The sequence below is a fragment of the Chrysemys picta genome, chromosome 4 (genome assembly GCF_011386835.1).
Source record: "Chrysemys picta bellii isolate R12L10 chromosome 4, ASM1138683v2, whole genome shotgun sequence".
Lineage (NCBI taxonomy): Eukaryota > Metazoa > Chordata > Testudines > Emydidae > Chrysemys > Chrysemys picta.
The window spans coordinates 27,868,688-28,012,561 of record NC_088794.1 but is presented as its reverse complement, the minus strand read 5'-3'; the positions used below and the strand labels follow the sequence as shown (position 1 = coordinate 28,012,561).

The 143,874-nt window shown below is 44.9% G+C and overlaps 5 protein-coding genes and 1 pseudogene across 7 annotated transcripts in view; 3 read left to right on the top strand and 3 right to left on the bottom strand.

Moving 5' to 3' along the window:
• The window catches only part of RIC8A (RIC8 guanine nucleotide exchange factor A), a 22,827-nt gene extending 9,360 nt beyond the window's left edge, over window positions 1-13,467 (bottom strand). Inside the window, exons 1-4 of one of the 3 annotated variants that reach the window (XM_008176908.4) lie at window positions 12,938-13,467; window positions 12,148-12,499; window positions 9,963-10,164; window positions 1,531-1,578 (exon numbers count right to left, since the gene is read on the bottom strand). In XM_008176908.4, the coding sequence (XP_008175130.1) occupies window positions 1,531-1,578; window positions 9,963-10,046 (132 nt within the window). In that variant the 5' untranslated portion in view covers window positions 10,047-10,164; window positions 12,148-12,499; window positions 12,938-13,467. The remainder of the gene's footprint in view (window positions 1-1,530; window positions 1,579-9,962; window positions 10,165-12,147; window positions 12,500-12,937) is intronic. The other 2 variants (XM_065591859.1, XM_065591860.1) reach the window with 2 other exon arrangements.
• A 218-nt stretch (window positions 13,468-13,685) lies between these two features.
• On the top strand, window positions 13,686-24,747 carry BET1L (Bet1 golgi vesicular membrane trafficking protein like). Its single transcript, XM_005313127.5, has 4 exons — window positions 13,686-14,103; window positions 15,633-15,724; window positions 16,539-16,595; window positions 22,409-24,747. Exons 1-4 carry the CDS (start codon window positions 13,686-13,688, stop codon window positions 22,574-22,576), a joined length of 735 nt encoding a protein of 244 aa, XP_005313184.2. The 3' UTR covers window positions 22,577-24,747.
• Window positions 24,748-26,655: 1,908 nt separating this feature from the next.
• Window positions 26,656-40,931, bottom strand: CIMAP1A (ciliary microtubule associated protein 1A). The gene is made up of 6 exons (XM_008176911.4): window positions 40,823-40,931; window positions 38,862-39,062; window positions 38,333-38,434; window positions 33,929-34,050; window positions 32,094-32,231; window positions 26,656-26,878 (listed from the first exon to the last, which is right to left on the bottom strand). Exons 1-6 carry the CDS (start codon window positions 40,929-40,931, stop codon window positions 26,789-26,791), a joined length of 762 nt encoding a protein of 253 aa, XP_008175133.2. The 3' UTR covers window positions 26,656-26,788.
• A 15,780-nt stretch (window positions 40,932-56,711) lies between these two features.
• On the bottom strand, window positions 56,712-59,467 carry SCGB1D2 (secretoglobin family 1D member 2). Its single transcript, XM_065590924.1, has 3 exons — window positions 59,413-59,467; window positions 57,494-57,681; window positions 56,712-56,925 (listed from the first exon to the last, which is right to left on the bottom strand). The coding sequence occupies exons 1-3, from the start codon at window positions 59,465-59,467 to the stop codon at window positions 56,902-56,904; spliced, it is 267 nt and encodes an 88-aa protein (XP_065446996.1). The 3' UTR covers window positions 56,712-56,901.
• Window positions 59,468-85,075: 25,608 nt separating this feature from the next.
• On the top strand, window positions 85,076-92,034 carry LOC135982817 (NACHT, LRR and PYD domains-containing protein 3-like; annotated as a pseudogene).
• A 17,299-nt stretch (window positions 92,035-109,333) lies between these two features.
• On the top strand, window positions 109,334-139,174 carry LOC101935245 (NACHT, LRR and PYD domains-containing protein 3-like). The gene is made up of 6 exons (XM_065591021.1): window positions 109,334-109,390; window positions 110,042-110,175; window positions 119,058-119,228; window positions 129,005-129,175; window positions 136,703-136,873; window positions 137,926-139,174. Exons 1-6 carry the CDS (start codon window positions 109,334-109,336, stop codon window positions 138,167-138,169), a joined length of 948 nt encoding a protein of 315 aa, XP_065447093.1. The 3' UTR covers window positions 138,170-139,174.
• Window positions 139,175-143,874: the final 4,700 nt, after the last annotated feature.

Here is a 143,874-nt window from a genome sequence, read left to right as displayed (position 1 = left end):
CATAGTTTTGTTTTAATGTGTAACACTTCATATGACACTAGTAAATGTTCTGCATATGTTGCATAAGTAATGATGCCACAGTAAGAGAAGACCTTACTACAGCTCACTCGCTGCCATTCAATCTGTGATGAGAGGTGAAGGTGAGACAGTCATCTGCCATGTGAGTGAATTTTGGAGACTGTGGATCTATGGGGCATGCATCAGTGGGGTTTTGCAGTAAATCTTAAGCCTTTCTGGGGATGATCCAAAGTGAACTAAATGAGGAGGGGGCCTTGCAGAGATAGCCTTTATGAAGAATAATGGATATATGATCACTTCATGCTTTGTTGCAAGATAAGAGTTTCAAAGTCAGGATCCTTCTGCCACCCAACTTTTGATGAAGTTCTTGAAGCACTGGAGTTTTTTTATATTGTATATTTTTAAGGCTATAAAATCCATTTAGTGTAAAAACACCCCCCCTTCCCTGACAAATAGTGTAGCATCAAAACTCCACAGAGGGAAGTTGGGCCTCTCTAATGGCGTAGCTGCTCTCTTGCAGGTAGCTGGAGTCTCCATTGGGTCCTAATACTGTTTTGTCCTTTTGTAAGGCAGGGTGATGCATGTAAGGGGTCGTCTCTGGTTAATCAGATTGCTCCTTTTAAAAGCTCTTTGCCATAGGATTCATCGTTGCTTACTGCTACAAAATCCAAGGGTATTTGGCATATTTCTCACCCTCTATCTATGGAACACTTCTGTGTGTAGACACAAAAGACATTTCCATTGACTGAGGAGGTACAATCATTTTGTACCACAATACATTTCTCCACTGTAGATAAAGGGTCTATGCAGGTGGAGAGTATTTTTCTGGCTACCTGGGTGGTGGCAGGTGTGTGCCTCTGTGTATATTACATTCTGAAGGCCACATTCAACTCTGGCATAATTTCATTGACTGCGGCGGAGTTAAAGGCATGACTTTGGTTTGTGTGTCAGTATAGGTGGCAAGCGTTTTCCTGTATGGTATGTCTATTTAGGTGATGTTTGTGTGGCCGTGTGTACATGCATGCACATGGTGGGCATTTGTCTACCTGTAGGGGTGGTGGCAGGAGTGTGGTAGGGTGTGTATCCAAATCCAAAGTAGAGAGAGTGCAGGCAATCTGTCAGAGGAGACAGACAGAGAGTGATTTTCTATTCCAATGTCTGAAATAAGAGATTGAGGCAATAGCTTTTTCACACTAATTATCAAAAACCATAAAAGACGTCTTATGAAAAAGCACTGAGGAATAACTTGCGTGGCCCTGGGGAGGAAGAAGAGGGACAATAGACGTGGCATCGTGCTATGTAGAACCTGCCCCGGATCAGAAATGGACACTGCTGACAAACTGACTCAGGGGACCACTGTTCTAACTCAATGCTCCTCCATCAGTGACCTAGTCCCAATGAGAGAGCACTAGCTTCTCTCTGGGATTTGCCATCTCTCACCAAGCCCTTTGGCATTCACTGCTCTGCATTCAGGTACCTCTGGATGGCCATAGTAAGAAACAAAGGACATACCTTCCTCTCCTCCCGCTCTTCATCTTCAAAGGTGAAACACTGAGACTTCTGTGAAAACAAACCAGAAATTACTAGTCTCAAGAGGCAAAAACCAAAATGAGAAAATAAATTTGCTCTACAGGATACAAGGAATGGTTCAGGGACAGCCATTGGGCTGCTTCTACCCAGCCAGACACATAATATGAGAGCTACGGGCCAGTCATTGAACTGAAAGGCAGCAATGAAAAAGGAAATCATTCTTCTTGCAGAGAAGAGCCAATTCATGGAACTCACTGCTGCAGGAAATCAGTATGGCAATGTTTATCAGAAGTTATTAAAAGGGTTTAAGATATTTACATCAACAAGTAGAACACAAGTAGCTGAAGTCACTGAACCAGGCAAAAAGTTAACAGAGAAATCAGGATTGCTTGCAAAGTTCAGAAAATCATTTCCCCCCACGGTATAGCACAGTTGACTAGACTCATTATGGAGAGTTTCACCTTCCTCTGAAGCACCACGTAGGAGCGACTGAAAGAGGCAAGATACTTATATGCCTAGGAGACAATTCTGCTAGCACTCTGTTGCAAAACTGTTACCCAGGGTTATATATGTTCAAAGAGCCAACCCGCAGGCAGTCCACAAGGCATGTTTCCAGCCAAATTAACAAAAGCAACAGGGGGGAGCAGGAGTCACATGAACTGGATATACCATTACAAGTCCTTTATATATGGTTGCAATTAGGGTCTGATTCAAAAGCTGCTGAAGTAAATGGAAAGACTCCCACTGACTTCAATGCACTTTGGATCAGACCCCTGCTTCCTGGAGTTTGCATTACATTTTAAATGACCACTTACACACCCAGACTGTTCTTCAGACACTTCTCTGCTCCATGTCATCCATCCTCCTTCTGCTTCCTGCCATCCATCCCATTAACCCTCCTTCCACTCCATGTTCCTGCCATTCCTTCCACGGTTTTGTGTGACATCCTTCTTAAATCTAAGCCTCATTATTTCACATTTCTCTCCATTGCCCTGATCTCGCTCCTTGTCTGTCCAAGCCATTCTGAGATTTATTAACAGGCATATTTGTACTGATCAGCCCCCGATCTTCTACAGGTGCTCTAGTTTTGTACCATTAACAAGTTTCATCCCTTCACTGCATGTTCCTTCTTTTAGGTTACTGAAACGTAAATACCTTTTTAGGATGACACCTCAAAAATGAATTTCTCTTTTGTTCTCTGTGGAGTTTTAAGATCCCTTAGCAATCTGTATATGCAGGTGGTTCCTGTATCATGTCTGCTTTACAAGGTCCTGGGCTTGATCCTCGTGGAACCTGCAGCTCCCCATTTAGCTGGCTAACCTACAGCATGGGATTCTTAGGCTGACGGCCATGGGTTTCTGACTTGTACTGGGTACAAACATTTCCACACGTTGTTAAATTTGATGCAGGAATCACTGTGTGAAATTCTGTGGTCTGTGTTACACAGGAGGTCAGGCAGATGATCACAATGGTTCCTTCTGGCCTTAAAATCCATGACTCTATAAAACAACATGAAGAGTTATGGAAAGAACAGATGAGTAGGGATGAGAGCTGTCATGTAGGAGAGGCTTGTGTCCAGCGTTGCCAATAAATCCATTCTTTTCTAAAGTCCATTGTGATACCTATATGTCTCCCACTGCTGTGTGGTTGTTTCTGAGCACTTCCCAAGCACTTAAATATAGAAACAACAACAACAAACTCTCTCTCTCCTTTTCTTCTTTCCAGGCCCGGGTGAAACGCAGCTTGAGTCATTGTTTTGTATTTGCTTGTGTGAGTGGGTGTGTTGAGTGTCTAGTGCCTTGATTGAAGTAGAGAAATGGTATTTCTTATGAGAATAAGCTGCTTCTGACTCTTTATTCTGTGGCCTATGAGGCCATCCCGGATGTGAGTGATTGTCTCGGTGAACTAAGAGGACAATTCCTTGCAGGGAGAGGTGCTGTGTTCTGGGGTTGAGTGGTGGCCATCTGAGTTTGCAGTCTAGAAAAATTCTACGGGGCTTTGCTTTGCTACCTCCATAGCCAGGCTCTCTATCTCCCTCATAGCAGTGGCAGAAGTTGGTACTAGAAGCTGGCTGTATCAGAACATATTTTCCACCACTTATGCCTGAGTTTCTTCTTGCTTCTTCCATCACGGTGTGTCAGTGCTAATATCTATAGTCATAATCAGGAAGTGCTTAGCACTAGTGCTAGTTCTTCTCCTCCTTGGCCTCTCAGTTGGTTCGGGTTTTCAATAAGCAAGTTTAGGAATTTGCCAGTATCCAAGAGATTCTCGGGATCCACCACATCCTCCAGTTTCTTAGTCTAACAGCAAAGCTTCTGCTACTCTGTAGCCCAGTTCCCTCCATCCAAAGGGCTTCAGCTGACAAGGACTGCTCCATGCTTTCAATATCCAAGCAAGCAACTAGCCCAGGACTTTGATAAGTTACCTTCTTATTTGCAACCCTGAACAAAGACCACACCCAGACTGTACAGCACCTTTACACTGCACGAGGCCGCTTCACACTGGATCAGAAATGTCTGAGATCTGTCTAAAAAGGTATTTTTAACATTGTAAGTGACATGGACATTAAGACTGTGGCTGCACTAGAAGTGCTTTACCAGTATAGGAATGTCAGCACACTACACTGGCAAAGTGCTGCTAGTGTGGACACAATTTATACTGGCAAAGCTGCGCTTTGTACACTGTAAAAACACTCCCCATGAGAAAAACACCAGTAAAAATGCAGTTTTGTTGGCATAGCTGCATCTACATGAGGGGCTTCTGCTATGTCAGTCAGGGATCAAACCTCTTCACATGCCTGGCCAATGTAGCTATGCCAGCTGAAGACTAGTTTAGACATAGCCTTACTCTGCTCTCTTTATCCAGCTCTGTAGGACCCATTGATGCACGTGGACTGGCTGTAAAACATGCCAGAAGCTAAGCAGGCTTCTATTTTGCACATCTTTCTTTGAAGAGAAAGATTCTATTTCTACAATTTTTAAAAAGATGTAAGCTGGGAAGGACCACCTCCCCAAACTGGGAAGGCAAGAGATACATCCCACACCTAATACAGAAGGCTGCTTGGCAGCTAGGTGAAGGCTCTTGGTCTTAACAAGGCACCTAAGGTGGGCACCAGTCACTTCAGAATTTACACACCCTGTTGCATCTTAAATATTCTAGGTCTTGGCCCTACTCTCTCTCCTTGGTGATATTTCCATTATCTCCTCCACTGCCACGTCCTATAGTTTCCTCGATTTGCTCTGGATTCCTTAATAGAGTTGTTATACTAGCTTCTATCCAGCGCCTTTGTTTTCAAAAGTTTAAAATATAGACGCATAAATTGCCCTCTCTCACTTCCTTCGTTAACCTCATATTGATCCTGTCCCCACCCTTTGGTTTGCTCAGCTTTCAGATCTTCTAATTCTTGATTAGCTATTCCGGACATGATCTTGATTTTCAATATAATTTTATATGTATCCTTCATCCCACAGTCTAAACAAAATATACAGCATCACAGCTGGGTAAAAGACTGCCAGGCAAACAATCAGCACACTGCACGAAAGTGGGAGGAGGCTGGGTGATGTCTAGGGACTTCAAAATGGATTACTTAAGATCACTGACCCATCCCTTCAGCGTGTCATTTTCTCCCCTTGGATCCCAGGCAATTCAGATACACTCAATAAAGCGTATAGGTCTGTGTCTTGCTCTTGGCTCTCAATGCTATGATTTAGGGAACTCCCTATTCTTCTGGAACACAAAGAGCCATCCCTGAAGCCCCACGGTCTCCTTCATCTGCCTCTCATCCTTCACTCTGAAAACATGCGTGTTTTATCTTGCCTCTGCTTTTCATCCCTCTGGTTTTGGTTTTCATGGCAATTTTAATGCACGATTAACCCCTTCACTGTTGAACTCTGGTACCACTTCTGTATGGCAGCTGAATGCAGCAGCATTGTTTCAAGTGCTAAGCTGGCAATAGATCAGAATTTCATTGGCGGCACACCTGCTACAGCATCTGCAGCATCACTGGAGGTGCATTTTAACCAGGTACGTTAGTCAGCATTGAAGCAGCTAATTTCATTCTATAACCTTTCCATTCCTCTCCTGACCCTATTTTATAGCTTAAAAGTGCCTCCTTCTTACCCCGGATGATTCTGTTCCTTTCCTGAACAAACTGGACTTTTTTTTTTTTTTTTAAACTTTTGAGTGGCAGGCACACAGAATTTGTCCATTTTATTGTCCATCAGGATCGTTTCCATCACATTCAAGTTGTGTCTTGCTCCTCCATTGCTTCAACCTTATCAACTAACCCCAACTTTACACACTCTTCCACATCTGGCTCTGTGAAATTCATTGTCCCTACATTCCCTCACAATCAGGTTAACTTCATTTACATACTACCTAGAATTACTGGCACTGTTGCTTTGATGTTTCCCCACCTCTATGGCTCCTGTCAAGTCCTCTACACTACTCAAAACTAAGTCAAGACATTCCTTTCTTCTCAGCTCACTCTTATAAACCGTGCAAGGAAGCCATGTGTTTACGTTTCATCTCTTTGAAGCTGGGGCACTGGGCCAGATCCTTAGGTGTTATGAAATGGGGGGAATGACACAGGTGGCTTTCCACCTCTGCCTCTACTCCTGGAGGCAGAAGGGGACTGTTTTGGTCTCCAGTGCAAATTAGAGCAGCTCCAGAGCTGCTCTAAGGCCAGTTCAGTCAGTCCAAGATTGCCATGCCTCCTCCCCCCGGCACACCCACTGCACCCAGAAGGTGGTCCCAGGAACACGTGATGCGGTAAGCTGCCTAGGCTAACTTGCTGCCACCCAAGGATTCCCCTATGCAAAGGGAATCCTCAGCTATCCTGTTAGCACAACTCTGTGTTCCCTTTGCACTCCAGGAGTGGCACAGAGGGGATGAAGCAGGAGCGGAGAATTGGGTCTTCTTCTAATTGTCTGTAAAGGACCACGTAAAGATATGGCGATGCATGATGATAAGGAATAGTAATAATGTCCATAAATTCTGATTTATTCTTTTTGCTTGTTGTCCAGATATGTATATAGATTTGATTTTCAAACTACGGGTAAGTCATTTTAGCCTCTGCAGCTGGTAGCTCTGGGGTGATTTAAAGGCCCTGGGGCTCCCAGCCACAGCTGGAGCATCAGGACCGTTAAATCGTGAAAGGCCACGCCTCTTCCGGTTGAGGCCACGCCCCCTCTCAGGACTCTGGCATACTGGTAAGTCCTTTAAGTTACTTTCACCCCGTTGGTACCTTTCACGTAGTCTCTCAATAATACACAGCCAATCTAAGGGTCTTATTCAGATTTTACTCAGTCATTTTCTAGCAAAGTTCTGCTGAAATCAATAAGAGTGTTAAGCGAGTAAGGAAGGAATAACTAAGGAAGGATCAGAGGGTTTGGCCCATTGCTCACCATGGCAGACGGATTAGAGGAATCCCTCTTGAACATCCAAAGCATGGCATTTCAAATCCAATCTTTTAAAGAACTAAACAATTTTCATACCTCGACATGATGCATCATTCAAAGGTTTGAGCCAGATACCAAGATGAGCCCAGTCTATGTAACTCCAAGGTCTCAAAGCATATTATCCTATTCAAATCAGGCAGGGGTTGCTGAAGCAGCTAAAGGAAAACACTACAGCACCGAACTGTGGCTGCACCCTGTGCTAATGGGCAAGGGGTGGAGGGTGGGCGTAGCCTTCTCTCGTTCCCCACCACCTTTGCCATACTGGATCAGACCAGTGCTCCGGAAGCTCCTGCTTCCAACAGTGGCCAAGGATAGATGCTTCAGAGGAAAGGGTAAAATGGACAATTATAAACTAACATTTCCATGGGGGAAGTTATGATTTATGTCCCAACAGAAGAGGGTTTAAAGACTTTTATAAATGTTTTATCCTATCTAATGTAACTGCAGATATCCTTGTTAGGTATGTAAATGTCCAATCCTTGTACCCTCCTCAGCTACTTGTCTGAATTATATCTTGTGGCAGTGAGTTCCACAGGTTAATTATGCAATGTGTGTGTAAAAAGCATTTCCTTTTACCAGTTTTAAAGGTATTACCTTTTAATTTCACTGGATCAGAGAGTCATAGATTTTAAGGCCAGAAGGGATTATTATGATCATCTAGTCTGACCTTCTGCATAAAACAGGCCAGAGAATTTCACCCCTTGGGCCTTTATGACAAGAAAAGGTAAGGATGTGCTCCTGACTGATCTGTCCTATAGCACTCATTATTTTATATACTCTCACGTCCCCTTTCCAAACCAAATACACCTCCACCTCGATATAATGCTGTCCTTGGGAGCCAAAAAATCTTACCGCGGTCTAGGTGAAACCGCGTTATATCGAACTTGCTTTGATCCACCGGAATGTGCAGCCCTGCCCCCCCGGAGCACTGCTTTACCGCATTATATCCAAACTCATGTTATATCAGGTCGCGTTACATCAGGGTAGAGGTGTAGTTCTGTCCTCTCTTCATACGGAACCACTTCCATGCTCCTAATCACTTTTGTCATCCTTCTCTGGACCTTTGCCATTTCTGTTGTATCCTTTGGCAATGCAGTAACCAATACAGATTATAATAGGCCCTGAATTCTCTGCCGGGATAAACTGGCACAGCTCCATTGCAGTTAATGGAACTATCCCAATTTACACCAACAGAGAATTTGATCCACTGCTTAAGGCGAGGATGTCATCAGTGTACATAACAGTATTATCATATTTTTGTTATTAATCTCCATCACATTCTTAATACTCCCCAACATCTTTTTTGACCAATATTGTGTATTGCCCAGATGTTTTTATTGTGCTGCCTACAAACAGGGCCTAGGATTTTTTCCAGAGTGATTTAGAACCTATCAACATGTATTAATAGTTCAAATTGTTCTTTCCAATGTACATCACTTTGCACCAGTCCACAGTGAATTATTATTGCCCCCGTGTTGCTCAATTGCCTATTGGCATCTGATCCAGCACCCACTGAAGTCAGTGATAGTCTTGCCATTTACTTCAATGGGCTTTGGCGATCCGGTCTGTTGTAGGGTCCCTCAGGAATTCCTGACATTCTTTTGAAGTCTTGAGAGACTTACATAATTGTCTGTCATCTGCAAATTTGACTTCCTCCACTGTTCACAATGTCTTCCAGATCTTTATTAAACAGCCTGACATGAATTCTTCAGGCACCCTAATGTTAACTTCCTTTCATGCCCATTTGTTGAAAAGAATATATCTGGGGCAGGGATCTCCCATCATCTTTTGTGGTGAAGACTGACACAAAGACATTGTCTTAGCTTCTCTGCAATGTCTTATCCTCCTTTATTGCTCCCTGACAGTCTAGCCGACTTGCTAACTCTCTCCCCGGCTTCCGATATATTCTCAAAAAATGTCTTGGTGTTTGTTCTGCTATGTTTAGCTATATGCTCTTCAAATTTCCTCTTAGCGTCTTAATTCCTCCTATATTTCATCTGCCACGGTTTGTGTTATTTTTGCTGTACGTCACTTTTATGGGGTTCTACTGTTTCTTAATTGAGACTTCCACTGGATTAAAATTGCCCGGTTGGAACAGATGTAGCACGCACAATTTTTTCCTGGAAAATGACACTTGTGCAACAATATTTGCAGCTTTCTCTGCTCACTTTCCACCTACTTCCGCGTGATGCAGAATGAGTCATGTAGGATCTGATGGGCCAAATTCATTCCTAAGGTGACTCCTTTGAAGTGAATTTCACCTGCACTTGCGTATTGGTTCCTGGGCTGAAAACGTCATGTGAGCCTATTCGTGTAATGTTTTGAAACATTTCCAAGCTGGTAGCAGCAATCACTCATTCCTAGCAGTTTGTTCTTTTCACGTCCTATTTTTGATTCCTCTTATCGTCAACTTTCAGATGAAGCATATGTGGCAAATCTCTACTGTCAAAGTGCTTCCTTAATTATCTTTAATTGTGAGCCATAATAATTCTGCTCCATCCATAGCTTCCTCCTTAGGCCTCATATGTTACCTCCAAACCTTCCTTTACCATAAAGGGCTCCTCCTTTCTATCGCTCACTATTTAGCCCCTGCATGGAAATTCATTTCCCTGCCAGGTTTCCCTTGCACCCTTGATGCTAAAAATCCAGCCTGAGTGCTTTATTTCGAGTACATAGGTGAAGCAGGAAGGGGAGATGTTTACTAGATGCTTAGGAACAGTCACTGTCAAAACATGCAGGAACCGCTGAAGCTACAAACAAAAGATTTACCCTCTAAGCAGCTTAATGGCAGTTTTATTGAAGCGATGCACAGACAGATGTAGGTAGAGGAGACAGACGGGGACAGCTGGGTGGCACAGAAATCCCACAGCATGGCTTCTCCAGCCAACCTGCTCCCAGACACGTAAACAGGGAAAGCTGAGGACTGGCTCAGGTCAAGCAAAACACAACACTCACCTCCTGGTTGTAGATCTGCAGCACCTTGAGGATAGCATCTTGTTCCCCGCTTTCCACAGTCTCTACCACATTCTTGAGCTCCATTGCCCTAGCAGCTTGGATATGGATTGGAATGATATGGGGTGGGGTGGGCAGCCTTGCAGCGTTGCCGGATAATTACCCGGATAATTACGGATGCACCGGGACCTTGATACACAGACAACTGGGAGGGAGAGGGGAGGAACAGAGAGAGAAAAGCAAGTGAAATGGCTCACTGTTACATCCAAAGGGCAGAGCAGATGGATGACCCCTGTAAAATCAGGCACTAACTCCCTCTCTTTCTCTCGCCCTTTAATCCCCTTCCTCCTCTCTCTGCTTTCCAATGTTTAATAAATGCCCTCCCACCAACGCACTTAGGAAACCTCCCTCCCTTTCCCAGCTGGAAGATTAACACAGAACAGATAACTACAGCTCCCTGCTGCCCTCCTCCTCCACCCACTATCCTGATTTCTGTTATCACACAGCAAAATCCCAGAAATGACCCTGTGGAGTAAAAGAGATGCATAATAGACAGACAAGCACCATCCAGGCTGGGTTAAGGTGGAGCTTCCCTTTAAGGTGGCATGAAGAAGTTCCTCAATTAAAAGCACTGGGATTTTGCTTTGTTGGTTCAATAAAGAATCTAGAATACTGAGGCGTCTGTATAGCTCTGTAATTGGAGAAGATGGGAGGATATACCGAACGCACTATAAAAACTCCTGTCTTGAGGACAGATAAAAGGCATCTATAGGCCAAAGCTTGTATCATCCAGGAAACCAATGTATTTTACAATGATATTAAATAATTAGATGTGTATTTATATGCAGATAATACTCAGATTCTTTGGGGCTAGGCATGTGTTTAAGGTTGTTTGTAAAGCCTTGTGTTGATATATGGTCCTGAGAGACATAGTTAATAAATAATATAATACATTATTGAGCACAATTCCATAAGTTTATGTATGTTTATATTTTCTATAGCTAGATGTTAATTCTGCACTAAATATTGGTAGTGTAAAATTACACAGTAAGGCCACGATCCTGCAATGAGTCCCCTGCAAGCCCCCACCCCCGACTTCAGTGGGGCTCCATCCAGACCTCATTGCAGGGTGTGCACCAATTCTATGGCATTACCACAATAAAGTTGAAGGGTGCCTACTGACCATCCACCATGATGTGCACCCTGAAGTATGAGAGCTACTAATAGGGCCATTTAGGAAGACAGAGAGGAACACAGCTCTCAAGAAGCACCAACCGCCCCCCAATCCCACCCCCCTCTAAAAACACCCTAAAATAAATTCTATACAGTTGTAGATTTAAAGATGGAAAAGGTGGCTCATCTAATCCACCCCCTTTGGGCCATTGCAGGATTGTTCCCTACAGCGTATTCTCCAGCTCTTTGTCCAGGCCAGTGTGATGGAGCTTCCACCACTTCCCATGGGACTAGGGCATTTAGACCTCACTATTTGGAATTTTCATCCTGTTTTTCCATCTTGCATTTTTCTGTTTAACTCATGAGGAACTCATCCCATTAGTTTTAATTCCACACCCAGTACCACTCTCTCTTTGATGCCCACACCCACCAAAAATGTATAGAAGCTGGTCTTTGTGCTCCTCCCTCTGGTTCTGCAAACATTTACACATGTGCTTAACTTTAGTTCTGTGAGCAGTCCCTTGAAATCAGGGGAACTACTCATGGTAGTAAAGTTCAGCATGTGTGTAAGGTTTTTGCAGAATCGGGGCCTTGGTCTTTGTTTAGCCAAACTACACATGTGCATGTTTTTTAACCTTTCATAATAAATCAATCTTTTCAGAAATCATGATCATTTTGAAGGGACAGAATGGGACAAATAGTAACTATTTTACTAAAAGTAGGGCCTGGGACTCTGCAGTAGAGACAGAGGGCATAGAAGCAAAATGTCTGCAACAATTAACAATAACCATTATAATACTTATTAGATTAGCTTTATTTTAAATGATAAAATGTTGCTAAATCAGTTGAAACAACTCCACCTTCCAGATCAATGAAAAAAAAGAGTACAGTATAAACAAACATTAGGAGCTACTATATGTTAAATGATATATATATATATATACATACATACATATATATACATATATATATATACACACACACAAATAAAAGAGAGAGAGAGCGAGCACATTACCTTTACTTTAGCTTTCCTTGCTCAGGTTTCCTGCCTTATTTCCTGAACACAGCAGCTGTTCCTCCAATGCAACGTTTAGTGAGGGCACCTGCTTTGTTTTTAAACAAAAAAACTTGTTTTTTCAAGCTCGGACGCGGGCGGCAGGGTGGAATGCGGTGTCATTTGCCCGGCTGAGCTGCTGTTCCTAGGGCAGGGTAGGGGGGAAGAGAAGATCTTTCTCTCCTCCCCCTCCCCACTGTCCAAGGCGAGCGGGAAAGGGAGGGTTTGTGTGTGTGTGACTCATACGGAAGTTGTGACCCGTGCTGTTAACGCTGCATCCGATAACCGATTCAGAAGGGGTGGGTGGCAGCAGCTCGGGTAGGGAAGAAGACACAGACAAAGAAAAGCTGCATTACTGGAGGTTTGGGATCGGGGGAGGGGCAGAGTTAACTTCCAGGGATCTGCCATAAGAATGTTAAACAATGGATGCTGAACACCTTTTTCTGGTAGGATTAATGACCATCAATGAAAAATCCTCTCCTCTCCCATTGTGTTTGAGACTGAGAGTCAGATGAAAAACAAATTCCTAACGTAAAATAATCAAGCAGGGCTGGGCAAACCTGTTCTCTCTCTATGTTTTTCTCCTATTCGTTTTTTTTAATGTAATATTTAAAGCTATGAAATATAAAATAGCAAACATTATGGAACAAACAAGGCATGTGCTAAATATCACTGCTCAGTCGCCGTTTTTCTGATCTCTTCCATCTCACTATTTGTTCATTCTCGGTGTCCCAATGGTGTAAATACTTACTGCCACGCAGAGAGTTCCTCCCTGAGTGGTCCCGCTGATGGAGCTCTCTAAAGCCTAGATCCTACCAGCTGTTCCCCATCGCTGGAACCTTGCACCTCTCGGGGGCTCTGTGCAGGCGTCTGCTCACACGAATCAAATTGCAGGCTCAGGGATAAAAAAATAGCATTTTGTCAGTGTGAGAAGGAGACACAGGAAGTTTAGGCCAGGATGTTAGACTTTGTTAATTAAAATAAACTATACGCATGTTTTCTATTCCACTCAAAGCTTATTTTTTTAAATGTAAACATTCCTATGTTTCACGTTACAACAAGGCCAAACCAAACAGCATTGCAGTACTATCACTCAGGTTTAAAAACTGAACCCTGGGGGGATAGTTTGCAGCACTGAGGCCTACCATCAGGTGTGGCACTGTCTAATCTGCAAACCCTAAGCAAGGGTGAGCAGCCAATCAGGATGTTGGAATCTCTCCACGGTTGTCCTGGAGTCTCCAGGAGAAAAAGATTAATCTTTAATTAAAGCTTATCATGTTATGGGATGAAACCTCCAGGAACACCTGGCACCAAAACTGGCAACCCTAAGCTTGACTGACCCGAAAGGGTGAGAGAGCAGGGTGGGTTACAGCCCTACAGGGACCCACACATCACACATTTCAGAGTAGCAGCCATGTTAGTCTGTATCCGTACTCCTGTTCTTTTTACACATCACACAGGTGTATTGCTGATGTAGACTTATATCAACACGCAGACCGATGTGGGGCCCCATTGCAATGGGTCTAACACAACTAGCATTCAGCCATCAGACAGAAGGGGCGCAGCCACCCTCTTGCCCATGGGTCTCCAGACGGTGGGGCGCGACCCCGTACCCTGCTCGGCATAGGCAAGCCTGGTCTCCCTGCCCGGCCAGCCGAGGGACATCGGGGGACTGGATCGGAACTGGCCGGACAGAGGGGCCCAGTTATCCGGTCAGAGGAGAGGGGAGGGGAGGCTGCTGGGCGGGACGCTCCCGGACCGGTGTCTCCTCCCCCCACAGCAGCCCGGGCTCGGTGGCAGGGGAGGCCCCGCCCCGGGAGGCGGAGTCACTGTGGCGCCCCGGAGCCGCCCGCCAGCGGCCGAAGCCGGATACGGAGGTACCGAGACAGGACGCGGTCATGGCGGACTGGGGTCGAGGTGAGACAGGGCCGGGCTTCGTGCGCTGCCTCCTCCCCCGGGCCCAGCCCAGCCCAGCCCCGAGCTCGGGGCCGCCGCTATCTGTCCGGGCCCGGGCGCCCGCCTGGGGAGAGGGAACGGCGGGGCCTGGCTATCGGTGGGGGTCTGGGAGTGAGGTGGGGAGCGGGGCCTGGCAGTGGGGTGGGGGGCAGCCGGGGGCGGGGCCTGGCAGTGGGGTGGGGGGCAGCCGGGGGCGGGGCCTGGCAGTGGCTGGGGGTTGCTGGGGTTTGGAGGAGACTGGGGGGGACAATGAGGCCCATGGCACTGTGGCAGTAAGGCATGCGGTGGAGGGTGGATTTGGGGTGGCTCTGGTGTGGGGAGCGACCTGTCAGTAAGATATTGGGGTGGGAGGACAATGCAGCCCATGTTGGTAAGATTTGGGGTGGGTAGTTGGTTAGATGTGGGTCTGTGGGGCAGCAAGGGGCATATCAGTACAAAATAGGTATGGATGGGGTTGGCTTGGTTTGCTGGTAGTTTTGAAGTTAGGGAGGGGATCAAAGGATACGACAGTACGATCAGGCAGTCACTTTGGTTTCTTGTTTAAGTATTTTGCGCATGTGGGGTTTTCTAAATAGTAATTTCGTAAAACAAATTTAAAGTTAACATTCTAGGAAATGGGTTACTCCTCCACCTCCCTCCCTCCAGTGTACACCGGCAACCACTGCCATGGAGGATGCTCCAATAGGGCTGTCTCTTCTAGATCAGTGGGGGCCGTGAGCAGGTTTTAGGGGGTTTGCCAAGCGTGGCGTCACTCTGCTTGCTTCCAGGGCCGGCTCCAGGCACCAATGCAGCAAGCAGGTGCTTGGGGCGGCCAACGGAAAGGGGCGGCACGTCCGGCTCTTCGGCGATAGGTCCCTCAGTCCCTCTCAGAGGGAAGGACTTGCCGCCAAAGAAACAGCGGTGGTAGAGCTGCCGCATAAGTGCGGCCGATCAGTAATGGACTGAGGACTGGTGAGGGATGTTTTGGACTTGTGTGTGCATGCTCATTATGAACTACAGGCTTCCCTGCCATCCCAAGATTTCAGCAGTGGTTCCTCCATTTAAGTAATACTCCTTACTTAAGTTGGCACGACTATCTGGCTTAGACATCCTCATATGGAAATTGTTACAGAAGAACAAACTATTATTATTTATTATTGCATATATACACAAACACACTCTCTAGCCCAAGCTTTTCCAAAATATGCACCTGTGTAGCTAAGGGCAGAATTAGGCATTTTTTTTTGCAATTCTGTAGTACCTTTTCATCAAAGGATCTCAAAGTTCTTCACAGGCATTGATCTTTACAATACCCACATAAAGTAGGTAAGCATTATTATCCCCATTTTACGACTCTGCAAATGGAGGCATAGAAAAGTTAAGTGACTTGCCCAAGATGTCAAAGCAAGTCTGTGGTAGAACTGAAAATAGAAATCATGACTCCATTCCTCAATTTTAACCAGTAAAATACATTGCCACTTGTTGTATCATAACCAATAGGACTTTTTCAGGTCAGAGTCCAAATGCTGTGGACGATATGCTAGATGTGGAGAATAAGCGTATGGCGGACAATCTAGCCACCAAGGTCACCAGGCTGAAATCGGTTAGTTGCTAACTTCACATCATACATTTTCTTTACTGTTTTACATGGATGTTGAGAGTACATAGTAGGTTACATGGGGCTGTCTTATTTATTCAGCTTTTGAGAAGCTTTTAAGTACATCACTGTCTGTTACTGGTCAGGTAGCTAACTTTTGCTATTGGAATGTCCTGGGGAAATTTATTGAAATCCTCATCCCTTGTTTGGGATTTAACTATGTTACAGGGTACAAAATTGTCTGGTTTTAGTGGCATCCAGAGACGGAATTCGGTTTGGTAAGTGAATGGGGTGTGAGGTCAAGATATGCAAAGATATATTGTTAAGGGTGCCGTCTTTGGAAGGTCTCAATAAAACCATATTAAAAATATTCATGAAAAAGGTGTGTGTGTGCAGTGTTCCCTCAGGATAATATTCCTGAGACTAAATCAGTTCCATTGGCTTGAAAAACCTTGATTTACGTACACTTCTTAATGCAGAGACCACAGTGTTAGCAGAATACTGGAGTCTGTTTTCCATTTTCACTTTTCCAGTATTTGCATGGTGACTTCATATACAAAAGTTTCTGTCTGTGATTGGTTGTAGGGCAGAATTTCTGATGCTGGAGATCTCAGGAATTTCTACTGCAACTATTGCTGTGTAATAGACATTCAATTTTTTTCATTGGACTGTACAAACACATTGTGTGTATGTGTGGGAGGTGGTAGGAGTGGTGGGCCACTCTTGTTTGTGTGCTTGGAATTTCAACAGCTTTTAGTATGTTAGGAGTTGATCATTTCACTTGGACACGCTGACACTTGCTTTCCTCTGTCTTGAGTAGCTGGCACTGGATATTGACAAAGATGCTGAGGATCAAAACCGCTATCTGGATGGCACGGTAAGAAACTGATAGAAGTCCATAAGGAGTGAAAACTTCTGTGCTGAATCTCAAGAGTTGTCTTCATTGTTTGAGTTTCATAGCAGCCCAATAAACAGCACCAAATTAAATTCTAGCAATTGGGTTTGGCAATGTCTCAAATGCTGGGTGATAAATGTGAAGCTATTTTGTGTGGGCCTTTTGGTACATAGTCCAACAGATGCATACCAGCTGCTAATATCATTGCGTCTGATCAGACTAACACAGCTAGCAACTAGTAACAGGAACCATTGGAATAAAATGGTGTATTTTAGAAATACAGATGGAGATTATCTATTTATTGGAATTAAAACCTCTACCTCTAAAGCTAATATTCAGTTATAGGCCTTTCTTGGACATTTTTGTTTGTAACTTTGGAATTGTTTATAAATATGTCAGGATTACTTCCCATAATCTCTGAAACCCATAAAATTAATCAGGACTTTGTATTCACTACTCTTTTTGGAAGTGCAGAGGCTGGGACTCTGTGCAAATGCGTATCTACTCATGTCATTAAGTATCTTATTCCTTCTACTTACCACCTTAACTTTCACAGGTATTGTGAAAAACAAATATAATTTATAAAACAAAAATAAAATCTGGTTAGGTATTCTAAACTCTGGCTGCTGATGGAAGATCCAGGAACTTCAGGAAAAGCTGAAATTGCTGTGCAATGTGTGGGCTAGCAGATGCCCTAATTTATCATTCTAGGGGAAAAGACCTTAATTTCTAACCTCCATATTTTTAATGTCCAATTTATTTCCCCTTTATTTAACAAGCTTAACTTCACCCCCTATTGCAGTCTTAAATTGCTGTACAAATTGTATGGTAACAATAGAGAGAGAAGATCTGTAACATAGAGCTTACCCACTGAGGTTTTTGGAAGAATTCTGAAAGGAAGGGAATCCAATGCAGATGTTTGAGGATGGGACTGAGGTGGTCATGCTGTTACTTCATGAGCGAGATCAGGCAGTGGCTTTTCTGCACATGTTGGAGTCTGGAGAAGCTGCGACATGGAGGCCATAGAGAAGGTAACTGCAGGATTGAAAGCAAGATGGGATGAAGATCTATATGAAGTCTTCAACAGGGGTGAGATCCATACATTCACATACAAAGTCAGAATTGGGAAGGAGAGGAGAATGGAGGTTGATGGTGAAGGTTAGCAGCAAGATTATGGGCAAAAGGCCTTCATCTGACTCTTAAATCAACAAGGTATGTTCAGGAGATGAATTTGTGCTTTTACCTAAGAGAAGCATTTCAAATAAATGTCTTGGAGGAAACTGGAGCAGAAGCCACAAATTACGTGTAATTAAGGAAGACTGGAGGGAAGGATGCAGCATTAAAGTTATTGGATAACATGTTCATTTGAGTGTGGCTGAAAAACTATAGCAAAGGATAAAAATGGGAGCGATAAGATCATAATGGAGAGGGAGAAAGTAGATGGAAGACAGCATATGGCCAATAACTGAGCCCTGTTAAGTTCTATATAGGAGGGTTCTGGATGCAGAAGAGAAACCACTACTAGTGACGAACAGCAGTTGGGTAAACAAGGGAACTGGAGATGCCTACACATCTATGGAGGTAGCGTAACAGGAAAGAATGGTCCAAAGTCTGCATTGAAGTCAAAGGTGAAGAGGAAAAAAGAAGTAGCTATCATGAGAAAGGAGACAGTCATTGAACTAATCAAGGGAAAATACATTCTGTGCTATATCCAGAGTCGCACGTCAGACTGCCGGACTTCAAGAATATGGTTCTCTGAGAGGTGACTGAGAAAATAGCCTTTTCTCCAAGCACTTTGAGAAAGGAAAGGTTGGAGGTTAGGAGAAGCTTTAATTAGAGTGAACAACAGTAGATTTGGGTAAGGAAAAGGAACTGCTGACAATGATAATTATGTGAGAAGGCAGAAACAAAAGATGGGAGAGGAAAAGAGGGGCTTGAGAGGAGAGAATTTGCATTACACTAGGGTCTTTCATTATCTGATGACACAGCACTGAGCAATATGGTGTTCTAGTCTGCAAATACCATTATAATGTAATGGAAAGAAACTGCACCTTTTTCTAAACCTTTGGGCTTGTCTATGCATGGAGTTATCCCCGATTAACTGCATGTATGGGAAGTCTGATTCCAGAATAAGTTTCCACACCTAGAATCAGGAATAACTCCATGTATAGACAAGCCCTTAAAGATAGATAAGTAGCATTCTGTATTACTAGCTTTACTGTATATGGTGTGTTGTATGACATAATTCAAGTATCCCATCTCCTAGAACTGGAAGGGACCTTGAAAGGTCATCGAGTCCAGCCCCCTGCCTTCACTAGCAGGAACAAGTACTGATTTTGCCCCAGATCCCCAAGTGGCCCCCTCAAGGATTGAACTCACAACCCTGGGTTTAGCAGGCCAATGCTCAAACCACTGAGCAGGGGGTAGCCGTGTTAGTCTGTATCTACAAAAACAACAAGGAGTCTGGTGGCACCTTAAAGACTAACAGATTTATTTGGGCATAAGCTTTCATGGGTAAAAAAACCTCACTTCAAATGCAAACAGATGGACATCATACCAAATGGACTGAAGATAAAAAATCCATTGCAGTCAACATACTACACTGACTGAGTGTGTGGCACAGTCTCTCACTATAAAGAAACTGAGGAACCACCTGATGAGCATCCTGTACAGCAGACAGGAGAAGATCAAGAATGAGCTCTCAACTGGAGACTCTCATACAATACCAACCTTCCACACAAACTTCCACGTGGCTGGACTTTACAAAAATGAGACAAGCCATTTACAATGTACACTTCACTTCTCTACAGAGGAAAAAGGACAGTAAGCTATCTAAACTCCTACCTGCCACAGGGGGCTACAACGGTGGTACCCTCAACTCATCTAACAACATTGTCAATCTTTCCAACCACACACTTAGCCCAGCAGAAGAGTCTGTCCTATGTCGGGGACTCTCTTTCTGTCCCACCATCCCCACAAACACGATACAGTTCTGCGGTGATCTGGAAACCTACTTTCGTCGTCTCCGACTCAAGGAATATTTTCAACGCACCTCTGAACAGTGCACTGACCCACAGGAACCCTCCTACCAACACTACAAGAGGAAGAACTCTGCGTGGACTCCTTCTGACGGTCGAAATGACAGACTGGACCTCTACATAGAGTGCTTCCGCAGACGTGCACAGGCTGAAATTTTGGACAAACAACATCACTTGTCCCATAACCTCAGCCGTACAGAACGCAATGCCATCCACAGCCTCAGAAACAAGTCTGACATTATCATCAAAGGGGCTGACAAAGGAGGTGCTGTAGTCATAATGAACAGGTCGGATTATGAACAGGAGGCTGCCAGGCAACTCTCCAAGACCACGTTCTACAGGCCACTATCCTCTGATCCCACTGAGGAATACCAAAAGAAACTACACCATCTGCTCAAGAAATTCCCAGCAACAGTACGGGAACAAATCTACATGGACACCCCCCCCCCCCCAGAACCCTGACCAGGGGTATTCTATCTGCCACCCAAGATCCATAAACCCAGAAACCCTGGACGCCCCATCATCTCAGGCATTGGCACTCTTACAGCAGGATTATCTGGCTATTTGGACTCTCTCCTCAGACCCTATGCTACCAGCACTCCCAGCTATCTTAGAGACACCACCGTCTTCCTGAGGAAACTACAATGCATTGGTGTTCTTCCTGAAAACACCATCCCGGCCACCATGGATGTAGAAGCACTTTACACCAATATTCCACATGAGGATGGAGTACAAGCTGTCAGGAACAGAATCCCTGATGAGGCCACAGCACGCCTGGTGGCTGAGCTTTGTGACTTTGTCCTCACCCACAACCACTTCAGATTTGGGGACAACTTATACCTTCAAGTCAGTGGCACTGCTATGGGTACCCGCATGGCCCCACAGTATGCTAACATTTTTATGGCTGACTTAGAACAACGCTTCCTCAGCTCTCGTCCCCTAGTGCCCCTCCTCTACTTGCACTACATTGATGACATCTTCATCATATGGACCCACGGAAAGGAGGCCCTTGAAGAATTCCACCTGGACTTCAACAATTTCCACTCCACCATCAACCTCAGCCTGGACCAGTCCAGACAAGAGATCCATTTCCTGGAAACTACAGTGCAAATAAGTGATGGTCACATAAACACCACCCTATACCAGAAACCTACTGACCGCTATACGTACCTACATGGCTCCAGCTTCCATCCAAGACACATCACACGATCCATTGTCTATAGCCAAGCCCTAATATACAACCGAATTTGCTCCAACCCCTCAGACAGAGACAAACACCTACAAGATCTTTATCAAGCATTCTTAAAACTACAATACCCACCTGGGGAAGTGAGGAAACAGATTGACAGAGCAAGACGGGTACCCAGAAATCACCTACTACAGGACAGGCCCAACAAAGACAATAACAGAACACCACTGACCATCACGTACAGCCCCCAGCTAAAACCTCTCCAGCGCATTATCCACGATCTATAACCTATCCTGGAAAATGATCCCTCACTCTCACAGACCTTGGGAGACAGGCCAGTCCTCGTTTACAGACAACCCCCCAACCTGAAGCAAATACTCAACAGCAACTATACACCACACCACAGAAACACCAACCCAGGAACCAATCCCTGTAGCAAACCTCGTTGCCCACTCTGTCCCCATATCTACTCTGGTGACACCATCAGAGGACCCAACCGTATCAGCCACACCATCAAGGGCTAATTCACCTGCACATCTACTAATGTTATATATGCCATTATGTGCCAGCAATGCCCCTCTGCCATGTATATTGGCCAAACCGGACAGTCCCTCCGCAAAAAAATAAATGGACACAAATCGGACATCAGGAATGGTAACATACAAAAGTCAGTAAGTGAACACTTCAATCTCCCTGGTCATTCTATTACAGATTTAAAAGTCACTATCATTGAACAAAAAAACTTCAGAAACAGACTTCAAAGAGAAACAGCAGAACTAAAATTCATTTGCAAATTTAACACCATTAATCTGGGCTTGAATAGGGACTGGGAGTGGCTGGCTCATTACAGAAGCAGCTTTTCCTCTCCTGGAATTGACACCTCCTCATCTATTATTGGGAGTGGACTATATTCACCCTGATTGAATTGGCCCTGTCAACACTGGTTCTCCACTTGCGAAGTAACTCCCTTCTCTCCATGTGTCAGTATATAATGCCTGCATCTGTAACTTTCACTCTATGCATCTGAAGAAGTGAGGCTTTACCCACGAAAGCTTATGCCCAAATAAATCTCTTAACCTTTAAGGTGCCACCAGACTCCTTGTTGTTTTTGTATGACATAATTGAGGACCCTGTTGTAATGCATATGTAGACTAGGACAAAACTAAGGTTGCTCTGAGGACCCTTAATTCTGCATTTTCTGATTTGTGTGCAATTAAAATACCTAAAGTTGCATTGACATAGGTGGTTGTTATATTTTGGGGGTGTACATTGCATTTAATAGAACTTTACTTGCCCTTCAAATATCTAACTGCATTGAATGAACTGAAGGTAATATTCTGTCTCTGGAGCCTGAGTGTGAGAGTAGCAGACAGTGATTTCTTAAAGACGGATTGCTGCTTGTATTTTGCTTTTCCCTTTTTTATTTATTTATTTATTCTAGACTTTAGAGTTAGTCAGTTCCCCGGGCAGCTAGTGACTGAAATGGTTCTGCTTAAAAAAGTAGCACTCTCTAGGGAAAGCCCCATTTGTTTTATAATTTCTCCATTTCACCTTTCTGTCTCCCTCAGGACTCAGATTTCATGAGTGTGACAGGCCTGCTGACGGGGAGTGTGAAGCGTTTCTCCACCATGACACGCTCGGGAAGGGATAATCGCAAACTGCTTTGTTACATTGCTGCTGGACTGGTGGTTGTCTTTTTCATCCTCTATTATCTGGTCTCAAAAGCACGGACTTGAGTGGGGTCCTCATGCTGGAATTTTTATGGAAAGAAAAACTTTGGTCATGATAAACAGAGACTTGCTCAAGGTTATCCTCAATCTACCCTTTCAAGAATAGTTGGGATATTCCTGGAGGACCAGATAACCTCTCTGGACTCCAGGTTACTGTCACTTTTCTAATCAGTCTTGGAGAGATTCATCAATTATTTTCATAAAATGAATATAGTTCATTTTGATCTTTTTAAATGTATGTATACCACAACTTGATCTCCTAGTTGACACTTAGCCTTCGTTTATTGTCCATGACCTTTAGCCTTCATCTATTGCCTGGCTCATAACCATGTCGTGTCCACCTTAATGACGTGCCATGTTGTTAATGTGAAAGTGTCCGACTCAACCCATAGTAGCAATGTGCCTGTGCTCCATTCATAAACCTCCTGCATGGTTTAGTCTGAATATGGGACTGGGAGGCAGGAGCTGTTGAGTTCTAATCCAGCTCTGTCATTGGCTTGCTCTGTGGTCTTGGGAAGTCAGTTAATCTCATTTTATGTTTTGAAATACATTAATACCAACAGCATGTCACTAGGGTAGAATTGTTGTATAACACTCTAAAGAACTGAATTGTGTGTGGTAGGTACTGAGTTGAATAGTTACTACTTGTTACAAAAATCCATCAGCCATTCATGGTATCAGAGCAGGATTTTACAACCATGATAGCTTGGTTCTACCTGCTTGCTTGTCTTATAGCCGAGGATGGGGAAAGGCAGTAAAGAGATGGCTGGTGGCAGTAGCACAAATATCATGGCTCTTGTAACACATACACACGTGCTCAGTTGCAACTGTAGAAGACATGCGAGAGTTGAAAAACTGAAGAGGAAAAATATTACTTTACAAAAGGCTTGGAAACTATTGTTTAAATAATCTAGAAGGGGAAGTTATTTGTACAGTTGGTACTAGCATTCCCATAATACATTTCCACTCCATAGATAAAAATGGAGTTTAGATCTGTCATCTTAAGTGGTCTGATCAGAGGGATGATTTAAAATAGGAGGTAACCTTAGAATTCCCAATTCTTTGTCCCCTCCACAGTACATCACCTGGTAGGTACGCTGCATGTCACTGGGTGACTGTCTGGAGTACATACCTGAGCATGTATTGTCTATTGTTTGTGAAGCCATCACTCCAGAGCTTTCAGCACTTTGAGATACAGTATGTACCCTGTTCTGTGATGATTCTACATAATTCTGTGCATTAGAATGCTGTGTGAATGAAGGATGTTAATGATCTTTCAGCACTACATCTTTATTCTGTACTGTATGTTGGTTAAGAATGCTCATTCCAAACCACCCTTCTCTCCCTTTCATTGACCTTGTTGCGTCCCCTCTCATTCCAACCCATGTATGTTCTCCCATCTGAATTATTTATATCTGCCTCCAGTTATAATAAACCATTCTAAAAATACTGCTATTGTTTAAAAACAATACCCCAAACTCTACACATTATTTTAAAAGGCTCTTATGGTACAAAACGACTCTACCATAATTGTTTTCTAGTGTATATTAATTGTTCCAAGGGCTTCTCTGGATTCTCCTGTAAGATTGCTTTGCTTGATGATTGGCTATCTCTTATTCCTTTTGATGTAGCCACCTCTCTAGGACCAAAGAACATATCCTCTATACAGTTATTCTCCCCAAACAAACTCATATTCCCTAATCCCTATATATATTGTCTGACCCTGACAAATGACACTCTGAGACAGTGAAGAATTCCTCTCTTACAAGCCACAGAACATTGATCCTTCTGCAGATTTAGATCCAGTTTTCTTAATCTGCTTCTTACCTTGAATATTGATTTTCTAATGTACTAGTTGATGTACTGTAACTTGTGTCCTTATCCTGTTCCAAAGGTAGAATGTGCAATAGGGATGGAGAGAGAAGGATGCAGTGATGATCCACTCTGGCTCTTGGCTCAGTTGACTCAGTCCTGTTTGATTCTTGTCTTTGGTAAGACTTGGCTGTTCTAAGCTCATTTTACACGCTTAAAAAATTTGGGTGGCTCACTTGACTATTCCGTCTGCTTCCCTCAAGCAAATCTTTCCTAACCAAAAAACTCCAAAGCACTAATTCTTGCCAGAGCAATGATTTCTTTATTTTGCTTTTTATGGTGTGAATAAACTTGTACTGTCTTAAGATGCTGCACCAGTAATGTTATATGTATGTTCTTATCATGGTCCAAACCTGTGTTATACTAGCCAGTTTCCAAACATGTACATGATTAACTTTTTATAGAACCTATTGCCTTGGAACCTGCATTGATGCACCAACATTAAATACATCAGTAATACAATACGCACTACACTGGGCAGTGGAGATTACATCGAAGCTCTAAGATGCATTAGACCAGAAGGTGTGACAAGATAGCACCCTATGGGATCTGCATGTATCTATGAAGAAGAAGAGAAATTGTCCCCCACTGACTTCTGTGATGAAGAGGAAAAATGACCACTCAAGTATAAATCTCCCATCTTGCTCAGAGTCAATAATAGAGCTGGTCAGGAACTTTTTAAACAATTTTTGTTGTTGGAAAATGCTCATTTGTCAAAACCAAAACTTCCCCTGGGTTTCAACGGATTGTTTGACACTTTTGTCCCAATTTTTTTCGTTTTTGGAATGAAGTACTTTGATTTTTTTATTCAAAATGACTTCTTGTTTTGAAATTTTAGTTTAAAAATATTTTTAAACATTGTCCTCTGGAGTCCAACAGTTCGCTTCCCCATCACCACCTTCACACTAACCTTGCCTTGAAAGGCTAAGTAAAACTTTGAGAGAACAAAATAAATAGGGCAAGGGACTGTTGGGGTTCCCAGCTTGGTTAAGTGGGGCAGACAATTTGTCTTTCCCAATAATTGTGTTAACCTTCTTTGAGTGCCACAGCTGAGCCCAGGCACTGCTCGTAGCAAGGGATGGTGCAGAGTTGCACCATTTCTGCGTGGAGCTTGGGGAGGAAGCCTCACAGAGACAGGATTTTCCCCTATAATTCAGGAGGAGAATCTACTTCTATACCACTTCAACAGGAGCAACTTCCCACCCCTGCTGTGTCAGGCCTGCTCCAAGTGGTGATGTGTAGCTGCAGGGTGTCCATAGGTCGTCCACCTCCTCTTTAGGGCAGTATGCTTCTCTGGAATAGTTCCTATGCTTCCTGAGTGCAGCCTGCAGTTATGGTTGGCCTGCATGTGGACCTTGCAAGGCGCTGCATGTTCACAGCCATCCGGCATACAGCAGCTGAGAGAGCAAGAACAGCGCTTCTCCTAGGTTAAGGGAATGTTGTTTGGCAATCTAGGCTTACTTTGTTTTAAAAAATTCTAATGAAACTTTGTTCTTAAATTTAATGAAATTTTTTTTTTAATTTAGGATTTTAACATTTTCTAGCAATTCTAAAATCGCAATATTTTGCTAAGGCTTGAGAAGCAGAAGTGGTTCTAATCATCTGCTCCCCATCCCCATTATCCAAGATTAGTGAAGAGGAAAATGTAAACTAGGAATGAGTGATGAAAAGCCCATTTAATTTTTTAAAGTTTTGTTTTAATAAGCTAAAGATGTAACACATGTAAAAACTTGTTTTAACCACACAGTATCCCTTTAAACTTTAGTCTGTAACTCCATCTAAAGGTAGATTGAAGTATTCAGCTACTTTGACATGATAAATACTGACTCCCTGATTTATTTTCTTTACATGGTGATACTACAATAGAACACAATAAAAGGGATAAATGACACATACAGTGAGGGTCATCACAGGAGTAAACAAACAACAAAATAGCTCAATAGTACAAAATTGAGTGACTCTTTATGTATACAGTTGTGAATTCCCAGTTTCTGGAACACAGGATCCAGATGCTGCAATGCACTAGTGCCAGGGTTCAGACTCTCAGCAGGTGGATACAACAAGATCCACACGCCAGTGTAATACTGCTAGCTTCAGCATGTCCTCTTCATTAAGGGGGGATATGGAAAATTTCTTCATAGCCAGAGGCAAGTTAAATTATTGCAAGTGATCATTTTCTGAATATTCGTCATCCTTTAGTGCTAGAACTTGTAGAAACTTATTACTTGTTTGAAGATAGATGATTGTTAATTATAAGAACTTGTATAAAAACTGGCAGCTTTAAAACATAAAGCAACATGATATAGAAAAATAAATGTAGTTTCTGTAAGGCGGCTTGCGTGAAGGTCAATAGACATCCACTATCAAAGGCATTGTATACTCAGAGTGTCGGATTCCAAAGGTAACAACTGGGGCACAAGGCTTGGTCAGTGTTATCTGGAGATGGAAAAGTAAATACAACACATCAGGATATTCACCATTAACTAGCATCAGGTTTGTTAGTTTCTACTTTCTATGCTACATGACCTCCCCAATCAAGTACAAGATCTGGACACTCCAGGTCACCTATTGTCTCACACACACACACCCCTTTTACTAGATTCCTATCAGTGAAAAGAAAGTTTGTAACTGAAGGGGCAGGTTGGTGCACAGACTGTCTTGATCATACAGCCAGATTAGAATGGTTGAAGAGCAATCAGCTTCTCTGAACTCCGGGTTAGATGTTACAACATTTCCTAATGAGAGGAGGGGTGTCTGGTGGTGTTTGACCTTTGATGTTGGCAGTCTGAAAGTGCAGCTTCTTCCCTTAGATAAGTAGCCTTGTTCCTTCTGTATGCACCACACCCTGCATCAGTTTCTTTATGAAATAGATTTCTCATAAATGTTAATAGTTTGTGAGGTTTACTTACCCAGATACTCCTATAGATCCCACCTTGTCCACTTTATGCCTCTCTCCTTTTATTGTTGCTAGAATGCATTTAACTGTACCCATTAAGTTGATATTTTTATTCCAACACTCTCTAATCAGTTGTTTCTATAATAACTTTTGACATTACTGCCATTTGGGTTAAGAGTTCCTGTGCTTTTTTCTTAGACCAGAGATGAGTATTTTAGGAATATTGGTGTAAAATCTATTCAATATCTCTTATTTCAATGGTCCCTTTTAAAACAGTTTTGTTTTTTATTTAATACCCCCTTCCCTCTCCCCCCCCCCCCCCCCCCCCACACACACACACACACACACACACACAATTAGTATTAGGGATGAGCTGTGAAGTTGTAGGCTGCATTGGTACTTGCCCAAATTTCAAAATACTTCCAATCCTATATTCCATCTTGAGCAGGCTTCTAACTGAAATATTTTTAATTATTCTTAATTATGTCCCCTTGTACATATAACTTGCATTATTGAAAGAAAGGGATGTGTGTGTGTGTTATGATGACACAGCACAGGGCAGAGTGATATAGTAATTGCCAAGTGCGTCTTTCAGGTGAAACTTAAACTAGGGCTTTTCTCTGTGTGGTTATTAAAAATCCCACTGGCACTTTATGAAACAGTTTGCAATTTGCAGTATCTTGGCCACGTTTCCAACTGGGATAATTCTGCCTTCCTCCTTGCAGTTTCAATAGGGTACAGTATCTCTGACTTACTTTTCTAAACTCTGCATTGATACAATATTATATGCTGTAAAAATAGTTGCCACATTTCATCATTAGGAGACAGCAGTGGCAGATTAAAATGATCCCCAAACTAGTTTGTAAATTTCTAAAGCTGCCACTTTAAGATACTTCAGGCACTTCTATATATAAGCAAATGTGATATATATTTGTAAAAAATCAATACAGGTGAAAAGCTGCACTAATTTTGATGCTGTTCTTCAAATATGTTTGTGTAAATTTGTGCATTTGTTTAAGTAAATAAAATCTATTTATTCAAGTCTGAATATTGGTTACATTACAGCAGACTTTTCAGAAGCCTTCTCAATCCATCACTAGCTTCGAACACTCAGCAGCTGTCCTCTCACTGATCTGCCACATACCGTTCCTCCATCTCCTTCCCAGTCGTCCCCTATTATGAGGACCTCCCACCGTTCCTTCCAGGATAACTTTATCAAGATTATTTCCATCTCTGTGCCTGATGTGACCATAGGACATAAATTTACACCTGTTGATTTCCAGCAACATGGTCTTCTTCTCTGTAATAATGCTGCTAATTTAAGCATTTGTCATATTTTCCATCCAGGAGATATGCAGGAATCTTTGCCAACATCAAATCTCAAAGGCTTCAGTTTTCATCTACTTGCCAACATTCATTACCCGTAATTCACATCTATAGGTCGCTCTTGAGAAAATTAAGCTTTTCACCAATCAAACTTTCATACATTTTGAGATGTCATGCTTTTTCTAAATTTTAGTGAGGGAGACCATCTACAATTTAACTATTAATCATGATGTCCACTTTCATCCTGTTTTTGTTAATCGTGTCAACATACATGCACTTAATTTTTACAGTATTCAGGGATAGTCTATGTTCCTCACTAACTTTTTACAGATTCCAGCATTCATTACATTCCACCAGTGGTTGTAGCAACAGGTATTGTCATTGGCATATCTAAGGTCAGTTAAGAGGGGGTCCACCAATGGAAATCCCAGTTCCTTCCACTTTATCAAAATCTTCCAGGTTTGTTTCATTCTGCATACCTCTTGAAAAAGTTTGGGACAGAATACACCCTTGTCTCGCGCACAGCTCAGTGGAAAACCACTAGCTATTGCCTGCAGCAGTGTCGTCTGTTGTTGAAGGTAGAGACTTGCAAATCTGCCATTATCCTCCAAAGATGATCAAGTTTGGACAGTATTGAACACTTTTGAGTAGTCCATGAAACACATGATCAATGGTTGGTTGTACTCCCTGCATTTTTCAATTATGTGACTGACTGACGTTCACAGTTTGATCACGTGTGTCTTGTTCCTCTCTGAAAACAAGTTGTGGTGGTGGTGGTAGTTCTGCTTCTGTCATTTGCTTCATGCGATTGTGGATTAGGTGGGGCAAATCTTTGGTCAATTGTGATATCAGGCTGAGGATACAATTGTTATTCTCTGTTATGTCCCCTTTCTTTGGTAATGGCAGACAGACTCCCTTTCATCTAGTTGTCTGGCCAATTTCTAGGCGTCCATACGTGGTTGGAAATTTTCCACACGAGTCACTTTAAACAGTTCTGCTGGTACTTTACCTTCCCATGGTGTTTTCCCTGGCTTCATTTTCATAATAGTACACACCACTTCCTCTTGTGGGATTGATGGCTCTGGCTCTGTACTCTCTCCTTTGTTGCCCTATATTCTGAGTGGCTCTAATGAACCATAAAGATTGGCAAAGTAATCTCTCCTTCAGAATTTGATATCACTTTCAGTGAGGATTCTGCCATCATGATCTTTTGTTATGTTCAATTGCAGGGAAAACTTTTTGGTAAGAAGTCTAATCTCTGTGAACAAATTTTTTGTATTATATTACTCTCTCTGTGATTCGCAAGTTCCATGCATTTTGCCCTGATGTATTCACTGTTGTCTCATCTAATCTGCCTTTGGATCTGTTTAGTTCCTTTTACTCTCTCTTTCATTCTTAAGTCTCTAAGACATTCTTTTTCATTCTGCATTATTGTTCCACTTGCTCAAGCTATTTCTCAGTCATCTGTGGTACACTGCGACACTTACTTTTCAGAATGTATAATTTGGCAGCTTTGAGCATGATAGTTTTCATGTTATTCCAAAGTTTATTCAGGTTGTTCTCTTCTACCTGTGACAATCCCTCAAACCCATTTTGGACAGAAGTCATGTAGTTTTTGGTGATTCTGAACCGATCCAAATGTAGCGGACCTGCTGAACATCTGATCTCTTTCAGTTTATGTTTGAGGCTAACGGTTGGTGGTCTCCCAAGTGCAGACTGGGAGTCAGTCTGTATCCATTGGATGCTCTATCTCCAACATTGCTGTATCATTACATAGACAATTTGGTTCTTTGACATACTTTCAGGTGACTTCTATGTGTTTAAATATGTACGGTGATGGGTGAAGATGGTGTTTGTAAAGACCAGGTGATGAGAGCAGCAGAATTCAACTAAACGTCTTCCTTTCTCATTTTGTAAACAAAAAACATTGTTTCAGTAAGCTTCATGAGAGCTTACACTTCCAACTTCACCGTTCATAGAACCCTTCCCTGGGCACTGCACTTTGGCATGGTGGGAAGGCTTGCATATTCCAATGAGCTTGATAACTATGCCAGCAGGAGCTTTATCTCCTGACAGAGCCACCCAAGCTGGACAAGTCAAAGGGTAGGGACCAGACAAAAAGTAGTCCAACTGGCTGGTGCTGGGTGCAGAGTGGCATTCAAGTAACTTGGCACATTTCATGCCAGTGTTTTGGCTGGATGAGTGCCTGGGGAGGGTAATGGAACCCTATTGGAGGAAGTGCCATCGGAAGGTGGAAAAGTTCAATCAAGTATTTAATCAACAGCAGCTAAAAACTAGAGGGGAGTCCATAGGAAACCACCTTCTGTACTTCCATGCTAGAACAAAGGCGAAACATTAATCTCCATGTGGTGCTGGATGGCAAGACCCCGAGGTTAGAAAGCACAACAAACTATACTGGGGGAGGAGGTTCTGGCCATTAAGAGTACCAGTTGCAGCTATGATGATTCTGTACCAAATCCTTCAGGATAAACCTGATGTTTGCACCAAGGAAGAGTGACTTGAACCTTTGTAAATGAACGATCAGAGTAGACACATGGAATGTGAAGAGTATGGGTGAAGGGAATCTTTCCATGTTGACCAAAGAATTGGAAAGATATAAGAAATATGTGGAATCTCAGAGCTGTGATGGGGAATGGTTGTGGCCGTTTCATTACAGGGGACACTGAGCAGTGTACTACTCAGGATCTGAGAAAATGGGGTCGCAGTTATCCAAGGAGACATCAAAGTGTGTGCTTGGATAGAATTCAATCAGCAATAGAATCATTATGGTTTGTCTTTGAGTCCACATATCAATCATACAAGTTTATGCTCGTACAACAGCAGCTGACAGTGAAATGATTGAGTTCTATTTGTTTAAACCTTTTTCTTTAATCCCAGATGCACAAATATAATATTTTGTATTTTTGTACATGTGCTTTTGTATATGTGCTCATGTAAGCTCAGATATCTGATGAATACATACCCAAACAGATGGAATGAAAGATCCTGCTGGAATTGATATGCACAAGGATTTCTCAAAGAAACCTGTCCAGTTTCTTGACTCTCTACAATTAATCTGTCTCAATAATGCATTAATATTTTGGGATGTGTTTTTTTAAAATTTAACTTTGACTTGTTCCAACATGGGCTCTTCGGGGCAGTAATTAAAACATTAATTGTAGCTCTTCCATGCAGATTGATGTCCCTTCTTACCAATACTCATCTTAATGCATTGGTATATTGAAGGATCTTGTCCTTGCTATATGAATCTGGATTTTTATATGCTGAACTCTGCTGGAAAAAGTTTTCATGATAGCTCTAAATCAAGACTTGTCAATTCAAGGAGTTTAAATACAAACCAGCCCTGTTGCCTATGTCTGTTTTGTCCTCTGACTCAAGTAAATTACCCTCTAGATTTCTCTGCCTTACCTTTCCGGGATAATAGTCTCCTGGTCCAGGATGTCTAACAGTTCCTGCAGGCTTAGTCCGGGAGCTCATGCTGTACTTGGGGGCTCTCTTTTTGTACACCTCAACGTCTGTCTTTTTATATGCAGCTGGACCCGGGGTCTGTAAGAGAGTCAATGGAATCATCCATTGAAAATGGCTACATTCAATATCCCCAATTTGAGAGGAGCAAAGGTTTATCTGTAACAATTAATTAATTCTAACAATTTTTTTATTTTATTTTGTTTTTGTTTTTTTGCAGAAGGGCAAGTTTCCCCTCTCAACAGTGTCATGTCCTTTAGAAGTTTACATTAGATGTCTGAAATCTTATTAGCCTGAGCCACTTCACTTTTGACAGACTGCAAGGGGACAATGGCTCAAACTGAAATGAAAGTGCCATTGTTCTGTCTCTGCAAACGTTAGGCACCTGTGACCTTCATTGGCTTTTATATATGGTTTATAGTAAAAGATTTGTTTAAAAGCCCAGTGTTTTCAGTAGGTTTTAGATAATTAGCAAGAATCTGTACATGATCATTTTTCATCTAATACAAAAATAATCAGTTTGTAAATATGTAACATTCCATGGTATTCAGCTACACAGTCTTATTTCACTTAGTATGATGTTATCATAGGCATGAAATCTGATGATTAGTTTGGAAGGTGGCACTAGGAATGTTGCTACAGCCTTCTACCTAGGGGGATCATTATTTCCAGAAAATAAGCTTGAGCAAGATGTCAATTTTATTTTCCCACACCCCTCATTGTAAAACACAATGCTAATCATTTAAAAAAAAATCATGTTCCAACTCTTACCACACAGCAGCATCTTAGACGTAACAATTATTTGCCTTTGTAAGAAAGCTGTGGTCCTTCAGATGCTGCTGTGTTTACTGCGGGCAATTGTTGACATTTTAATGACTATTACTGGGTATTTTAGAAAGACTTTTTACACATAGGTTTCAGAGTAGCAGCCGTGTTAGTCTGTATCCGCAAAAAGAAGAACAGGAGTACTTGTGGCACCTTAGAGACTAACAAATTTATTAGAGCATAAGCATAAGCTTTCGTGGACTACAGCCCACTTCTTCGGATGCATATAGAATGGACTGTAGTCCACGAAAGCTTATGCTTTAATAAATTTGTTAGTCTCTAAGGTGCCACAAGTACTCCTGTTCTTCTTTTTACACATAGTTATTATCTGGGGACATGGATCACTGTAGGTATTTCAGTAAGAAAAATTCTTTGGAGATGGCAGAGAAATTTGAGTTTGAAATGTTGCTACTGCAGATGCACAATAAGATGTCAAAATACTCAGTAACTATAACATTGGAGCAAAAGATTTTTCCTCTAGAACATAAAAAATATATTGCAATATGTGTCCTGATGTGAAACTTCATATCTGAACTTCTCTTACTTAACACATTTCTTGTCCTCATCCCAGTTCCAACTCCTTTTCCGGATGGAGTTCAGGCAACATGGTGCTTAGGCATAGCACAAGAACTAGGCCTGATCTGAAAACTGTGGTAGTCATTGGAAAGATTCCCATTGATTTTGATGGGTTTTGGATGAAGCCCTTAGACAGGTATTTGCTGCAAATACAGTTAGAGCCCTGACTTGCCAATGATTCAGTTGCTAAGAACAGCCATGTTTGCTGCCAGTCTTCAGCTGCAGCACTTGTATCTGTTCATGCTGCAGAACACTTGTATCTCTTCAAGTACTAGGAAAGAACCCACCAATGCTTAAAGGCCTTCAGTCTTGGAGGCAGTGACTGACCACTGGTTGTCAATGAGAGCAGCTGGAAAGGAAATGGAAAAGCAGCTTACCTTATGGAGATCTTCATCAAAGCGACCAAGCTTACTCTTCCATTTCATGGAATAACAAGGGCTAGCAGTTTTGTCCACTGTGTTGGGTCCCATCACCCGAGGGATAGTGTATGCGCCAGGACCTGGAGGGGGGAACCATGATAGTTATGTACAGTGTGAATCCTCAGGGATTAGAGGGAGCATCATATGGGAGAGAGGCTTTCAACAGAGGCTGGAGAGAAGGAGGGATATTTCTTTTTCACATTCCCTGGCCCTTTTCTGTACTGGAATAAGGGTAGGCATCTGGAGTCTGAACTGCTGGTGCTCGTGGGTGGTGAGGCTGGCATGCTGAATGAAACAAACAGAAAAGAACGGTTACTTACTTTACACTAACTGCAGTTCTTCAAGATGTGTCATCATCAACTACTGTGTCTTGCCTGAATTTTCTCAGAGCCCTCAGTATCTTAGGAATTGGCAGAAAGGTATATGTTCATCCCAGTGTCCAGGAGCCTAATGCCTGATGTTTTGTTGCTCTGGTCTGTAGCAAACACATCTATTTCTGGGAATTGCCACATGTGAAAGATGTTCTGCAGAACTGAGTCTTTGATAGACCACTCCTGGTTGTTTGAGAACTACCTGCTAAGTCAATCTACTACGATGTTTTGAGGGCCAGGAAGGCGCAGTGCCACTGGTGTGATTTGATCTGGAATGCACCCAACTCCACAGTGGAGACAGTCTTGCTCCCCTGTCTGTTGACATAATAGCTGTGGGGTTGTCTGTCAGCACTTGGATCACAGATTCCTAGAGTAGCGATAGGTGTACTTTGCATGAAGGCAGATAGCGCTGAGCTCTAGGATGTTTATGTGAAGATGAGCTTCCTGGGGACATCATGGGCCCTTAGTCTGAGGGTGATTTAGACGAGTCCTCCATCCACAAGTGAAGGTTTTTATCGCTAATGTCTTGGTAGGTAGATGTGCAGAACAGAGTATCCCCTTGCATACCTGGATTGGGTCTTATCAGTAGTTGAATGGGGAGAGGACTTTTTGTGGGAGCATGTGGTGTCTATTGAATAGATACTCTTTCATGGAGCACAAGTGAAGTCTGGCACTGAGTCATTTATCCTACCCCATGTGGCTGGTAGCACGCAGGCTGATATGAGTATAGGTACTAGGGAAGGTGGCACCAGGAACAATTTTCCCTATGAACATTAGGTCATTTCCTGCTGTTCCTTACACATACTTCCTTAGAGTTTCTTCGTGGCTCCGGTGGCATTTCCAAAGCAGTGGAAGGAGTGTGCATAGGAGAGGAGTCCCTGTTATGCCCTGATGGGGATGAAGTAAAGGAGTACATTTCTTCCAAGGGAGGGGCTGTACTGTCAGGAACATCCTGGCTCTGTTGTGCTCTCCTGTGCTGGATAGGAAGTCAGGTCGGTACTGGAGCTGTCTCCTTTACCTGCTGTACTGATGTGTCAGTAGCTGGGTGAATCCTCAGCCACTCAAGGAGAGGAGATTGTACCGAGCCAGAGATAAATCATATAAGTACTATATATGCCTTGAGTACCAGCACACTAGGGACCTGTGCTGGGCACTGAGGAACATGGTTTCAAGGTTGCTTGTACAGAAGCACTGGTTGCTGAAGGATCATTACAAAGAGAGATACTGTCTGCAGGTTTAATGGCTAATATTGGTGCTCTTTTAACAGTCAGTACAGGCGTGCCTAAAAACCAGAACCTGACTGAAATCAGAACTTTTTGGTGTGTTGCCTGTGGGCAACAAAACAAACACGATGCTGCAGAGAAGCAGATGGACACAGTGGGGGTTCATTCTCACTGCCACAGATAAGAAGGAAATGAGAGACTCTTGGACCTGGTTCACCACTTATGATTTATGCCCTTGGGTTAGGGGCACAAGGGAACTGAGGGTGCATGTGCGGCTCCAGCAAACACTGCAGGGCAAAATAATCTGAGATCGTACACATAGGATGCATGTGCACCAAGAGTAGAATCCATGTGAACAATCACTCAAAGAACAATGGAATTAAAAAGCCGCCTGCTCCATCCAAGGATACAGCTTGAAGTTTAGAACCCAGGCTGAGTTTGTGGGGCTAGTAGTTTTAAAAAAAAAAATCACATCTATTAATTGTGGGCTGATCTAATTTACACTGGAGTCCCTGGGACACTATAGTGGCTTTTGAGAGTAGAGCGGCACTTTTAAAGCTGCCCCCAATAACTATTCTGGGTATAAGAGGATGTACTTCACATAACATTGAAAAATAATAAACATTATACAATTTAAAGAGAAGTTATTACAAATTTTATGTAATCATTACAAATTGTTCTACCATAAATCTCAGGTCCCATCTACACAACAATCCCAACTATATTGGGGCAACAAATGACAAACCTGCTGTGGCTTAATGGGGCTGTAATGCGGTTTGGTTTTTGCCTCTGTGAACAGGACTTACTTGGATCTTTTCAAGGTTGTAACGTAGTTCATATAATACGATCATAATGTTTTGCTGTTGTACAGATCATTTTCCTGGCTTTGTCCATGCCACCTCTCTCTTTTCATCTGTCCTCTTTCTCCCCCTTCTCCATCACATGAAACACAAACTACTTGTCTTCACTTTCAAGGATGTTTGTGGCTTTTCTCCACGCTACCCATCATTTCTCATACACTATTGATATGTCTAACGACGCCCGCCTCTGTTTTGCCAATTATACCAGCCTTTAATGCTCACGTGTAACATTTTCAAACGAGCAATTTTGTGTTTCCTACCAGTCTGCCCATCATGCCTGAGGAGATCCCTGTAAATATCTGCCAAGCCACCTCTTTGTCCTTCTTCAAATCCATCCTTTAAAACTCTCCTTTACTGTTATGTCCACACACAAAAATGTGATAACAGATGGTATGCTGAGGTGATGACTATCATGCCGACTAATGTCGTTTCCTTGTGCTCCTCATTCTGTCTGTGTCCACATGTTGTGTCTCATCTTATACTTAGATTGTCAGCTTTTTGGGGAAGTGACAACCTTTTTCTCTGTTTGTACAGCACTCAGCACAAGGGGGTCCTGTTCCATGACTGGGGCTCCTAGGTGCTATCCCAGTAATGTTTGGGTTCTGTCTATGCAAAGAAAACCAAACTGTACTATACAAGGTTTGGGCACATCTATTTTGCAGTTGGCACACAAACATTGTTATGATTGTAGACCGGGTGTTAGCTATCTGAGAGAACCAAAAGTAATAGAGAAACAGTTGCATAGTGATGATATGTAGACATTGCTCTGAAAGTGGTACAACAATAAGTATTATGTTGTTTTGGATCTGTCTAAATGATTGATCCATGGCCACTATTTTTGATCAAGCTGTATCTCTTCTGTCTCATCTCTGCATGTTTGATACTTTTCTTGCTGATGAAGTAAACCTAACGCATCTATAGCGACCTGGGTTTTTCAGACATTTTTTCATAAAAGAACACTGAAACATTTTTCCAAAACTATACTCATATAATGGGACATTTTTTAAAGACATATTATGGAGTTTGTCATGTGATGACCTCTATTGATTTTGATAGTTGTGCTGCTAATTATTTGCTGATATTTAAAGTGTAGGTAAAAGGAATTGCATATGCATTTCAAACAGACATAGGACAATAAAGTTAATCATATTTTGGCCTACTAATCTTGATGATAGTATGTCTCAAAGTCTGGGTGTAACACTGACTTCTAGTGAGCTTTTATACCTCTGTGCCAAAGGAGTTCTTCTCAATTTTGAGACATAAGCTGCCTGGCTGTGGTATCAATGTCTAGTAACTCTGAGAGTTGTCACATGAGCATTGAGTGTTTTCAGTATTTTTTTTTTCCTCCCCTGGAAATATTCCTGTTGGTTGCTGTCCCCCATTGCCTCTTGTTAATTGAGAGGAAGAATTTAGTTTCTTCAACTTTCACCTCTTTTGACACTGAATCAGTTAAATTGTCTCTAAGAGCCCATCTCCACTACAAATACAAATGGGATACAGTCTTGTTATAACATGCATGTCCATTGACTCGTTTAAGACATGATTTCTGTTTTAGTGTAGACAGGGCTGTCCTTAACCATGTACTGTAACTGAGCGAAAGCTTTGGATGTGAGCAAGTCTTAAGCCCAGTTACAGAACACTATTAAGGTTCCATTTGCACTACAAATTGGAACTATATTGTAACCAGTGCAGAGGACAACCATATTAAGCTCAGGACCATCTCTAATGCATGGCTTTTAAGAGCCCCAAGTTCAAACTACACATGCTATTACCAAAGCTTTCTTCCTTCATTATAATACTTTGCTGTGGAGTCAGTCTCAGGAATTTCACTTTCTTTCTGGCTTTTAGGTCAGGTGGCAACTACAGGACTCCTAGATTGGTTTCCTTTATTAGTTGTTGGATTTTTACCTGGAGTGCTGTCTACACTGAAGCTCCTAGTCCTGAATGACATGGAGTGCACAGGAGCAGATTCATAAACATGCTTTTTTGACTTCTCTGGTGAATAATCGCCTAGACAAGAGATGAGCAAAGCAACAACAGTGATCCTTTCATGCCAAACAGGTGGCTTGATCTGTAGGTTCAGTCTGTGCAAAATTGCAGTGTCCCAACCAACCACATCATGCTGCACGGCCATTTTCCCCCTACATCCCATCCCCATCGTCCTGCTTTGCCAGTTCTCCTCCATCCTGCTCCCACCCCCTGCACTGCTGTTCCCCTCCTCCCAGCCCTGTGGCCCTGCACTGCCCTTCCTTGAATCCTGAGTCTACCACCCATGTTGTTGTTCCTTCCACATCCTACCCTCAAATACTGGAGCTGTTACTTTCCATTTGAAAACATCTATACCTCATTTTGCTGTGGTTTATATTCCCCTAATGTAGGACACCCATAGGCACATTATCCTCACCTTGAATAAATGGTTGAAAGAAATATTACTCACTTGGGCCAGGTGTGACCTCAGTTTTCACCTTGGGGCGCCCACACATGGTATAAGCTGGGGCAGCTTCCTTTCCCTTCCTGGTCATTGCGGGTTCCACATAGTAACGAGGACCCGGAGAACAGGCTTCACGGAGCAAAGGCCTTGCCCCCTTAAAAGTGTAGGCAGGGGCTTTCCTTTTGGTGGGGTTGTGCTTCAGGTAACCTAGGAAGAAGGGCTACATTTCATATGCATGTGTCAGGTTTTATTTTAATTCCCCTTTGGGTCTTGTTGCTAAAGTCGTTTTAGAGCTTTTGGACCATGAGATTCATTTCTAAGACGCTGGCTTTACTTTTGGTTTGTAAGATGGACATACGGTCATTATTATTGCCCATTCATCTCAGTTTATGGGTATGTCAGAGGTTTCTCTCTTGTTATAACCAAGCCTAAGCTGTCGCCTTCTGAGCAGTTCTGTCACTGGACAAAAGGGGTGAATCACTAACAAATGGCAAAACTCATTGATTTCAGTGGGGCCAGGATTTCATCCATGGATTGCAAAAGTGAGCTGTACTGTGCTGTTCTTATTACAGAGACTAAAGCTTGTCTACCTCAAAAAACTTACCAAAATAGCTATTCAGGTAATAATTATTCCAATAGTTCTTTCAGTACAAGCCCTCATGTGGACACTCTGATTCTGGAGCTTATATTGAAACAACTATCCCTGGAATAATTACTCTGGAATAGCTATTTTGGTACCTTTCCCAGCATAGACATACCCTGAAGCCAAGAGAATTTTCTTGCAAACTAGCTTGTAATATAAGAGATTCTAAAAATTACTTCCAATTACACAGAAGAGTAACTCCCAAACAAAATTAGTTTGAAATACTAGTTTTAAATAATTTGGGATCAAACAAGAAAACTCGGTCTTAACAATGTGATGCCTAGTACGACTGAAAAGGTTGACTTTCCCATGTGAAAACACTGGTGATTAGAGTATGCCAAAGTTGTTGTTAAATCAAATTCTGGAACTACAAAATACTTTGGTTATTTAACAACCAGCTGTTTAAAATAACCAAAATAATAAAAAGCACCCAAACTCAAATGTAAAGAACACTTATTACTTACCACTAATTTTAAACCTTGTTTTCCAAAGCATTCTAATGGGGATGCTACCTACCATGTGTCCCGCTGCTGGGAAGTACAATACAGTTGTTCAAATGGCAGCTTCCCAGTGAGAGTGACAACAACTTCCTAGTGACATTATTTCTAAAAATCTATATTGAAAATTCCTTCTGAATTTATATTCTTATTGATCGATGCCTTAAAAATGTGCATAATACAAATAGTTCAGATGGTGATATAATTCCTTAGCTAAATATTGACACTTTATTACGAGGAAGACAAAAGGTATGCAGCAGCAGAAGTGAGAGGTGATGTAAGAGTCAAGCTGCCTCTTACAAATGTCTGACTGTCATTTGCATCACAGTCAGACATCTAACACCTTGCTCTAATTTTCTGGGGAGCTACAGCCATAGGTGGTTGGCAGTGAGGTTAAGCACAGCAGAGATATTCTTTATGAATTTCCCAACAACTTCTCCTTTTTGTAATTTCTATTCCAAGGAAACGTGTTTCTGGTTCATCTTTGTGATGTCATGAAAATTTACCAGCCTACCGACAAAATCTACTCGCCAGAGAGAGATTTAAAATAACGATTGATGGTAAAGGAAACATCATTTGAAATGGTTCAGCATAAGTCTGTACTAAGCAGAATCACCCTGTCCTATTTCCTAGGTTATAATGAAAATTAATACAGACATCCCGTAGGAGGGTTTTATTAACTTTCACATCAGAGAAAGTGGAATTATTTGAATAGAATATGTGAGAGTTTGTACTAAATGAATTGTTTGAACTGATCTGGATTTAGTGTGTTTAACTCATGTTATCAACTATGTTTCTTGAAACTCTATATCTTTCTGTCCTTTTACCTGTTGTCCCCTGTATTGAGTACTTTGGTCCTGGGCTGGTAAAGTGGGCCATTATTGGGCCCCTTGGACGATGAGGCCTCCAGGTCCCCACCCAAGCGCTGTCACCCATGGTGGGAGCTGGTTACAAAGCCTGTACAAAGGGAGAGTAGAAAAGTTAATAGCAGGATTCTCTTAAAGAAGCAAAATTCTATTTCTTTTTTGCATTTCAGTGAAAAATTCTCAGTCTGGCCCTGTAATTGTACTACACCTGAAGCCTCATCTGCTGAATCCAGTCTCCATGTTAATGGAACTGAGAGACATAATGTTTTATAGATTGCATTGTATCAGGAATAAAGGACCTCTGCTCATATAATACATACCTAGTTTATTTGCTTCTTTAGACCATTGATGCTAACGCATTCAAACTCAGTGGTCTACCTGTTTTGCTAATCTGCATTTTCTTTTATACCCGTTACCCTGTTTATGGTATGGTGAGGAGCAGGGAGACATCAAGGTGTGAAGCATTCTATCAGGACCTTCTTCATTGGTAGCACTGCACAATGGCTGGTGAAATATGCTCAATAGGCTAATATGTGGGAGGGTGTGCATTCTTGTGAAGCATCAGGTGCTAGCCCTGATGGAGGCAAGGTATTCAGCTAAATGCACTGGACCAACAATCTGATCCAGCATGTCAACTCCAATGTATAAGCAAACCCATTGAGACAATGGATATAGGACAGTGGGCAAGTGTTGACGAAGTTACTAGCATATCAGTACTGTAGTAGGAGTATCTTGGAAACCTCTTGGTATCTGGGTGTCTGCTGCTGCCAGTAGCATGGTGGTACTGAGGCACTAAAACAGCTGTTGGAAGGGAAATTGTAGGAGTTTTCCATCAGTGTGACTTGTCATGTTTACCAGAGGGAGAATCCTCTAGGGAATAGGAACAGGAAACCTGATGCCTGTGATATTAAGAATCTTTTCAATGCAGTAGACAGGGCAAATCCCTGAATCCAGAACAAGGACTCCTCTGACATTTCAGAGGGTCTGGTTTTCTCCCCTATCAGATAATTGTTATAAAGCAGATCCTGGTTTTATTTGGTCACTGCTAGTAACCTTCACATCCTGTATCCTCAGCAATTGTAGGATCCTCCCTCACAGTGTCTTTGCCACTAAGATTTTCTTGTCAGAGTTTGAATTTAATAAAAATCTCAGGTCTCCTACAGGTTGTTCATTAGCCAGTATCTCAGCAGAGCCCAGAATCCCTCAGGCTGCAGTTCTGTTCTACTCGGATAGGAAATATTTTCTGCTATGGGCCTATCCCTAAACTTGTACACATAGTAGGAGTGAAATCCTGTCCTTAGTGAAGTCAATGGGACTTTTGCCATTGTCTTCAGTGGGGCCAGGATTTCACTCCTATTCACTAGTATGTGCACTTAGCCCTCTGCCTCCATTCCTTTAGCTATATATCTCCCTATCTCACATGGTGTCATGGGACTTTTTAGATTACACTGCTCTCATCTGTAGGACACTTTTTGAATAACTGGGCTGTCCGGCCCTCAGGTAAGCTACCTTATTATCCCTGTTCAAATTACTCTGTATTAGGCTACATCTACACTACAGGGGGGAGTCGATTTAAGATATGCAAATTCAGCTACGTGAATAGCGTAGCTGAATTCGACGTATCGCAGCCGACTTACCCCGCTGTGAGGACGGCGGCAAAATCGACCTCTGCGGCTTCCCGTCGACGGCGCTTACTCCCACCTCCACTGATGGAGTAAGAGCGTCGATTCGGGGATCGATTGTCGCGTCCCAACGGGATGCGATAAATCGATCCCCGAGAGGTCGATTTCTACCCGCCGATTCAGGCGGGTAGTGTAGACCCAGCCTGACTCTCCTTTGCCTTGATGCTTACAAAAAAATTGACAGCAGTTAGCCCACCAGTATGCTGAGACCACTGCCTATTCATGCTGACCAATATTATTGCATGGTTTCCTTGTACTCTTCTCTGCTTGTCTGTATCTATCTGTTGCCTCTTATCTTTCTGTTCTCTGTCTGTACAGCTTCTCTCACAATGAGGTCCTGGGCTCCTAGGCACTATGGTAAGAAGGAATTGCTAGAAAACCGCTCACTCTACCTCTTTCTTCTGCAGAGTCATTATTGTACCTGCTGGTATCTCACTCATTGGACACCGTGTGCTCACCTGAGCTTCACCTGTACTTGCTGCTTTGCTGCTTTAAGCATCAGCTGTGTGACTCTATTTTCTCTGTATCAGCAGCAAAACTTGCTGTGCTTTGAGTCGTGAACCACCCCGTCTACTGCTGTTCCTTTTTAAATATGACTCAGGAGATTTATTTTAGAACAGTTCCTGGTCTGGACTGACACAGGTGCCTGAAACCCAAAACATAAGAGTTCTTCAGCTGGATACAAGAATGAAAAACGAAGAAATAACATTAGCATAACAATTCCTTATTTTAAGTCTGCAAGTACATTAACCAAACAAACCTGGAGGTTCAGCTGTTCTCTGTAAGAACTGCAATTTTCCTCTTCTGTATAGGTCCAAGAGGGTTAAATGTGCCTCACATACATTATGTGTATGTATTACACACTTTAAAATGTGGTTACAGAGAGAACAGTGACAATGTAAAAATGACACTCTTTGCTAACTGTCCATCTTTGATTTTTATCTCCTGGTATGCTGGGAGATGCAAAATGTTAACTACAGCTGGCATCTCAGAGCCAGTATAGTTACAGAGAAGGGAGCTGAATGTTATCCTGCCTCTCCAACTCAGCTAAGTTCCTATTGCAGAATCTTTTGTTACTGGCGATGATGTACAGGAAGAGGCAGATCCTAGGTGCAGTTTGCAGCACTGGATGTTAGAAAAATGATTTTTCTTTGGGTTTGTAAACTGAGCCGATATGCTGTGAAAGCCACTGGATATAATGGCCTCGTGCTGCGCTCATAGAACTCCCACTGATTTCAATAGGACTCCTGTGTGAAGAGTAATTGAAGGATCAGGCCTTAAACATAGAAGACCATGATGCCATTTTCCATTCACTTTTCAAAAAAATATAACATACTAAAATATTCCATGATAACCTATAACCCTGATGCTGTACACGTTGGAATTCAACATGCAGAAGAAACAAAGCTAGTTTTGGCTTATTGCTTCTATAGGGAATTCTCAGCAGGTCGAATCTGAGGGAAGCTCTCTTCTTCCTAGCAGTTCCAAATTCCATGTAAAGCCATCTCACTATTGGTACACCAGCCAGGGCTGGCTCCAGGGTTTTTGCCACCCCAAGCAGTCAAAATAAATAAATTAATTAAATAAACCGCGATCGCGATCTGCGGCGGCTATTCAGCGGGAGGTTCTTTGCTCCGAGCGGGAGTGAGGGACCGTCCGCCAAATAGCTGGACCTGCCGCCCCTATCCGGAGTGGCCGCCCCAAGCACCTGCTTGCCAAGCTGGTGCCTGGAGCCGGCCTTGACACCAGCAGTCCACAAAAAATGCTCAGTGTGTCAATTGCAATGCTAGACTGTCTGGTAGAGTTTTGAAGACTTGCAAAGAGTTTTTTTTTTTTGTGGACCGCAAATGCTTTACAACTATGTTATAAAGCTACTTCTCTGTCGCAGATGGTGTCCTAAATAAAAATAATTCTGAGTCTGCACAATGAAGTGTCAGATGTTAGCAGATTGTGTTTGGAATTCGGTGGGTTTGGACTTAACTGTGTTTTCTTGCGTACCCTATTTAGCAAATGACAGCAGTTTACTATAGGACAGCTGACAGTTGTGTGAATATAGCATTTTTACAACTTTTCCATGATTTTTATCTTCTGCAACACCTTTTTTTGTTATTACTATTCTATATTGAAAAGAAAATACATTAATGCATTATTTTAAGAAGAAAACAGTTTTAAATATACCAGCTTGGAAATATTAAAACGTTTATGGTTTAGAGAGAAAATGATTTGTTAAAATTATCCCGTTAAGCTCAATTTGCAGTAAAGGGCAAAGAGTGGATTCAGTTCTGCTCCTATAGTGACAAAACATGAGTTTCTGAATTAAATCAGACTCAATATAGCTAACTATAGAACTAGAAGCTATACAGAAATGAAGATGCTGTGAAATCTCCAACTAGATAAATAGGAAACAATTCACCTTTCTTGTCCTTTGAAGCCTAATTACATGTGAATAAACCCTGTCCTCTCTGCTGCCCTTCTCACTTTTCTTTCAGTAATAGAACTGCAGAGTTTTAGGAGAAGGTGGAATGCTGGCAGGGCAGGCTTAGGTTTCTCCCTCCATGTGGACTTGGGAAGAACTTTCATGAAATTGTCATAGAAACTCACAATTACTTGTACAGTGGCTCAGGAGGTTCTAGAACACTGTCCAGTATTAGGATTCTAGCCCCTGGTGTATGTGTTACATGAATCATTCCTATAGCTTTGGCATCATAGTGCTACTTTTTGACCTTCACATCTGCACAAGGACTTTGTGCCCACAGGGTAGTCTAGTTCAAACCGCAGTGATAAGTCTTTCTGTCCACTTCTCTATCGTCAGTGCTGATCCATCTCTTCAAGTGATACTATTTAAATAGTCAAATCCTGCTTACCTAGTGCTTGTGGCTGCTTTGTGTATACATTGAGCTCTTCCTATGAAATTTCAAAAAGAGTGCATTGGGTGTTTTGTAGGTTAGGGGCAAACCTTTCAGTCACCTGAATGATTGAGCCTAAGCCCTGGTTTCAAGAGTGACATAGACACTTAAAGCAAGATTTTCAAAGGTAAAGATGGAGATAGGTGCCTTGTGAGATTTTCAAAATTGCCTAATCAGGTTAGATGCCTAATTCAAATAGATTTCAAAGGAAAAGTCAATGGATAAGTGCATATGTCACTTTTGAAAATGGGACGTAGGCTCCTAGGCCACTTAAGTATTTTTGGAAATTTGACCATTAAGATGTAAAACCCAATGAACTTGCTTTGGAAGTTACAAGAACAAAACAAATCAGCCAGATTTGCTCCTTCCATATGATTACATGATGGGTTGCATGGTCTCAACATTGATCCAGGGCAGGTCGATCCAGGGATAGGCAGATGAAAAATGTGAATTACCTCTCTTCTTTTTCCTAATGATTTCAGTAGGAATGGAACAATGAAGCATTACATTTCTATAGCAGGTGTGGGCAAACCACAGCTCGTGAGTTGTATGCAGCTCTTTTACAGTTAAAGGGTGGCTTGTGGAGCCCCCAAAGGCGCCCCCCCCTCCATTTTCCATCTACCAGACGGGGGGAGCTCGGGGCTTCTGCCTTGCGGCGAGCTGGTGGGGCTGGGGTAGGGTTGCCAACTTTCTAATCACACAAAAATTAACACCCCTGCACCCGCTCACTCCATCCCCTCTCCCTCCCTCCCTCACTTTCATCGGGCTGGGGCAGAGGTTTGGGGTGCATAGGGGGTATGGGCTCTGGGCTGGGGGTGCAGGCTCTTGGGTGAGGCTGGGGATGAGGGGTATGGGGTGTGGGAGGGGAGTCCGGGCTGGAGTCGGGGATCAGGGGGTGTGAGGGTGCTGACTGGGGGTGGGGCTGGGGATGAGGGGTTTGGGGTGTGGGAGGGGAGTCCGGGCTGGAGTCGGGGATCAGGGGGTGTGAGGGTGCCGACTGGGGGTGGGGCTGGGGATGAAGGGTTTGGGGTGCAGGAGGGGGCTCAGACTGGGTCAAAAGCTTCACTGTCACACTGAATGCTAGGCTGGTTACTCCATCAAAGAAGGAAATTAGATTAGTTTGGTGTGATTTGTTCTTGGCAGGTCCATGTTGGCTATTATTTATCCCCTTATTATCCTCTAGATATTTACAAACTGATTGTTTAATAATTTGTTCCAGTATCTTTCTGGATATCAAAAGTTAGGCTAACTGGTCTATAGTTCCCCAGGTTCTCATCCTTCCCCCCCCCCCTTTTTTTTTAAAGATAGTTATTAAGTTTGCCATTCTCCAGTACTCTGGGACCTCATCCATCTACTGTGAGTTCTTGAAGACAATTGCTAATGTTCAGAAATTGCTTCACCTAGTTTCTTAAGTACTCTAGGGTGAATTTCATCTGGCCCTGACGATTTGAATACATCTAACTTTATCTAAATCTAACTTTTCTAACTTACTTAAATATATATAAAGTTCTTTGCACTTACTGTATATCACATTTCATCTAATGATCTCAAGACATTTCACAAATATTAATTAAGCTGCACATGTTCCTAGTACAATAAGTATTTTTATCCCTGTTTTAACAGATGGGGAAACTGGAGAGAGAGGATGACTTGTCCAAAGCCCTCAGTGACAGAGCTGAAAATAGAATCCAGGAGTCCTAATCCCATCTGCCAGACTTCCCTGTGTTTGCCTGTATCACATATTAGCCAAATGATAGTTGAATTACAATATTCAGGAACACAACATCTTGAATCTTGTGCTAGGCTGCAGTGGCAATACCTAAACACACAATCAGTGAATTACCAGAAGGTTGACAGGGGCCCTTACATGTTCAGCAGAAAGACCATCAATACTTTTCTTCAGTGCAGCCAAAGCTGCTTTAGTAACGTCATCAATTTTGTACTGGGAAAATAGTCCAGCATAAAGCTGTTCAAGCCCTTAAGAAGTGTCCAGAGACAGCCAGGAAGAACCTCTCCAGCAGAAGCAATCCCTGAAGCACAAAATACACAATAAAGTTTAACAAGGTAACTAAAAAATATTTTAAGTTATTCATTTTTCACTTAATTGATGCAGTGTTTCCACAAGAGCATCAAACCCTACCGCTGCCCCCAAAATCTAATTAGGTTTATGCTTATTTCACTGGTCTACAATTTTTGAGAAATCATCTACTTCAGAGATAAAATGCGCTATTTATTATGTATTTTGATGTGCTGAATTCAAATATGACAATTAAAACAACTAATTGGCTACTGTTTCTAAGATATTTAAGTTTTTACATTTTATGTCTATGTATATTGTATAGTAGAGTTTGAATCATAAATTGTAAACCTAGGTCTTTTCATGTGTTTATGGTTGCTTTACATGATAATATTTCACCTGTCCTGTTTATGTAACACTTTCAAAATCAGCAAAAGGGTTATATAAATAAAATTTATTATGAAACAAAAAGGCAAAAAAATATTATGCACATAGTTTAGTCCTATTGAGTGTCTACTCGGCGCTTCTTGGCTTGTCTCTTGTATTCATTAAATGGAGCATCTCTTGTCACTGTCCAGCAATAGTCTGCAAGCATTGATGGGCTCCATTTGCCCTGATAGCGTTTCTCCATTGTTGCAATGTCCTGGTGAAATCGCTCGCCGTGCTCGTCGCTCACTGCTCCGCAGTTCGGTGGAAAAAAATCTAGATGAGAGTGCAAAAAATGTATCTTTAGTGACAGGTTGCAACCAAGGCTTTTGTATGCCTTGAGTAGGTTTTCCACCACCAACCTGTAGTTGTCTGCTTTGTTGTTTCCGAGAAAATTTATTGCCACTAACTGGAAGGCTTTCCATGCCATCTTTTCCTTGCCACGCAGTGCATGGTCAAATGCATCATCTCAAAGAAGTTCACAAATCTGAGGACCAACAAAGACACCTTCCTTTATCTTAGCTTCACTTAACCTTGGAAATTCCACGGAGGTACTTGAACGCTGCTTGTGTTTTGTCAATGGCCTTGACAAAGTTCTTCATCAGACCCAGCTTGATGTGTAAGGGCGGTAACAAAATCTTCCTTGATTCAACAAGTGGTGGATGCTGAACACTTTTCCTCCTAGGCTCCAATGACTGTCGGAGTGGCCAATCTTTCTTGATGTAGTGGGAATCTCTTGCACGACTATCCCATTCGCAGAGAAAACAGCAGTACTTTTGTGTATCCAGTCTGCAGACCAAGCAAGAGAGCAACAACCTTCAAATCGTCACAAAGCTGCCACTGATGTTGGTCATAGTTTATGCACCTCAAAAGTTGTTTCATGTTGTCATAGGTTTCCTTCATATGGACTGCATGACCAACTGGAATTGATGGCAAAACATTGCCATTATGCAGTAAAACAGCTTTAAGACTCGTCTTCGATGAATCAATGAACAGTCTCCACTCATCTGGATCGTGAACGATGTTGAGGGCTGCCATCACACCATCGATGTTGTTGCAGGCTACAAGATCACCTTCCATGAAGAAGAATGGGACAAGATCCTTTTGACGGTCACGGAACATGGAAACCCTAACATCACCTGCCAGGAGATTCCACTGCTGTAGTCTGGAGCCCAACAGCTCTGCCTTACTCTTGGGTAGTTCCAAATCCCTGACAAGGTCATTCAGTTCACCTTGTGTTATGAGGTGTGGTTCAGAGGAGGAGGAGGAGGATGGGAGAAAATGTGGGTCCTGTGACATTGATGGTTCAGGACCAGAAGTTTCATCCTCTTCCTCTTCCTCGTCTGACTCAGGTGAGAAGGATTCTGGTGCATCAGGAACCAGCAGTCCTTCTCCGTGGGGTACTGGGCGTATAGCTGATGGAATGTTTGGATAATGCACAGTCCACTTTTGCTACTTTGACACACCTTTCCCAACTGGAGGCACCATGCAGAAGTAACAATTGCTGGTATGATCTGTTGGCTCTCTCCAAATCATTGGCACTGCAAAAGGCATAGATTTCCTTTTCCTGTTCAACCACTGGCGAAGATTTGTTGCACAAGTGTTGCAGCATATGTGTGGGGCCCACCTCTTGTCCTGATCTCCAATTTTGCAGCCAAAATAAAGGTGATAGGCTTTCTTAACCACTATGGTTATACTGCGCTTTTGTGATGCAAAAGTCACTTCACCACAAACATAGCAGAAGTTATCTGCACTGTTCACATGAGTACAAGGCATCTCTGCTCACTTTGGCTAAACAGAAATGTGTCCCTTTGCAAAATCAAACACTGACAAATAAGAGAGCACGACACTGTATGATTTCTAGAGCTGATACAGGGCAATTTGTTCAGCAGAGTGATGTAAGCTTCATTATGATTGCATCATCCATGACTTCTAGGAATAACATGATGCAATTCATATCATGTATGACGCAATACCAGCTTCAGATTGCATCATTCATTGTTTTGCCTAAAAAGCAAATACTGTCCAAACCTAGTCATAGATTTATTCATAGATCCAGTCAAAGATGTATTTTAGTCATTTTCTGGTTTAAATTGAGATCCCTTCCCTTTATAACTCACTTATCCTCCGCCATTCCCAAGTCAAGGGTCGTATATACTGACCCAATAGCATTTCTTGAAAACTGGAGCCAATCAACAATTTTAAGCATCATTTTCGTTCTCAGTGACCCAGAATTAGTAAAGTTTGACTACATTTATTTCAGAAGCATTTTGGCTGTAGAGCAGTGTTTTAGATGTAAGCTATTTCAGCGTTAACAATTTTTAACTTTCAAAGAGATGCAAAATAATACAAAACACTGAAGTCTGCTCTTAGTTATATAAGAAACACCAGTGGTTTCAGTAGAGTTACTCCAGGTTTGCACTGATTTAACTTAGAGTATGTCTACACTACGAAATTAGGTCGAATTTATAGAAGCCGGTTTTATAGAAATCGGTTTTATACAGTTGATTGTGTGTGTCCCCACATAAAATGCTCTAAGTGCATTAAGTCAGCTGACCGCGTCCACAGTACCGAGGCTAGCGTCGACTTCCAGAGCGTTGCACTGTGGGTAGCTATCCCACAGTTCCCGCAGTCTCCGCCGCCCATTGGAATTCTGGGTTGAGATCCCAATGCCTGAATGATGCAAAAACAGTGTCGCCGGGGGTTCTGGGTACATGTCGTCAGGCCCCTCCCCCTCCATCAGAGCAACGGCAGACAATCGATTCGCGCCTTTTTCCCTGGGTTACCTGTGCAGACAACATACCATGGCAAGCATGGAACCTGCTCAGCTCAGCTCACCGTCACCCTGTGTTATCTGGGTGCCGGCAGACGTGGTACTGCATTGCTACACAGCACCAGCTCCTTGCCTTTTGGCAGTAGATGGTGTATTACGACTGGTATCCATCATGGGTCGTATTCCAGTTCGATCAGAGGCACCTGGGCAGACATGTTTTGTCTCCTGGAGACTCAGTCCTGCCAGCAGTCCTATTGAACCGTCTTGATGATGATGGCTAGCAGTCGTAATACAGCATTTTCTGCCAAGCACTCAGAAGATGCCGATGGCTATCAGTCATGCTGCACCATCTGCTGCCAGCTTAAGATGTAAAAAATAGATGGACCAGATTTGTTCTGTATTCATTTGCTTCCCCCTCCCTCCGTGAAATCAACGGCCAGCTAAACCCAGGGTTTTGAGTTCAATCTTTGGGGGGGGGGGCATTCAGTGTGACAGTTGTTTGTGTTTCTCCCTGATGTACAGCCACCTTTGTTGATTTTAATTCCCTGTACCTGTATGCCATGTCGTCACTTGCCCCTCCCTCCCTCCCTCCGTCAGACACTAGTTTCACGCCTTTTTTCAGACCAGACACCATAGCACTGGGATCATGGAGCCCGCTTAGATCACCGAGGCAATTATGAGCACTATGAACACCACGCGCATTGTCCTGGAGTATATGCAGAGCCAGAACATGCCAAAGCAAAACCAGGAACAGGCGAGGAGGCGATTGCAGCGATTGCAGCGCAGCGACGAGAGTGATGAGGAAATTGACATGGACATAGACCTCTCACAAGGTACAGGCCCCAGCAATGTGCAAATCATGGTGTTACTGGGCCAGGTTCATGCCGTGGAACGCCGATTCTGGGCCCGGGAAACAAGCACAGACTGGTGGGACTGCATCGTGTTGCAGGTCTGGGACGATTCCCAGTGGCTGCGAAACTTTTGCATGCGTAAGGGCACTTTCATGGAACTTTGTGACTTGCTTTCCCCTGCCCTGAAGCGCCAGAATACCAGGGTGAGAGCAGCCCTCACAGTTGAGAAGCGAGTGGCGATAGCCCTGTGGAAGCTTGCAACACCAGACAGCTACCGGTCAGTTGGGAATCAATTTGGAGTGAGCAAATCTACTGTGGGGGCTGCTGTGATCCAAGTTGCCAGGGCAATCAAAGACCTGCTGATATCAAGGGTAGTGACTCTGGGAAACGTGCAGGTCATAGTGGATGGCTTTGCTGCAATGGGATTCCCAAACTGTGCTGGGGCGATAGACGGAACCCATATCCCTATCTTGTCACCAGAGCACCAAGCCACCAAGTACATAAACCGCAAGGGGTACTTTTCAATGCTGCTGCAAGCCCTGGTGGATCACAAGGGACATTTCACCAACATCAACGTGGGATGGCCGGGAAAGGTACATGATGCTCGCATCTTCAGGCACTCTGGTCTGTTTCGAAAGCTGGAGGAAGGGACTTTCTTCCCGGACCAGAAAATAACCGTTGGGGATGTTGAAATGCCTATCGTTATCCTTGGGGACCCAGCCTACCCCTTAATGCCATGGCTCATGAAGCTGTACACAGGCAGCCTGGACAGTAGTCAGGACCTGTTCAACTATAGGCTGAGCAAGTGCCGAATGGTGGTGGAATGTGCATTTGGATGTTTAAAAGCGCGCTGGTGCAGCTTACTGACTGGATAGACCACAGCGAAACCAATATCCCCATTGTTATTGCTGCTTGCTGTGCGCTCCACAATATCTGTGAGAGTAAGGGGGAGACATTTATGGCGGGGTGGGAGGTTGAGGCCAATCCCCTGGCCGCTGATTACGCGCAGCCAGACACCAGGGCGGTTAGAAGAGTACAGCAGGGTGCGGTGCGCATCAGAGAAGCTTTGAAAACGAGTTTTGTGACTGGCCAGGCTACGGTGTGAAACTTCTGTTTGTTTCTCCTTGATGAACCCTCCGCCCCGCCCCCACCCCGGTTCACTCTACTTCCCTGTAAACTAACCATCCCACCCTCCCCTCCCCCCTTCGAGCACCACTTGCAGAGGCAATAAAGTCATTGTTACTTCTCATTCATGCATTCTTTATTAATTCATCACACAACTAGGGGGATAATTGCCAAGGTAGCCCGGGATGGGTGGGGGAGGAGGGAAGGAAAAGGACACACTGCAGTTTAAAACTTTAACTCTTATTGAAGGCCAGCCTTCTGATGCTCGGGCAATCATCTGGGGTGGAGTGACTGGGTGGCCGGAGGCCCCCCCACCGCGTTCTTGGGCATCTGGGTGAGGAGGCTATGGAACTTGGGGAGGAGGGCTGTTGGTTACACAGGGGCTGTAGCGGTGGTCTCTGCTTCTGCTGCCTTTCCTGCAGCTCAACCATACGCTGGAGCATATCAGTTTGATGCTCCAGCAGCCGGAGCATCGACTCTTGCCTTCTGTCTGCAAGCTGACACCACCTATCATCTTCAGCCCGCCACTTGCTCTGTTCATCCCGCGATTCAGCCCGCCACCTCTCCTCTCGTTCATATTGTGCTTTTCTGTAGTCTGACATTGACTGCCTCCATGCATTCTGCTGTACTCTGTCAGTGTGGGAGGACATCTGGAGATCTGAGAACATATCATCCCGAGTCCACCGTTTTCTCCTTCTAATCTTCGCTAGCCTCTGTGAAGGAGAAACACTTGCAGCTGGTGGAGGAGAAGGGAGAGGTGGTTAAAAAAGACACATTTTAGAGAACAATGGGTACACTCTTTCATGTTAAATTTTGCTGTTCACATTACACAGCACATGTGCTTTCGTTACAAGGTTGCATTTTTCGACTTATATTGAGGGCCTGCCGGTTTGGTGTGAGAGATCACTCACGCAGTGCCAGGCAACAGATTTCGGCTTGCAGGCAGCCATGGTAAGCCACAGTCTTTTGGCTTTTTTAACCTTCTTAACATGTGGGAATGGTTTCAAACAGTAGCGCCCTCATTTCCCATACCAAGCACCCGTTGGGTTGGCCATTTAAAATGGGTTTGCAATGTAAAAGGAGGGGCTGCGGTTTCTGGGTTAACATGCAGCACAAACCCAACTACTCCCCCGCACACACACCCAATTCTCTGGGATGATCACTTCACCCCTCCTCCCTACCGCGTGGCTAACAGCGGGGAACATTTCTGTTCAGCCGAGCAGGAACGGGCACCTCTGAATGTCCCCTTAATAAAATCACCCCATTTCAACCAGGTGACCGTGAATGATATCACTCTCCTGAGGATAACAAAGAGAGATAAGGAATAGATGTTGTCTGCATGCCAGCAAACACCGGGACCATATACTGCCGTGCTTTGTTATGCAATGATTCCAGACTACGTGCTACTGGCCTGGCGTGGTAAAGTGTCCTACCATGGCAGACGGGATAAGGCAGCCCTCCCCAGAACCTTTTGCAAAGGCTTTGGGAGTACATGAAGGAGAGCTTTCTGGAGATGTCCCTGGAGGATTTCCGCTCCATCCCCATACACGTTAACAGACTTTTCCAGTAGCTGTACTGGCCACGATTGCCAGGGCAAATTAATCATTAATCATTAAACACGCTTGCTTTTAAACCATGTGTAATATTTACAAAGGTACACTCACCAGAGGTCCCTTGTGTGCTCTCAGGGTCTGGGAGCACGCCTTGGGTGAGTTCGGGGGTTACTGGTTCCAGGTCCAGGGTGATAAACATATCCTGGCTGTTGGGGAAACTGGTTTCTCCACTTCCTTGCTGTGAGCTATCTTCATTGTCTTCATCATCATCTTCCTCATACCCCGAACCCGCTTCCCTGTTGCGTGTTTCTCCATTGATGGAGTCAAAGCACACGGTTGGGGTAGTGGTGGCTGCACCCCCTAGCATCGCATGCAGCTCCACGTAGAAGCGGCATGTTTGCAGCTCTGCCCCAGACCTTCTGTTTGCCTCTCTGGCTTTGTGGTAGGCTTGCCTTAGCTCCTTAATTTTCACGTGGCACTGCTGTGCGTCCCTGTTATGGCCTCTGTCCTTCATGGCCTTTGAGACCTTTTCTAATATTTTGCCATTTCGTTTACTGCTACGGAGTTCAGCTAGCACTGATTCATCTCCACATATGGCGAGCAGATCCCGTACCTCCCGTTCGGTCCATGCTGGAGCTCTTTTGTGATCCTGGGACTCCATCATGGTTACCTGTGCTGATGAGCTCTGCGTGGTCACCTGTGCTCTCCACGCTGGGCAAACAGGATATGAAATTCAAAAGTTCGCGGGGCTTTTCCTGTCTACCTGGTCAATGCATCTGAGTTAAGAGTGCTGTCCAGAGCGGTCACAATTAAGCACTGTGGGATAGCTCCCGGAGGCCAATAACATCGAATTCCATCCACACTACCCCAATTCCGACCCGCAAAGGCCGATTTTAGCGCTAATCCCCTCGTCGGAGGTGGAGTAAAGAAACCGGTTTAAAGGGCCCTTTAAGTCAAAAAAAAGGGCTTCGTCGTGTGGACGTGTCCAGGCTTAATTCGATTTAACATTGCTAAATTCGTAGTGTAGGCCAGGCCTGAGAATTCCTATACACTCCGACTCCTTTGGGCCTAATTACACCCACTTAATAACAAACAAATGTAACGGTGTGGAAGATGGTGTAACTTACACATTGAGGGGCCATAACAAGTTGTGAGTGAAAGTAGGATGTCTGTTATACCTTACATGTTCTCATTTCTAGTAATTTTCTTTCCTTTATTTACTTTTGTCTTCTGACCCTTCAGTTTATGTATTATTCCAGTGTAGACTCCTTTCATTCCGTATCAGTGAGCCTAATTTAGAGGCTCATTTAAAGAGGGAAGGTACAAATTGGTTAGTAAGAGTGAATTTAAGTGACTAAATAATTGTAAGGGAGTTTAAGCAAGTCACAGAGGTTGGGACTTTTAGGGCAGTTGTGTGGCTAACTGCCCTAGTCTGCTTTGAAAATTTCTAGTGAGTATCCTGTGGACTTGTGAGGCAGAAATACAGAGACAGAAGGGCAGGGGTTGATTAAAAGAATTGTCAGTAAAACCTTTTAGTTTGTAGTGCATCTGAGCTCACTTGGTTCAATCCTCCAATTTGATTTTGCACTGAAGAACTGCTGCTGCTTTTTTGATGATTCATTGGCTCATTCTTTGTCTTCCCTGCTTCCTAGCTGTATTCCCTCTTTCACCACTATGTGGGACCTAACAATCTTTTATAGTCCTCATGATTAGTGACCAAGATGTACAGAAACAGCAGGACAAATATGGATGCCAGACAGTTCTAGGTTGAGTGTGTGCAGTCTTCTTTTGTGAAATCTTTTGTCCCATTGCCATGATTCTCAGCTCAGATTCCCCATTTTATTATGTTGTGGGGAATCTCCTCTGTTTAATTTGTGTGTGTTATTTTGTGAAGTTTCACTTTTTAAATGGGAGAGAAATTTGTATGCAAAAAATCCACCACCTTGAAGTATAGTGAGTAAATTGTGCTTGGAAACATGAAGGCCCTTTTAACCAGCCCCAGTGTTTGCTTTTATGAAAGTAATTAAACACTTTGGTGCATCTTTGCTGGAACTATGGCTGCATCATTTCCAGGATACTGTCCACATGCATGTTCCAACCCTAGGGTTCAAAGCAACTATCTTGTATGATCTTTTTCAGGTACCAGTTTTAATGTATGTGGTTTAAAGAAAACTCTGAGGAACTTAGTAAATGTTGCCAGTTTGACATAGATTTGCCTCAGTTATTATCATAACAAAATCTGGCATTTTCCTTTCATACCTACTGTACCAACAATGGTAGTGATACATGGATTTCTTCTTTGTAATATTGAATTATCAATGTAAATGAATGACTTGTGCATTGACATAGTGTTTGTCATCCTGTGATCTCTAAGCAATTTACCATCTAACCTTAGTTATTTTTCAGTAATGTATCAAGTATAAATTTTAATAGCTGATTAGATCCTTTTCCAAATCAAGCCCTCTGTCTCCTGCACTAATAAAACAGGACACGAACAAAGAACTGAACTGCTTTTGGTTTATTGAAATAAAAAGTTTAAATCTAAAACATCATCTGTGGCTTTTTTTATGCATTAGAGATTAAAAACTCTTGATCAAAGAATCAGGAAGAAGAGAAAATTAGAGAGAGGGAATCAACAACAAGCAATCAGCAGGTAGGATTATGATGAGCTTTTCAGTAGTGCAGATCGCTGGAGTTATGGTGCCTCTTAACACTTTTCCAGGATATTTTTCTGAAACAGAGATTAACAACAGTGAATGGAGAGGGCTTAACTCTGCTAAGAAGATAATGCAGGTAAAGTGCCATACAACCAGCTAAATTGAACATTAGGGATCTAGTACAACATTTTGGAGCATAAGAGCATGTTGACTGGCTGCACAGTCACTTTTGCCGTGGTAGTATTAAATCTGGGTGTTTTAAAATCATGAGATTTCATCTTTCTAACAGTAGGTTCTGCCAAGCAAATTTGATTTTAAATATGCGTAAGCAAAATTGAAAGGAATCTATGCAATGACTTGTCATGATAAGCAAGACAGGAGCTATTTCTTACTCTAGAAAGAGGAGTAAAATCTCGTAAAGTTATTTTTTCACCAGTGTAACCCTTTGGATCTGAATATGCTTCACGTAGGGCCTGATACAAAACCCAATGAAGTCAGTGAGAGTCAACTGACTTCAGTTTGTTTTGGATTAGGACTTTACATTGCTTTTACACAAGGGTATTTATTTTGACTTCAATGAAGTTATTCCTGATTTACACTGGTACCCTTTATTTAATAATAATAATTAATAAATGAAATTACCATCAATTCCCCTATGGCTTCTGTATGTTCCCGTGAAAATTTAAGCACACATCCCTTAAACTCGTAAGCAGCAGTCTTCATCACATCACTGGTTACAAAAGGAGCAATTGACTCCATGTATTCCGGAAGAGAGCCAAAGAGGTACTTGTTAAGAATGTTAATGAGAACTGGACACGTATCAGCAGTAACTGGAATGCAAACACAGGCAATAGAGTTAAGCAGGATAATATCAAAATATTTTAAACTATTTATTGCTAAAATATTTAGTGCAATTTCTCTACTGTCTTAAAACTCATGGTGCCGCTGCCATAGTAGAGGTTGTGATGGCTATTCCATTCGAAATGTCTGTGATCTTGTGCTTATACCTCTATCACTGTGTTCGTACGGCTGAAATTTTTCCTCATTTTCACTGAATGGGGAATACTTGTAGAATAAGGTACTACTCAATGAGAGTAAGGGTATTAGTTTATCCTGTTGTGGATCATTTCTTGCCAGGCGATAACTCCAAATCAGATTATATTTTGAAAAATCAAACAGACGATGGATGTATATTTTTTCCTCAATAAGGTCAAGAACCTTGGATATTTTTGAAGAAATTTGGTTGAGTACAACACAGTGGGCATGTCTACTATATCACTGTTTTTACTGATTTAAGTAAGACATGGATGTAGATGTCTCAATGTACACAAGTGGGCTATACATATTCAAATACCATAAAAAATGACATTGCTTAAATGGTCAGCCTTTCCCCAGCCTGCCCTACTTCGGTGGGAGGGGGAACAATGAAAAGATAGAAAGACTGAAATGCAAATACAGAGAGAGAGAGAGAGAGAGAGAGAGAGAGAGAGAGAGAGAGACTGAAAAATGGAGATGAGATGGGGAATAAAAATGGTTCATAATTTCTTAGAATCGGTTAAAATATACTTAGGACACCCACTCATCCCAACCAAACTTTTGAGAACATCTGCTCTCTCTAGGACTTGGGTTGGTCTCCTAGTACATAGTATAGGCTTTCTTCTACCAAATCTCCCTGCCATTCAGTTTTTTAAAACTGAATCTCACTGGGAGAGTGGGGAAACTACATTGGTTTTAGTTTGCAAAGCAAAATGTTTTGTATATTCAAACTAATTTTGTGAACCTCATGAAACAAAACAAAGCAATGCATGAGGATCCCTTAACCTCTTAAGTTCCCCCTAAGTTCACTCATCCCTATTTTAATCAAACTCTAATAGCCCTTGCTAACCCAAATTCATAATATGTAAGGTAGTGTTACATGTTAGGCTACGATACCAAGTTGATACTAATGCCCATCTTTTTATCAACACTGCTTTGAATCCTATATATACTTATGTCAGTTGACCTGATTCTGCTCCCAGTTTACCTGATGTAAATCAGGAGTAGCTCCAATGAAGTCATGGAGTTGCATCAATCTAAAGCCAATGTTAGAGCAGAATCATGCCGTGCTGCTTCTTAATCAAAGGTGGTAGAAGTTATGCACAGGTCAGAATACAGGTGTAGGTAGATTAAATTGCACAGCTGTGTAGCTTCCACTATGTGACATTCAGGGCCAGATTCCACCACCATCACTAGTGTTGAGTAGTACCTTACTCCTTGAGTACCCTATTGATTTCATAGACTAAGGTGGCAGAATCTGGTCCTCAGTAAGTACAAAATAAGTGTAACTGACCTCAGTTGTTTGTCTTTCCAGTCTAGAAATAGAAATGCATTTGCTGTGGGAACCTTATAAACTTCTTAATGCTGATTTCAAATAGCCTAATTCTTGAGGCTTCAAGAACTTGAGGTTTCATATAAAGACTGGCCAATTATAAGGCTCCATTGTGAAACACCTACTCATACAAATCATCCCATTGACTTCAGTCACTAAATGTTTTACAGTCTGGCCTGTAAGTAATACTCACCAGAGTAGCAGCACAGTGTCAGGCTGATCAGCAGAAGGGCAACTGGCAGCTTCATGGTGAAGATGATGATTTATCGCGTATCACGACTCAAACTGCAAGAGCCAATGAACTCGCTTAGGAACTTTGCATGCAGTGATCCAATATATAAGCACAGCAGCAACATCTGCTCCTGCCAGCAGCGTCTATGCCAGACCACATGGCCTCATTAACACTGGAATCCATCCCATATTTGCCAATGGAGTGGAAATAAGAAAAAAATGTAAAAGTTGTTCTTCTTTATTGTTCTCTTGGGAATGGAATAGTCTGAAGAATTAAACATCTCCAGTTCTTGTTATGTAAAGGTGCAGCATGTGCACTAGAGATCAAGAAAAGGGCAGGAGTCACATGTTATGTAAAGAACAGCATATAAAGTACAGTTTGTTTGTAAATTAATGGAGGTATCCTATCTCCTAGAACTGGAAGGGACCTTGAAAAGGTCATCAAGTCTAGCCCCCTGCCTTTACTAGCAGGACCAAATACTGATTTTGCCCCAGATCTCTAAGTGGCCCCCTCAAGGATTGAACTTACAACCCTGGGTTTAGCAGGCCAATGCTCAAACCACTGAGCTATCCCTCTTTCTTGTCCAACTGTAATTTCTATGAGTCTGCAGTATTTGTGTTAATATTTGGTTTGATACAAATAAATGTCCCCCTAAGTTACTTGTATTGCCCTCCCCTAACTTAGTCTGATGACAGAGCAAACGGCATGTGCAAACTGAATAGCTTTCTACACTTTCAGAGAGACAGGTGGTCTCTTAAGATACCATCTGCCTAGATTCTCACTCTTGGATCTTAACTCCTTAGCAGGAGACCAGTGGAACTCCCATGGTTCTTAAAAAAAATGTTGACCTCTGAGCAAATGTAAGGGGACTGTTGCCCCCTTACTAACATTCAGTGGGGGTGTTTTCGTTGGCTAGCTCCCAGCACTAAAAGGGGAGGGGTCAATGGGAAATCAGGAGCCTGAGACTGACAGTCCCCAGGAACAATGGGGAGAGGCCAATGCTCCAGATCAGCCTGATTGACAGGGCAGGCAGGCTAATCAGGGAGTCAGGAGGGTCCCGTCCTCCGTGGGAACTGGAATGGCCTGAGTCAGACAAAGTGGGGCTGAGCTAAGGAGAGAGCAGGGGCCCGAACTAAGTTGCTGGAAGCAGAGCTGCAGCCCCAAAGCCAGAGCACAGCCCAGAGAGAGCAGAGCTGTCCTGGGAGGAGAGCTGCAGCAGCCAGAGCCAGAGAAGCAGCCCAGGGAGCTGAAGGCAGAGCAGCAGCAGCAGCCGTGCTGAGGCAGAGTGAAGCTGAAGCTGGGGCTGGAGCAGTCTGGAGCTGGGTGCGGTGAGCAGCTGGGGAGAGGAGGGAGACCCTGGGCAGAGGGCCCAGCGTAGGGAGACACCTCAGCCAAGAGGCTCTACAGGCCAGACTTGGAGGGGGATCGTAACCCTGACAGGGTGGGGGCAACGCTGGGAAGAAGGGTCCTGCCACCTAGAGCCTGAGAGCGTGTGGCCACCGCCAGAGCAAGTGTCCAACCCACAGCGTCTCTGCAGCACAGCCAGAGCCTGAGAAGGAGGCCTGGGACCTACAAGGAACAGACTGTGAACTGCCCTGACGTTCCAGAGACACTGTTTGTAATGTTCCCTGCCACAGAGCGGGGTGATGTTTTCCTTTAACTTTTCCCATTTTCCTTATTCTTTTTTTAAATTAATTGCTAATTAAACAACTTGTATTTGCTTTAAATTGTATGAAATGATCAGTGGGTCAGGGAGGTGCCCAGTGCAAAGAGAGGACCCTGGAGTGGGGACACCCTAGCCCCTGTCCTGGGTGACCACAGCAGGGTTGGGGGTTGAGACCCCCAGGAATCCTGGGCCCAGCCTTGTTGGGGTTACGAGGACTCTGCCAGACAGGAGAGTGGAAGGGGAGCCCTCAAGGGCAGGGAGGCCTCTGGGTAAAGGAAGTGGGAGCGAGGACTCAGATCCTTTCGCTAGCCCACTTCACCAGGGTAGTGCAGAAGCCAGGAAAGTTCCCCACAATAGCGGGACCATTCCCCCGCTTACACATAGCTGTAGCATGGTAGAGGGTGAGCCACTGCCCTCCACTCCCTATAGGTATAAATGCTGCCTCTGAACCAGGGCCAGCGCAACCCATTAGGTGACCTAGGCGGTCGCCTAGGACACTACGATTTGGGGGGCAGCGACCGCGGTGGTATTTCGGCGGCGGGACTTTCCGCCGTCTCTGTGGGGGGGTGGGGCCTTCCGCCGCCTAGGGCGGCAGAAAAGCTGGCGGCACTCCTGCTCTGAACATTCCAAATAGTTCCTTCTTGTTGTTAGAAGAGCTTCCAGTTTGCTGTGCTTCTGCATTGCTCCAGCTCTTTCTATTTCTCTTTCCTTTACATGATTTATGCATCCTTCAAGATAGTTTGGTAGGTTGCATGAATTCTGATACCTTGGCCTCAGCAATCCTGTATATTTTTGTAGCACTTCAGTGCTTGTTTTGCCTGTGTTGAGATGAGTTCCTGTCTGCATCCTGTAAAACTTGCCCATACCGGTATTGTCCTCGCCTCTTCTTTTGTCATTCAGTGTTGCACGCATTCAAAAACAATATGCATTTCCTCAGCTTTTGGGGGCGAAGCCAGACTTTGAGGCACCTGCTCCCCTACTTGGTGTAAATTTTGCTTGTGCCAATCAGAAACTAACACAAACAGGTTTTGGGCCCCGTCCCCTATGACACGTCTATGATGTCATAGTTGGTACTTTATGGGCCTGCCTGCCATGTGCAGGCAGGGAGAGGAGAAAGAAAAATGTATCCTGTGTACACCCGTAACCGAGCCTGATCACCTCGAAGCCTCTCTCTCAGCTCACGTGTTTCAAACAGAGTGTCTACGTTTGCCGATCGTTATGCGTTGGTTTGTATTTGTAAGTATCAGTTATTACTAAATGCTGCATTTTTGTTTATAAATATTGTTAGTAGATATTTTAAGTTTTTAAGTTTCATTAACTCTATTAGCTAATCAAACGCTGCTCCCTTACCCCTGGTAATTTATCCCCAATAAAACTTTAAATTGATTAATTTTAGTTGTTTGTGTGTGTGTGTCTGCAGTTTGCATCGTGACCCATACTCTCCTTGCATCCCTTACCAATATAGTCTATTGCCACGTGCAGCCTGGTAAATAACAGGCCTGCATTTTCTTTCGCCCCTGCGTGCCCGTGGCAATCCACAGCCTGGTGCTCTGGATTCCACCCCAGAACATCTACTCCCACACTTTCTTCTTCTTCTTAGAGCACTGCTTCCTCCTCTGCATTTTTGGTATGTGCCTCAGTCTTTCTTGGTGCTTGTACACTTTTATGCTTGAGTTGCCAGAGTTTGTTCCTTTCTGTTTTCCTCACCAGGATTTGACTTCCAATTTGTAAATGATACATTTTTGTCTCTAACCACCTATTTTACTCTGCTGTTTAGCCATGTTGACATTTGTTTAGTCCTCTTACTGTTTTTTTTTTTTAATTTGGGGTATACATTTAGTTTGAACCTCTATTATGGTGTTTATAGATAGTCTCCATGTAATTTTCAGGCATTTAATCCTTGTGACTTGTTGCAATGAGTTTTCTGTTGTTGGTGTGTGTGTGTTTATACAGATTAGACCATTCGTGTTCAGACTGGACTCACGACATCCATGGAAGCAGATCTGTATCAGGAGAGGACAAATGCATGTAATCTCTGGTTGAAGTTCATGATGTACTGATGGAGGTTTGAGCAGTTACTGGTAAGCTGGATCTGTGACTCTCCTAGCTGTTCAAATCAAGTAGACAGGTATTGTCCACTATTGACAATGAATTCCTCAAGAAGAGTATGCTGCTCGCAACCCTCAAACAAGCCTTTGCTAGCTCCTTGCTCAAAAGGTGCATCTTAGACTGACTTGGTTGTGTTGGCAGATGGTGGTGGATGAAGACCAGGTGTCAGTTACCAGCTGCATTTGATACTCTTGATCATGAGGTGTTGGCTCTCATATGGCCCCTGGAAGGATTAAATGGAGCTGTGTTAATGTAGCTCTGTTTTTTTTTCTTGGAGAAGCCATGTGGAGTAGTTGGGGAAGCAGAGCAATTGCCAACAAGGGCCCTCAGATATGAGATGCCGCAGGCAGTCATTCTGTTACCTATCTTATTTAATATGTAAATAGAGCCATTAGGCTGGTTAATGATGAGGCATGGGGTTCAGTCTATATGGAGTATGCTGATGACACTCGGCTTTATGTGTCTGCTTAATCTGACCAGGACAGTGCAGTTAAGCTCCTTAGCAAATGTCTGGTTGAGATTTGGGCATGGAAAGGGGCAGGGTGGCCAAGACTTAATCCAGATGAGTGTGAGGTGATGGTGGGAAAATGGGAGAAGCAGCTGAAGGACAAGGCAAAGGTAACACTGTCCCTGTTGACTGTGGGTGTTTGTCCTCCATTGATCACCTGAGTTCACCGTTTGGAGGTGGTGTTAGATCCCCATGGACATATTGCAGCAATGATCAGGAATACGTATTTTCATCTACATCTGGCCAGCAGGCTGTGACCTTTTCTCTCTCCTTTCTCACCCCAAGAAAAGACTAAACTTGCATGAGTTTTCAACCTGGGGGTTGCAAACCCTGAGAAGTTCGCAAACAGCTTACAGGGGACCACGACCACCTTCTCTTTCTTTATGGCTAGATGAGAGGGAGCATGACTCAAACTAGGGGTGGGGGAGGGAGTAATGATACCCACCCATGGTCCTCCCCCAGGCCAGGCTCCACCCATTTGAGGTGCCAAAAAAGAGATTAAAGGCTTTATGAATCATCCGATATCACAAATATCATGTGTCACATTTCACATCACACACATCACAATACTGCCCTTGCAGTGAAAAAACTTCCATTGCCACTGGGAGAAGCGTAAATGACAGGGCCATGAGCTCTGTCTGAACTAAGCACCACCCTTCTCTGCAGTAGCTCATGCTCACAGCTAACTCAGACAAATTCTGCTACCCTCTTTCTCATTCAGCATGGTCTTACTCCACAAATAGTTCCATTTAAATCAGTACTCAACATAAGGTGGCAGAATCTGGTCCTCAGTGAGGAAAAGACATGCAAGAGTGTGTTGACATGTCCACATCAAAGATAGTAAAATGTGAGATTTTCCTCTCTGCTTGTCTGAGAATGTGTTATACTTGATTGCTGAGCTTCCAGACATGTAAAACTTAGCCATGGTAGAGAATTTCCTTCCTGAATGGAACTGTGTGGCTCAGTAGGCCAACAAGCCTCTGGATGCCATTATCATCCATAGGGCAGTATGGCTGCAGGGATAGGCAGGCATTTCTGTTAATTTCCACCTCCCTTATGGTATTGGATGATGGGAGGACTATTTCCCTCCTCCTTTAAACCACATGTAAGATAAGTTGTCTTTTCCCATCTCATGATAAATTCTTTCTTAGCGGTGAAGCTCTGGGTGGAGTCGTGCCCATGCTTGTTCCGATCCTTCATGCTAGTGTAAGCAGAGTCAGAATGAGCTCTACCCTGACATCTGGTGGTGAATTATGGCGAGTGTGGAAAAGAACTCCAGGGGCTGATCTTGTTTGCATAGGCACACCCCCTCGCCTGGCATGAAACAACAGCAACTACAAGTGGTTACTTTGGCTGGTGTGGGATCCCCAGTTTTCTCTGTTATTGGGGCAGGAAGAATAAAGTTTTGTTACCCTGATTCTGTGAATCAAGGTCAGTGGAACTGTTGTATGACAGAAGGACTGAGTGAGTCCTTCACCATTACCTAAGTAGCACTTGCTTGACAAGGGGCATGGGTTACAAAACCCAGTGAATAGAGAGAGGATGGGGACAGGTATTTGTACCTGATGGTGTGGGCCCTCTCTGAGGGTTTGAAACACCAATTGCACTACCTCCTCTCTCCACTGTTGAATGTCAGAGCTAACTTTGATTCTATTAGGAGTCTAGTTACAGGCTGCTGAGCTGACTTCACTTTGGGCCAATGGTGCACTAGCACTGGGGCTCCCCTACTATGAGCTGAAATTGCTAAGAGCTGAAATCACAAAAGAGCTGAAGTTATTAAGAGCTGAGATCACTGAGGCTGTGTTAACTAGTGGGGGAGCCTGAAGCTATATTGCTAAGTGGCTGGCGGAGCAGCTAGCAGAGTGGAGCCTCGCGGGGACGGTTGGAGCGGAGCTGAACGACTGACAGGTCGGTGAGCAGAGCGGAGCAGCTGCCAGAGCAGTTCGTGGGACGGCGGGAGCGGCTCACGGGACAGCTGGTGGAGTGGAGCGGCTAGTGGTGAAGGCTGCGGCGGAACCCCACGGAGAGGCAGCCGGCCGGCCTCGGATCACGTAAGGTGCCCCTTAACACCGTGCGTGCCCCCCCCTTGAACTCTGGGGCTGCACTGACCAGGGACAGAGACTTTGGGGGGTTGTTGGACTTTTGGGACTTTGGTGATCCTTGGGTTGTTGGACCCAAGAGACTTTGGTGATTCTTGGGTTGCTGGTTTCAAGAACCAACAGGAAAGGACACAGCCCAATTTGCTGGGGTGGGTTTTTTGCTCATGGTTTGTGTTATGAATCCTGTTTGTGGTGTTTTTCCAATTTAATGCTGATGTCGTTTACCTCATGTTATTAAACATTTTCTGTTACACTCAGACTCCGTGCTTGCGAGAGGGGAAATATTGCCTCTTAGAGGTGCCCAGGGGGTGGTATGTAATTGTCCCAGGTCACTGGGTGGGGGCTCGAGCTGGTTTTGCATTGCGTTATTGAAACGGAACCCCTAGATACAGAACCCGGCCCTTGTTGCTGCCAACTTAGATGGGCAGAAGGGTTACACTAGCAACCTATTAGAAGAAGATTGCAAAGCAGGACTGGCTCCATCCTCAATCTCCTCTTCTCTTGCAGCACAAGCTCACCTGGGCTGCATTACAGCCATCCTGCAGGTGTAGAAGCAAGCTCAGTGTTTGTTTGGATCACGTGGAGGTCCTTCAGCCTATGTACAATGAAAACAAACTACATAGCATGGATCTTCACCCTTGTGGTACCAGTGAGCCCACAGAGCTGAGGGCCCCCTTTGGAGAGAACTCCCTGATGTTGAGGAATAAAATAAGGACACAGAACATAGGTCAAATGGAACAAAGGTGTGCTCCTTAGTCCCCAAACACAGCATGGCAGGTTTTTGTTTGATTTGGATTCAGAACTGTTGGGACAAATCTTCTCTTGTCTACACAGTGTAGGGTGACCAGATGTCCCAATTTTATAGGGACAGTCCTGATTTGGGGGTCTTTTTCTTATATAGGCTCCTATTACCCCCCCCCATCCCCTTTCCTGATTTTTCACATTTGCTGTCTCGTCACCCTAATACAGTGTAAATCTGAAGTAACTTCATTGAAGTTAGTGGAGTTATCTGGTCTTACATTGGTGTAGCAGAGCAGAATTGAGCCTATTGGAGTACTGGCTGTGTTTTGGCCCTTTCCCTGCATGATGCTAGCTTCCGTGTGAACTTTGCAGGTTTGGGGAGCATCATGGTGTTATTGCTGAACCAAATTACTCCAGAGTTCCCAACAAAGGGGTAATATAGTCATCTTCAGTATGAAATTGTGCCAAAGTTACTTCAGTCCTGTGTTTTGGGGTATGATTCTTCTCTCATTTACATTGCACTTAGCTGAATGTACAGCAATGGAGCTCATTCTGATTTACACTGGGTTAAGTGGGAGGCGAATCAGGCCCTTGAATTTGTTCTTGCTCTTATTTTCTATCTGGTTTAGAGAGTTTACAGATGTCAGCAGCCTGTTACAGAGACAGGCCTAAGCAACTGTTTGGATCTGGATCCAGATTTGAATGTCTCCAGAGCTCTGGTGTTCTGGCTCAGGCTCATCTCTAATTTACAGCAAAGGACCCAATTGATAAATAAGAGGAAAGGATAGAATGTGTGACACTGACAAAGTGTGCTGCAGCTGGAAAGGTACAGTGCTTGGCAGAGTTAATGTTGCTACAAAGGCCTGTCAGACCCTGCATTGTGCACAGGGTTACTGTTACAAATACCAATACCTGTGAAACACTTCATACATTATTCACTCCTGCTCTTTCTTTACCTCCTTGGGAGCTTGAATCACACTCAAGCTGCCAATGAGTTGGGTTGAACAATCTCAGTATAAAGTTGCAGAGTGGTAGCCATGTTAGTCCTATCTCAGGGCCTCTCCTTCTGCCCTTCCACCCTCACAAACGTGATAGTTCTGTGGTGACCTAGAATCCTACTTTCGATGTCTCCAACTCAAGGAATATTTCCAACACGTCATGAATAGGTTGGAGTATGAACGAGAGGCTGCTAGAAAACTCTGACACCACATTCTACAGCCCTTTACCCTCTGATCCCACTGAGGGTTACCTAAAGAAACTACACCATCAGCTCAAGAAACTCCCTGAAAAAGCACAAGAACAAATCTGCACAGACACACCCCTAGAACCCTGACCAGGGGTTTTCTATCTGCTACCCAAGATCCATAAACCTGGAAATCCTGGACGCCCCATCATCTCAGGCATTGGCACCCTGACAGCAGGATTGTCTGGCTATGTAGACTCTCTCCTCAAGCCCTACACCTAAAAGATCTCTATCAAGCATTCTTAAAACTACAATACGCACCTGCTGAAGTGAGGAAACAGATTGACAGAGACAGAAGAGTACCCAGAAGTCACCTACTACAGGACAGGCCCAACAAGGAAAGTAACAGAATGCCACTAGCCATCACCTTCAGCCCCCAACTAAAACCTCTCCAGTGCATCATCAAGGATCTGCAACCTATCCTGAAGGACAATCCCTCACTCTCTCAGATCTTGGGAGCAGGGCCAGCTCCAGGTACCAGCCTGGCAAGCAGGTGCTTGGGGCGGCCACTCCCGAGAGGGGCGGCACATCCAGCTATTTGGTGGCAATTCGACAGACGGTCCCTCCCGCTCGGCGCGAAGGACCTCCCGCCAAATTGCCGCTGCAGATCGCGATCGCAGCTTTTTTTTTTTTGGCTGCTTGGGGCGGCAAAAACCCTGGAGCCGGCCCTGCTTGAGAGACAGGCCAATCCTCACTTACAGACAGCCCCCAACCGGAAGCAAATACTCACCTGCAACTACACACCACACAACAAAAACCAATGTGATATATGCCATCATGTGCCAGCAATGCCCCTCTGCCATGTACATTGGCCAAACCAGAGAGTCTCTATGCAAAAGAATAAATGGACACAAATAAGACGTCAAGAATTATAACATTCAAAACCCAGTCGGAGAACACTTCAACCTCCCTGGTCACTCGATTACAGACCTCAAAGTCGCAATACTCCAACAAAAACACTTCAAAAACAGACTCCGACGAGAAACTGCAGCTTAGGCATCTGTCTAGCCTGCTGCCTCTTAGAGATCCTATTCTTAAGCATCTCTCTCTCCCCATTCATTGTATAGGGAGCCAGGTCACCTAACTCAGGCTTTGTGGAACCTTTCATTCTTCCAATGAATTTCTAGGTGCCTAAAAGTTAGGTGTTGCGATGCTCAGCATTGCAACACCTACATCTCTGTGGACTCGGGCCAGAGAGACCTGCTCCTCTGTGGGGTTCTGTCGCAAGCTGTCTAGCCCTTTCTGGGCAATCAGGCTCAGCCTTGCCTGTGATTTCGCAGTTCACCACCACCGGATCTAGGGACTGAATTATAGCTGGTGATCCCTGCTGTAAAAGTGTCAGAGAGACTGAATAGGGGGAGAGAAGAAGTTGGACGAGATGACCCAGGAAGCTAAAAAGGCCTGGTGAAGGCAGCCTAAAGAATATAAGAATGGCCATACTGGGTCAGACCAAAGGTCCATCAAGCCCAGTATCCTGTCCTCTGATGGTGACCAATGGCAAGTGCCTCAAAGGGAATGAACAAACAGGTTATCATCAAGTGATCCATGCCCTGTCACCCAATCCAGCTTCTGGCAAACAGAGGCTAGGGACACCATTCCTGCCCATCCTGGCTAATAGCCATTGATGGACCTATCTTCTATGAATCTATCTAGCTCCCTTTTGAACCCCATTATAGTATTGGCCTTCACAACACCCTCTGGCAAGGAGTTCCAGAGGTTGACAGTGCGTTGTGTGGAAAAAAATATTTTCTTGTGTTTGTTTTAAACCTGCTACTAATATCATTTGGTGGCCCCTTGTTCTTGTATTATGAGAAGGAGTAAATAACACTTCCTTATTTACTTTCTCTATACCACTTATGATTTTATAGACCTCTATCATATCCCCCCTTATTTGCCTCTTTTCCAGGCTGAAAAGTCCCAGTCTTATTAATCTCTCCTCATATGGAAGCCATTCTATACCCGTAATCATTTTTGTTGCCCTTTTCTGAACCTTTTCTAATTCCAATATATCTTTTTTGAGATGGGGCGACCACATCTGCATGCAGTATTCAAGACGTACCATGGATTTATATAGTGGCAATACGATATTTTCTGTCTTATTATCTATTGCTTTCTTGATGATTCCAACATTCTGTTTGCTTTTTTGACTGTTGCTGCACATATAGAATCATAGAATATTAGGGTTGGAAGGGACCTCGGAAGGTCATCTAGTCCAACCCCCTGCTCAAAGCAGGACCAATCCCCAGACAGATTTTTGCCCCAGATCCCTAAATGGCCCCTTCAAGGTTTAGCAGGCCAGTGCTCAAACCACTGAGCTATCCCTCCCCCATTGAGTGGATGATTTCAGAGAACTAGCCACAATGACTCCGAGAACTCTTTCTTGAGTGGTAACAGCTAATTTAGACCCCATCATTGTAAATGTATAGTTAGGATTATGTTTTTCAATGTGCATTATTTTGCATTTCTTAGCATTAAATTTCATCTGCCATTTTGTTGCCCAGTCACCCGGTTTTGTGAGATCCTTTTGTAGCTCTTAGTTAAGTCCCAGGGAGACTGCTATCTTGAGTAGTTTTGTATCATCTGCACATTTTGCCACCTTACTATTTACTCCTTTTTCCAGATCGTTTATGAATATGTTAAATAGGACTGGGCCCAGTACAGTTCCCTAGGAGACACCACTATTTACCTCTCTCCATTCTGAAAACTGACCATTTATTCCTACACTTTGTTTCCTATCTTTTAACCAGTTACCGATCCATAAGAGAAGCTTCCCTCTTATCCCATGACTGCTTATTTTGCTTAAGAGTCTTTGGTGAGGGACCTTGTCAAAGGCTTTCTGAAAATCTAAATACACTATATCCACTGGATCTCCTTTGTCCACGTGTTTGGTGACCCCCTCAAAGAATTCTAGTAGATTGGTGAGGCATGATTTCCCTTTACAAAAACCATGTTGACTATTTCCCAACAAATTATGTTCATCTATGTGTCTGACAATTTTATTCTTTATGATAGTAGCCCTATAGTAAGAAGGCCTATGGGGAGCAGGATAGGCTGCTGTGGGGGCTCTGAAATAGGGCCTGTTGGAAGCAGGGAGGTGCCGTAGAGAAGCTGCTGGAGTTCTCAGGGCGGGGAAAGCAGTTGGGGAAACCTGCAGGGAAGAAGAGCCTCAAGTGACAAAGCCCTGGGAGGCAGTACTCTGCTTAAAGAAGCAAAGAAGAACTCTGCAGGGCACAGGAGGAGCGGTGAAGAGCAGATATGAGATGATAGAATCAGGACCCAAGGATCTTTTGTACAATTTCATGTCTTTTGACAAGTTAGAATTCCTTGGGGAACAAAAGGTCACTAGGATGACTTTGAAGGAGGTCCATCACCGGTACTTAGCTATACGAATTAACATAAGGCAATTTGCTTGTTCCTCCACCATTCACAGTATATTTCAAAGAGAGATGAATACTCAAATATCCCGTGTTTACAATTCATTTAAATGCTAGGATGTTCTTTTGATCTCTGAACTATCAGAATACAGCATAGATGGGGACTGTTGATTACAGTGTCCACCCTACTCATACATATGTAAACACACAAAAACACAAACATTATCTCCCCACGTGTCTTTTGAGGGTTATTTATTTTGCAGGATGTTTAACCCTTTCTGGCCATGCATCACCCCTGGGAAAAACAGGGCAGGTGGCAACCCTAAGTGTTGCCAGGATCCTGCAGTTAGGCTGACCAGATAGCAAGTGTCAAAAATCGTGACAGGAGGTGGGGGGGTAATAGGAGCCTATGTGAGAAAAAGACCCAAAAATCGGGACTGTCCCTATAAAATCAGGACATCTGGTCACCCTACCTGCAATACTCACTCCCCAGTGACAAGAGAGAAGTACTATGGCCACAGAGCGCTATTTCAGAAGTAGCTTGCAGGGAGTAGCTCGGCAGCTGCACCACAGTCTGGATGGGAGGATTCCTTCACTTGACCTCACGTATCTGCCCAGTGTCCGACCCAGATCCTAGGTGGGCACATATCTGAGAATTTGGCCCTGTGGAGCCAATTCTATTCTTTTTGAAATCAATTAGATTTGCCATTGACTTAACTGAGAAAAGAATCACTCCCTTTGACCCTACTGGGCAGTTTATCTGTGCTAGTGATGAAGCCTGGATGAAGAATCCTGTTCTATAACTCAGACTTTGTTTATATTTTCTGCTTTTATCATAGCTAAATATGTAACAATCACGTCCCTTCCATGTCCTGACAGTTGCAGTTCATCGAGAAACAGCTCAAACTGCAGGGTCTGGTCATGGAGTACAGAAAATAGTTCTCCTTCATAAAATCATTTCAGAAACATTTCCATTAAAAAACCGCCAGACTTATATTTGCATTCCCCCGGACTGCATGCTACAAAAGTGCAATGGAATAATTAAATGCAATAGCCCCTCACTGAAGATGTCATGGCTAAAAAATCCCTGTCATATCTGTGAGTTACAAAGAAGAATAAGAGTTGAAAAAATTTACCCCGGAGGCAAATAGATATCTGGGGGTGGGAAAAAAGCTCCAGAAATGCAGTGTGCTCTCTTGGCAAGAGGTACCAGGATTTGGTTTGGCAGGCTGCTTGGGGAGTTGTTCCTTTATTTGTTGTTCTAGGAGCTGGTGCTTTGTGTGACCCAAACAATCGTTTGGGGTAACATAAGGAAAAAGCTGAACTGAAAGGCCACAACAGGTGAGAAGGAGAAATCTCTTGGCCCGTGGAAAGGGAAAGTTACATACGGAAGGAGAAGCTTAGCCAGTTTTAATAAGCTGCACGATATTTATCCCCAAGGTTATTGTTACTGTGTTAAATGCTATGGGACAGATTAGGCCCCACCATGGAAATTGGGGAGAGGGTACATGAAGCCTACACCATGGCCAAGCACAGTTCTGTGTGGAGACCGTAGACCCTGGCCCAGGCTATTTGTAATGTTCTGTCTTCTAGAAGGCCAAACATTACAGCAGACAGCCCACTCCTCATTCTCCCTGGGCTCCCAAACCCAGCAGTAATGGCTGAGTTAGATTGTCTCTGAGGGCTTGTCTACACTTAAAACACTATCATGGCACAGCTGTGCTCCTGTAGTGGCTCAGTGTAGATGTTACGTACACCGACAGGAGGGGTTCTCGCATCAACGTAGGTAATCCATCTCCTCAAGAAGCAATAGCTAAATTGACAGAAGAATTCTTCCATCAACCCAGCACGGTCTACACAGGGATTTAGGTCGGTTTAACACCACCACTCAGTGTGTGGATTTTTCACACCCCATGACCGATGTAATTAAACAGACCTAATTTTCTAGTGTAGAGCAGGCCACAGTAATCCCTCAATCTCTACCATCCAAAGCAACAGACTGGTTCTTTTTCCATTTAAAAGCTTTTTTTTTCACTCTTTAGTCCAGGGCCTGGCCATGCCAGAGCTGTGCTGCATGCAACTCTTGAGCGATGAGGGATGTTAAGGCAGCTTTGTGTTTCCTCTTAGACCTTCATAATACTGGCCTGCTCCCAGCACTGGACTGGTCCCTCAGTGCAATTTAGAACTCCCTCACGGCTGCTCTAAATTATGCCTGGCTGCCCACAGCCACAGAGAGCTGTTCTGGCAGCTGTGGATCACCAGGTTATAAGGATGCCTTGGCAAGACCCTGAACCAGATCTGCCACTGGTGTAAATAGGTGTAGCCCCAGTGAAGTCAACAGGACTAGACACCCCCAGAAGGTCTGGCTGCTTATTACACGTACCTTTTCAGGTCTGCAGGAAGGATCCCTGTTCTGCCTGTCTTACAAAATGTGTCCCGAGGTTGTGATCCTGCTGACTCTAGCACTAATGTAAATCTGAGCTAACTTTGTTGAAGTAAGTGGTGTAAAACCAGAGTAAACAGGATCACAATTCAACCCACGCTGAGGCTGCACTGATGTATCTGAAAGCAGAGTCTGGCTGGTTAATTGCAAAATCACAGTAATAAAACCAATAATTAAATATGGCTTGTTCCATACTTTTTACTGACCATAAGTGGTTCTTAATTACCAGAACTGGATTTTTCTCTTGGCAGCAATCTATCTGCCCTTTTAATCTTTTGTTTTGGCTTCTTTTTCAACTCTAACTGTTCTTTGTTCATGAAGTTTTCTAACATTTACCTTTGTTAATTAGCAAATATTGAAATAAAAACCTCCTTGGACAAAGCCTTAAGCACTTGTCTGTAACGCAGCAGCAGTACCTGGCCTGCACTCAGATACCATCCAACATTTCAAGGGCACTTGAGTTCATTAGACCTAAACAGCTTGGGCTGAGGGAAAGGTTGGCCTAGAACCCACATGAAATCAGAGTGGGTTTGGCTGGTGGTAGATCTGTGCACATCAGCTCTAGTTCCTAAAGCTGGGCTGAATGATCTCACAACTTTAAGCCCCTGGCCTGCCCCACAAGTAGACCCCTCAGTCGGTCCTCTTCTTAGATACCTACTGAATTATGGTTGCATGATTGTACCTTCTGCCTCTTCCAGGGACCCCGTTTTCCTCAGGAGGTGCTGAGTGGTAGTTTCTCACAACTGGGCCTTCAGAGAAGGCTGCCAAATAAAGGTCATAGGTGCCCAAATTCATACATGGGTGGGAGGGGGTCACGAAGCCCAGAAGGGTTTTCTTGCATGGATGGTACATTAGCAGCTCGTTCAGCCAGATCCTGCTGGGCGAAATCATGTGGCTCTGCAGAGCCAGCTCTGCAATGGTCATCTACCCCTGCTTAAACCTAGGGTTGCCAACTTTCTAATTGCACAAAACCGAACACCTTGTCCCGCCCCTTCCCTGAAGCCCCACCCCTCACTCACTCCAGCTCCTTCTCTGTGTCGCTTGCTCTCTCCCACTGGGCTGGGGCAGGGGGTTGGGGTGCAGGAGAGGGTGTGGGGTGCAGGCTCTGGGAGGGGGTTCTGACCTGGGGCAGGGGATTGGGGTGCAGGTGGGGGTTCAGGCTCTGGCCAGGTGGCGATTACCTCAGGCAGCTCCCAGTCAGTGGCACAGCGAGGCTAAGGCAGGCTCCCTGCCTGTCCTGGCTCCATGCTGCTCCCAGAAATGGCTGGCATGTCCAGCATGTCCAAGCCCCTAAGCTGAGGGGCAAGAGGGCTCTGCGCAATGCCTGCAGGTGCTGCCTTTGCAGCTCCCATTGGCTGCGGTTCCCAATGAATGGGAGCTGTGGAGCCGGTGGTGGGGGCTGGGGCAGCCCGCGGAGCTTCCCTGATTGTCCCTGTGCCTAACGGCTGGACATGCCGGCCACTTCTGGGGAGCTGCACAGAGCCAGGGCAGGCAAGGAGCCTACCTCAGCCCCACTGCGCCACCAACCAGACTTTTAACGCCCGGTCAGCAGTCCTGACCAGAGCTGCCAGTGTCCCTTTTCGACCACAGAGCTGCCAGTGTCTCTGTTCTGGTCAAAAACCAGACACCTGGCAACCTTACTTAAACCTAAAGGAGATGCAAAGCAGAGGCAAAATATCATGTAGCTAACTAGGTTTTAGATCATGGTTAACTTCATAGTATTTGAGGCCTGACACATTTAGTTATTTTTACACTGCTGTAATGCAAATAAATCATCATCATCCTGGGGAATCTAACACATGTATTGAGATATTACCCTCCAAAAGCCAAACATTGGATCTATTTTGTTAACTAGTTTTGCATAGATAATCACTCTAACTGCTCATCTAAAATCATTTTAATAGGCCTTCCATTAATGAAAACATTTGCAGGAAAATGATTATTTCTGCTTTTTTTTTTTAATTGAAGATAGAAAACTCATAGGACCAAATCACAGAATCATAGAATATCAGCTAATTTAACACTTGCTGGGCAAATTGAGAGGGGAGGAGAAAGGGTCTGAAAGTTAGATTTCAGTGGATGTTGCACCTGTGAAACAAGGCAGAATTAGATACTTTAGATTCCTTTAAACCTATGTAAACACAGATATTGAGATGTAAGAGAGACTAAAATTGTGAAACTTACATAATGTGCATTCAAAAGAAGGCGCAGGTTAAAATAGGATATGAACTACTTTATCTTGCAACTTCTTCCTCCTTCTCCCAGCTCCTTGGAATTTAAATTACACTAATGTAGACTCCCGTATGCATCAGTCTTCTTCTTAGCATATGTGCAACATGCCTCAGGTGGCATGTGACCTGTATTCCTCATGAAATTTGGTCTGCTGGTTGGATCATTAGCTTCCCCAGCTCAGGCTGGGTACTGATGAAGAGTGTGACATGAACATTGATCCATGCTCTATGCATCTGTAAGGAAGAGAGTCTAAATCAGAGTAAAGCACTTTAAACTAGTATAAAGTGCATCACCTTGCCTTGTTTTCTGACACAGACTAATGTGATAGCAGAGCCAAGTGAATAATTTGCAGCAAATAATTTGCATACTTTGACTTCTGGGCAGAGCTCTGGAAACCTTATCACTTTTTCTCCAGTTCCATACAGTTATCCCTATGTTCTCTTTTATGTCTTCCATTTGTTCATTAGCTCATGTTCTAAATTGAGCCTCATATCCAGGGTACTAGTCAGAAACTGTAGGGATGCATAGCTCCCGAATCGTCAGCCCACAGGCGCAGCAAACTGCTCCCATGGCTACGAGGCAGGAGTGACCTTCAATCCAGCGTTTGTGTTTGGGAAACTTATTTGGCTGATTTGATTGTACCCTCGCAGCTGGTGTTCACGCGCTCAAGAGATGGGTTCGTTATCTTATGTGCATGTATACTGCCTGGCTTTTCTATGCGCAAGATTTGTACCAATGAGAAGGGTTGTAAGCAGGGAAGTGTAAAGAATAAAAGCCCCAGGAAAAGTTCCTGGAGGTAGAGGGGCTTTTCGGCTACCACAGACCTGGCGTTCTGTTTCCTTTCCTGCGTCGTCACCACAAGAAACCCTAACTACTTCCATTGTCTGAGAAGATTTTCTGATTTCCAAAGGATAACAAAGGAACACTGCATGGTTGCACAGGTGGTGTTGGAGAGAGGACTTTGGATGCTTCAACCATGGAATGTTGTTCCAGGAAGAAGGATTGCTAGGACGAGATGGGATCCACCAAACGAAGACCGGGAAGAGCATCTTCGCAGGCAGGCTTGCTAACCTAGTGAGGAGGACTTTAAACTAGGTTTTCTGGGGAATGGAGACCTAAGCCCTGAGGTAAGTGGGGAAGTGGGACACTGGGAGGAAACACAAGGAGGAGGATGCAACAGAGGAGGCCTCCTGATTCATACTGATGTAAGCAGAGTCAGGATGAGCTCTACTCTGACATCTGGTGGTGAATTATGGTAAGGGTGGGAAAGAATTTCAGGGGATGATCTTGTTTGCATAGGCACACCCACCCGCCTAGCCGGGGACAACAGCAACTGAAAGTGGTTACTTTGGCTGGTGTGGGATCCCCAGTTTCTCTGTTATTGGGGCAGGAAGAATAAAGTGTTGGTACCCTGATTCTGTGAATCAAGGCCAGTGGAACTGTTGTATGACAGAGGGACTCACCATTAACTAATTAGCACTCGCTAGACAAGGGGCATGGGTTACAAAACCCAGTGTCTTGAGAGAGGCTGGGGACAGGTATTTGTACCTAATGGCATGGGTGCCTTTTGAGGGCCTAAAACACCAATTGTATCTCTTTCTCCCTCTCCACTGTTGAATAGCAGAGCTAATTTTGATTCTATTAAGAGTCTAATTACAGGTGGCAATGCTGAATTCATGTTGAGCCAATAGTGCACTAGCACTGGGGCTCCCCTACTGCAAGCTGAAATCACTATGAGTTGAGATCACTGAGTGCTGTGTTAACTATTGGGGGAGCCTGAAGATTTATTGCTAAGCAGCAAGCTGAGCAGTTTGCGGGACAGTTGGTGTGGCCCATGGGACAGCAAGCGAAGCAGAGCTGTTTGTGGGGCAGTTGGAGTGGAGTGGAGTGGAGCGGCTCATGGTGAAGGCTGCAGCAGAACTCCATGGAGAGGTGGGGCAGTTGGCCTCGGATCACATAAGGTGCCCCTTAATACCCTGTGTGCCCCCTTTCTCCCCCCCCCCATTTCCACCCAGGCTGGGGAGGGGGGTAAGATTCTGCAGATAAACTTTTGAACTCTGGGGTTGTACTGACCAGGGACAGAGACTTTGGGGTGATTTTTGGGTTGCTAGACTGGAGAGACTTTTGGGGTGTTGGACTTTTGGGACTTTGGAGGTGGATCTTTTGCTCATGGTTTGTGCTATGAATCCTGTTTGTGGTGTTTTCCCAATTTAATGCTGATGTCGTTTACCTCATGTTAATAAACATTTTCCGCTACACTTAGACTCCGTGCTTGTGAGAGGGGAAGTATTGCCTCTTAGAGGCACCCAGGGGGATGGTATGTAATTGTCCCAAGTCACTGGGTGGGGGCTCGAGCCGGTTTTGCATTGCGTTATTGAAACGGAACCCCTAGATACTGAACCCGGCCCTTGTTGCTGCCAACTCAGAGGGGCAGAAGGGTTACACTGAGAAAGTAGGGCAATCGGCTAGTTATCTTAGGTGCCTGTACACAAACACAAGAAGCCTGGGAAACAAGCAGGAAGAATTGGAAATCCTGGCACAGTCAAGGAACTATGATGTGATTGCAATAACAGACACTTGGTGGGGTAACTCACACGACTCCCCTTACTCTCACAGATATTATGGAGCACACAGCAAGCAGCAATATCAATGGGAATATTGTTTGCGCTGAGGTCTAACCTAGTCAGCAAACAGCGCCAGCGAGCTTTTAAACATCCAAAGGCACATTCTACCACCCTTCTGCACTTGCTCAGCCTATAGTTGAACTGCTCCTTACTACTGTCCAGGCTGCCTGTGTATGGCTTCATGAGGCATGGGAGCAAGGGGTAGGCTGGGTCCCCAAAGATAACTATTGGCATTTCAACATCCCCAACAGTAATTTTCTTGTCTGGGAAGTAAGTCCCTTCTTGCAGCTGTTCAAACAGCCCAGAGTTCCTAAAGATGCGAGCGTCATGCACCTTTCCCGGCCATCCCACGTTGATGTCGGTGAAATGTCCTTTGTGATCCACCAGTGCTTGCAACACCATTGAGAAGTACCCCTTGCAGTTTACATACTGGTTGGCAAGGTGGTCCGATGCCAAGATAGGTATATGCATTCCGTCTATCGCCCCACCACAGTTAGGGAACCCATTGCAGCAAAGCCATCCACTATGACCTGCACATCTCCCAGATGATCAGCTTTGGGTAAGAACAGGAGATGTTTGTGGTGTGTATGTATAAGAAGGTGATATATGTAGTTGTATGGCTTTATTCTGTATTGTGGTTTTGCATTCGGTGGTATTTGCCATTAGCAGTTGTAACCCTCCTCCCCCCGCATTCCTGTTCACTGTCCCGGTATGAGATTGTTCAAGGTAGTCTGCCTCATGGCGTGTTATGCTGTGTTGTTGTAGCCGCCTGTGTCGGTCATAGGATATTAAAGAGACAAGGGGGGAGAGGTAATATCTTTTATTGGATCATCTTCTGTTGGTGACAGAGATGATCTTGGTGACAGAGATGATCTTTCTCTGTGTAGCTTGAAAACTTCTCTCTCACCACCAGTAGAAGTTAGTCCATAAAACACATTACCTCACCCAACTTGTTGCTTTTTACACAGCTCTGGGGAATTGAGCCTGAGGAGCCTCGATACCCACTGGCACACAACACAGAGTACATCACCTCTCAGACCATACCCACTCAGACAGAGCACCAGGAACAAAGTTTTATTCTGTAAGAAAACACAGAACAGGGTTACAGTGCAGCAGCCTCCTCTCTGCTTGCTTGCCTTGGGCTCCCAGCTTCAGTCAGTGCTGAAATTTCCTGCTGGGAGGGCAGAGGGTGCTTCGTGACAGGAACCAGGCTGTTCTCTCAACATACAGCAGTTTGTAGTAGGGTTACTAACCCTCAAGGGTTGTCCTAGAGTCTCCAGGAATCAAAGATCATTGCTAATTAAAGATTGTCATGTGATGAAACTTCCAGGAATATATCCAACCAAAATGGCAACCCTAGTTTGTAGTGCACAAATTGTAGTTTTAGCTGCTGCGGCAGCTGAGGCACATGGGACCTTGGGCTACACCCCCTTAATTGTTTTTAAAGACGGTTCACCTGTTTGAATTGTATGATACATATTTACAATTGTTATTTGACCTTAGTGAAGTTGTTTTCCCTCCCCACCCCCACCTCACTGGGATAAGGACTAAGCTAGAAAAGTGAAACTATTTTCAGTTCTTGTCATAACTATAAAGGGAAGGGTAACAGCCCTCCAGGGTACAATACTATAAAATCCCTCCTGGCCAGAGACTCCAAAATCCTTTTACCTGTAAAGGGTTAAGAAGCTCAGGTAACCTGGCTGACACCTGACCCAAAGGACCAATAAGGGGACAAGATACTTTCAAATCTTGGTGGGGGGAAGATTTTTGTTTGTGCTCTTTGTTTTGGTGGTTGTTCGCTCTTGGGACTAAGAGGGACCAGACATCAATCCAGGCTCTCCATATCTTTCTGAACAAGTCTCTCATATTTCAAACTTGTAAGTACAGCCAGGCAAGGCGTGGTAGTTTTATCTTTGTTTTCTCAACTTGTAAATGTACCTTTTACTAGGGTGTTTACCTCTGTTTGCTGTAACTTTGAACCTAAGGCTAGAGGGGGGTCCTCTGGGCTCTTTAAGTTTGATTACCCTGTAAAGTTATTTTCCATCCTGATTTTACAGAGATTATTTTTACCTTTTTCTTTAATTAAAAGCCTTCTTTTTAAGAACCTGATTGATTTTCCCTGTTTTTTAGATCCAAGGGGGTTGGATCTTGATCCACCAGGAGTTGGTGGGAGAGATGAGGGGGGATGGTTAATTTCTCCTTGTTTTAAGATCCAAGGGGTTTGGATCTGTATTCACCAGGGAATTGGTGAAGTCTCTCTCAAGGCTACCCAGGGAAGGGAATTAGCACATTGGGAGTGGTGGCAGCGGACCAGATCTAAGCTGGTAGTTAAGCTTAGAAGTTTTCATGCAGGCCCCCACATCTGTACCCTAAAGTTCAGAGTGGGGAAGGAGCCTTGACAGTTCTCAAAAGATTTCAGAAACCATTCTCCTCCATTTACCCTGGGGGAAATGATACAAATTCAACCTAAACAAGCTCTCTGCAGGCTTCAAGGTGAGTCTTCAATGCATAAATTCAGTGAGATCATATTTACAGTTAATCAGATGATAAGAAAGCTAGAATCTTTGGCATCGACAGAAAGAGACACACATAGGTAAAGTCAGGGGTTATGTTATCTGGGGGCATAATTTTCTGTAATCTTGGTTTCTATAGCATTCATCAGAACTCCCAAACTTCCCCTGCAAATTGATACAATTTAAAACAGACCAAATTAGCATTCAGCTGTGTGAGTTCATAGAATATCAGGGTTGGAAGGGACCTTAGAAGGTCATCTAGTCCAACCTCCTGCTCAAAGCAGGACCAATCTCCAGACAGATTTTTGCCTCAGTTTCTTAAATGGCCCCCTCAAGGATTGAACTCACAACCCTGGGTTTAGCAGGCCAATACTCAAACCACTGAGCTATCCCTCCCCTTGTGTAATGTGGAACTCCATGGCAATGGTCGTTTTGCCTCGGTCAGTAAAGAGAGCAGGAGCCCATGGTTTGTTCTTGTTTTGTCTTTTGCAGATGAGCAGAAAGGGAGGAGTATTGTGATGTTGACTCCTGCCTCTGATTGACCTGTGGTGCCAGCTTGAATTGCCCAGTTATTGGCTTTTCAAATAATGACCTTCATGCTGTCTCCCAGGCTGCCCCTTATAGAGCGCCCTGTAATCCTCCAGCCTAGCTACCTCTTTTTCTTCCTTTGTATGCCTTCTAAAAACTCCCCTTTGCTGTGATGCCTACAAAAAACTTGACAAGTATGCATTACTGCAGTACAAATAATAGTAGCAATAGTTCTCATGTTTAGGAGAATTTTTTTTTCCTGATATTCATCCTAAATTTTCCTTTCAGCCAGTTACTCCTTTACATAAACCGCCTTAAACAAATCCTGTCTTTGATATTTATAGCCTTCAAATACTGTACTTCATAGTGATCATGTTATATTATACATAGTTAGCTCTTTTAACCTATTCTTATAAATCGGTGGAGGCATTTGAGTGCCTCAATTAACAGCATTTACGGAATTTTTTTTGCTGTTTCTGGTTTCTCTCTATTTTTTTGGTGCCGAGGGTTTCCATAAATTATTACAGTGGCTCTGGTCCTCAAGTCTGATTAAGCTCTGCTCAGCATGGGACCCAAGGACTGTATCTAACTGTATGCCAACTTTGCACTCCCCCAATCCCTAAGATGGCTAAGTTTCAGCCCCTGGCACAAGTTATGGTGGCTTCACGGCTACTATTGCTTGCATCTGGACTAACAAGCCTCTTAGGGAAGGGCTGCTCTATGCAGCATGCTTCTTCAGCTACTGGTGGGTATTGACATAGGCAACTCAAGCATTAATGCTGATTGAATATGCAGTAATTCTCTCACCGGTGCCTTCAGACTTCAATCAGAGAGAGGCATATGGAGGCATGGGAGATTTAGCTAATGGCCTATAGCTCGTAAGAAAAGTTGGTTGAAAAACACCAAATTAATGTATTTTTTCAACCCCTTACTATGAAAAATATTTCCCTATTTAACTGTAAACAGTCCCTTTCCTAATTTTTGAGGCTTCCATTAGGTACGCTCCACAGATCCGATTCTCCAATGAAATGCAGTCTAGTTGTTTTATTGAAGGAATTTGCTTTTGTTATAGTGCTGATGTGGCTTTTCGGTGACAGTATTGCATACATCTGAACACTGAGACGATTGAAGGAGAGGAAGTACATTGTGCTGATTATGTCTTGTGTATAACATCTTCCTGGCTAACAGTAAGTATGCTTGCTATTTATATATGGGTGCATTTTTAGCTTAACTCATTACATTTTAGTAAATTTGTCTCTTGGAATTTACAGCCTTGTTGGAATAGGGCCTCAGCCTTGACCTTTGTGTTATGTGAACTTCAGTTTGCAGCCTGAAACTTCAGGAGTCAGAGGGCGAACTATTAATTTTATACAACCTTAATCTTTACCATTATCAAAAGGTACTGATTATATTTAACTTTCAGGTCATCACAGGCACGTAAAAGCAGGACATCATTACAAAACAAGTTTGTTTAGTCAGTAGGGCCAAGATCAGTGATGGGCAACGTGTGGCCCATCAGGGTAATCTGATTACGGGCTGCAAGACATTCTGCTGACATTGACCGTCCGCAGGAACGTCCCCCTCCCTGTCCCCCCACAGCTCCCAGGGGCCGTGATTCTCTGGTTCCCAGCCAATGGGAGCTGTGGGAAGCAGCAACCGCATGTCCCTGCTGCCCCTTTGCCTGGAGGTGCCGCCCCCAGTACAAGTTCTGCTGAGATAAGACAATAGTAGTATAATATTTATGATGAATGGTGCCACCCTGAGAAACTTGGGTGCTCTGAGAACTGAGTTCATCAAAATTACTAAAAAAATTATTATTTTTAATAGGGGTTTGCGTCTGATCCCTACCACCACCTCCCACGTGCATTCTCAGTCCCCTAAAGCACAGATATGAGGAAGATATACAATCCCAACTGGAGAAACATTAATTTCAGTACATCCCAGAATATGTCAATTTCTGATGTCATTCTGATTTGCACAGATCTCTCATCTGAACAAATATTCCCATACACACTTCTGTAGCAGGTGGCTAACTACTCTAGTGATGGTGAGTGGCCTGGGGAGAATTCTGTTTCTGCGTGGGAAGCTGGTTTATAGCCCTTACCCTAACCCCTGCATTCTGCTGCAGCTTTGTGAGCTGGATGGAGAGTCTTCATCCTGCCACCCTTCACTTTTAGTTATACTATCGCTACTACAATCTTATGTTTCCAGAGTTCAGCCAGTAGAAAGTTCTCAGGCACTAAGTAGCTGTTAACCCCTTATACAAAATTGATCAAAATTTGTCCCCCTTTGATTGTCAAATATGAACATCATGGGCACACCATGTTTCAAATTAAGTCATGTGCTACACTACAGATGCAATTGACCCTTTGTTGCAATAGACTCAAGTGCACATCATAATAATAAACAACTTCTCCTTTAAGTGAGAAATTCAGTTTAATATTCTCTCCTGAAAGCACATGCTGTATGAAACCCAAAGTAATTGGGTGGTAAAATTTCTGAATTTCTTATCTTAAACTGGTTACTGTGACAAAGTTCCTCCTCTACCTTGGTGGGTCCTGCGCTTATTGGCGGATTTGCACGCCTCACAGATTCACCATGTGGGTCGGGTAACAGCCCAGAGACCTTCCCCTCTGGTAGAAGCCACAGTCCAGGTCAATTCCTCCTGTGTCTGATCAGGAGTTGGGAGGTTTGAGGGGAACCCAGGCCCACCCTCTACTCCGGGTTCCAGCCCAGGGCCCTGTGGACTGCAGCTGTCTAGAGTGCCTCCTGGTACAGCTGCATGACAGCTACAACTCCCTGGGCTACTTCCCCATGGCCTCCTCCCAACACCTTTACCCTCACCACAGGACCTTTCTCTTGGTGTTTGATAATGTTGGTACTCCTCAGTCCTCCAGCAATATGTCTTGTCACTCTCAGCTCCTTGTGCCTCTTGCTCCCAGCTCCTCACATGCACGCCACAAACTGAAATAAGGTCCTTTTTAAACTCAGGTACCCTGATTAGCTAGCCTGTCCTAATTGATTCTAGCAGTTTCTTAATTGGCTCCAGGTGTCTTAATTATTCTGCTTGTTTTAACTGGTTCTAGTGGGTTCCTGATTACACTACTGCAGCCCCTGCTCTGGCCATTCAGGGAACAGAAAACTACTCATCCAGTGACCAGTATATTTGCCCTCTACCAGACTCCTGTACCCCACTGGTCTGGGTCTGTCACATTACATAATAATATTGTATATTTACCTTTTATTTGAGGATCTCAAAGCACTTTACAAATGTTAATTGAGTTTAAAAACACCTGTGATATAGGCACAGAAACTACTGCTATGCTCATTTTACTGATAAATAAACAAGCCCCAGAGAAGTCAGTAGACATGGTCACATAGCAAGTCATTGTCAGAACTGGGAAGGGAACCCAGGAGTCTTAAGAGCTATTCTAGCTCTCCTTTTCTCTACAAGGAAAAATTGTGATTGTATGCTGATTCTTAGTAAATGGACTCTAATCCTCGGTCCCACTGTTATATTTTAATTTCCTCCTGGTTCCAGATGATGGCAATTACAAGCAGCAAAATTAACGACCTTCTCTTACGTGTACTGGATGAACTCTCTCAGGAAAATTTTAAAAGATTTAAAGACAAATTATCTTTTATTGACTTTGATGGAGGAGGTAACATCCCCGAAGGTCCACTGGAGAATGCCAACAGAATAGATACGAAGAATCTCCTGGTGAAATTCTATGGTGAAGACACTGTGTTAGATGTAGCTATAGAAGTATTCACCCAGACCAATCTGAGAGACTCTGCGGTTAAACTTAAAGAAGAAAAAAGAAAAGGTAAATACATATAATTCCTGTAACTCCTTTAAATCTTTTCCCCTTGAATATCCCCAGATTATGTGTAGTAAAAGAAGCAGCAGTAGGAACGGGCTTTTAGCACCAATTTGAAATTCCAAGACAATAAGACTAAAAACCAAGATGCATACACTTCATTGTCACAAAAAATAGCGAAATAAACATACATCTTTTCTAAGATTTCTAAAGAAAGATTCAGGCAGGAACTTCTTCTACAAGATATATTATTATTAAAAAGACAAATTCAGGCAACTACAAATATTCAGATAGAAGTAACAAAACCTGTAGAGCACAAGTCTGAAATGTCCCAGAACTTCTGTACTTTTAATGTAACAGCCTGGTCATAACATCTGATAAGACTTTATTATTTTTTTAAATATTTCTACAGTACACTTTACTCCTGGGAGAATTCTGCGCCGCTGCGGAATGTGGAATTTTGTACAATTCTGTTTCCCCCACAGAATTTCTGGCCACCACTAGGGGCTGCTGGACTCTGCAGAGCCCAGCATGCAGTGAGCAGAGCATCCACCTGGCGGGGTGGAGGCTGCACGCTGTTTAATCCTCATTCTCCTGGGGATGGAAGAGGGCCTGGGAGACCCAGCCAGCTCTGGCAAAGTGAGAGGAAGAGGGCTGCACCACCCCATGTCCCCCGGCAGGACAGTAAAGAAGTTTGGGGGGAGTAAAAGCTCTGGGGGTGCTGGTGTCTGAGCTGGGGCTGGGAGGGGGGTGCTGGTGTCTGGGCTAGAGGGTGCTCCACAGCTGGGCTCTGGGGGGATGGGAGTGCAGGTGTCTGGACTCTGGGGGCCCCGCACAGCCCCCTCCAACATCCCCCAACTGTAACTGGGTTGTTGTAGGGGTTTCTTTAACTCTCCACTCCTATTGTCTGTATTGTTGACATACTTGTTGGCAGGTATTTTGAAATAAATTACCAAAATAATTGAAACTGGAGTGATTATACTGCGTTATTTTGACAAATAAAATATGCAGAATTTTGCAGAATTTTTAATTGGGGGGAACAAAATTTGTAATTTTTTGGTGCAGAATTCCCTCAGGAGTAACACTTGTACATTGTAAATAGAGCTGGATTATGCAAATATGAGAAAAGTGATTTGCAAATAAATTATTTGCCAATTTGTAGGAAAGACAAATAAATATAGTTGGTAAATATTATTGGATCATTCATAAAGCTGGTCAAATGATGAAAAAATGTATTTACCACTTGATGAAGAGTGAAAATTTAATAAATTTAATTATATGATTCAATCAGCTCTGATTATGGTGTGACGGGTTGGATCACAGAAAAGCCCTTGGGAACTACCAACTGATGTGCTGAGACTACCCCTGAGCCTATTTCCCCTGGCAGCTTGGGACTTTAGTGCCCTGCCTGGTTTGAGCCAGGCACGCTTGCCTGCTACAAACCCAGACCCAGGTCTGAACCACGTCCCAGAAAAGCTGCAGGCTAAACTGAAAACAGCTTAAGAAGTGTTCCAGTCTCCAACACACAGATGCCCTAGCTCCCAATGGGGTCCAAACCCCAAATCCGTTTTACTCTGTATAAAGCTTGTACGGGGTAAACTCATAAATTGTTCGCTTTCTATAACACTGATAGAGAGATATGCACAGCTGTTTGCCTCCCCTCCTCCCCCAGGTATTAATACATACACTGGGTCAATTAATAAGTAAAAAGTGGTTTTATTAAATACAAAAAGTAGGATTTAAGTGGTTCCAAGTAATAACAGACAGAACAAAGTGAATTACCAAACAAAATAAAATAAAACACGCAAGCCTTGTTTCAGTAAGCTTCTTTTACAGACTAGCCTCCTTCTAGTCTGGTCCAGCAATCACTCACACCCCCGTGGTTACTGTCCTTTGTTCCAGTTTCTTTCAGGTATCCTTGGGGGTGAGAGGCTATCTCTTGAGCCAGCTGAAGACAAAATGGAGGGGTCTCCCAGGGGTTTAAATAGACTTTCTCTTGTGGGTGGATACCCCTCCCTCCCCCAGTGTAGAATCCCAGCTACAAGATGGAGTTTTGGAGTCACCTGGGCAAGTCACATGTCCATGCATGACTCAGAACTTACAGGTAGCAGCCATTGTTCAGATGCTACCTTAAACGTCCTCAAGTAGACTTTTTGTGTGGATTGGAGCTTTCCAAGATTCATTGTCCATTAAGTGTTTCTTGATTGGGCACTTAACTTGCACATTCCTTTCTAAAGAAGCTGCCCAAATGCCTTACTAAGGCTACTTAAAATCAAACAAGTACACAGCCAATATTTGTATGCATGTATCAATTTCGAATACAAAAATGATACATGCATACAAATAGGATGACTATATTCAGTAGATCGTAACCTTTGCAGAGATATGTTACATGACATATGTTGCATAAAACATTTTCCAGTTATGTTATATTTACATTCATAAGCATATTTCCATAAAGCATTATGGGGTGCAACATCACATATGAATTAATATAATAACCCTACAGTTGTTAAAATGAACAAAGTACATTTTGTGAGGCATTCATAGTGGTGGTTTTGTTGTTAATATGTTTGTTCACTTCCATCCCAATCCTGCACAGATTTACACATGCTGAACATTACACACAAGTTCTCTCATTGACTTCTGTTGGCTCACGTGCACAGTGTAATTCATGTGGGGCTCTATTTTAGTGGTCACCAACCGGTTGATTGCAATCGACTGGTCGATCCTGGGGACTCTCCCAGTTGATCGTGATCTCCGGTTGTGGAGCGTGGCTGCCGCTAAGGCAGGCTTGTTCCTGACTGCCCCGTCCCCATGTTGCTCCCGTAAGCTGTCCCCGCGGCCCCGTGGTGGGGAGCAGGGATCTCGGCCTGCTGCTCCTGCCTGCAAGCATCACACCCGCAGCTCCTATTGGCCGGGAACGGGGAACTGTGGCCAATGGGCAGGGCCGGCGTAACCCATTGTAGGGCACTACAATTTGGGGGGCGGCGACTGCAGCAGTATTTCGGCAACGGGACCTTCCACTGCCTCTGTGGGGGGCAGCATTTCGGGGCGGGACCTTCCACCGCCTAGGTTGGCAGAAAAGCTGGCAGCGCTCCTGCCAATGGGAGCTGAGGGGGCAGTGCCAGCAGAGAGAGGCAGTGCGCAGAGCCACATGCCCCACCCCCAGGGGCCACAGGGGCGCGTTGGCTTCTGGAAGCAGCGTGGGGCCGGGGCAGGCCGGAAGCCACCAGCCGGGAGCTGTCTGCGGTAAGTGCCGCCTGGCAGGAGGCCGCACCCCAACGCCCCCCACCCACAGCCATGCCCCCTTCATCCGAACTCCCTTCTGCACCCCAAGCCCCAGCCCTGAACCCCCTTCCAGATCCAGAACCCCATACCCCCTCCTCCACTCCTGCCCCAGCCCTAATCCCCCCCTCCCAGAGCCAGCACCCCCTCCTGCACCCCAACCCCCTGCCCCAGCCCAGTGAAAGTGATTGAAGGTGGGGAAGAGCAAGTGACAGAGAGAGGGGGGGATGGAGTGAGCAGGGCGGGGTTTCGTGGAAGGGGCAGGGTAGATCCTGAGTTGCCCTTAAATTCAAAAAGTGATCTTGGACGTAAAAAGGTTGGAGACCACTGCTCTATTTGGAGGAGAGGGGCCTTAGTTGCTATATTTGCAGAAATGAGTTATTTGAAATGTGTGTTCCCTCATTAGTGTGTATTAGATTCTGTTGTGCAGTGAGGCCACCAAAGCTAAAACAGTTAGAATAGCTAAACCTCCAGCCAGGAAACTATGATGTCACAGATCTCTAGATGATCTGTCTTCTGAGTCCCTTTGGTGCTGCCCATATCACTCTGAGATAAAAACAATGCAAGTTACAGAGTCGAATCCAAAGGGTCACGTGAGGAGCAAGTGAATATCCTTAGACATTCAATTGTCTGAGAGATTTTTCCTGCTGACAGTATTTTTTTTTCTTTCCATACATGGCCATGCTCCTATTTTAGAGACAATTGTAATATAATTCTCACTGCCTGTCTGTCTGGTTTTAGGGATCTCTCTTGAAATTACACATGGCATGGTTAAGAGGGATCACCTAGTGGATATCTTGCTAGCATCACTTAAATCTCCGTTCTTTGTTAATAAACTTATCTTGTTTTATTACCAAACCATCTCAGTGCTGTGGATTAAAATAAAGTGAGAGTCTTTGGCTAACCTAACAGGCTGGTGTGTGCTCTGCCTCTTGGGAGGCAGCAATAAAGCTTAACAATTTCCGTGAGTGTCCAGTGAGAAGTACTGGATGCTGCTGGGAGACATCTCTGGGGAACTCGGGAGCTGGAGTTATCTGCAAGGCAAGGTTGAAACTGGCAGTGTCTTGAAGAGTGCGCTGGCAAGGCACACAGACACACAGGGATCTGACACAGCTTAGTAGAAACACTCTCACTCTTTCTAAGGCAGAGAGGTACACAGTGGCTCATAGGTTTGGTTCCCTTGAGCAGGACATCACAGTTCACCCCATGCACCATCGTCCTCTATGTTAATAATTTGTTTTCTTTTTTTAGTGTTTCATTGTTCTCACGCTTTTGATTCTTTTTAAAGTCCATTAACACTCTGGATATACATTTGCTGACAGCTGACTGTGTGACTTAATATCTGAACATATGATTTCTTTTTCAGCCCTGGGCCCTAATCCAAAATCATTTGGGACAGCAGCAAATGGTATGTGTTATCCAGTTTGTATGTTGTATAATCAGTGAGGATTGAGCAGCAGTGGAATTGTGTGAGTGAGGGAGTGACTTCATGGCATGAGACCCAGCTGATCATTCATCCCCTAGGAGTGGTCTGTGCTGTAGTCACACGGCCATTACTGACATCCTATGACCTAGTGTTTCAGGATTTCATGTCCAACTAAATGGCTTCATTGTAATGCCTTTCCTTTTGTTGAATGTTTTTTGTATTGTATACTCAATGTTTCTCATGCTTCATGTAACTGAATTAGATTACAGGATGACATACAGTGAGAATATACAGGAAGAATACCAATTTATAGAAGACAGGAATGCTCGTCTGGGTGAGTGTGTGAGTCTAAACGGAAGATACACACAGCTGCTTATTGTAAAGGAACATCGCCATTGGGAGGCCAAACAACATGAAATAATGGCAACAGGAAAGAGACATGCAGAGATCCTGGCTAAGACAGCTACTCCAACTAAGATAGAAAGTTTGTTTGACATTGATAAACGCAGACCAACACCATGAACCATTGTGCTTCAGGGAGCTGCTGGGATTGGGAAAACAATGACAGTAAGAAAGATCATGTTGGACTGGGCATCTGAAAAAATCTGCCCTGGCAGATTTGATTATGTTTTCTACATAAGCTGCCGAGAAATGAACCTGTCTACCAAGCAGATAAGTGTTGCTGATTTGATTTTAAACAATTGCCCTGACAGAAATGCGCCAATTAAAGATATTTTGATGGATCCAGAAAAACTCCTTTTTATAATTGATGGTTTTGATGAACTGAAATTTTCATTTGATGAACAAATCACTAATCTATGCACTAATCGATCCCCATGAGAAGCAGCCAGTGGAAATCATATTGGGCAGTTTATTTAGGAAAAAAGTTCTTCCATAATCATTCTTACTGATCACAACAAGACTGACTGCTCTGGAAAAACTCCAAAACTGTCTAAAGTTTCCGTGTTATGCAAAAATCTTGGGATTTTCTGAGGAAGACAGGGAGGAGTATTTCCACAAGTTCTTTGAAGATACAAAACAAGCAGCACAAGCTTTTGGATTTGTAATAGAGAATGAAATTCTCTTTACAATGTGTTTTGTTCCAATTGTATGTTGGTTATCTGCACTGTGATCAAACAACAGATGGAAAAAGGTGAAGATCTCACACAAACTTCAAAAACAACCACTGCAGTGTATATGCTCTTTCTGTCCAGTTTATTAAGGGATCATAGCTGCATGTCAAAGCATTCCAGACAAACTAATCTCAGAAAGTTGTGCTCCTTAGCCAGAGAAGGAGTCTGGCGAAAGATAATACTGTTTGAAGAAGATGATCTCAAGAAGCATGGTTTAGATGTATCCAATATTCAATCCCTCTTTCTCAACAAGAGCATTTTTCAAAAAGATATTGACTGTGAACATGCCTACAGCTTCATTCACCTAAGTTTTCAAGATTTTTTTGCAGCTTTGTTTTATGTACTGGAGGAAGAGGAAGAAACAGTGGAAGAGTCAGTGATAGTTACAAAAGATATGTCTAAACTATTACAAAGTTATGAAGAACCTAAAAATGATTATTTAATGTTAACAGTGCATTTCCTGTTTGGTCTCTTAAACGTAGATAGAATGAAGGAGATTGAGAAATGCTTAGGCTATAAAACTTCACTTGAAACAAAGCCCAAAGTACTGAACTGGGTTGAAGAAGTAGGCATAGCATTGGCATCTCTGTCCTCTAAAGACCGGAACGAAAATAAGTTGAAGTTTGAATTGTTCCACTTTTTGTTTGAGATTCAAGAAGAAGAAATTGTGACACGTGCAATGGATTGTTTCCCACTCATTCACCTGGAGCGGACTTGTTTTTCAAAAATGCAGTTTACAGTTCTTCCCTTCTGTTTGAAGAACTGTCGAAGAATGCAGTCACTTTTTCTGTCTTTTTGTTCATCTGAAGTCAGTGCAAGAAAACCACAAAAGTAGGGAAAGACAGTTTATTGAGATTTTATCTTTAGAAAGTAAATATAACTTCCTTATAACAACAATTAGTTCTTCTTCCAGTGCTTGCTCATGTTGATTCTATTCTAGGTATGTGCGCGCTCATGTGCACAGTCGTCAGAGATTTTTGCCTTAGCAGTGTCCGTAGGGACGGCTGTGGCACCCTATTGTGCCGTGCTCATGTGTCAGTATATCAGGCGCCGCCGACCCTATGCCCTCTCAGTTCCTTCTTACCACCTGTGATGGTTAGTCTTAGCAACTTTCCTGGCCTAGCAAGAACTAGCAGTTTTGTCTCTTCTTACTTCGAGCCTTAGAACCTTGTAAATAGTTTGTTTATAGTAGTTAGTGTTAAGTAGTTGTTAAGTATGTTTAGAAGTTAGACTCCCATCAGGGACTTCGCCCCAGGCAGGGCATGCCCCATGCTCTCTGGGGGTTAAGCCCTGCTCAGATTGCAGCAGGCCTAGGCCTGTTAGTGACTCCCATGACAGTTGCCTGAAGTGCTTTGAGGGAATCACTTGTGAAGGACAAGTGCTTTATTTGTAAAAACTTTTGGCCCAGGACCCAGAAAGAGTGTGACATCTGTTTGCAGGCTCTCCTCATGGAGGCTGTCCTCTGCCCAGCTTCTGAGCCTTTCCGGCCAGACTCTACCCCTAGTACCTTGGCCTGGGTTTGTAGCACAGCCCTGGCACTGGGCTCTGTCTGGCACCGCTCTCCATCGCCGGTACCCTAGAAGACCAAAAAACACGGCTCCCTGGCGCTGGGCAAGAAAGGCCATGGGGTTTCAGGCAAAAGTCCCAGTTTGGGCCACCCGTCCACACCAGAGCCACATGGACGTGCCACCCCAGTCGGGGCCCCTAGTCCCTCCAAAGGATCTGCCACTGGCTCCCGGGAGCAGTAGGGGACCCAGACTTGTGGCTGGACCAATGCCTTCCCAGGCTCTCCTGGAGCCTAGAGAGCAGAGACCTCTACCAGTGCTGCCGGCACTGCATGTGCCATAGGACGCGACAAAGGCTCTCTATGAGGGCAAGCCAGCCGCCAAGACACCCCACAGAGCAGTTGAGCGTCACCAATCCCCTGAGCCAAGGCAGTGCTCTCTGACTCCATGTTGCAGATCTCTGGCTTCACAGCCCAGATCCTCTGGGGCTTGCCCTAGATCACCGGCACTGCGTTCGCAGTCTCTGCCTTCTTGACATGGGTCACCTAGTGGGAGGCACGGTCACCGTATTACCGGCACCATTCACCCTCCTGCCAGTCATCTTCTTGGCACAGATGGGAATGATCTCCATCATAGTACCGGTCCCCCCAACCCCAGTCCTCCTATTCAAAGAGGTGGTCTCCAGCGGCGATGGTCAGCCGGCAAATGCTGGCATTGACGTCCCCACCATTGTCACCGGAAGGGGATTTCTCCCACATGGAAAGGGAGGTTAGCCCCTCGCTGAGGCATCACCGGCGTGATTGGGCACCAAAGGTTGCGTCGACCTCTACAGTGCCACCTTGGCAACATGGCCAGTGGCCCGCACAGTGGCCCTATTGCAGTGCATGGGGCATGCCTGTGATGCAGATGCCGATGCCCCCTTTGCACCACTCATCTGCTGCTGCCTCACAGCAACAGTTGACAGCACCAGCGGCACCAGTCTCGGTGCAGGAAATGCACTTGGAGGTTGTGGTAGAGGAGCCAGCACCAATTCCAAAACCCCTTTCCTCCACAGGGCATAATGCCCCAGGGCCTCCCCAGCGATACAGTCATCATCCTCATCTCCGGACGAGGTGGTGGCGGGTCCCTCGAGAGCCAGCCTGCCGGGTGATTCTAAAGAGCACAGGCACTGCATTGACGGGTTGCCATGAACTTGGGCCTAGAGCCAGAGGAGATGGCTGAGCACCCTGTTCAATGTAATCTTGGGCATCTACCCCTGCCTGTGTCATACTATCAGTGCATGATGGGGTCCTAAAAATTGCCAAGGCCCTCTGGCAGACCCCCTCATCCATCCCTCTGACCTTCAAGAGGGCTGAGAAAAAGTACTACGTCCCAGCCAAAGGGAGGACTTGTTGGTCACCTCTGCGGCCAACGAAAAGGACAAGCAGGGGCACTCCAGTTCAACCCTCAAAAATAGAGAGGCTAAGAGACTGGACCTTTTTTGGGAGGAAGATTTATTCTATGGCCAGCTTGCAATTCTGGGTGGCAAACCACCAAGTTCTCTTAGGCAGGTACAATTTCAATTTGTAGGACAACCTCCATAAGTTCAAGGAGTCCCTGCCCCAGGATTTGGCCCAGAAGTTTGGCACCCTGGTGGAGGAGGGTACAGCGGCAGCAAAGTGCTCTCTTCAAATGGCGTGAGATGTGGCTGACTTGGCAGCGAGGGTGGTCTCATCGGTGGTGGTCGTGAGGCACAGCTCCTGGCTTCAGACCACTGGCCTGTCCCAAGAAATGCAGGTCTCAGTCCAGGATCTCCCATTTGATGGGAATGGACTCTTTGCAGAGCAGAAGTATGCGAGGGTGCATGGGTTAAAGGACATTCAGGACTCCATACACCACAGTCTGCAAGGAAGCAGTTCTAGCCGCCCCCTCCACCAAAGCTCGACAACCTCGATAGGGGTCTGTGAGGAGAAGGGATAGAGACATGAGTGTTAGAGGGCTTATCCCTTCACCCTCCCACTTCCCTGGTCCTTCTCACGTAAACAGAAAGCAGCAATACCCGAAGTCCAGAGGTGCAGACAATTCAATGTTTATTGGGGTTAACTTCCAGCAAGCAATGATTCCAGTTTCCTTCCTCAGTGTTCCGTTCCCAGCTCTGACATCGCAGAGCATTTACCCCATGTCCTCCTTCCCAGCTCTGATGCCTCAGAGCCCTGCCTGTGTTCCTGTTCCCATTTCCCCCCTTAGCAAAATATGATTCCTATTTCCCCCCTTACTTCCTGTTTGACCTCAGTCTCTATATTAAAACTTGAGAGTTCTACTTAGCTATACCTTAACCAATCATTTTACTGAAATTTAACTAACCAATCCTAACATATTGTAACATGATTATCTAACCAATTATATCCCACCACCTTAATTGGTTTACACCCAGCAAAATTGTTTCTGTCTGCTGTATAATTAATCAAAGAACCAGACAGAGACCATACAGATAAACAGTAGAGAAGTGGAGACCATAAAGACAAAATAATAAGAAGTGAGTGTTTCACAATCACAACTATTGATAAGTGGGTTCTTGCCAGACAGGATGCTATCAAACTAAGTTTTCTTTAAATCTTCTAGACTCTTCCCTTTCTCTGGAGGTGATAGATTGGATCATCTTTTTAACAGCCCAAAATTGCCTTATTTCAATGTGACAAGTGAGGATGTGACCGTTCGCTTCCCAGCTTATGGCTGCCCCTGCTGTTTAGCCAAAGGCCTTAGCTTAAGAACAAGGACTTAGACTATCATAGTGCGAGAAGGCCTATAAACAGGCAGACTGTGATTTTGATTCTTGTTTTGTATTTCTATAACTAGTTAAGTGATAAGAATGCACCTACATTCTTAAAGGTTTCAGAGTAACAGCCGTGTTAGTCTGTATCCGCAAAAAGAAGAACAGGAGTACTTGTGGCACCTTAGAGACTAACAAATTTATTAGAGCATAAGCTTTCGTGGACTACAGCCCACTTCTTCGGATGCATATAGAATGGAACATATATTGAGGAGATATATATACACACATACAGAGAGCATAAACAGGTGGGAGTTGTCTTACCACCTCTGAGAGGCCAATTAATTAAGAGAAAAAAAAAACTTTTGAAGTGATAATCAAGCTAGCCGAGTACAGACAGTGTGATAATAAGTGTGAGAGTACTTACAAGGGGAGATAGAGTCAATGTTTGTAATGGCTCAGCCATTCCCAGTCCTTATTCAAACCGGAGTTGATTGTGTCTAGTTTGCATATCAATTCTAGCTCAGCAGTCTCTCTTTGGAGTCTGTTTTTGAAGTTTTTCTGTTGTAATATAGCCACCCGCAGGTCTGTCACTGAATGACCAGACAGGTTAAAGTGTTCTCCCACTGGTTTTTGAGTATTATGATTCCTGATGTCAGATTTGTGTCCATTAATTCTTTTGCGTAGAGACTGTCCAGTTTGGCCAATGTACATGGCAGAGGGGCATTGCTGGCACATGATGGCATATATCACATTGGTAGATGTGCAGGTGAACGAGCCCCTGATGGTATGGCTGATGTGATTAGGTCCTATGATGATGTCACTTGAATAGATATGTGGACAGAGTTGGCATCGGGGTTTGTTACAAGGATAGGTTCCTGGGTTAGTGGTTTTGTTCAGTGATGTGTGGTTGCAACCAAAAAACAGACTCAAACGAGAGACTGCTGAGCTGGAATTGATATGCAAACTAGACACAATCAACTCCGGTTTGAATAAGGACTGGGAATGGCTGAGCCATTACAAACATTGACTCTATCTTCCCTTGTAAGTACTCTCACACTTATTATCACACTGTCTGTACTCGGCTAGCTTGATTATCACTTCAAAAGCTTTTTTTTTCTCTTAATTAATTGGCCTCTCAGAGGTGGTAAGACAACTCCCACCTGTTTATGCTCTCTGTATGTGTGTATATATATCTCCTCAATATATGTTCCATTCTATATGCATCCGAAGAAGTGGGCTGTAGTCCACGAAAGCTTATGCTCTAATAAATTTGTTAGTCTCTAAGGTGCCACAAGTACTCCTGTTCTTCTTTCTACATTCTTAAAGTATAGGTCTTTACCGACAGGCCTGAATATCTATATCCTAACAATGAGCTTTAGTCGTCGCCACCATTCCTCCTCCTACTCACCCAGTCTGGCAAAGCATCCAGGGGGCCAGAAGTACTCATTTTGAAGGTACACTTAAGAGCGACACCCCAGTCAACTCCCCTGATCCACCTTGTTCTTTCCTCAACCATCTCCATCCCTACCGTTTGGCCTGGTCACAGGTCACCTCAGACCGCTGGGTGCTAGAGATAGTATCTTGGGGCTATATCCTGCAATTCTCGGCCACCTCTCCATACCATGCCCCCTCTTCCCTGTCCCGCTTCGGGGACCCTTCTTATGAGCAACTCCTCATTCAGGAGGTCGAAAACCTACTGCACCTGGGGGTGGTGGAGGAGGTCCCTTGGGACATGGAAGGAAAGGGGTTCTACTCCTGCTACTTCCTAATCCCCAAAGCACAAGGGGGCCTTGAACCTATTCTGGACCTGTGACGCCTCAACAAGTCTCTCAGGAAGTTGAAGTTTCGCATGGTCGGTCTTGGCTCCACCATCCCTGGATCCGGGAGACTGGTATGCCGCCCTTGACGGGAAGGACGCTTATTTCCATATTCCAAGGCCACAGACATTTGCTCTGTTTTATAGTCAGCGGATGCCATTTCCAGTTCACGGAACTGCCCTTTGGCCTCTCATCAGCCCAAAGGGTGTTCACAAAATGTATGGTGCTAATGGCCGCTTACATGAAGCATCAAGGGATCCAGGTCTTCCTGTATCTAGATGATTGGCTCATTGAGGGCAGATCTCAGGAACAAGTGTAGAGGAGCTTCGATTTGGTGTGTTCCACCTGCCACGACCTGGGCCTGTTGATAAATGAGAAAAAATCCACCTTGAGGCTGATACAACTAATAGAGTTCATTGGGCCTGTTCTCGACTCCATGCAAGCCAGAGCCTTTCTTCCAGAGGTGCATTTCCAAGCCATGTCAGCCCTAATCTCCCATGTGAAGAACCACCCGCTCACCACAGCTCACACCTGTCTATGGTTGTTGGGCCACATGCATGGGCGACAGGTATCATAGGCAGGGGAAGGCGTTGCTTTCCCAAACTGCCTCATGTGCCCCCGCCCAGGCTCCACCAGAGTCCAGGCCCCCTCCTGCCTCCTGTTCCCATGCCAGAGGCTGGGGCAGGCAGGCTGGGGGCTGCGCCACGCTGCCTGTCCTCCCGGCGCTGTGGCCACTGTGGCCACCCAGCACTGGGTGTTGGGGGCGCTCCAGCCATGTCAAATGCCCAGCTCTGGGGCTGGCGGCTCGGCTGCAAAGGGGGGGTCTTCATGCTTGGGAGTCATGCCAGCAGATGCGCCCTGGGAAGGCTTGGACTGCGCCACCTGACTCTCCTCTCCAGTGCTCCGGGACTGGAGGAGGCTGCAGCCACGCAACTCCGCTCTCTGGAGCTCCGGGGCCGGGGCAGGCTGTGGCCGCACTGCCTGGCTCTCTGGAGCTCTGGGGCTGGGGGAGACTGGAGGTGCTACCTTGGGACAGGAGCCAGCAGCCATAATTGAGTGGGGGGGGGCGCTGGGCATGGGCCAGCAGCGGCCACAGTGGGGGGTGGGCTGGGGTCTAGTGGGCATGGAAGGGGCGGGGTGGGAGGCTAGTCTCCCCAAGCTGTGGGTTCACCCACTGCCCATGTACATATGTGGTCAGTCATACCTGGCTATATCTCTGGCCTTTGCAAGTGTGGCTGGCATCAGTCTACATCCCCAACAGGCATGACCTAGAGTGGGTAGTCAGGGTGCCGGATCACATCTGGTTATCCCTGAATTGGTGTTTGGACCCTGGGTCAGTGTTGAAGGGAGTTCCCTTCACAGCCCTGGCCCAGTTGCTGACCCTGGTCTCCGATGCTTCAGACCTGGGCAAGCTCAGCACACAAGGTTACTGGTTGCGGGATGATCTGGCCCTCCATATCAATGTCAGGGACCTCAGAGCAGTTAGCCTGGTCTGTCAGGCTTTCTTGCCCCACCTGAAGGGCAAGGTAGTGCAGGTCCTGATGGACAATACTGCTGCAATGTATTACATCAACAGGCAGGGTGGAGCCAGGTTGTCAGCCCTTTGCCATGAAGGTCTCTGCTTTTCAGACTTTTTTGTGCGGCATGCCATTCATCTGGTAGCCGTGCATCTGCCCAGGACCCAGAACGTATTAGCAGATTGCCTCAGCAGGACTTTCTCATCTCACCCAGAGACAGTCAGTACGATCTTCCAGAGGTGGGGTATTCCCCAGGTGGACTTGTTCACATCCTGTCAGAACAGGAAATGCCATGTGTTCTGTTCTGCTCCCGTGGTTGGGGGCTCTTGTGTACGCCTTCCCGCAAGTGCTGTTAATTCACAGAGCCCTCGTGAAGATCAAACAGGAGAGGGCAAAAGTTATCCTGATAGCCCCTGCGTGGCCTGGCCAGCACTGGTTTGGCAGGCTGCTGGATTTTTTGGTAGTCACTCTGCTGCAGCTACCTTTCTGGGTAGACCTGCTGACCCAGAACCACAGCAGTCTTCTGCACCCAAACCTGGTGGCATTGCACTTGACAGCATGGCTGAACGCGGAAGAACAGAAATGTTTGGCCCGGGATCAACAGGTCTTGTTGGGTAGCAGAAAGCCCTCCACCAGAGCGACTTACCTGGCCAAGTGAAAAAGGTTCACGTGCTGGGTCTTGGAACAATGTATCTGGGATGAACAGGCCTTGCTTCAGGAGATCCTGAATTATCTTCTGCACCTCAAACTCCAAAGATTGTCCCTGTCATCGATCAGGGTCCACTTGGCCTCCATTTTAGCTTTCCACCCTCCATTCCAAGGCAGGTCGGTCTTCATTCACGACATGACAGCCTGTTTTTTGAAAGGTCTGGAGCATCTCTACCCACATGTCCGGGATCCTGTCCTTCCCTGGGACCTGAATCTCATGCTGTCAGGGCTCATGGGGCCTCCCTTTGAGCTGGTGGCTTCCTGCTCTCTCCTGCTTCTCTCCTAGAAGGTTTCGTTCCTGGTTGCAATAACTTCTTCCCGCAAGGTGTCTGAGATCATGGCACTTACTTCAGAACCGCCTTATATGGTATTCTACAAGGATATGGTCCAACTGCGGCCGCAACCCGGCGTTCCTGCCCAAGGTATTTTCCCAGTTTCATACTGGCCAGGACATATACTTACCTGTCTTCTTCCCAAAGCCTCATACATCTGATGAGGAATGTAAGTTGTATGCCCTGGATGTCAGAAGAGTGCTGGCCTTCTATGTAGACAGGACAAAGCCATTCTGTAAGTCAACACAGTTGTTCCTTGTGGTGGCAGACAGAATGAAAGGTCCCCCAGTGTCTGCTCAAAGGATTTCATCCTGGATCACTGCTTGCATCTGCTACTGCTATGAACTGGCAAAAGTGCCTCCACTGGCAATCCTGACAGCACACTCAACTAGGGGGCAAGCGTCATCAGTGGCCTTCCTGGCGCAGGTGCCAATCCAAGAGATCTTTGGGGCCGCTACCTGGTCATCTGTCCACACATTCGCGTTGCATTATGCACTTACCCAGCAAGCTTGAGACAACACTGGCTTTGGCAGAGCAGTGCTGCAAGCTGGATGACCGTGAACTGCAAGCCCACCTCCATGGACTCTGCTTGTGAGTCATCTAGAATGGAATTGACATGAGCAAGCACTCAAAGAATTAAAAACAGTTACCTACCTTTTCATAACCGTTGTTCTTCTAGATGTGTTGCTTATGTCCATTCCATTACCCACTCTCTTGCCCTACTGTCAGAGTTGCTGGCATGAAGGAACTGAGAGGGTGTAGGGCTAGTGGTGCTTGATATACCGACGCATGGGTGTGGCACTCAAGGGGGCGCCACAGCTGACCCTACAGAGATTGCTAAGGCAAAAATCTCTGATGACCACGCGCATGGGTGCACACACACCTAGAATGGATTGGACATAAACAACACATCTCTAAGAGCAACAGTTACGAAAAGATAGATAACCATTTTTTATTTTACATTTAGTTATAGCAATACCTACTTACGTCATATTAAATAAGGTTGTGTCATCATTAGATAGAATAATAGAAACTAGTGAATGAAATCGGTTAGGTCCAAATTAGTCCACCTCAAAAGGGCTTTTGCTTATTTTTCCCCCATCATATATTTTCCATGCCAGTCCCTGTTAAATGTCTCCTGGATTGGGGCTTCCACTACTTCCCTTATGGGACTGTGTCTCAGTCTTATCTCTCTCATTTTCAGGAAACCACACTTCCAGGCATTCTCAGTACTGATAATGGCGATGTTACTTCTATTTTGGTGGTGGCACAGGCCTGACTCCTTAGAGTGTTCATAGTCCATTATTATTTTGGCATGCTACCAAAACTTTCCGGTGGAACCCAGCCACAGCAGGGAAATGGTGATTTTAACAGTTTATAACTCAGCTACATGTAAATGGAATTTAATCAGACAAGGGGAAGGCCCTTCTCTAGGCGGAGGGCTCCATGCCAGATTTCAAAGGGCTGCTGCAAACAATGAAGGTGTTTAAGAGCTTCTCAAATAAAGGTCAACAGAATATTTAAAATGGGTAGTGTTAGGTATCCCAAATACAGGGATCACTACCAGCTCTACATATAAACCTGCTACCATTCATAAGCCAACCACTAACTGCCTGAGGTTAGGAGAAACTTCCCACATGGGCAGGTTACTTGATAATTCTCTGTTTTAATTAACCCAAATTTGACTCACAGCTACTATTTCTGTAGAGACCTCTCTTCTGTTTTCAGTGCAAACCAGCCCCTGACACAGTTGGATGAGGATGAACAGGCCTGCCAGAGTAATTTAATAAAAAAAGAGCTGGTGGAAGGATTGAAGCATCCAAACTGCAAAGTGCAGAAACTTGGGTGAGTAGTATGATAGTTTTACCTTTACTTGTGAATTTGTCTTGTCATAAAAACCAGACTATTGGGTCGCTGTGCGTACAGAAACACATGGAGGCAGCTGCCAGATCAAAGAGTTGGTGCCCAGTTACCCCCCATCCCAACCTCCGTATATACTCAGGTACTGTGCCACGAGTTTATTCAATAGCTTCCAATGCCTTAAGTTCTCTGAAACACTGACACACATTATTAACAAGGGAGGGGAAAACCCAAACAGCTGGATTCTCTGTTAGAAGACGACAAATTTGCAATTAAGAATGAAATTGTATTATTCTCATACATAGGTAGTCCAATACCACCAGTTCTGAAAGGACTACAAAGAATTAGCAAGTGGTCCAGAACCCAGAGAGGGAAGGAGAGAACAGTTGGAAAGATAGAAATTAAGGACAGATGAAAAATTGCAAAATCTGAAGACCAACAATAGCCTCTGAGGAAGCTGATATGCACCTTGAAGTTGTTTTGTGAAGGAGTGGAGAGATGACCAAGTTATTGCAGTTTACAAATTTTCTCATAAATTACTGTGTTTCTCTCTGTCCATTGGATGAAACAGACTGCCCAGACCTGCTGGGAGATGGTTGCTTTGAGGCATTTCTTTGTATCAGTCTAGGACAAACATGGTCAAACCATGGTTCGTGAGCCATTGGGGCTTTTGCCCCATGGGAGGCGCTGGAGCAGAAGCCCCTAGCCCCACCACCCTGCCACAAGGCAGAACCCCCAAGCTTCCCCCCCGCCCCTTAGTCTGGTAGGCGGAGAATGGGGGGCAGGGACTCTGGGAAATACTTCAAGAGAATTTAAGCCCTGAGCTATTGTGAGAGTGAGACCAATAGAAAGAGAAGCTGTCACATGCGCTTTAGATCAGGAACTTGTGTCATTCTGTATTCAGACATTGTGCTGTGTGGACCTCATATGCTTGCGATCTCCCTGCATTCTGCAGAATATAGGCTGTGTTTACTGTTCATAAATTGCATTTGAATAGTTTTAGATTTAAGTGTTAACCCTACTTTAATTTTGCGGATTACAATGACATCTTCAAATTGTAAGAAACATAAGTATGAAGAAGAAAACGGAGGTTTTAAGCCAGATTGGGAGAAACATTTTGCATTCAGCGTTACAGGTGGCAAATCCCTGTGTCTTATCTGCAATGCATAGCTTACTCACTACAAAGGGAGCAACTTGACACATCACTGTGACCCGGTGTGCCTAGGGCAGCTCTCACTGGAAATGCCAAGGTCAGGGAGGCTGCAAAAGGGAGAGCAGATATACTCCCAAGACTAGTGGGTAACACTGAAGTTAGACTCCCCAACCAGTCACAAACTGTGCTTCTGATCTCCCACACTGGTTATCAAGAAGCAAAAGAGAAATCACACAGTCCCCTTTATTGCATTCCAGTACTCTGGCTCCCAATCAGCATATAGGTCCAGTACAGTGAGAAGTTCTTTAAAAAAACTCTGCTCACATATACAAAATGTTCTTCTGACCCCAAAGGGTCAGCCACGTCGCCAGGTTTGGATCTTACCCAAAATACCACGCTGCCAGCCAATCCTTTAGTGTCTAAAACTAAAGGTTTATTGTAAAGAAAAAAGAACAAGAAGAGAGATGTTAAATGGTAAAACAGTCACATATATACAAAGACTTCAATGTGCATCAGGTTCCTAGCAGTATTGGTGAGTTTGCTGTCTTGAAAGTCCCTGAACACATCCACAGCTTGGATGGGTTATTCAGCCCTTTGTTCAAAAATTCATTTGTAGAAAGGTTACTCCAGAGGTCATCATTGTCCAAGCTGTGAGAGGGGGTGGAGTGATGGGGAAACTCAGGAGTGCTGTGAAGTGAAAAGGAACGTGTGGGCGTAGAGGGCAGTGGGGTTGGCAAAGAATTGTGCATGTGCACATGCTGCAGTGGAGGTCGACCACGGATCTGCTCAGTCTGCAGCTGTATTAAAGACTTGAGCATCTCTATCTGATCCTCCATTACTTTTATCATCCTCTCAGTCACTTCCATAGCGAACGCTTGATTCTCCTTTCTGTCCTGCCTTTCGGCTTCCCAGCACTCTTTCTGTTCCCTAGTCTGTGTGTCAGCGCGCTGCAGCATCTCTCTGAGCATATCTTCTTTGCTGCGTCTTCTTCCTTATCTGCCGAAGCCAGACAGCAGGGGTGCATGGTGTGTTCCTTAAGGTCTCAGCTGCTGTGGACAATGCACAGATGAGGGATTGTTACCTTCCAGCAAACGATTGAAACATTTCAGTAACAAGGGCCTTTTGCAACTAGTAGCAATCGCTTTCTCACTGACTCTAAGCAGGCACACAGCTATGCAAGCACACAAATCATGGTGTGTGGCAGATCGGGGGGAGGGCGCTTGTGCATATGGACAAAACAGCCACGGCTTGCAGTGCAGCTTTGCAGGGAACTCATTCTAAAATTATCCAACACTTTTCCACAGGCAGGCCCCCTAGCTGACATCTCACTGCTGCGGGCAAGCAGGGAAACCAGGGCACAACTACTGCATGCTTGTGGCTTTCACCCCGGTCTATATGCAGCTTAGCTATGTGCCGCTTTGGTCCCAGCTGCAGTGACTGCTAAATGGCATGGGACAGTTTCCTAAAATGGGGGAACTAACAAGGCTGCACTCCCTTGGAATTTGTGGCAGAGGATTAACAAGTACTTTCCAGAGCCTCTCTCTGGAGGATTCCATGCAGATCTCGATGTCCATTGACACCCTGCTTGGCCACGCAGATTAGCTACACAGGGCAATGTCAAGCTCACATAAAAACACAACCTGCCTCCCACTTTTCGATTCCCTACACAAGCCACAGCAACTTACCCTGCGTCTCATCTGCTTCCTGCTCCCCAGAGAGCACTTCTGAAATGGAGAAAAGTTCCTGGCTGCCTGCCCCACCAGGTGACGTCGCTGGGAGCTCCGCATCCTCTTCTACCTCCACTTCTTCATCAAGAATTTCAACCTCTGGGTTAGCTCCTCTTTCTGCTGCCTCCGAAGTATCTTTGGGGCTCTCGGCGATGGAGGTGGGGTCACCACCGAGGGTAGCATTCAGCTCCTTATAGAAGCGGCAGGTCTTAGGTGCACCACCAGAGCGATGGTTTGCCTCCCTCGCCTTATGGTACGCCTACCTCAGCTCCTTTATCTTTGCTCTGCACTGCTGCATGTCCTGATCATAGCCCTTTTCACACAATCCTCAAGAAATCTGCCCATATGTGTCCCAATTCCTACGGGTCACTTGCAGCTATGACTCAACAGACTCCTCTCCCCATATACTGATCAGATCCAACAGTTCCATGGTAGTCCAAGCAGGAGCGCATTTGGTGCGATAGCCATGCCAGGACACCTCTCCATGCTGAGCCAGCAAGCAGGACATGGGATTTAAAATTCCCAGGGCTTGCAAGGGGGAGGGGACAGATTGGTTGCAGGACTGCGGAGTTCAAACTGCTGACCAGAGTGGCAGCATGGGAATTGTGGGACACTTTCTGGAGGCCAATAAAAGCAAAAAAAAAAAACAGGTGTGGTGTCTACACTGGCTGTTTGTTGACAATAAAGGGAGGGGGAAAGACAAAAGTCTCTCAAAGGGATGGAAGTTTTTTGTTGCCAAAACTGGGCTTTTTTTTTTTACAAAAGTCCCATTGCAGTGTGTATGCTCTTGCTGTTTTGTCACCAAAAGGCATTTTTTGGCAACAAAACTTGGCAGTGTAGACAAGGCATCAATTGGTCAGTTGCATAGGCGATGTCCCTTGATGGGTCATCAAGCTGACTAGGCAGTGCTAATGCTAATCTGTCTGGGGTGTCACCCAGATGCACAGCACAAGTTTGTAACTACAGACATACCATACATATAACTTACAGTACAAAGGTGATACAAACACAAACAAGCTTATCATATTTGGCAAATTATAACATTTTTGCAGATCCCTTACATGGCATATCTGGCACAATTCTTTACAATTTTATAATATTGATATTCATAATATCCTCAAGTGTTGCCCAGGTTCCATACAGCGTCAGTCACTACGAAATGAATCACAATAACTTTAGTCTAAATACCCTCCTGAATCAGAATTAAGGAAAAACAATATATCCGCATTAAAATTATGTCTAAATAGTCAACAGACACTACTTTCAGTGTTGAGTAAGGAAGCTGACCAAACAACCAAAGCTAGTGTTTTTTTATGTCATGGAATATCGCTTGTGCTAAACGTCCATATTCTGATGGAGAATTTGTTAAGAAGAATGTTGCAGAAGTGGTTGCAATTTTAGATCCAAGTAACAAAAACTTCAATGATTGATAAAGCAAATTCCAATTTCGCACCACACTATGGAGAAGTGTATATCCCAGATCAGTGCTGATTTTGCAAGAAAGATGCAAAACGATCTAAAGAATTCTCTAGCATTCAGCCTAGCTGTTGACAAATCCACAGATATACAAGATAAACCCCAACTAGCAATATTTGTTTGCTGTTTCCACAGATCTAATTGTGAAAGAAGAAATGTTGGACTTAATGGTGCTAGAAGAAACAACCCATGGTATTGATGTAAAGAACACACTTGACAAAGCATTGACAAATGCTGATGTACTGCTGGATAAACTTGTCAGTATTGCAATGGATGGAGCACCTGCAAAGGTGTGGGGGGGAATTAGGCCTTATCAGACTCTTAAAAAGCGATCCCAAATTTCTGGAGTTTCTCCCTGTTCATTCATCATCCATCATGATCATCTCACAGGCAGACACTTCAAGTATGAAAATGTTACAAAAATGGTCCTAGAAATTGTTAATTTTATCCGCTTGAATAGGAAGACTCATTGACAGTTCAAAAATTTCATCGAAGAGCTGGATCTTGAAGACAAACCTAACAATGTCTCTTTCTACTGTATTGTGAGGTGGTTATCAACCAGCAATGTCTTAAATAGGTTTGTGGAATGGATAGAGCCTATCAATGCTTTCCTTCAGGAAAAGAAAAAGTCCTATCCGTAACTGGAAGATGAGAAATGGATGCAGGATCTCATGTTTTTCACTGATATTATGCAGCATCTGCAAACTCTCAACTTGGCACTCCAAGGGAAAGATAAGATTATTTCTGATCTTACTCAGAGAATCTGCAGCTTCCAGAACAAGTTAAAGCTTCTTCAAAGAGACAAAATGTCAAGAGACTTCAACCACTTTACCTATCTCAAGAGTAGGGTAAACACATTCCCTGAAATCAAAGTAGAAGATCACAAACTTGAGGAATACAGAGGTAAATTACCAAGGACTGCTTGAGGCTTCTGGGCCAGGTTTGAAGACTTGTAGAAATTGAGATCCTGTTTCACCTTTCTTGTAATCCCATTCATGGTTGATGTGATCAATGACAGCTGTTCAATTTCCAAAACCATGGTTATGGAAACATCTACTGTAGAAATGGAACTGTTGGAAATCCAGGAGGACCAGGCTCTAAAGATGATGCATAGCATAAATCACAGTCTACAGTCAAGTTTTGAAAGCAAGTGCCAGGAATGAAGTATTCTCAACTCAAGAAGACCAGTGTGCGACTCATTTCAATTTTTGGCACAACATACTGCTGTGAATCGTTGCTCTCCGTGAACTTTTGTGCAGTCCTTACAAATCAACATCTGACCGAGCTCCTCAGTACTGCCTTGACAAAATATCAACCAGATTTTCCAGAGACTTACGACCAGGAGGGAGACCGACAAAGCCTCTAGCTCTAGTAGTAATTAGCCATAATACAGCTACTAACAAGTTAATTTTTTTTAAAATGCATGTGTAAAGGTTGTGTGTGTCTTGCAGCTCTCGAACTTCTGAAGATCATCATATGCAGCTTGGAGGGTTTATGATAAAAACAAAGCATCTGTTTTCCTAAAAGGCTCTGCTCTGTTCAAATAGGATTTAATGGCTCAATAGATGTTCAGATGATGCCATCTTATTTCTTTAGGGTGAGAAGAACTGGGACAGAATGAAGGTAGCCTAATATCTTCATTTAAATATGGAAAAACAACGTAATATAGGAACTCAGGGGTTGTTGGTAGTACCACTTTGTCAGAAGCTGCAAAAAGGGCTTTCTGATTGTCAAGTAGATCTGATGAGAATTTTGCTAATGGAACATTTTTCTGTTGGAAATGCTGATTCATCAAAATCAAAATATCTTGAGGGAATGTGTTGATTTTGACAATTTAAATGGAAAACTGCCTGGTTTCCTGCCAGCTCACTCGCTTCCCCAGCAGCCCACCGGGAGTTCTACTATGAGCCAGGGCTCCCAGAGCTGCCCAATTCCCAGGACAGCTAATTCGCAGGCTACTCCGAGAGTTGGGCAGCTGGCTCCTCCAGGTTTCCCGCTGGATGGGTGGGCTCCCTGGCTCACCTGGCTTTTCATTTTATTTTTATATTTTTATTATTTTCTTTTTTAATTTGTTCAAAGTGTCAAACTGTTCCATAACAGTGAATAGAGGCAGCTAATAAGAGAGTTTTGATGGGTGTTGCTGCAGACTCTATGCTAGGAGCGGGGGTGGCAGGTTTGTATAATTTTTGGTAGTGCCCAGAATGGGTCCAAGTCCATCCCCCCTCTCTCCCCTGCCTTGTAAGGGTTGGAGGGTGAGGGCTCTGGCTCTGGGTTGGGGCTGGGGATGAGGGATTTGGGGTGTGGGAGGGGCTCAGAGCTAGGGCAGAGGCCTGGAGTTGGGGGGCAGGTGAGGGCTCTGGCTGGGGGTTTGAGCTGTGGGGTGGGGCTGGGCCGGGGAGCTCAAACTTTGTGGTGTAGCAGGCAGGCTGCCCCGGGTCTGGGGCCAGAGAGGAGGACAACCCCTCCTCTTCCTGGCACTCACCCAAGCCCCAGGAGTTCACTCGGAGTCACCTGCTGGGGGGTGGAGGGGGCTGTCATGCACCTCCTCCCTCCACAGATGCAGCAGTCAGCCTGCCGCGAGCACCAGCACTCCCTTATAGCTAAGCTGCAGCGGCAGCAGCCGGCGAGGGAGTGCAGGGGGCCCAGGGCAGCTGCCCGCTGCCCAGGTGCAAGTCAGGTGAGGCAACTGGGGGAGGTGCATGGGGGCCAACAAATGGGGCTGGGGGACACTCCGGGGGAGGCAGGTGGGGCTGGGGGAAAGACCCAGTCCCGACATTGGTGGAGCCTGGGCACCCCTGGCCCATACAACTCGCCGCCCCTGGCTAGGAGGTAGTGGGACATGGTGAATGGTATGTGGTCCATTTGCGGGTTTGTTTTCTGTGTATGGGCTATGTAGCTGGGCCATGGCCCCCCGAGGAAACAGTTTAGAAAGGTCTGTTTGTGGGTGCCTTGGTAAGGGCCCATGCGGTTCTGACCCTTGGAACTTTGATCAGTCCCGATGTTTGAAGTCTCTGAGTGGTTACTTACTCCCTAGTGGTAGGGATAGAACTGAGCTAAGCAGGGAAACTTGGTATAAAAAGTCACTTGCTAGGTGAACTTGAGAGCTGCAAACAGAGGCAGCTAACAGGATAATTTTGGAGGTGGTTGGGTGGGGGGGGGCTGTGTGTGAGAGGCTCTCCTTCCAGGTTCAGCTCTACATGTGATTTCAGGATGGCCAGTGATGGAACAGGGTGGTGACCTGCATGAATGTGCCATGTTTTCTTTCCTGCCTGATGCCTTTCCTGAGCATGAAGTGCAAGTTCGTGGCTGTGCTGGAGGAAAAGATTCTTGGATTGGAGGGACTAGTAACAGATGCTATTGAGAATGAGAGACTCTGAGAAGTTCTTATATAGCCAGGTTCAGGAAACATCAGTACCCTATATTCAAGGAAGAAAAGATATGGCCAGCAAGGAGTCAGAGAGAAAGGAAGTCGGAGGAGACCTGGCAGTTTGTAACCACCAGAGGCATGAGGTCATGGCAGCATTGTACAACATTTGGAAACAGACAAGGATGGGCAGGCTGTGGCCACCAGAGAAAAGAGGACCAGAAGGAATTCCACACAATTCAAAATTTCCAATCAATGCCATATCCTCAACATGGAAACTGTGGAAGATAGTTCTCAAGGTGTAGCTGGTCTAAGGGAATGGAGAGGTGTATGGGACACACCTGTGGAAGGCAACTTGGCCCAACCTGTAAGAAAATTAAGCTTGTCCACAAAGAGTTCTCCAACCATCCAAGGACGACAAATGATCATTCTTGGGTGTACAGTACTCAGATGAATTGAAAAAATATTCTGCAAGGGATGGAAGGACAACAGGATGGCGCGCTGCCTTCCGGGAGCCAAAATACGAGACCTTACTCTAAGATTGGCTTGGGTTCTGAAGCTGATGGGCAAGGATCTATAGGTAATAGTTCATATCAGCACTAATGACATTGTGTTGTGGCATATTGCATAGTTAATAGATTACTTCAGGAAACTCAGAAATGTGCTGAAGAAGAATAACGTCCAAGTGATCTCTGAGATCCTTTCTGTCCCACAAGTGAAGGAAGAGAGAAGGCAGAAGATTCTGGAAGTTGAACTGTTGGCTAAGTAAGTGGTGCAGGGTGGAGGGTTTTGGTTTTGTGGAACATTGGTCCACTTTCTTTGGGAATCGGGGGCTGTATACTTTGGATGGCCTTCATCACTTCAGTAGAAGGGGGACCAATCTTCCCAGGGATAGGCTGGCTAGAGTAGTCAAGGGGGCATTAAACTATAACAGAAGGGGAGGGTAAAAAGGGAAAATAGCATTCATTTAGCACAAAATCGAGATGTTGAGAACAAAATTAATTAAGAAACAAAGAACATGAAGAGAAGAAAATCTTGAATTGACTATACACCAGTGCTAGGAGCTGGATAATAAATAGGAGGAATTGGAATTGCTCATTTATGAGCATAAATTCAATCTAGATGGTATTACTGAAACTTGTTGGGATGATCCGCACAATTGGAATGTTAAAATCAATAGTTATAACCTATTTAGGAAGGATTGAAGGGAAGCAGTATTACCTGTTTCTGTCTCAGAGGAAAATTAATCTCATCCCACAGTTTCTTCCATTTCAGCTTGTCTTACTCATGTCTACTACATAGTTCTTCTAAATACTGATCAATCTTATACTTTTATCATAGGCAACAACTCTGTGGGTGCTCCAGGGCTGGCCCACAGCAAAAAAATGCTCCGGCAGGCCCCCTCTCCCCCCCGTTCTTCCTGCCTGCCAGCAGGCCCCACCAATCAGCACCTCCCCCTCCCTCCCTCCCCACGCCTCCCATCCGTCAGGATCAGCTGTTTTGCAGCGTGCAGGAGGCTTTGGGGGCAGGGGGGAGGAACAAGGACGGGCATGCTTGGGGGAGGAACAAGGCAGGAAGAGATCGGGCAGGGGTGGAGCGGGGGTGGGAAGAGGTGGGGCAGGGGCGGGGTGGGGCCTTGGGGGAAGGGGTGGAGTGGGGGCAAGGCCTGCGGCAGGGCCGGGGGTCAAGCATCCCGGGCACATTGGTAAGTCGGCACCTGTCACTTATCCTACAAATCAACTCTGATTAACATACAATGAATATAGGTAGTATAACATTGATTAATCATAACATCACACAATAAATGAATACGAAACTAAAATCATTGGCTACACACGGCATCTCTACAGCATTTATTCCCTGTGCCTTAACCAGTGTTATTTCAGGGATCATTTCATTTATTTAAACACTCATTATACTGTTGTTGGTTTTTTATAGTTTTGGATAAAAGAATCTATTGAAACAACACATGGCAAATGCCTTCTTTGATGTAATTCTACTGAGCACAATGGATATAGACTGGTGATGAATTTGGTTCACATGAATTTGGTATACTGAAGTGAACTCTCCAGATTGTTTAGAACTAGCCAATCATCTCTCTGTTCTTTTCAATCTCCTCCAGGTTTCCATGGTGCCGACTCAATTATGAGGATTGTAAGAATCTCTCCTCACTTCTTAGTGCAAAGCAGATGCTGACAGAGCTGGCTCTGAGAGGTAATCGTTTTTGGAGTTTTCGGAGTCGTAGGATGGGTGAAGGACTGAGACTCCTGTGTGAAGGATTGAAACACTCCAACTGTATGCTACAGAAGCTGGTGTAAGTAACTGCTGTTTTCCTTTACAGTTCTCCAGTAAGTGCCCAAAATATTGCCCACTATTCTGGGTGCTACATAACATCATGAATACTCTAGAACTGGGAAGACAGACCTTTGGTCTGACCCAGTATGGCCATTCTTATGTTCTTAAGAGTGTCTTAATGGGTAATTATGTGTAAGTAGATAGAGTTCCCAACCTGCCATGAGCAGAGTATATGCACACTGGGCCAAATTCTCTGCTAATGTAAATGAGCAAAACTTCTTTGAAGTCAATGGCGCTTCACCCATTTACAGCAGCAGAGAATTTGGACCAAAGCACATAATCCAAACTTATCCCTCTCCTGGTATTTGCCTTTATTAGTAACCTACAAAATAACAAACAAACAAAAATTCAGTCTAAGCTTTCTTCTGAGTATGGATTTTCCTAAGGTTCTTCCCACAGGACCCTTCGGCCCCAGCACCTTGTTCCCTCTGCCTCACAGAAACATTCTGACCTTTTTTCTGTGCTGGAGGTAATAGGAGCCACCTGTCAGCACATATTACTCTATCTTTATTCAAGAGTCTACTCTAGCAACTGACATTAGAGGGACGCAGCAGAAGAGCCCTGCCTCCCTAGCATGTACAGGGTCCTAGAGTCTACTCCATTACACCAGAGTAAGAAAAGGAGTACTTGTGGCACCTTAGAGACTAACAAATTTATTTGAGCATAAGCTTTCGTGGACTACAGCCCACTTCATCGGATGCATAGAATGGAACATATATTGAGGAGATATATGTATACACACACATACAGAGAGCATGAACAGGTGGGAGTTGTCTTATAAACTCTGAGAGGCCAATTAAGTAAGAGAAAAAAAACTTTTGAAGTGATAATCAAGATAGCCCAGTACAGACAGGTTGATAAGAAGTGTGAGAGTATTTACATGGGGAGATAGATTCAATGTTTGTAATGGCTCAGCCATTCCCAGTCTTTATTCAAACCTAAATTGATTGTGTCTAATTTGCATATCAATTCGAGTTCAGCAGTTTCTCGTTGGAGTCTGTTTTTGAAGTTTTTTTGTTGTAAAATAGCCACCCGCAGGTCTGTCATACTGGACTCAGTATTCCAGATGAGGCCTCACCAATGTTGAATAACAAACTTTATCAGATTCAAGCAAATTTCTCATGTTTCCAGGAGTCTTACTGACCAAACCCTGTCGGTCAGGACACCTTGTCCCAGAGTTCAACGAATGTTTCCTTCGTTGCTTCGGGTGCAGTGAATCAGATGGGCATGGAGACAGAGAGGAGTGCCTTGGGGTGTTTGTCCCTCCTTTGTATAGGTTCAGTCCCTCCCTTCAAAAACATGTCCAGCTGGGCACTAGGGAAAAAAGAGTCTATGTGGAAGGATGTTCCCTGCTGGTTTTTTCACCTGTTTGAATTTCCTTTGTCTTTCCTTTCTGCATGATGACTCTGTTTACTGCTTAAATGCAAATTAAGCAGAGCACAATTACTTTATTTAAGACAGACCTGTTTCCCAACTTCTGTTTGGGCAGGTCTCTAAGGGCTGGTCCACACTAACCCCCCACTTCGAACTAAGATACGCAACTTCAGCTACGTGAATAATGTAGCTGAAGTCAAAGTATCTTCGTTCGAACTTACCGCGGGTCCAGACGCGGCAGGCAGGCTCCCCCGTCGACTCTGCGTACTCCTCTCACAGAGCAGGAGTACTGCCGTCGACGGCGAGCACTTCCGGGATCGATCCGGGATCATTTATCGCGTCTAGACAAGACGCGATAAATCGATCCCAGAAGATCGATTGCTTACCGCTGGACCCGGAGGTAAGTATAGACGTACCCTAAGGTTTGGAACATGGGTTAGTGAAAGCATACAGGGAAATCTTATAACTTTACATACAATGTTGCCACACATATTTTATCAGCACAATACTGACCAGCAAATTATGAGTTTTCAAATGACACACTTTGTACAAATATCAGAGGGTTAGCCGTGTTAGTCTGAATCTGTAAAAAGCAACAGAGGGTCCTGTGGCACCTTTAAGACTAACAGAAGTATTGGGAGCATAAGCTTTCGTGGTTAAGAACCTCACTTCTTCAGATGCAAGAGGTGAGGTTCTTACCCACGAAAGCTTATGCTCCCAATACTTCTGTTAGTCTTAAAGGTGCCACAGGACCCTCTGTTACTTTGTACAAAGATCATTATAGTATAGGGTGTGAATACAGGGGTATATTCTGCTGCAAAGAGTAATTATGGAAATAAGGTTTTGGAGGCTGAAACTCTGAGCACAGAACTTCCCAGTTATGGAGGATTATGGTGACAATCAGTAGTTCATTCGACAGATCTCTCTCCTCGGCGTGCTCCAAAATTAGTAACTGTTTTGACAACTTGAATAAATGAAAGAAACAGCCAATGAGGATTAAGGCCAGATCTAACAGCACTAATCCAAGCCTTGTGTTGTGGGTGGTCACCTGAGTCAGAGGTATCACTAGGACATCCCATACCACATGGCATGTAGGAGAGAGAGAAGATAATTCTCTGCCCTCCCCCATCACTCTCACCCTTGTAGGTGTGAAGATAAGGAGCCATAGGAGGTGGGACACCCTCCCATTACCCATAAAGGTGCATTTGAGACTACTCCCTTACAGAAGCTCGGAGGTGAAGTAGAGGTGTGGTTTTGGGGTCTCAGTGTTATTCTGGACACTATTTAGATTTAATCCATCCCACCTATAAACAATTCCAAACACCTATAATATCATGACTTCCATCGTTAGTGACCAGAACCTGATGAAGAGGCATCACCACATGGACATTTATTTGTGTAATTTTATAAAAATTTTGCTTATAATGTTTGATATTTGTAATGATAGATACTTAGTTCTCTTTGTTTGAACTCATGTCCCTATACAAGGTGCATTTTCTTTAATTTTTGCCTATTTTTAAAGTGTGTCTCTGCCATTCATAAGTGATCACAGGTCCTCTCTATTGTCCATTTAACATCTGACAGATCTCATTTTCCTTTACCAGGAGGTTGAAGTAATGAAGTAAGTAAAGAAAAGGCTGATTTCCAACCCTAACTCTCTCCTAAATCTCTGCCTGCTGCAGGTTGTCTTACTGCACGCTCACAGCTGCTTGTTGTCAGGATCTTTCCTGTGTTCTCAGCACCAACCAGACTCTGAGAGAGCTGGACCTGGAGATAAATAAACTGGGATTTGCAGGGGTGCAACAGCTTTGTGAAGGATTGAAACATGCAACCTGCAAACTGGAGATACTCCGGCAAGTAACGCTAATGACTCATTAGTTCATTATACCACAACCTCTAGGGATGCCAGCCTTCCAGTACCACATCCCCAATTCCCTGCCATGAGAAACTGGACATATGCACATGCTTTCTCTATATATATCTCTCACTCCTTTCGACACAGTTCTGCACAGTTCACTAATATTTGGGAAACAGGGTGCTTGTGGGACTGACATCCTCATTAGGGCAGAGCTAGGGCTGTGTGTGTGTGTGTTCTGTGGATCTCTGTTCACTTCCAAGTATTTTGGGGTTCAGGAGGGATCTCCAGACCAGCAGTGGTTTATTTCACACACAAAAAAGAATCTTTGTGAAATTACCCACTTAGTGCAGAAGCTCCTCTTTCTGAGCAGGGCACTTTCAGAAAGATACTTTTCTTCAGGAGAGCAGACACTGCTTTGTGAAAGCCCTTCCTCTACAAAGCAACACAAATGTTGCTCTTATAGAAAAACTTGGGGCCCAGTTTTGCAATAAAGGCATCTGACAATAGGTATCATTGTTCTGCTCTCCTAATGACTAGAGGATGTTTGTGCATGAAAGAACTATTTTTCAAATTAATCTAGATTAAGAAGACAACAGTTTTAGACATAATATTCTTCTGTCTCTTCTAGATAGAATGGCTGCAATCTCACAGCTCCTTGTGTCACAGACATAGGACTTGCTGTTAGTATAAATCATTGCCTGACATTCTCTATCCTTTAGTTATTGGTCTGTACAGGAACTTAAATGTAACAGAAAATACTCTAAACATAAGGGTATTAAATGAACGTGTCCTGAGCTATTTCAGGGTGTTTTCAACTTTCAATTGGTTTCTCAACTTTTGGTGAGCTAGTCTTTGAACTGAACTAGTTGAATAAACTAAAATGAAGAAAATATTCTCTCTGCACCTGCACAAGAGGCTACTACTGACAGAAGCTGGTGGAAATCACTAGGTAAATCCATGGAACCAGAGTTTGTTGGAAGTGCTAAACCAGCTTTTGTCATCATCAGCAGCCTATTCTGCAGTTGCAGAGATTATTTTCTTTATTTCAGTTGATTAAGCTACCTTAGTTCTAAAACTAATTCATTCAAAGCCGAGAAACCATTTGGGAGTAGAAAAAGCAGCAAAGCTTGTTTTCTTCGTCCAATCTATGAAAAGAAGTGAGGTGTGAGAGGATGAGATCTGCTAGTTCTGAAATCTTGAAAAACATCATGATCACAAACAACCAGTTCAATTCACTAACTACAGATAAACAAAGGAAGTAGTAATAAATCAATTACTTTTAAACGCAAAATGTTTTGATACTTTTCTCTTTATGTATCCAGCACATTTAAGTTAGTTCTGTTTACTAAAAAAGATTTTTAAAATCCCATTTGTTCATTTTAAATTCATTCTAATTTCCATCCAAATGGAGGTTAATAGAGATCATAAATAAAAAATGAATCTTCATCTACTAAATAAATTCATCATTCACCATTCTCTAGCATAATTAAAAATGTAAAATTTAGGAATCTGAATAAATGTTAAGCTGCATAACTGCTCGGTTAAATGTGTATGGGTATAGTGTAGCCTCCTGGTTGGAAAAGAAAAAGAAAAGAAAAAGAAGAAAAAGAAGAAGGTAGTACCAGATTATACCAACAACTGAGGATCAACCTTTCTTTAGGGAAAAAAACCTAAAAAGTACATATTAAAAACAGATTTAAATTGATTATTTAAATCCGCAAACAGGAAACCTTGATTTAAATGATGATTAATATTGGTAATTAAAATCACTTTGTTTTAAACAGATCCACTGGTGCCAAAGCCATCTATAGAAACTAAGAGTTCATTTTAAAAAAATTCTAGCTATTTTGCTTCTTAAGAAATTTCTGAATTCAAATAGCTACAGTAATTAGGTTTCTACATTACAAGCTTTTTCCTGAAAGAAGTGAAGAAGATGCTGGGATACATGTGGTGTTACCTACAAAAAAAGTTTAAGCACTAAGATGTGTGGAATTGGTATTAAACACACATTTATCTATTCTACACAAACCTGCATTCATTTTCTATTCCTATCTTCCTGTCCTTGCATGCTGTCATATCTCTTCATTCAGATCAGAACTCTTTTCAGGTTCTGCTGCGGAAACTTGCGCTTTGTTTAAAAAAAAAAAGTAATTTGTTTGTTGAACTGAACTGTGTAATGCAATGTTAACTATACAGCTACCACGCCATCCTCATAGCATTGCCATAGTGCTAGGATTCTGGAAAAGAGAACTTGTTGACTTGAAACACATTCATTAATACAGTGAATTGTTGTGCATCAAGGTATCAGCTCCCTCCGTTATTCTGTCCTTTGCAGGTTGGGACACTGTGGTATCATTTTCTATGATTGTAAGTATCTTGCCTTAGTTCTCAGTACAAATCAAACTTTGAAAGAGCTGGACCTGAGAGGCAGCAAACTGGGAGAATCAGGAGTGAAACAGCTGCGTGAAGGACTGAAACATCCTGACTGCAAACTGCCGAAACTGATGTAAGTAGTTGGGGGTTCCCTTCATGGTTTTCCATTAAGTGCAGTTCTGCTTCACTCTCCAGTCTGTGTATATGTGGCTCATTACAGACAGCATGTGGACATTGTGCTGGGTGTCATTTTATAAATGATGTTAAAGACCTGAGAAAGGTGCAGAAAGGGTAATTACGGAAATAAGTGCTCTTGGGGCTGAAACTCTGAGCACAGATCTTCCTGGAACTTGAAGGTTGTAGTGACAGGTCACTCGACAGGTCTTTCTCCTCACTGCACATGTGAAGGGCACACCAGTGGCCCAAAATATGTCACTGTTTAGAAATCTTGAATAAATGATAGAAATAGCCAATGAGGATTAAGGCCAGATCCAACAGCACTAATCCAGGCCTTGTGGTATGAGTGGTCACGAGGGTCAGAGGTATCACTAGGACATCCCAGACCACACATTGCATGTAGGAAAGAGAGAAGACCATTCTCTGCCCTCCCCCGTCACTCTCACCCATGGGAGTGTGAAGATAAAGAGCCATAAGAGGTGGGACACTCTCCCATCAGCCAGAAGCGAGCATCTGAGACTGCTCCCTTACAGCAGCTGGGAGGTGTGGGTTTTGGGGTCTCAGTGTTATTCTGGATGGCATCAGTGTTCTGCTCTCCTAATGACTAGAGGATTTTTGTGCATGAGAGAACTATTTTGCAAAGTGTATTTTAATCTTTATTAAGAAGAGAACACATATATACAATAATGTTCTTCATCTCCTCTAGGTTGGATGCCTGCAATTTCTTAGTTCCCTGCCTCAGAGACTTATCATTTGTTAGTATAAACCATTTCCTGACATTCCCTAGCAACCTTTCCTTTGGTTAGTGGTCTGTACAAGGAGCTGAAATGTCACAGAAAGTAATGAAAAAATCATTTGTTCTGAACAGTGTGAGGGCTCATTCAGCTCCCAATTGGTTTCTCATCTTTCAGTGAACTAGTAATTGAACTGAACTAGTTGAATAAATTGAAAGGGGGTAGAGCTCAGTGGCAGAGCATTTGATTGCAGTGTCACGCTGCCTGGAGTGGCTCACAGCTAAGAGTGCTAATCTCAGATCAGACTGTCAGAAAACAGGGCAGACAATCCCCAATTGATGGTATAGTCTATACTTAGATTTCACCAACCCTGTAATAAATGTATGCTCCTGGATCACTATATTAGTTTTACCATGGAGCCATAGACAGTCTCCCTTAAGCTCTCCAGCCCAATTTACTACCCAGATAAACTGGACTTTATGATGAAAGATGATTAAAAGCAAAATTCACCACACGTTAGGGTCTCCCAGTCATAAAAGGACCAGCCACTTACCCCAGGTCAAAATATACTTCAGGATCTCACCAAAAACAATGTTGTAGCCAATCCTTAGTAAACTAGTTAAAGATTTATTGACTAAGAAAGAGATATGAGAGTTATTAAATGGTTAAAGTAGATAAAATATCTAGAGAACTTGTTGACTTGAAACACATTCATTAATACAGTGAATTGTTGTGCATCAAGGTATCAGCTCCCTCCGTTATTCTGTCCTTTGCAGGTTGGGACACTGTGGTATCATTTTCTATGATTGCAAGTATCTTACCTTAGTTCTCAGTACAAATCAAACTTTGAAAGAGCTGGACCTGAGAGGCAGCAAACTGGGAGATTTAGGAGTGAAGCAGCTGTGTGAAGGACTGAAACATCCCAATTGCAAACTGCAGAAACTAGTGTAAGTAGTTGGGGGTTTCCTTCACTGTTTTCCATTAAGTGCAGTTCTGCTTCACTCTCCAGTCTGTGTATATGTGGCTCATTACAGACAGCATGTGGACATTGTGCTGGGTGCCATTTTATAAATGATGTTAAAGACCTGAGAAAGGTGCAGAAAGGGTAATTATGGAAATAAGTGTTCTTGGGGCTGAAACTCTGAGCACAGATCTTCCTGGAACTTGAAGGTTGTAGTGACAGGTCACTCAACAGGTCAATCTGCCAGTCTCTTAGAGTCTTTTCATATGTTCCTTGGGGTTTCCCAAAAATGGCTTTTCGGGATCTCTGTCCAATTGCTTAGGGTTCCCCCTGCCAAAAGCCAAGCACTCCAGAGATCCAGGATCATTCCCAGGCTCCATCTTTTATAGTTGAAACAGGCTGACAAGCTGTGAGACATCTTTGCCAGGTGGGCTTTAATAAATAGCAAATGTTGATAATCTGTGATCTTCATTGTTTCACGTTTAATGGACCATTCAAAGATAATGCATTTGGTAACAGCCATCCAGACTACTAAAATGGTTTGCAGGTGGTTTACCATGAAAATCATCCAGTTTCAGAGAGATGAAGACAATAACATTAGCAGGAAAGGCAAAGCAGCTCCCTGTGGCTTGGAAGTAGCTCAGCCAGTAGCCTGTTGCTTCCATTCCCTCCTGTCTGCAGCTTCCCACGCTGCAAGAACTTACTGCCATCTGCCAGGTACTTGGGTAGCACTGGTGACCGGACACCAAAAATCCAGTTACCACGGGAACCTGTGCCAGCCTTGGGTGTAGTTTGAGCAGGCATTGCCCCCGCCTCCTCAATTTCCGCCACCCCCGATTTCTCCGGAGTTCTGCTTAGTTGTCAGGGAAGGAAGAGGCTCCCCCTTCCCTCTCCTCGGCTGAGGTTGGCAGGCAGCTCCAGGACACTGCCTTCTGAGTCCTAGTGCCTGTCACCGCCATCTTCTATGTGTGCTGGGTTCCATTTCTGACAATTGGTGAGTGCCGGTGGCAGGGGGAAGAGGCAGTACCAGTGAAGTAGGGTGGGAAGCTTGCACAGAACCTGCACGAACTCTGTCCAGCTCCAGCCACAACTATTGTTCTCCCCCATCTCCGTATAAGGAACAAATTCCCACACATTTGTAGGAAAAACAAAACAAAACATCCCATTCTGGATACCAGTGAGTACTTTAACTTTTACAGTACCTTCCATCGAGGGGCTTCCAATTTATGATGCACTGTCGTCAATACTGTATTGAAGTGTTTTCAGTTCTGGGATGCATAGGCAACCAAGTTCTTTCCTTATGCTCAGCCTAGTTCCACAGGCCAACACAACTTTGTACTTTTAAGGGGTTGCAAAAGCACTGGAGGAAGCTCAACACACAATGATGTAGGTTTCTCCCTCTTCTCTCCCTCAAGGATTTTAAATCCACTTCTTAGCAGGCTAATAGGCTAAGACAGGGTTCTGTCCATTTGCTGGGTCTCTAGCAGTTCAATCCATCATAAAAGTACCTCACATTTGATTTCTTTTGAGTTTCATTCCAAAAAGTTAAAGCTCCATAAACCTTAAGTTAGTCCTCATTTTTCTGCCCCAACTCAAACTAACTTCTTTCCCAAGTGGAAAATGTTGGGTAAGCATGGAATAAGTGTGAGGCCAGGTCTATCCTGGCAAATTAAAGCACTCTTGCTTGCTGGCTCAGGGGTATTAAACATGCCCCCTCCCTCCCCCCACGCAGTAAGTTTGAACTTTTTAGTTTAAAGCAATATTGTGGATAAGCTCCGAGCACTGGGAAGTGGATTACCAGAAGTGCTGGGAGAGCTTTCTCCCCACCGCTCGCGAGTGACCACGCTCACACTTCAAAGCACTGCTGCGGAACTTTGAGCAGCCCGGCACAGTGTTTGATTCCACGTGGAGCCTGCATTTCTCCCTCTGCCGGGTGAGCGGGGGGAGCAGGGCAGGCGGGGGTGTGTGTGTGTAGAGGCTGCAGGGGCAGGGCAGGCAGGGGGCGCAGAGGCTGCAGAGTGAGTGGGGAGCAGGGGGCACAGAGGCTGCAGGGCGAGTGGGGAGCAGGGGGCACAGAGGCTGCAGGGGCAGGGGGGGTGCAGAGGCTGCAGGGCTAGTGGGGAGCAGGGGGCACAGAGGCTGCAGGGGCGGGGGGGCGCAGCCGCTGCAGGAGCAGGGCAGGCAGGTGGCGCAGAGGCTGCAGGGTGAGTGGGGAGCAGGGGGCTCAGAGGCTGCAGGGGCGGGGGCGCAGACGCTGCAGGGGCAGGGCAGGCAGGTGGGGAAGAGGCTACAGGGCGAGTGGGGAGCAGGGGGCGCAGAGGCTGCAGGGCGAGTGGGGAGCAGGGGGCACAGAGGCTGCAGGGGCGGGGGGGCGCAGGGGCTGCAGGGCTAGTGGGGAGCAGGGGGCACAGAGGCTGCAGGGGCGGGGGGGCACAGAGGCTGCAGTGGCAGGGCAGGCAGGTGACGCAGAGGCTGCAGGGTGAGTGGGGAGCAGGGGGCACAGAGGCTGCAGGGGCGGGGGGGCACAGAGGCTGCAGTGGCAGGGGGTGCAGAGGGGGCAGGGCAGGCAGGGGGCGCAGAGGCTGCAGGGCGAGGAGGAGCAGGGCAGGCAAGGGCATAGGGGCTGCGGGGCGAGTGGGGAGCAGAGAAGCACTTAGCAACCCCCAACCAAGATCAGAGCGGGAGGGAGGAGGGGGAATGCGGGGTGCTCAGAGGAGGGGGCAGAGTTGGGGCAGGGATTTTGGGGAAGGGGTTGGAATGGGGGCGGAGAAGGGGTCGGGTTGGGGCGGGGCCGGGGCGGGGAAGGGGCGGAGTTGGGGCAGGGCCAGGGGCGGGACCGGGGCCCCATGGAGTGTCCTCTTTTTTTAAATGTTTGAATATGGTAACCCTAGCTTAAACCTCATGTCAGAGCTGCTGATCACACATTCTAGAATAGATAATACTTAGTCCTGCAGCTGCCATGAGTGCAGGGGACCAGAGTAGATGACCTCTCAAGGTCCCTTCCAGTTCTATGGTTCTATTTTATTATTCTAATTGTAGAAGAGTTTGGTGACAGAATGGCCTGATCTGTGTTGAATCACTGGAGATTAACTACACAAACTGAGTATCATCCCACAAATAATATTTGGGTCATAGGTGCTGACTTCTTCTCGGCCCAGTGGGTGCTCGACCCCACTCCGCCCCTGGCCCAACCCCTTTCCGCCCCTGCTCCGTCCCTATCCCACCCCCATTCCACCTCATTCCCCAAGTCCCCACCCCTGCCCTGCCTCTTCCCCAAAGCGTGCTGCATCCTCGCTCCTCCCCCTCCCTCCCGGAGCATCCTAAGTACCATGAAACAGCTATTTGGCAGCTGGCGGGAAGTGTTGGGAGGGAGGGGGAGGAGCGGGGATGCGGCGCGTTCAGGGGAGGAGAAGGCGGGGAAGAGCAGGCAGGGAGAGCTTGGCTGCCAGTGGGTGCAGAGCACTCACTAATTTTTCCCCATGGGTTCTCCAGCCCCGAAGCACCCATGGAGTCAGCAGCTATGATTTGGGTTCAATGTGAAAACAGTAATTCTTTGTCCTCAGCCAGTGCAACACTGGGAGGCAGCTTTCGGAGCAAGACAGCCTAAAATATAATGCCAACCAATGTAATTTTACAACTATTAGGGCAAGTCTACACTTGCAAAGTTACAGCACTGGCAGTTACAGCACCACTCAGAGAACGCCGAAGGAAAACCGCTCTTGTGTGTTCACACTGACAGTTTCCTGCACACTAGCATGTTCACACTTGCAGCGCTATTCGAAGTGTGCACTCTGGGCAGCTATCCCACAGAGCACCTCTTTCTCTTTTCCCTCTAAGACTTGAGGGAAGGCAGAAGGGGTTGCGGGGCATCCTGGGTCCTGTCCCAATGCCCCATGATGCATTTGATGCATTGCTTTGCATCCCAGCAATCCCTGTGCTTACATATGCATTTGGCGCCATCTTTCAACAGTCTGTGTACTGTGCACCCTGCCCTGCCTCTTTCTGGCTGCAGGAATTGATCCTGAGCATTGACCAGTATGCTGCTCACACTGACCGACCCGTCACGAGTGGCAATGGAGTTATTCCTTAAACTACAAAGTCAAGAGGAGTGCGACGTTGATCTCACCACGCGTAGTAGCTACAACACGAGATTGCTTGTGGCATTCACAGAGGTGCTGAGCACAGTGGAACGCCGCTTTTGGGCTTGGGAAACAAGCACTGAGTGGTGGGATCACATCGTGATGCACGTCTGGGATGATGAGCAGTGTCTGCAGAACTTTTGCATGAGGAAAGCCACATTCATGGGACTGTGTGATGAGCTCACCCCAGCCCTGCGGCGCAAGGTCATGAGATTGAGAGCTGCCCTGCCAGTGGAGAAGCGCGTGGCTATTGCAGTCTGGAAGCTGGCTACTCCAGACTGCTACCGATCAGTCGCTAACCAGTTCGGAGTGGGAAAGTCGACTGTTGGAGCCATCTTGATGGAAGTGTGCAGAGCCATTAATCTCACATCTTGCTCCAAAAGACCGTGACTCTGGGCAACGTACGTGACATTGTGGATGGCTTTGCACAAATGGGCTTCCCTAACTGCGGAGGGGCAATCGATGGCATGCATATTCCAATTTTGGCACCAGACCACCTAGCATCTGAGTACATAAATTGCAAGGGGTATTTCTCAATGGTTCTCCAGACGCTTGTGGATAGGTGTGGGCATTTCACAGACATTAACGCAGGCTGGTCCAGAAAGGTGCATGATGCATGCATCTTTTGGAACACTGGCCTGTTCAAGAAGCTGCAAGCAGGGACTTTCTTCCCTGACCAGAAGATGACTGTAGGGGAAGTCGAAATGCCCATTGTGATCCTGAGAGACCCCGCCTACCCCTTAATGCCATGGCTCATGAAGGCATACACGGGGCAACTTGACATCAGCAAGGAGCGGTTCAACAACAGGCTGAGCAAGTGCAGAATGACTGTGGAGTGTGCATTTGGCATTTAAAAGCCTGCTGGCGATGCCTGTATGGGATGCTGGACATGGCCAATGACAATATTCCTATGCTTATAGCTGCGTGCTGTAATATTTGTGAAGGGAAGGGTGAAAGCTTCACTCAGAGGCTCAACGCCTGGAGGCTGAGTTTGAACAGCCAGAGACCAGGGCTATTAGGGGGGCACAGTGCGGGGCCATAAGAATCAGGGATGTTTTGAGGGAGCAATTTGAAGCTGAAAGCCACTAATATTTGTTGCTATGCTTGGGATTGCAGTGCTTATAATGCTAGGAGGTGATTGGTGCACAAGATGCAAGAAGGGTCCTTAACGTAATTGTATGTTGCTTTGCACTGCTCTTTTTGCTTTCACTTAATAGAATAAAGATTGCTTTCAAACAAACACAATTCTTTTATTGAAAGACAACCAGAGGAGAGTGTCAAATGAAAAAAATCATCAGCAGGGAGGGTGATGGGGGAAAGGAAGGTATCAAGAGGAGGAGGGATCCTGGGATGACTACAGGTTTGTGTATGTCCAGGGATCATACCCAACCTTCTCCTTTGGAGTACAATGCAGCGGGTGCTGGACTTCAGCAGGGCCAAACTGCAGAGGGATGGGTGTTGAGTGCAGTGCGTAGTGGGAGTCCACACTGCTGGACTGTGAGGAGGGAGGAGTGGAATGCTGCGGGTAGAGAGTGGAGACAGGAGGTTGATAGCAGTGTGTTGGTGGTGTTGGGGGTGTGCATGGGAAAGAGTTTTGCGACAGTGGCTGCAGGGGAAGGCAGGCGCACACCTGCTTGGTCTGAAGAGCTACTATCCACCTGGAGCGTGTCTGCTTGGTGCTCCATAACTGTTAAGAGCCACTCTGTGGCTTCTTTCTGGTGTGCCGCATTCTCCTTTTGGTCCCTCTTCTCACTGTCCCACCACTCCTTCAATTCTTTTTTCTCGGTGGCGGACTGCATCATAACCTCACGCATAAAGTCCTCCTTAGTTCTTCTTGGACGCTTTCTAATTCTTCTCAACCATTCTGCCGCTGATAACAAAGAGGGCGGCTGTGCTCCCAAGGTCATCTCTGTGAAGTTTAAATGCAACATTTTACAGAAGCAATATTGTTTGCAACACAGACAACACTGTTTCAGTGCTTTAAAACACAGCCAGTACTCTCACAGCTGTCACTAACTGGCTGACCCCAGACAAGCATACATGAGCCACAAATCCCCCACAATGGTGAGTAACTGCAGGGGCAGGGTAAATCACTGTTCCAGGACCCTGCTGTACACTGGGCATGTGGCTCTTGGGCACTTGGGGACAGCCAGCGCTGTAGGGTGGGCCTGATAATCATTCCTGTCCCCACACTTTCCATAGGAGGTGATCATTATGGAAGATATCTCGCTGCTGAGGATGAACAGGGAATCAAGGCAGGGTCTTCGCCAAGCCTGTGGCTTCCGCCCTGGCACCTATGCAGCTAGCCTGTGTGCAGCAATGGTGACCCCCACCCGCCTCATGATTGCACAGTGGCGCAGGAAAGTTACCATTAATGGGGCAAGAAACTGTCAAAGTCAGATTCAGGACTCACAATTTGTCAGACCACTCTGTTTATTAGCACAGCGCTCTGCTAATACACCCAGATAATGTGAGCACCATGCAAGACCCACACTACCTTGTTTATACAGATAAAAAGGGTGTGAACTTAACTAGAGGACAAAGAAAGCAGAACTGACAAGTTTACCTGAGGCTAGACATACATATTTAATTTCCTTACTAAATTTTACCGATCTCCGGTTAATGTTCCACCGTTAGCTTAAGTGGACTCATTGTTTATGCCTTAATGTTTCTTTTCCTGACACCTGTATTTCAACATTCCTTATTCCTGCTTAAAGGTACATACAGCATTTCTTTAATCCATCCTACTTTCACAAAACAAAGCAGCTCTACTGAGGAACCTGCGGGAGCGGATTGCCCAGTATCTCCATGAGAGTTTCCTGGCGATCTCTGAGGGAGATTCTTGTGAAGTGAGGGAGTGTATCAACAGCCTGTTCCACCGCTCAGGCTAGGCATGAGGTGGGAGACAAGCCTGCTTTCTGCAACCCTCCTGCCCCCAACAACTCGCTTCAGCAGTTCCCAAAATTAGATCCACTTACCAGGGGCCTCCTCTCCTGTTTGCGCTTCACCAAGCTCCAACTGCTGTGACTGGCTAGGCTCCTCCAGGGCAGAAAGGAGCTCCTGACTGCATGCATCTCTGGCCTCCAAGTCATCCTCTGCCTCTGGGTCCCCCTCCCCCTCTTCAGCCAAGATTGCCTCCTCCCAGCTCGGTCCACTCTCAACTGACATGCAAGCCAACAAAGTATCCACAGTGGCCTTCGCAGTGGAGGTGGGGTCGCCGCAGAGTATCGCATCCAGCTCTTTGTAGAACCAGCAGCTTGTGGTCGCAGCACCGGAGCAGCAGTTTGCCTCCCATGCCTTGTAGTAGGCGTTCGGCAGCTCCTTCACTGCAATGTGTCCTGGTCATGGCCCCTTTCTATCATGCATCTAGAAATCTGTCCATAGGTATCATAATTCTGACGGCTGGAGCGCAGCTGTGACTGCACTGCTTCCTCTCCCCAAATGCCGATGAGGTCCAGCAGCTTGGCATTGCTCCAAGTGGAGGAATCACCTGGTGCATGGAGCAGGCATGGCCACCTGGAAAGATGCACTGAGTGGGGGAGGGATAGCTCAGTGGTATGAGCATTGGCCTGCTAAACCCAGAGTGGTGAGTTCAATCCTTGAGGGGGCCATTTAGGGATCAGGGGCAAAAATCTGCCTGGGGATTGGTCCTGCTTTGAGCAGGGGGTTGGACTAGATGACCTCCTGAGGTCCCTTCCAACCCTGATATTCTATGATTCTATCATCACCGAAGGGGACTGAGGGGTAGGGCAGTAGAGTTCAAATCAATGGTCAGAGAGGTGAGAACAGGCAGCCAATCATAGCACTATAATCACCATGGTGTCTACACTGGCACCGCTGTGCAGGTGCCACAGTGGAGAAAGCTCTACGCCTCTCATTGGGGTGTTTTTTTTAGGGTGCTGCATCTGTGCAGTTTCTGCACACTAAGTGGATTGGCACTGGGTGCTCCTCGGGAGTTACAGCGCTTAAAGCAGCTTTACTGCACACAAACTTGCCAGTGCAGAGTTACTTCCTCTACTTCAGTGGATTTTACACCTGAGTGTTTTTCTTCTACGTAGTAAAATCTAGCTACCTCCCAGACTGCAGTCAGAGTGAGAGAGGGTGTGTGGTGTAGAGTCCGTAGCTTTGGGGAAACACCTGCCGCAGGGATTGCCTTTGCCCTGTGGGCCATGTGAAGAGCTGAGGGTAGAAACACAAGGCTGAAAGGAGAGCAGGATGGGGAATGTTGCAGTGTTCATCCTCATACAGATGAGCACTCCACTTCCCAAGAGGAAGGAGGCCTAAGAAAAGGACAGTGTGGCATCCCTCGTGCTAACTCTTACTCAGAAGTATCTGTTTGAATAATTGAGTGTAGTGAGAGTAGAATAAACTTGTTAATTTTACATAAATAAATAATATGTAAATATGTATGTAGATAAATGTGTGATGATGTCATAATTTTTTTTTAATATGTGATTCATACTTAGGCCCTTCCCTCCTATTAGCCTTAAGCCCCTCATAACCTTAATCGGGCCCTGGGTGTACCTAGCCTCTGACTGCCAGAAGCTAGGAGTGAACTTAAATGATTGCCTGTTCTGTTCCTTCCCTCTGAAGCACCTGGCATTGGCCACTGTTGGGAGACAGGATACTGGGCTAGATGGACAATTGGTCTGACCCAGTCTGGCTGTTCTTATGAAATGAAGAAAATATTCACTGTGTGCCTGCAGAAGAGGCTACTGCTGACAAAAGCAGGTTGAGGTCACTGGCTAAGTATCCAGCTTTTGTCATCACTAGTTTATTTTACAGGCACACAGAGAATACTTTCTTCATTTCAGTTTATTCAAGTAGTTCAGTTCAATGACTGCTTCATTCAAAGTTGAGAAACCGATTGGGAGTGGAAAAAGCAAGAAAGTTTGTTTTCCTCTTCAAATCTACAAACAGAAATGAGGTGTGAGAAGATGAGATCTACTAACTGAAATCTTGGAAGGACATGGTGACCACAAATAATTTGTTCAATTCATTAACTACAGATCTTGTTGACCTTGTATGCATGGGCAGCATGTCAAGCCCCCCCTTTGGGGAGGCTAGCCCCCCGACCCTGCCTGAGGCCCTGGCCCTACCTTGCCTCTTGCCCCCCCACCTCCACCCCAGTGTGCTGGAGCCCCAGCCGAACCACCCCAAGCACTGGCCCACCTCAGACTGGCCTAAGCCGCCCACTGGCCCAGGATGCCCTGAGCTCCAGGCCGCTGCCCAAGCTGAATGCCCACTGGCTTTGGCGGAGAGGGTGAGCAAGGGCATGTCTTCTGGGTGGAGCGTGGGCAGGGCCATGGCCTGGAGTAGGGGAGGCTAGCCTCCCTTGACCTATTATACCCACCGCACATGCTTGTATGCTCTTATATCTGTTCATTCATTCATTTCAGGTTCTGCTGTAAAAACTTGCACTTTATTTAAAAAAAGTATTTTTATTAAACGGAACTGTTGTGTAACTCAGCCTTAACTGTAGGGCAGCTGTCACAACATCCTCATAGCATTATCATAGTGCTAGGACTCTGGAAAAGAGAACCTGTTGAAACACACTAATGAATACAGTTAATTTTGGAGAATCAAGCAAAAAATTCCACCTGTTTTTCTTTGTCTGTTTCAGCTTGGGACACTGTGGTATCACAGCCTCTGATTCCAAATATTTTGCCTCAGTTCTCAGTACAAATCAAACTTTGAAAGAGCTGGACCTGAGAGGCAGCAAACTGGGAGAATCAGGAGTGAAACAGCTGTGTGAAGGACTGAAACATCCCAACTGCAAACTGCCGAAACTGATGTAAGTAGTTGGGGGTTCCCTTCACGGTTTTCCATTAAGTGCAGTTCTGCTTCACTCTCCAGTCTGTGTATATGTGGCTCATTACAGACAGCATGTGGCCATTGTTCTGGGTGCCATTTTATAAATGATGTTAACGACCTGAGAAAGGTGCAGAAAGGGTAATTATGGAAATAAGTGCTCTTGGGGCTGAAACTCTGAGCACAGATCTTCCTGGAACTTGAAGGTTGTAGTGACAGGTCACTCGACAGGTTTTTCTCCTCACTGCACATGTGAAGGGCACACCAGTGACCCAAAATATGTCACTGTTTAGAAATCTTGAATAAATGATAGAAATAGCCAATGAGGATTAAGGCCGGATCCAACAGCACTAATCCAGGCCTTGTGGTATGAGTGGTCATGTGGGTCAGAGGTATCACTAGGACATCCCAGACCACACATTGCATGTAGGAAAGAGAGAAGACCATTCTCTGCCCTCCCCCATCACTCTCACCCATGGGAGAGTGAAGATAAGGAGCCATAAGAGATGGGACACCCTCCCATCAGCCAGAAGCGAGCATCTGAGACTGCTCCCTTACAGCAGCTGGGAGGTGTGGGGTTTGGGGTCTCAGTGTTATTCTGGATGGCATCAGTATTCTGCTCTCCTAACGACTAGAGGATTTTTGTATATGAGAGAACTATTTTGCAAAGTGTATTTTAATCTCTATTAAGAAGATAACACATATATACAATAATGTTCTTCATCTCCTCTAAGTTGGATGCCTGCAATTTCTTAGTTCCCTGCCTCAGAGACTTATCATTTGTTAGTATAAACCATTTCCTGACATTCCCTAACAACCTTTCCTTTGGTTAGTGGTCTGTACAAGGAGCTGAAATGTCACAGAAAGTAATGAAAAAATCAGGATGAAAAAATCATTTGTTCTGAACAGTGTGAGGGCTCATTCAGCTCCCAATTGGTTTCTCATCTTTCAGTGAACTAGTAATTGAACTGAAGTAGTTGAATAAATTGAAAGGGGGTAGAGCTCAGTGGTGGAGCATTTGATTGCAGTGTCACGCTGCCTGGAGTGGCTCACAGCTAAGAGTGCTAATCTCAGATCAGACTGTCAGAAAACAGGGCAGACACACCCCAATTGATGGCATAGTCTATACTTAGATTTCACCAACCCTGCAATAAATGTATGCTCCTGGATCACTATATTAGTTTTACCATGGAGCCATAGACAGTCTCCCTTAAGCTCTCCAGCCCAATTTACTACCCAGATAAACTGGACTTTATGATGAAAGATTATTAAAAGCAAAATTCACCACACGTTAGGGTCTCCCAGTCACAAAAGGACCAGCCACTTACCCCAGGTCAAAATATACTTCAGGATCTCACCAAAAACAATGTTGTAGCCAATCCTTAGTAAACTAGTTAAAGATTTATTGACTAAGAAAGAGATATGAGAGTTATTAAATGGTTAAAGTAGATAAAATATATACTAGTTGGATCAGAGTATATAGTCCAAAATGAAGAGATATAATAATCTGCCAGTCTCTTAGAATCTTTTCATATGTTCCTCGGGGTTTCCCAAAAATGGCTTTTCAGGATCTCTGTCCAATTGCTTAGGGTTCCCCCTGCCAAAAGCCAAGCACTCCAGAGATCCAGGATCATTCCCAGGCTACATCTTTTATAGTTGAAACAGGCTGACAAGCTGTGAGACATCTTTGCCAGGTGGTCTTTAATAAATATCAAATGTTGATAATCTGCGATCTTCGTTGTTTCACGTTTAATGGACCATTCAAAGATAATGCATTTGGTAACAGCCATCCAGACTACTAAAATGGTTTGCAGGTGGTTTACCATGAAAATCAACCAGTTTCAGAGTGATGAAGACAATAACATTAGCACTTCGCTAGCTTTCATATAAATGCTAATACATTCTTTGATTTAAGGCTAATTAAGCACAGGATACAGACATGAAAAAAGACAGTGCAACAACAGGTTAATCTAGCTACTCTAGTATACATTAAACAGGATACATATGCAATGTAAATAGCATTTAGCCAGTTACAGGCACATGTAGCCAATAACAGACAAGTGAATTGGGACACTTAACACTGCTTTGAGGATGTGATCTAAGCTCAGGTAGTTGCTAGTGCCCCAGAGCTAGAAACTTGTTTATACAGCCTTACATGAAGATCAGTAGGTCCCCGGTTCAAATCCAGATGCTCCCTTGTGAGTTGTATTAATGCAAAAGTATTTTCATGGAAGATAAGTCCATCAATGACTGTTATCCAAGATGGTTAGGAATGCTCCTCTGTGCTCTGTCAACAAGTTTCAGGTGGGTAGCCATGTTAGTCTGTTGCAGCAAAAACAATTAGGAGTTCTGTGGCACCTTAAAGACTAATAAATTTATTTGGGCATAAGCTTTCATGGGCTGGAACATCTTCATCTGACGAAGTGGGTTCCAGCCCACGAAAGTTTATGCCCAAATAAATTGGTTAGTCTTTAAGGTGCCACAGGACTCCTTGTTGTCTATGCTCTGGGAGTACCTAGCCTCTGACCGCCAGAAGCTTGGAGTGGACAACAGTGGATGGATCATTCAGTTGATTGCCTGTTCTGTTCATTCCTTCTGAAGCACCTGGCACTGGCCACTGTCAGAAGACAGGATTCTAAGCTAGATGGACCATTGGTCTGACCCAGTATGGCTGTTCTCATGAAATGAAGAAAATATTCTCTGTGTGCCTGCAGAAGAGGCTACTGTTGACATAAGCTGGTTGAAGTCACTGGCTAAGCACCTGCAGCCAGAGATCGCTGACATGCTAACCCAGCTTTCGTCATCACTCGTTTCTTCTACAGGCACACAGAGAATATTTTCTTCATTTCAGTTTATTCAAGTAGTTCAGTTCAATGACTGCTTCATTCAAAGTTGAGAAACCGATTGGGAGTGGAAAAAGCAAGAAAGTTTGTTTTCCTCTTCAAATCTACAAACAGAAATGAGGCTTGAGAAGATGAGATCTACTAACTCTGAAATCTTGGAAGGACATGGTGACCACAATTTGTTCAATTCATTAACTACAGATCTTGTTGACCTTGTATGCATGGGCAGCATGTAACCCCCCACACACACACACTTTGGGGAAGCTAGCCCCGCGACCCTGCCTGAGGCCCTGGCCCTACCTCGCCCCTTCTGCCCCCTCTGTGTGCCGGAGCCCCAGCCAAACCACTCCAAGCACCGGCCTGCCCACCCCAGCTACCCCGAGACCTGGGCCACTGGATGGCCTGAGCAGTGGCCTGATACCCAGGCCAATGTGAGCAGCCCCTGGCCACTGACAGGATGGCCCAAGCCACCTGCTGGCCCATGCCACCCTGAGCTCCAGGCCACTGCCAAGCTGAGCGCCCACTGGCTTCGGGAGAGAGGGGGAGCAAGGGCGGGGCCTCTGGGTGGAGTGTGGATGGGCCCATTAGCCTCCCCTGACCTAGTATACCCACCGCACATGGTTGCATGCTCTTATATTTGTTCATTCAGATTAGAACTCTTTTCAGGCTCTGCTGCAGAAACTTGCACTTTGTTTTAAAAAGTTTTTTTATTGAACTGAACTGTTGTGTAACTCAGCCTTAACTTAGGGCAGCTGTCACACCATCCTCATAGCATTATCATAGTGCTAGGACTCTGGAAAAGAAAACCTGTCACACTTCCACAAGAAGTGGAAGATTGGACAAATGACCAGGGAGGAATATAAAAATATTGCTCAGGCATGAAATCAGGAAGGCCATATCACACTTAGAGTTGCAGCTAGCAAGGGATGTTAAGAGTAACAAGAAGGGTTTCTACAGGTTTGTCAGCAACAAGAAAACGGAAAGTGTGGGCCCCTTACTGAGTGAGGGAGGCAACCTAGTGACAGAGGATATGGAAAAAGCTAATGTACTCAATGCTTTTTTTGCCTCTGTCTTCACGAACAAGGTCAGCTCCCAGACTACTGCACTGGGCAGCACAGCATGGGATGGAAGTGACCAGCCCTCTGTGGAGAAAGAATGCGGGACTATTTAGAAAAGCTGGACGAGCACAAGTGCATGGGGCCAGATGCTCTGCATCTGAGGGTACTAAAGGAGTTGGCGGATGTGATTGCAGAGCCATTTGCCATTATCTTTGAAAACTCATGGCGATCGGGGGAGGTCCCGGATGATTGGAAAAAGGCTAATGTAGTGCACATCTTTAAAAAAGGGAAGAAAGAGGATCCGGGGAACTACAGGCCAGTCAGCCTCACCTCAATCCCTGAAAAAATCATGGAGCAGGTCCTCAAGGAATCAATTTTGAAGCACTTAGAGGAGAGGAAAGTGATCAGAAACAGTCAGCATGAATTCACCAAGGACAAGTTATGCCTGACTAACCTAATTGCCTTCTGTGATGAGATAACTAGCTCTGTGGATGAGGGGAAAGCAGTGGACGTGTTATTCCTTGACTTTAGCAAAGCTTTTGATACGGTCTCCCACAGTATTCTTGCTAGCATTAAAGAAGCATGGGCTGGATGAATGGACTATAAGGTGGATAGAAAGCTGGTTAGATCATTGGGCTCAACGGGTAGTGACAAATGGCTCCATTTCTAGTTGGCAGCCGGTATCAAGCAGAGTGCCCCAAAGGTCGGTCCTGGGGCCAGTTTTGTTTAATATATTCATTAATGATCTGGAGGATGGCGTGGATTGCACCCTCAGCAAGTTTGCAGATGACACTAAACTGGGAGGAGTGGTAGATACGCTGGAGGGTAGGGATAGGATATAGAGGGACCTAGACAAATTAGAGGATTGGGCCAAAAGAAATCTGATGAGTTTCAACAAGGACAAGTGCAGAGTCCTGCACTTAGGACGGAAGAATCCCATGCACTGCTAGAGACTAGGGACCAAATGGCTAGGCAGCAGTTCTGCAGAAAAGGACCTAGGGGTTACAGTGGACGAGAAGCTGGATATGAGTCAACAGTGTGCCCTTGTTGCCAAGAAGGCTAACAGCATTTTGGGCTGTATAAGTAGGGGCATTGCCCGCAGATTGAGGGACGTAATTATTCCCCTCTATTTGGCATTGGTGAGGCCTCACATGATGTGGAAAAATTGGAAAGAGTTCAGTGGAGGGCAACAAAACTGATTAGGGGGCTGGAGCACATGATTTATGAGGAGAGGCTGAGGGAACTGGGATTATTTAGTCTGCAGAAGAGAAGAATGAGGGGGGATTTGATAACTGCTTTCAACTACTTGAAAGGGGGTTCCAAAGAGGATGGAGCTAGACCAGAGGTGGGCAAACTATGGCCCGCGGGCCACATCCGGCCTGCGGGACCCTCCTGCCCGGCCCCTGAACTCCTGCCCCGGGAGGTTAGCCCCCGGCCCCTCCCCTGCTGTTCCCCCTCCCCCGCAGCCTCAGCTCGCTCCACCGCCGGCGCAATGCTCTGGGCGGTGGGGATGCGAGCTCCTGGGGCAGCACAGCTCCAAAGCCTGGCCTGACCTGCTGCTCTGTGCTGTACGGTGGCGTGGCTGGCTGCAGCCAGGCGGTGTGGCTGCCTGTCCTGGTGCTCTGAAACCTAAGACCAAAAAGTTTGCCCGCCCCTGAGCTAGACTGTTTTCAGTGGTAGCAGATGACAGAACAAGGAGTAATAGTCTCAAGTTGCAGTGGGGGAGGTTTAGGTTGGATATTAGGAAAAACTTTTTCACTAGGAGGGTGGTGAAGCACTGGAATAGGTTACCTAGGGAGGTGGTGGAATCTCCTTCCTCAGGGTATGTCTACACTACGAAATTAAATTGATTTTATAGAAGTCAATTTTTAGAAATCGATTTTATACAGTCGATTGAGTATGTCCCCACTAAGCGCATTAAGTCGGCGGAGTGCGTCCTCACTACCGTGGCTAGCATGGACTTATGGAGCATTGCACTGTGGGTAGCTATCCCACAGTTCCCACAGTCTCTGCCGCCCATTGAAATTCTGGGTTAAGCTCCCAATGCCTGATGGGGCAAAAACATTGTCACAGGTGGTTTTGGGTACATGTCATCAGTCGCCCCTCCCTCCGTGAAAGCAACGACTGTCAATCGTTTTGCACCTTTTTCCCATGCAAAAGCCATACCACGGCAAGCATGGAGCCCACTCAGCTCACCATCATGCACTTTAAAAGCTCGCTGATGCTGTTTGCTGACTAGGTCAGACCTCAGCGCAACCAACATTCCCATTGTTATTGCTGCTTGCTGTGTGATTTTGAGCAGCCAGACACCAGGGTGATTAGAAGAGCACAGCAAGGCACACTGCACATCAGAGAGGCTTTGAAAACCAGTTTCATGACTGGCCAGGCTTCGGTGTGACAGTTGTGTGTGTTTCTCCTTGATGCAAACCTGCCCCCTTTGTTGATTTTAATTCCTTGTAAGCCAACCACCCTCCCCCTTCGAAATAAAGTAACTATTGTTTTGAAACCATGCATTCTTTTTTTATTAATTAAAAAAAAATGATATAATGGACAAGGTAGCCCGGTTGAAGTGGGGGAGGAGGGAAGGACACGACCACATTGCTTATTGTAGCCACACTAAAAATCTGTTGCTTGGGCCATCCTCTGGAGTGGAGTGGAGTGCCTGGGTGTCCGGAGCCTCCCCCCACGTCTGGGTGAGGAGGCTATGGAACATGGAGAGGAGGGTAGACGGTTATACAGTGGATGCACCAGGGGTCTGTGCTCTTGTTGGCTTTCCTGCAGCTCCAACAGACGCTTCATCATGTCTGTTTGCTCCCCCATTAGCCTCAGCATAGTGTCCTGCCTCTGCTCTTTGCTCTCACTTAATTCTTTCCTGGCCTCTGCCACTGAATGCCTCCATGCATTAAGCTGTGCCCTATCAGTGTGGGAGGACTGCATGAGCTCAGAAAACATGTCATCGCGAGTGTGTTTTTTTCGCCTTCTAATATGCGATAACCTCAGGAACGGAGATGATAGGGGGAGCATAGAAACATTCTACACTCTATGATTCTGAGGGGACTGCATGGTCACCTGTGCTGCTGAGTTCGCCACGCTGACCAAATAGGAAATTAAATTCAAAAGTTCCCGGGGCTTTTCCTGTGTACCTGGCTAGTGCATCGGAGTTCAAAGTGCTGTCCAGAGCAGTCACATTGGAGCACTCTGGGATAGCTCCCGGAGGCCAGTACCATCAATTTGCATCTGCACTACCCCAAATTCAACCCAGCAAGGTTGATTTTAGTGCTACTCCCCTCGCTGGGGAGGAGTACAGAAGTCAATTTTAAGAGCCCTTTAAGTCAACGGAACGGGGTTGGTTGTGTGGACGCATTCATTTTTAAATCGACCTAACGTGGCTAAATTCGACCTAACCCCATAGTGTAGACCAGGCCTTAGAGGTTTTTAAGGTAAGGCTTAACAAAGCCCTGGCTGGGGATTGGTCCTGCTTTGAGCAGGGGGTTGGACTAGATGACCTCCTGAGGTCCCTTCAAACTTTGATATTCTACGATTAATTAATATAGTTAATTTTGGAGCATCAAGCAAACAATTCCACCTGTTTTTCTTTGTCTGTTGCAGGTTGGGAGACTGTGGTATCGCAGCCTCTGGTTGCAAGTATTTTGCCTCAATTCTCAGTACAAATCAAACTTTGAAAGAGCTGGACCTGAGAGGCAGCAAACTGGGAGATTTAGGAGTGAAGCAGCTGTGTGAAGGACTGAAACATCCCAACTGCAAACTGCAGAAACTGGTGTAAGTAGTTGGGGGTTCCCTTCACGGTTTTCCATTAAGTGCAGTTCTGCTTCACTCTCCAGTCTGTGTATATGTGGCGCATTACAGACAGCATGTGGAACATTGTTCTGGGTGCCATTTTATAAATGATGTTAAAGACCTGAGAAAAGTGCAGAAAGGGTAATTATGGAAATAAGTGCTCTTGGGGCTGAAACTCTGAGCACAGATCTTCCTGGAACTTGAGGGCTGTGGTGACAACCAATAGTTCACTAACAGGTCTTTCTCCTCACTGCATATCTGAAGGGCACACCTGTGGCCCAAAATATATAACTGTTTTGAAATCTTGAATAAATGAAAGAAATAGCTAATGGTAATTAAGGTCCAATCCAACAGCACTAATCCAGGCCTTGTGGTATGAGTGGTCACCTCAGTCAGAGGTATTGCTAGAATATCCCAGACCACACACTGCATGTAGGAAAGAGAGAGGACAGTTCTCTGCCCTCCCACATCACTCTCACCCATGTCAGTGTGAAGATAAGGAGCCATAAGAGGTGGGACACCCTCCCATCAGTCAGAAGTGAGCATCTGAGACCGCTCCCTTACAGCAGCTGGAGGTGAAATAGAGGTGTGGTTTTGGAGTCTCAGTGTTTTTTTGGATGCTTTTTAGATATAATCCATTTGACCTGTAAACAATTCCAAACACCTGTAATAGCATCACTTCTATCTTTAGTGTCCAGAACCTGATGGGGAGACATCACCAATTGGACATTTATTTGTGTAATTTTTGTAAAAAAAAGTTTCCTGTAATACGTTTTATATTCCCAATGATAGATGCTTGTTTTACTTTGTTTGAATTCCATGTATCTATATAAAATGCATTTTCTTTGCCTGTATCGGGGGTAGCCGTGTTAGTCTGACTCCTTGTTGTTCTTTGCCTGTGTTTGTGTGTCTGCCATTCACTGCTTCTCTCTATTGTTCAATTAACATAAGACAATTCTCATTTTCCTTTACCCCACAAATTAGGTAGCAAAAAGGAAGATTTCGAACCCTAACGCTATTCTAAATCTCTACAGGCTGTCTTACTGCACACTCACAGCTGTTTGTTGTGGGGATCTTTCCTCTGTCCTCAGTACCAATCAGACTCTGAGAAAGCTGGACCTGGAGAGAAATGAACTGGGAGATTCAATGTTAGTGGGATATTCAGGAGTGCAGCAGCTTTGTGAAGGATTGAAGGATGAAACCTGCAAACTGGAGATACTCAGGCAAGTCACGCTAATTATTTTAGTTCATTACATCACATCCTCAGTTCTGCCCTAGGAGGGATGCCAGTCTTCCAATACCCTATCCCCAACTTTCCCCACCATAAGAAACAGACCAGTTTCTCTCTCTTTCTCTCTCTCTCACACACACACACACACACACACACACACATTTTTGTCTTTTACCATTTATTGAATGAATTCACACAGAAAAATAAGACAAAAACACCGTATTACACAGGGGCAAACGTTTTTCACTAAGCAATCACTTCTTTTCTGACCTTTCAATACTCTTCTTCAATGGAAACCTCCACAACACCTTCAAGAGGGAAGCCTGGGAACTCAGCATCTATAGCACTGCTAGACACTAAAAAACATGGAGTTAGCAGGGTCATTGGTTTCATGGCTTATTACAAAAATTTGTAACACACACCTGCCAGCTAACTATTAATGGCCCACTTCATACCTCTTTTGCATAAGAATCCAACCCTTATTGCCCACTCCATTTCAGGTGGCCTCCTATGACATGCATTACCCCTTATGCTTAACAATCTGACCCAACTTGTATTTAGCTCAGACACTTTGATTTTCTTCCTGTAATCAGGCGCGGACTCACCCCTGCGGCGCCTCCTACCGGTCATCCTCGGGAATTAGCTCTTCGACCCAGGAGCGCCCTCTGCAGGTCGGTGATCCGCCTTACTGCTACTGGCCCCTGTGTCCCTCCCAGGACCCTGGTGCCCCTTTAACTGGGTCTCCCCCTCCCAGGGGAACCCCCACCCACTATCCCCACCTTGCCTCAGTATCAGGCTACTGCCAATCTTCATCTAGCCCCACGCCCAGGGGCATACTGCAGTATCAGCCTACTCATCACTGGCAAGGTTGGGTTTGGACCTGCTGCCTTGGCCTACTCCTGGGTTGCCCTCTGCAACCCCCAGTACCCCTTGGCCTTCTACTAGGCCGCAGGCTGGGCTTTCCAGGCCAGAGCTCCTCAGCCTTTCCCCAGCCCTACTCCACCCAAGTACTCTGTCTCAGCTCCCTGCAGCCAGGCCCTTCTCTCGCTGAGTGCAGAGAGAGACTGTCTTCTGGACCTCTGGCTCACAGCCTTTTATAGGGACCAGCTGGGCCTGATTAGGGCATAGCCCAGCTGTGGCTACTTCCCCAATCAGCCTAGCTTTCCCCTGCCACAGCCCTCTCCCTGGCTATTTTAAGCCCTTCAGGGCAGGAGCGGGGTAACCACCCCACTACACTTCCCCAGATCTGAAGAAGAGCTCCGTGTAGCTTGAAAGTTTGTACCTTCCACCAACAGAAGTTGGTCCAATAAAAGATATTGCCTCACCAACCTTGTCTCTCTCATATCTCAGGGCCAACATAGTTACAACAACACTGCAAAGAGCCTTTCCTTTAATTATTTGTCAGTACAAGTAGTTGAAATGTCACAGACAGTAATCTAAAGATAAGGATGCAAAAATCACTTGTTTTGAGCAGTTTGAAAGTGTTTTCCTCTACCAATCAGTTTCTCAACTTTGAATGAACTAGTAATTGAACAGAACTACTTATATAAACTGAAAAGAAACAAGTATTCCTCTCTGCACCAGAAGAAGAGGCTACTGCTGAGTTGGAAGTCACTGGCTAAGCACCTGGAACCAATGTTTATTGACGTGATAACCCAGCTTTTGTCATGAGTAGCCTCTTTTACAGGCACAGAGAGAATATTTTCTTCATTTCAGTTTATATAAGTAGTTCAGTTCAATGACTACCCCTTTCAAAGTTGAGAAACCAATTGGGAGGGGAAAAAGCAGGAATGCTTGTTTTTCTCTTCCAATCTATGAGTAGAAATGAGGTGTGAAAGGATAAGATCTACTAGTTCTGAAATCTTGAAGGACATTGTTGGGACCTGGTCACATGCTACCTGAGGCACACTGCATAAACCCTAAGAAGACACAATGAATCGGTTCAATTAAATAACTACAGATAAACAAAGGCATTAATAATAAAACAGTTACTTTTAAATGTAAAACATGTTTTGATATTTTTTTTCTTAGGCATCTAGCACATTTAACATAGTTTTATTTACTGAGGAAAACTATTTTAAAATGCTGTTTGTGCATTTTCAATTCAATTCCAATTTCCATTCAAATGTAGCTCAACACAAATCATGACTAAAAACTATAATCCTCGTGTAATAAATAAATACATCCTTTACCATTTTCTAACATAATAAAAATTGGAAAAAGTAGGAGTCTAAGAAAATGTATGGTAAGCTACAAAAGAGCTTAAATAAATGTGTAGGGCTACAGTGTAGCCTCCTGTTCTTCTTCAAGTGCTGTCCCTGTGGGTGCTCCACTTTAGGTGTTGATGCATCCCTGCGCTCATAGCCAGAGATTTAAGGTAGCCATGCCCGGTTGGGCTGCACATGCGCAGACCCTGTTTCATGCTGCCTCAGGTGGTTAATTGATGCTGTGTGGCCAATCCCCCCCACACTTCCTTCTCTACCGCCCTTGGCTCTAGTCAGAGCATTCATCAGCAGTATGAAGTGCTCTCCTACTGGTTTTTGAATGTTACAATTCTTGATGTCTGATTTGTGTCCGCTCTACACAAAAGAATAAATGTAGGGATGATCCCTCACTCTCACAGACCTTGGGAGACAGGCCAGTCCTCGCTTACAGACAGCCCCCCAGCCTGAAGCAAATACTCACCAGCAACTACACACCACACAACAAAAACACTAACCCAGGAACCAATCCCTGCAACAAACCCCGTTGCCAACTCTGTCTGCATATCTATTCAAGGGACACCATCATAGGACCTAACCACATCAGCCACACCATCAGGGGCTTGTTCACCTGCATATCTACCAATGTGATATATGCCATCATGTGCCAGTAATGCCCCTCTGCCATGTACATTGGCCAAACCGGACAGTCGCTACGCAAAAAAATAAATGGACCCAAATCAGACATCAAGAATTGTAACATTCAAAAACCAGTAGGAGAGCACTTCAATCTCCCTGGACACTCAATAACAGACTTAAAAGTGGCAATTCTTCAACAAAAAAACTTCAAAAACAGACTTCAATGAGAAACTGCAAAACTGGAATTAATTTGCAAACTGGACACCATCAGATTAGGCCTGAATAAAGACTGGGAGTGGATGGGTCACTACAAAAAGTAGTTTTCCCTCTGCTGATACTCACACCTTCTTGTCAACTGTTGGAAATGGGCAACATCCACCTTGATTGCATTGGCTCATTAGCACTACAAAAGTAATTTCCCCTCTCTTGATATTCACCCCTTCTTGTCAACTGTTGAGAATAGGCCACTTCCTCCTTAACTGAATTGGCCTCATTAGCACTAATCCCCCACTTGGTAAGGCAACTCCCATCTTTTCATGTGCTGTAATATATATACTGCTTACTGTATTTTTCGCTCCATGCATCTGATGAAGTGGGGTTTAGCCCACAAAAGCTTATGCTTAAATAAATTTGTTAGTCTCTAAGGTGTCACAAGGACTCCTCATTGTGTTTGCTGATACAGACTAACACAGCTACGACTCTGAAATCTGTTGGCACCATGAATTTCAACCAGACACCTCTGAATACAATGCAGCACATTATACCGTGCTCACCTGTCACACCGGCACTGACCTTGGCCACATCACAACAACTCCTGCACCACAGAGACTTATCTGTCTCCTCGGTACCTCGGTCCCCCCTTCTCAGTACCAACGGTGCTTCTATACACAGGGCTGTTTCACAGCCCAGCTCTCCACAGTTCTCAACACACTGCTACAGTGGGGAGGAGGAGGAGGTGAAGAGGACATAATAGGCTTGCCTCAACATTCCACGCCTGTAATTAATCTTGCCACACAGGCACCACCAGCCACTGGCTTCTCAGCAAACTTTGCAAATCAATCCTGGTTCAGCCAGCCTTGGATGCCTCCCATGCCATTCCAACCACAGTGGCCATTCTGGCAACCATGGGCACCATACCCACAACAACAACAACAGGAACACCCAACACTCTGCCCGCAACTGGTGCACACCAACCACCTGTGCTGCCATCACACGCACCCCCTAGTGTCTCCAAACAGGGGGTCGATGAACAGGAAGAATTCTTGGATCCAGATAACATAACCAACACTCATCTTTCCTCTTCCTCCCTGGGTGATGCACTTATGCCTCCACCCCCACCACAACGGAGGATTTCAGGCAGTTTCAGGATCTCTTCAAGAGAGTGGCAGCGTCCCTTGACATTTCTCTGAGAGAGGTCCAGAAATCACGCCACAAGTTAGTGGACATATTACATACGTCCACTTCATCCAAAATCGCCCTCCCCTTGAATGAGGCAATTATGGATCCTGTCAAATTACTCTGGCAAACCCCAGCAATGATTCCAGCTACCTGTACAAGATCCGATAAGAAATATTACATACCAGCCAAAGGCACTGAATTTCTCTTCTCCCATCCAATGCCAAATTCGCTGGTTATAGATGCAGTAAATGAAAGGGGCAAGCAACAGCACTATAGGAATACCCCATACAACAAAGACTGTAAATGGCTTGATCCGTTTGGTCGCAAAGCATACTCAACTGTGACATTACAATTGAGAATTGCCAATTATGAGGCCCTGTTGGCAAAATACAATCACAATAACTGCGCAAGCCTTTCCAAATGTACAAACTTTATTCCTGAAGACAAAAGAGAACAGTACAAAGCCATCATTACGGAGGGTCACCTCATCACTAGAACAGCACTTCAAGCTGCCCTCGACTCTGCGGATTCTGCAGTGAGATCCATAGCCACAGCAGATGTTATGAGGAGAGCTTCCTGGCTTCACCTGTCTAGCTTTCCAAAGCCAGTACAGTCCACTGTAGAGGACTTATCGTTTGAAGGTGCCAAGCTCTTCGCAGACAAGACAGACACTCTGAAAGACTCCAGGGCTACTTTACAATCCCTAGGTATCCACACACGTAGGAACAAGAGATGACAAATCACTTACCAAACTCAGCAGCGATTCCGAACCCCTCCACACACTCAGCGCAACAGGTTTTATGACCAGCAGAGCCGTAGACAGAAAACCTCCAGGAGAAGACAGTCCGTCTCCTCGACTACTGCTTCGCAGTCCTCAACATCCAGGCAGCAGATTTGAAGGCTTGGTCGAGGGCTCGAGAATCCTGTCACTATCAATGCTGGCACCATCGCCCAATGGCAAAATCTCTGGAGATAGCCAAATCCAATTTTACTCCATCTGGCATTCCATCACTAAGGGTATTGGAAATAATCAAAACTGGGTACTCCATCCCCCATACCTCCAACCGCTCTACCCACCCTCCTTCCCCGTCCCTCTTCAGGGACCCCTCTCATGAACACCTGCTTCACGAAAAGGTGAACCATCTTGTATCCCTGGGAGCCGTAGAACCCGTACCAGTGAGTACAGAGGGAAAGGGTTCTATTCCCACTACTTTCTCACACAGAAAAAGACAAGAGGTTGGAGACCTATTCTAGACTTAAGGCGACTCAACAAATTTGTAAAAACACAAAGATTCAAAATGGTCACGCTAAGCACCATAATCCCAGCATTGGGGGAGAGGGTGTGGGGGGACGACGACTGGTTCTCAGCCCTCAACCTCCAAGATGCGTATTTTCACGTTTCCATCTACTCATTGCATTGGAAGTTCCAGTGGTTTACAATAGCACAGGACCATTTTCAGTACAAGATCCTGCCCTTCGGCCTTTCCACTGCACCGAGGGTATTTTCGAAAGTA

Coding starts and splice junctions, on each gene's coding strand:
- BET1L (XM_005313127.5), top strand. CDS start 13,686: ATGTGGGGCCCCATTGCAATGGGTCTAACACAACTAGCATTCAGCCAT. Junction 14,104..15,632: donor CATGGCGGACTGGGGTCGAG/GTGAGACAGGGC, acceptor GGACTTTTTCAG/GTCAGAGTCCAAATGCTGTG. Junction 16,596..22,408: donor ACCGCTATCTGGATGGCACG/GTAAGAAACTGA, acceptor TGTCTCCCTCAG/GACTCAGATTTCATGAGTGT.
- CIMAP1A (XM_008176911.4), bottom strand. CDS start 40,931: ATGGGTGACAGCGCTTGGGTGGGGACCTGGAGGCCTCATCGTCCAAGG. Junction 38,435..38,861: donor TGAGGTCACACCTGGCCCAA/GTGAGTAATATT, acceptor TCTCTTGTCTAG/GCGATTATTCACCAGAGAAG. Junction 34,051..38,332: donor CAGTGTAGACAGCACTCCAG/GTAAAAATCCAA, acceptor TCCCCCCTCCAG/GTCCTGGCGCATACACTATC.
- SCGB1D2 (XM_065590924.1), bottom strand. CDS start 59,467: ATGAAGCTGCCAGTTGCCCTTCTGCTGATCAGCCTGACACTGTGCTGC. Junction 57,682..59,412: donor GACACTGTGCTGCTACTCTG/GTGAGTATTACT, acceptor TTTGCATTCCAG/TTACTGCTGATACGTGTCCA. Junction 56,926..57,493: donor AAGCCATAGGGGAATTGATG/GTAATTTCATTT, acceptor TCTCTGTTTCAG/AAAAATATCCTGGAAAAGTG.
- LOC101935245 (XM_065591021.1), top strand. CDS start 109,334: ATGAAGTGCAAGTTCGTGGCTGTGCTGGAGGAAAAGATTCTTGGATTG. Junction 109,391..110,041: donor TTCTTGGATTGGAGGGACTA/GTAACAGATGCT, acceptor CATATTGCATAG/TTAATAGATTACTTCAGGAA. Junction 110,176..119,057: donor GAAGTTGAACTGTTGGCTAA/GTAAGTGGTGCA, acceptor TGTCCTTTGCAG/GTTGGGACACTGTGGTATCA.